This window comes from Buteo buteo, chromosome 10, assembly GCF_964188355.1.
Source record: "Buteo buteo chromosome 10, bButBut1.hap1.1, whole genome shotgun sequence".
NCBI classification, from domain to species: Eukaryota; Metazoa; Chordata; class Aves; order Accipitriformes; family Accipitridae; genus Buteo; species Buteo buteo.
In genome coordinates this window covers 5,906,753-6,012,156 of record NC_134180.1, presented here as the reverse complement: position 1 = coordinate 6,012,156, position 105,404 = coordinate 5,906,753, and the positions used below count along the sequence as shown (strand labels likewise).

Sequence of the window (105,404 nt, the reverse complement as noted above, 5' to 3'; positions counted from 1 at the left end):
GCCCGGGGACATACACCCAGGGCAGTGTCCCTGCTCACCATGGGTGATGGCAGCTCTGGCATCACCCTCCTCCCAAGAGTGGCAAAGGATGCTTAATTGGGATGGAGGGCTCCAGCGTGGAAATGATGGGGTTGCCTGTATGCCAACATCCTGCCTGTACCCCTGCCCCACCTTTTTGCGCAACCCGCCTAGAGCTGCGTCTCCTCTCCTGCACCCTTCGCAGCCGCTTGCCATCCCGGTCCTCAGCAAGGGCCTACGTGCCGTTGCTTCAGGGGTCACACTTGTATTACAATCCTGGCTGTAAGTGACTGGTCTGGCTCTTACTTGGTTCAGTGCTGTCCCTTGCACAGGCACAAGCAGGTCCCCAACCCTCTGAACCTCAGCCCAGCACCTAGCATCTCCTGGGCACGGACTTAGCGTCAGCTCACTCCAAATGAACTATTCTGGGTCATTTTCCGCACAGAAGACACTTGTGTTGCAGAAACTGAGGTTCTCACCCAGGGATGATTATGAAAAGAAGTTTTCATTCAAATTTACCCAAACCCCCAGCCAGCTATCATCCCTCTTCTCGTGCCTTCTGTCCCCAAACTGGGAAGTTTTATGGTACCACCACTAACCCATCACCACCCATCACCAACCACCACCATTCACCAGCCCACCACTAACCCATTGCCATCCAATGCCTCCCATACTCACTGGGGACCAGACCAAGCTCCCTGCAGTGATGGCAAACTGTGGCCGGATCCTGTGCAGTGCTGTGCGGGTGGCTATGGGGACACTGCCAGTCAGTATGGGTGAAGCGCTGGTGGCAGTGTGCTGTGGGGGAGCCCTGCCAGCCCCCGGGGCTTTTTGGGCTCCCAGATCACAGCTCATGTTATGAAAATCGTAAATTATTAATTGCAGCTGGGAAGTGAAAGGCTGCGTGCTGCTGCCTGCGCAGACCCACCATTCATCTCCAGGCTCTGCCCACTTAAAGCAGGTCTCACATTTATATTTCATGAACGTGTCCCTCAGCAGCACAGTTTTACAGCGAAAAGAAGAAATAATTCACGCTCGGCGCACAGAGCCCACACGGATGGCGCGTGGCCCCAAGCATCCTTCTCCATCCCAGCCAAACCCCCTGTGCTGCTGCACAAAGAAAACCCTGTCCAGCTGCTGGATCCTGCCTTCTCATAAAATTTAGGACAATCCTTCAGGGCTTGTCCTAAACTTTGGAGGCAGGTGTGCCAACAGGCAGGTTGGCACAAGCCAGCTCTGTCAAGGCAGATGCTGGGAGCCTGGCACACAGAAAGCCAACCTCCATGGAGGTTTTCTCATTCTGCAACTGAGCTCTGGTCTGGTCCTGAGCTCCAGCTGCTGGCCTGTCAGAGCAAATCCACATCATGCCTCGTTAAAAATGTGGGGCTCAGCCCAGGCACCCACCCCAGACATGATGCAGTGGAGGTGGGGGGCACCCACACAGTACCCAATGGTCAGGGGACACCCCGGGAAGACCTGTCCTAAAGAAACACCTCCCCGGCTCAGTGGTTTGGGCACCTGCAAGGTCCTGGGCTGATCTGGGACCTTTTCCTCCCTGTCATGAGGTGGTTTGTGGTCGTGGGGTGATGCTCTGGATACCCATGTAGGACAAGTTGGGTTTGTGCCCTGTGCAGCTGCAAGCAGAGCGTTCCCCCCTTCAGCACCCAGGGATCGGCTGTCTCCCGTGGGCGGTTGTCAGCTCAGGTTCAGATTTCATATCGCCTGCTTCAAGGAGACTGCTTGTTTGTTCTTGCCTGAACCCTTTAATTAACCTGAATTAAAACGTCATTCAAACTGACAGTGCCTGGCTCCCTCCACGCTCCCTTGCGGCGAGGATGTTCGTTACGATTACTGCCTTTGCAAGGAAATTACAGCAAAATTCCTGTGCTGCCAAAGTCTGGGGATGCTCTGACAGCAGGACCCGTGGCCCCTGGTTGGGGCTGGGATAAAGGTGAAGAGCCTGTTCCCATACAGCTCCCTGGAAACAGGGGCAGATGCAAAAGCCCCTTGAGCCTCTGTGAGCACAGGGCCGTGCTGGGGGGGTTTAGTCCCCATCCAGCCTAGTGATGATGGGGACTAACTCTTGTCCGTGATGCAGCACAGGGCAGTGGCTTCTGTTCATGGAATTTGGGTGGCACCCACCAAAAAACTCCTTCCCCAGAGAAGATGCAGCCCTGGGATGGGTTGCCAGAGCCGTGGGCTGTCTCTGTCCCTTCCTGAGGTTTCCAAACCTGGTTGCACAACGCTGTAGCCATCCTGACCTGGTGCTGGAGCTGGTCCTGCTCTGATGGGCAGGGATGTCCCGCGGCCATCGAGCTCATGGGGCTGTGACAAACCCTTTCTTCTCTCACCACTTGCTGTCTCCTGCACAAGATGCAGCTTTTCTTAGAGGTGAGTGAAAATGCACAGAAATCCTTACCATACAAAGGGAGACGATGACCATGGCAGGGTCAAGGACCATTGCTTTGAGCTTTTTGCCCCTATTCATGACCAAATGGTGGAGGGTCCTGCATCATGCAAAGGTCATGCAGTTCCATCCTCTTCCGAGCAAGAGCCCCTGCAACGCCCAGGAGCAGCGTTACGGGGGTGTTAATGTGAGTCCCCATGCCCCATGTCAGGGGTTTCCATTGGAGGCAAAAGGAGTGAAAGGCAAAGCGCAACCCGAATCTGGCCCCATCTGCCCAGGTTTTGTCCCAGCTCTGCTCAGCCTGCAGCCGGGTGCTCCTCATCCCAGTGTCCGTGCAGCACATCGTTGTGGCTGCAGACATGCAGATGGATGAAATGCTGCTGTTGAAGCTTTCAAGGGGCTGAAATGCCAGAGAAAGGCGAGCTAGAGCCAGCTTTTAAAACTAATTTATACCTTGACTTTTTTGCTGGCTTTAGCACAAGCTGTGATCCTTGTCAGCGAGCCTCAGTGTGTCTGGATATATTCAGTCATATTTGCATGGGGAGAAACCCCACTTTTCAATGTACTTCTGTAGCCCTTTTCCAATGCCTTGGGTATCCAATACAGTTTCTGTGCTGTGTGTTCTCACTCATTCAACAAATAATCAATTTAACTGCCATATGCACTGCTCATCGAGAAAGAAACTGCTTCTTGTTAAAGGTGTGAAAGTAAGTCATGTGTAAAATTAGCTTAGCCCTTTGCTGTGTCAGATGGGAATTGCTTTCAAAGCAATACAACCTGCCTGGATTCCCAAGAGTTCGGCCATTTTCCACACCAGCTACTTCTTTGCAGAAGAGGAAAATATTTTCCCCAAATATGGGAGGAGAGTGCTGGGGACTTGCTAACAGCTGGGTCGCAGAGGGGAGAGCGGTCAACGGGATGAGATCCGGAGCCATTTCCCTGAGCTTTGAAATACTCAGCCAGCTTGGGAGGAAACATCCCAATGTCCAGGGGAAATGAGGGCGGCTGTCCCCAAACGGTGCCCGCGGGTGCCACACGGCGGGTGGCCCGGGGCTGCGGGTCACCCTGGCCAGCCCCTCTCCTGGGCTGCCAGTCCTGCACACTGCAGCTTGTGTTTCTTTTGGCTTTGAAGAAAAATGAACTTCTGGGGTGGGATTTGCCACCACTCCAGGGATTTGGACATTAATTTCTAATGGGGATTAAGAATTCAAATCCCTTAAGCAGCTTTTGCAGCCCCATCCTTCGCTCCCCTTGCTGCAGAGACCCCCGGGCGGCCCCGCTCCAGTGCGGACAGTGTTTTCGAAATCCCCACGCTAGCAGGGCCCTGGGCATGGTGGCATCATCAGCACATTGTCCCGGGACCCGCTTGCCCTGAGGGTGATGGAGGCATGGCTCTGCCCACCCCCACGGGGAAAGGCCAAAAGCAGCCTGGCCAGAGACTCTCGCTGCCCGGCTCCATCCCCGCTGCAAGCACGAAGCATTTGCTGGGGCTGTGGCCAGAGCAGCTGGAAGGGCTTTTACCATCCAAGACCAACACGGGCTTTGGTAAAAGCCCTGATACCCTCTTAAACATCTTGGGTTCAGCTGTGCCCCTGGAGTCACCCTTCCCTAAACCACAGGGCTCGGCCTCTGCCCTGCTCCAGCGTAGGACGCCCTTCAGAAATGGGAGTTTAAGGCTGTTCCCCTCAGCATCAGGCACTCCCTCCAGGGCTGAGGAGCAAGTGCAATGCCTCCACTACAAGAAGCTCCTATAAATAGGCTGACACCATTTCCTTGCTTAATTACCAGGGACTTTTAGGCTATTTCCCACTATATTTTGGGTTCTGCATGTTGATTTCCTTCCAACTTCACCCTGAGTGCACATCTGTCATGGTTTAATATGAGCGGAGCTTGCTGCAAGGCAAGGGGCAGCTTCAAGAGCCCAACTTCAAGAGCAATAAACCCAAGAAGGAAGGTTGGCTTCCCGGTTTGAATGGAGGGAAAGACTTTGGGTGTGTTGTTTCCACCCAAAGCCTGCTGGCAGGATGCAGGATGCTTTGCAGCTACCTTGAAAGCCACGGCAGGTAGCAGAAATCTGGCAGGAGCTATCTGGCAAGGCTTCTTGGCTGGCAGGACCCTCAGCCCCAGGGCTTTGCCTCAGCAGGGGGCTAGGGGCGAGCGTGACCCCCAAGAAAGGGGAGATGGGACCCTGGGGCATCCCTCACCCCTTGCCCTGGGACAGGGCTCCGTACCATGGATGCATATGGACCTCCTCCAGGATCCTCCCCCCCAGGTCCTGTCCCCAGCCAGGAGATTTGGGGGAAAAAGGTGTGAATTTGGGAGGGGTCCATCTTGGCTGTACCCTGGTAACGTGGCAGGTCAAGCGCGGGGTGGGGGGTGCGGTGCCCGTCTGTCCCTTGGTGTGACAAATCTCCTTGTGCCATCGGCATCGCCCCATCAGCTCCCTCACTGAGGGCAGAGAGGAGGATGGCCCCAGCTTGTGCAAACCCAGCCTGCCCTCACCCTGCCAGGGTGTCCTGGGACACGGGGGGCTCCTGTCCCCAAGGGCTCTGGGACATGGGGAGAGGCAGGGGCAGCCCCGAGCCCGCTGCCGGCTGCACCGTGGCCTCTGCACCGAGTCACGGCTGGAGGGTGAGCAAGCGCCCAGAAACCTCGTTAGCAGCCCAACCCCATTAGTAACCATCTCCATGGTGATGGAGCTCAGAAAGCCATATTGCAGAGCAGCTCCTGAGCTGAGCAGCCCCCGCAGCCGGGCTCGAGCACGCTGGGGCCATGAGGCCAAAGGCTGCACTCCTTGGGACGCAGCATGTTTGCTCCTCCAGGCCTGGAAGAGCTCCCCATCATGCCGCGGGCAGCCACAGGGGTTGGGGAAAACCAGGGATGTCTTCAGACCACAGCTCTTCTGCCTCTCTGCCATCACTAATCCCGCTGCCCACTCCCAGGGTGGCGGCTGCTTTGCTGTCCTCTCTTCCTCCTCCCATTCTCAGTCTCAGCAGAGATCCCCCTTTAGCCCAGAGTTTGATGCTGGTCCCCGAAAAATCCTACAAGACCGCAGCAGCTTTGTCCTGCTCATGCATCCTTGCATCATCCCAGACCAGCAGCTCCTATTACTCCCGGTTGTCCCCACATCTCAGGGCATCTCATCGCTCCCCACACCATGAAGTAGATTCCCTTGAACCACCCACGGCCACCCATGAAGCAAAGCCTGGCTTGGGGAGAGAGAGGAAAATGGGCTGCACACCGCGCCATCGGGCTGCTTTTTGCTGTATCTGCATCCCCCATCACCGACAGCCCGTTTGCAAGCTCTGCCGTGCCTCTCCTGCAGAAACTCCATGGGATTTTGTAACCGTAGCAGCAACTAAATGATTTGACAGGTCTTTCGCATGATGTGGGGTGGCCAGTGACCGAGCAAGATGATGGTGGGCTGATGCGGAGCGGAGCCCAGCGAGCGGAGAGCGAGCGTGCACCCACCGGGGCAGGGGGATTTTCTGTGCCAGTGGCCACAGTGAAGCGTGCCAGACTTCACATTAACGCAGTGATAAATGTCTGCAGGCACCTCAAACCAGGCAAAACCCCTCCTCTGCTCACTGGGAAGAAAAGGCAGCAGCTTACTTGGATTTCCTCTGAAAAATGCCGCTCCAGACAAGCACCCATTTGAAAAGCACACATTTCCCAATGGCATTTATCAAGTGTTTAGGGCCCAAGACAGCACAGTTAAAGCCACGCATGGGCACCAGCACTTTGGAGAACAGCTCTTACTCACTTATTTCACATCAAGCACGTGTGTAAATGCACTGTGAGATTGGGACCAGCTGCGACACATTTGGAGCTGACCCAGAGCTGCGTGCCGGAGGAGATGATCAGCAGAGATAAGAGGCAACTGCACCAGCCGTTTGCTGGCACAACATCCCGTGGCAATGCTGGGAATGGAAATCCCTTGGGAGCCAAAGCCTGGGCTCACCAATGAGTTAGCAGCCAAAAAAGGCCAGTCACATTAGGTTCTTGTATCTAAAAAACGTTCCAGATGTTCGTGGCTCTGCTTTGTGCTGTGCTGTGCCAACCAAGCCCCTCCAAACACAGGGAATGCATGAAAAGAAGAAATGCAAGCAAGTTCAGCTCTTTGTGGTTTGCACAGACTCCTACCCCTGTTTCTGAGCAAGGAAAGCAGCAAATCTGGGCAGCTTTGTCAATGCTGCCCAGAGAAATTCTCAGCTTCGTTGGAGGCAGTGAAAATCTGCAGCAAAACTGTACACAGCTGGGGCGGTAGCAACGGGCTGTGCTCAGAGGCATCCCTGAGCTTCCCGATACCCTCCAGGGAGCATCCCCACCTCCCACCCCAGCTCCCAGGGCAGAGTCAGCATCATTTACCCTCCCTCCTGCTGCTATTTGCTGGTGAATTGCTCCTGGTTCGTTAGGTGACACTTCCGTGAGTCCTGGACCAAGGACTGGAGTTTCTGCAGCATTTCCCCACTGCTGTGGAGGATTCACATCAGAAAGCTCAGGTTGGGGCCAGTTCCTTTGGTCCTGAGAGAGAACCTTCCCTCGGGGGTGTCAGGAAGGGGGGTCACACTGGGGCAGGGCTGGGGACCCCTCTTCCCACCTACGATGGGACGAGCAGCTCAGACCAGGACAACAGGGATGCACTGGATGTGGAAAATGCACCCAGTTCTTGGCAATATGTTAATGGAAAGCCCAAGGTGGACGATGTTAAAATGAAGCGTGAGCTCCCAAGAAACAGCCCTGACTGCCCAGGAGCCACATCTGCCCGAGCAGGATCCCAGGGTTTGGGGACTGCATGGGGGTACAGTGCTCCCCACACAGTGCAGCCATGCCTGGCCCGGGGGAGAGTGGGACGTGGCTGAGGTTTTGCAAATGCAAGGCACCGGAGTAACGTTGGATGTACAGACCTGGCAAACCAAAAGCAAGTACCACTATCAACATCCAGTACCAGCACCCCATACCCGATACCAGGACCAACACCAAATGTTCATCCCCAGTACCAGGACCAAGACTTGGGATCAATACCCAGTACCATTCCCAATACCAATCCTCGGTACCAGTACCCTATGCTGACCCCCAGCATAGAAGCACTGATGCCGAACACCATCCCTAGCACAAACACCCCGTACCAGTATCAGTGCATGAGGCACCAGTGTCCCAGCTGTCGGTCCACCAAAAAAGTTTAGGATTTCACCCATTCCCAAACAGACTTTCCCAGCTCCTCATTCCTGGTGAAGGAAAAGGAATAACTAAAATCCATAATGAAGGGAAAGGGGCTGGGGGTGGGCAGAAGCCCCCTGATTGCCTGGGGCTGGGCTGGATTGAGGCATCCTCCCGCACGTGGCACTGTTAGCAAAGAACCACAAGAACCGCTACTCCCTGAACGTGCCGAGCATCTCGGGGCCGGCCACGTCCTCCCACGCCTGCACCAGCCGCCTGGCCAGGGTCTCCGGAGGAGACGAGCTCACGCAATAACCCTTCTTTCAGGCACTCGTGCCGTTGCCTTCAGAGCTTTATGAATATTGTAGCAAGGCCATTCCTTTCATCTCTGCTTCCTTCCAGGGAGCCCCAAACCTTCTGCACATTTGTTTCCACCTCACTATTCCTCTTAATTATTTAAACTCGCCTTCCCGAAAGCGGAGCCCTTCCATTATCACTCCTTCCTCTGTGGCACATGTGGAATTTGGGGACTTGCAAATCCACTTGATTTCTTTGCATTTGTGCAGAGTTGCAGTTTTCCGTGGGTTCCCCTCCCTGCTTCCTTCCAGCTTGACCCCCGGTGATGTTTGCAGAGGCCTTGGCCATGAAAACCTCAGAGCCAAAGTAGAGCATTGGTGCTTTTTACTGGGGTCCTGGATGCCATGGTCTTTCCCAACATGACTTTGATTATTGCCATCACTTTTCTTGCTGCCGGTCCTCCCCCAAAGCCGCATGCAGGGCCAGCTGTCCCTGCGCCGCAGTTGTACCGATGCGGTCCACAAGCGTCACGTAAGACACCAGAAAAATCCCTCGCTGCTCCGTTGCCAGCACTCATCAAAGCTAAAAATACCTGCAAGGGCTCCCTGAGGAGTAGATCCCATCCCTGCCCCTCAAATGAGACATCCCCAATTAATTGCCTTTTAACTAGAAGGTAGGAATGCTGAGGCCAGCTCCCCAAAATTTTGGAGTTAAAGCCTGGAGGGTCAAAATGCTATTGGAGAAACACAGTTTTCAATAACATAGATACAGAATAATACCTTCTCCGTCTACTTCTGAAAGGTGGAAGCTGTGTTTGAGCACAGCCATGCAAGTCCTTCCACCGGCACAGCTCCCTGGGGACACCCCTGTGCTGCCGGTATCCGGCCACAGCTGAAAAGGGAGGGTTCTGGGGGATGCTGGCGGGACATGGGAGCTGTGTGAGGGGTGACTCAGCCGGGTTTGACGCATTTCGACCTTCTCCCGTCATGCCTGAACCTGCCGGCTGCTTGACAGCCTGGGCTTTGCAGCCAGTTTCCGACGGCTGCATCAGCCCTGCCCTTGCGCTGTGCCGTGGCCAGACATGAGCAGTGTGGCCGGGCCATTTGCTAGAGCAAGACACCCTCACTCCCTGTTTTTTCTCCCCATCCTCCTGCTATTTATGGGTTATTCTCTGGTTATCTCGTAGCCCGCTAATGGTCTCTTGATTTGGCTTGTCCTCTCTGAGGCCACTGTGGGAGGGTTGGGATCTTCTCGCCCCACTGGGGAGGACAAGGGGGGTGAGAAGGTGCAGTGTGTGCCCCACGGACTAGCCACCTCCACCAGCAGCGTGTTATTCCCGATACTATTATTTGTTCGTGCATTTACTGGCACACAGCTGCAGGTTAGAAATGGGAAGGGGGCTCTGAGGGGACACCAGCGTGGAGGGGCTGCCAGAGCCCTCAGCCTCCAACACCAACAGTGGTGTCACCGGAGCAGGGAGACCCCGCTCTGAGCAGCTCCCAGCTTCATAACCCCCCAAAATACTCCAACAGGGGCACATGCGATGCTTCTGGGGCTGTGGCAGGAATATCCGCCAGTCCTGAGGTGGACACCAGTAAGTGCCACTGCAGCATCACTCATCTGCAACCCTGTGAGACCAGACCTGCAGGAGGTCTGTCCCTTCCCAGCCCCCCCCCCCCCCCAGCTTGTTTCATGGCTGGTCCCCAGCAGCAGGGACCCCCCCCCACGTTGCGGCTGGGCCCAATGCTCTCCTCTGTGAGTCACTCCCTGAATTAATCATCAGCCTCGCTCTGCGCCAGGCTCCCTACTTAAAGAGATTTTTACACATTAAAAATTAACAGCACTAAATGATTGATGGCCAGGCACCCCCGCACCCCACGCTCTGCGGCAGAACTCAGACCACTCCAGCTTTGCTTTCCCCAAAAGCAGCCACATGTCCTTGTCCCCGGCCATCTCCTCCACCGCTTTGGCCATCAGCTGGGGGGAGAAAACCAGCGTGGCAGTAACCCTGCCAAAAAGTGACCATTAACTTTATAGAGCTGCTGTTGCTCTGCTGGGGATGTTTTAGGTTGGTGGAGCATCCTCAGGGCCCTGGGATGAGCCCGTTGTGCCAGTCACCCGTGGGGAAGGGATGCTCTGGCCCTGCACAGGTATCGGGGGCCGTTTGCCGGCCCCACGCGTGCGCGGCAAAACGAGCGGTGCAGAACAGTGCTGCGGGCTCTGCAGTGGAAGATGCAATTTGGGGCCGTCTGCTTCCCTCTCCTCCCTGACTCCGTCTGTCCACGTCACCCCACGCTGCAGCATTCGGCAGCAGCCCCTGAGGGGGCTGCGTAGGTCAGGGGAGGGGGACAAAAAAGCTTCTTCCCACTGACCCAAACCCGTGCGCCCTCTTGTCACCTCCTGGCAGGGCCTGACCCCCTCCCGCCCCCACTCACCCACCCCCTGCGCCCACCCCACGCTCTCACTTCCAGCACCCACCGTCCACGCACCCCATTCACCCAGCGCCCCCCCTGGGCACCCCCCCAAAATCCCCCCCCCCAAGCCCCCCGCGGCGGAGCGGCCGTTCCCGGGCCGGCATCGCCCCCTCCCGGCCTCCCCGGGCCGGTGCCGCGGGCGACCGCAGCTCTGCGTGGGAGTCCGGAGCCCTGCGGGGGGTCCACCAGCAGCTGCCCCCCCCCGCCCGCCACCCACGGGGAGCGGGGAAGGGGAGAGGGGACACAGGGGTGGTGGGAGTGGGCGGCTGGGGACAGGGCTGGGGACGCGGCTTTGGGATGGCACCGCTGGAGCTGCGAGTGTGGGGTCACCGCCACTGTCACCCCGTCACCCTGTCACCCCGTCACCCTGTCACCCCATCACCCCATCATTGCTGCTCCAACCAGCTGCCGCAACCTTCCCCCCAACCCCCCCCCCCCCCCAAGCCCCAGCCCCAGGGGTTCACGCTGGGCAGGACCCCCGTGTGGTGCCCACCTCACCGGCAAACCCGACCCTTCTTCCCGTGACCCCCCCCAGCTCCGCTTTGGTGCCCTGCTCCCTACCGCAGCTACCCCCCCCCCCCCCCGCCGCCTCCGCTCCCCTCTGCCCTGGGCCCAGGTGCCGTAAAACGGGGCTCGGGGGCCCTTTGGCCGCCCCGTGGCGTTGCCATCCTGCTCAGAGCGGGGCCGGACGGTCTGAACCAGCCACCGCCCCGGTGCTCGGCAAGGCTTTTGCTCCCCATCTCCTGGAAGCCACATCAATTTGGGGGGGGGACACTTTCTCAGCTTCACACTCCCCCCACAACTTACTCGGTTTTGACGCCCAGAGCCTGTGTTGCATCACCCAAACACACATTAATCGTAAACAGATGTCCCTCGTTTCAGGTGTCTGCCCTTGCTGGGTGCCAGCGCTGCTGGCTGTCCCGTGCTCGGGGGGAGACACGTTTGGAGGGCACCCATGGGTGCTGATCCACCCTGGAGCAGCTCTGGGAGGGCTGGAGCAGCACCCCTGCCACCCACAGTGCTCAGCTCGGCTGGGTGCCAGTAGCGCTGCGGGTGCTCCCTTGCCCCATGTCCTGTGGCTGCGGGGCTGGGCCACACCGTTCCTCTTGTCCTGCTCCTCGAGGGAGGAGGGACACGGGTCCTGCATGAAACAGCTGCTCCCCGTGTCCCCGCAAGGCTGTCCCTGTCCCTCCGGTGCAGGTGGGCTCAGGCCAGCAAGTTAGGATGCCCTGACTTCACCGTGCATCATCTGCAGGGAAAACTCCCGTAGATTGGCCGCCTTCTAGCTCCTCTCCGCTTGCCGGCAAAGAAAAAACCAGCTGGGTGCCAGCACTGGGGCCGTTTCCCTCCCTGCCTCGGCAGCCAGGACATCAGGCTCCCTGGACCGAGGTTGGCCAGGAGGGAGCTCTCGGAGGTGGTGGTGGTGGTGCAATACTTGGGAAACCTGTTTCTGTCCAGCCGATGGAGTGGGAAGTTCCTGGCGGAGGTTCGAGAGCAGAAAGCAACAGCCGAGGTGCTGTTGGGAGCAGGAGTCAGGCCCCAAACCAGCCCACGGAGGGGAAGGAGCGGGAAAGCTCATCTCCTTGGCCCCGCTCCGCTGTCGCCGACTCAATGGCCCGATTGTATGCTGGGACCAGATGCGCCGCTTCAGACGGCGGCACAGAAAGGCTTTTCTGCTGCCTTTCAATGGCAGATCTATGCCATTCCCACTGGGAAGGTCCAGCTTCGCCGCCCCAGCCCTCGCCAGATCCCCGGCGGCCGGGAACCTGCCGGCTGCGGGGCGCCGGGTGGAGAAGGGAGCTCTGTGTGCCGAGACACATGCAGCCTTTCTCGGCTTCGCTGGAAATGTCAAAACGGAGTCAAGATGCCGTCAGCCCAAGGGCTCTGCGTCGGGAGGGGGGGAGCGGACGGAGCTTGGATGGGGGAAGCGGAGAGCTGGAAAAGGCTGGAAATAACTCCCCGTGGAGAGACTGAGAGTTTGGTTGGCTGGTGGCTGGGGGGGGGCAGAAGGGCATCCGCTGGGCAGGACATTCCCTCTTTGTCCTAAGGACTCGGCTGGCATCTTTGCTGGGTGCTAGAGGGCAGAGAGCCCAGAAGAAGGTATTTTGGGGCTGGTTTGTCCCCACCGACGCACACCCATCCCCATCCTGCTCTGCAGGGTGAAGGAATGAGCTGGAAATCAGTGGGTGAAGCTGAGCCCATGTCACCCACCAGGTGATAGGGACATGCATGTCCCCACACAGGCCAGTGTCCTTCCCTTTTGCTGAGAGCCAGGGATCTCGGAGTGTGCCAGGACTGCTGCTCCTGCACAAGAGCATTTCCCACAGGGATGAGGTGGCAACCTGGAGTCCATCCTGCTGCGGGACCGACCCCGAGGTCACATGAATTCACAGGAGCAGATGCCCTCCCTAACTGCTCCCTTCCAGGAGTGACTCCATTTGGGGAAAATCAGTGTGGGTGCTTAGTTTCAAAACACATTTTGCACCCTGACAGCTACAGATGGACACAGGGACACAGCCCAGAGGCCCCAAAAGAAAAATGTCCATTTTTAAGGAGTGCTGAGTTTAAGCCAAGGCCACAACTCTTCAAGGCATCCCAGGCTGCAAACCCTCCGTGCACAGCATGACCTGAGTACCTGGAAAATCCCAGACCCGGGAGGACCCCGCTGGCAGCTCCCACTGACCGTTGGGGAGTGTTTATGGCCATATAACAGCAGGAAGACGCTGGCTGGTGGGGCAGGTCCCCCCCTCCCGGTGCTGCTGGCAGGGTTGGCCTCTGGCCAAAGCAAATCCCAGCTGTGGAAAGCCCGCACGGCATTTTCCTCAGCCCTGATAAGGCTGAGCTGCAAATGCAGCCGCAAATAAAAGCCGTCCTGGCCTTCCTCAGGCTGCTTGGGTACCGTGCCAAGTGCACAAAACATTGCCCGAGATAAAAGCCTGTGCCCACTGTGCCACACAGGCACGAAATGGCACCTGCAGCCGGCTAGATCAGAGGGGACGGGGGAGAGGGGACGGGGGACAAGGGCACCCTGCACCTGGGTGAGGGCTGGTCTTGCAGGGCCATGCTGGGAACAGGAGGGTGCCCAGGGTCACACGCATCAGGGGGATATAGGAGGGGGTGGCATGGAGCAGGGGGTCCCCAGGGACTGGGTGACGTTGCAGGTGTTCTGTATTTGATGCAACTGCCGCAGCACGGTCCTAAATCAGGTTCAAGGGCATCGTCAGGAGGTGATAGGGTGGTGGGAGATGACAAGGGGAGAGGCTGTTGGCAAGGGGTCTGTAGGGTGGCTGTCCTGCTGTTGGGGTATGGCTTCCCCCAATGGCTTCAGCCTCCGCTCTCAGCCCATTCCTCACCAGCCCAGCCGGGTCTGAGCCCAGTGCGAGCGTCCGGCAGCCCCTTGAGAATCCTTCCCCAGGTCCTACTGGCCCGCTCATGGCTGGAGAGCTGGGGAAGCTGCTCCTGCTCCACTCTTGGGCCCTTTGTTTTGCTGCAGCATCCCGGGGAGGAAGGATCCGAGCAGAGAGGCAACGAGAGGAAACGAGCTTCCTGCCCGCTCCCAAACGCGCGGGCAGAAAACAAGGACATCCTGCTGCGGCCGGGCTGGGCAGGGACAGCCGAGCCTGCCGGGAGGGAAGCATGCTGGGCTGGTTTATTTATGTGATGCGGAGGCGTTCACGCCGCTTTCATACAGGGACCGTGCCAGGCAAAGTCCCGGCCAGCCTTGGCCCATGGGTCCCACGCCATGCCCAGCCTGGCCAGCCCACTCGCGGGGCTGTGGAAGGGTTGACGGAGCGGGAGCCGAGCTCAGACAGGCACGGTGGAGCTGGAGCAAGCGGAGATGAACTCAGGCAGCCAGGAAATGGCTGGAACACACCCCACCGGCTGCTTTTCCAGGTGCACCCTGAGCAGGCACAGCTTCTCCCAGCCATGGGCCACCACTAGCCAGCCCAGGACACCCAGGGCTTCAGGAGCCGCTGCCCTAGAGAGGACCGAGATGCTCACGGCTTCGGGAGCCTGCTGGCCATGAAGGGGACCAGTGTCCCCAGGGATTTGGGATCCCACTGCCCAGGGAGTAAACAGAGTTGTCCAGAGCTGCAGCGAGCAGGATGGCTCGTGCTGCAGCACACAGGGCTGCAGCCCTTCCCTACCGGCATCTCCAGCAGCGTTTCTCAGACTGTCTCCATCCAAGGGGCACCTGAATGAGGCAGGATGACAGCAAAGCTTGCTCGCAGCCAGCTGAAACCCTGGGCAAGCTTTGCGTGTTTTCTCGTGTGCTGACACCATTCAGTTTCTGTGCTGAGTGCGGAGCGACGTGGACGCAGCCTGCTCTGTCAGTCTGCAGCCACTTCCAGCTCCTGGGGCTGTGTTCCCCGGCACGCTGCAGAGAAGCACCCTGCCACGCTGGTGCACGTCACAACACATGCACACACACACACGTACTCCCTTTCCAGCTGCCCTGATGGGGAAACTGAGGTATGATCACATGCGCAGTCCCAGTCGGGGCTGGCAAAGGATTTGGATTCTCAGGGAAAGCCATTTTTTGGGACCCTCTTCTGGACCAAAAAAAAGCTTTTTAATGTTTCTGATTAATTGAAAACTCATCAGGTCCTGGAGCTTTTTGTTCAGATGGGTGGTCTTGGGAGGGTCAGGGCTGGTTTCCCCAGCCAGTGCGAGGCCCAGGGCCGGGGGCAGCGGTGCTGGGCCCTGCCCCGATGCCATGAAAGTCTGCAGAGCCCCAGACAGCTGAACTAGAACATTCCAGCACCAGAAAATCATCGGGTTTTGGCAAAACTGCCCCCACAACAGCAACAAAAGCCTGGCTAGCCCTCCTCCCTGCTCCATGCAGGGCGATGAGAGAGATGCTGAATACAAGAGCTCGGTCCCAGGCTGTGGCAATCCCAGATCCTAACCTGTATCCGTAAGCGAACTGAGCATCCAGACGTCTTCCACCCACGCAGGCACCCACCTGAATATCCACAACCTTGCGGTTGCTCCTTTACTAACTCAAAGCTCGGCACACGCGCGAGCGCAGCAGGAAAGCCGGCAGGCACTGCCATTTGCCTCCAAGCCTGGGTTCGGCCGTGGCTGCCGGCCCTGGCAGGCGGGTGCCACAGCTCCGACCGGTCCTGGGTCGGCGTCCCTGGCCCGGGGTGAAGCCACTGCGCCGGCCGACAGCCGAAACTTGGGAAGCGCTTTTGTCCATGCTGCCTCCCAGATACAGTTGTGATTTACATGGGTTTAAAACACCGCCCGGCCCTTGTGACTTCTTTGGCCATGTCTTCGTATTTGAACTTTGCAGGGTTTCCACAGAAAACCATGAATGTTAGAAATAAGGGCTCTCACTTGGGTTTAATTCTTCCCGGCCACCAGAGCTTAAAGCCAGAGGAGTCTGATCAGTACAGGGAACAACTCAACACCTCTTGTTCAAAGGCTGCTGTTGAATTTTAGCCTGGAAATATCTCTGAGCTGCCACAGTTCTGTGCTCCAGCACCAAATTTAGGCAGCCCCAGGTCTGTATTTCCTCGGGAGTGCTGGGTGGTTCAAGGGCCCCCGCTGTCCCACAGCTCTGCCCCGGTGCCAGGGTGGCAGCAGTCGCATGGGCAATGTCTGGCACCTGCAGAGCTGGGGTGACATCGCTTTCCCAAGCTCATTTTTCCTGAACTCCTCCTTCATAGGGTTTTTTTCCCCTACCTTCACAAGGAGGAAACAAGAATTGCTGTTTGGCAACGGGTGACATTTTTGTCAGCTGTCCAAGAGTGGGAGCGAGGAACCTGGACGTGGGCCCTTTGTGGAGCTCTGAGCCGGGACGTGGAGCATGAGCTCTGCAGCGCAGCCGGCAAGCGGACACGGGTGGGACTTCACACATAGCTCCGGACTTTACCTTTCTAGATCTGGATGGAGAAGGCAAGCCACCCAGCTACAGAGGATCCAACTGATTTCTTCGCCAAGCAGTCAGTGAACCGACAAGAGCGGTGCTATTCTAGACCTGCTTTGGAGACAGAAGAGGGCATGAAATCACTGAGTTCATTACCACAGGATGCCGGAGAGGCCAAGTATGTAAATGGGTTAGAGAGGGATGAGGGCTGTTGGTGGAGGTAGATCCATTAGGGCTATTAAGGTACTTCCGTCCGGATGCAAACCCTTTCTCAGGAAGTCCTGAAGCTGCCAGGCGGCAGCTGGGCGGGATGCTGGGAAGCACATCTTGTTTCTCCTGCTCTTCCCGTGAGTAGTGTTACAGAAGAGCTGGCTGTGGAAAAATACCCGCGGGGTTCAGCAGCTGAAAAGGAAAGAAAAAGAAGCAAAAATCTTTGCTGAGGGTTTCAGCGTTGAAAGGGGTTGGAGCAGTTAGTGCGGGCAAGTTTAAAGTGTGAAACTGCCAGGGGTCCCTGCAGGATGGAGGGTGGCCCAGACCTCAGCGGCTGAGCGACCGACACGCGAAGCAGGCGGGGAAGAAAGCTGGCAAGAAAAGGAAACAAACAGCCTGCTGCTGGGACGAGGGAGGGCTGCCAAAAACCCAGCGGGGCCAGGACCGGGGAGGCCAACCGGGGCGAGCGGCACAGGGCTCCCGGCCACGGGTGGGACGAGGGCAGGCGGCATGCAAAGCCACAGGGACAGGCAAGGCTGCGGGGGGGCTGTGCTGGGGGGAGGATGGCAGGGCAGGGAGCTGGACCCCGGCCACCCGCGGGCCCCTGGCCAGCAGCGGTGTTGAGCTTGGGGCAGGGGATCCCCCAGCGCCGGGGTGACATGGTCAGGGGATCCCCCCTTTCTCCAGGGTGACCGTTCCTGAGGTGAGCAGGGTGGGGACATCCCCACCCCCAGGGTGACTGGAGTAGGGACACCCCATCCCCAGGGGTACCCAGGACAGGGGACCCCCCATCTCCAGGGTGGTCAGGGCAGAGGACCCCCCCATCCCCAGGGGTAGTAACTAGGGCAGGAGATCCCCCATCCCTGGGCTGACTGGGGCAGACAGCTCCCTTCCTGGGCTCACAAGGGACACCCCATCCCCAGGGTAACCAGGACAGGGGACCCCCGGGGCGACCAGAGCAGGGGACACCCCCCCACACACTTCGTGGGCTCACTGGGACACCCCTTCCCCCCCCGCAGGGGACCGGGGATATCCCACCCCGGGGGGCCACGGGGACAGGGACCCCCCACCACCACCTCGGCGGGACCCTCCGTGCCAGCGATGAGCGGGGATCCCGCCGCGGGTGAACACCGTCCCGGGGGCGGTGCCCGTCCCGGCCGGGGCCCGGGGGCGATCGTCACCCGCCCCCGCCCCGCCCCGGCCCCTTCCCGCCCGGCCCCGCTGCCGACCCGCCCTCGGCCCGGGGCTGCGGCGGGCAGCGCTGCCCGGCGCCGCGGTGCAGCCCAGAGCCGCCGGGCCCGGGACGGCGGCTCCGAGCTGGGGCCCGGCTGCAGCCCAGACGCCCGGCCGGTAAGGTGAGGGGCGGCGGGGACGGGGACGGGATGGCGGGGTCCGGCCGACAACGGCGGTTCCGGCTCCGGGAGCGGCTCCGGCTCCGGGAGCGGCTCCGGCGGCGGCGGGGCGGAGGCTCGTCCCGGTGGCGGCGCCTCGCAGGGCCCCCGCAGCCGCCGCCGCCGCCCGGGGCCCGCCGAGGGGTCGCTCCGGAGCCCGCCGGGACCGCCGAGGGGGCTCCGCCCGGGCGGCACCGGCACCGGGAGCGGGACTTGTGCCCGCAGCCAGGAGCTGCCGGTACCGGCGCCGGGCGGGGCCGCCCACCCCCGGCCGGCGGAGGCGGAGAGTCCCCGGGGGGGTCTCCTGGGCCGACGGCGGCCGCCCCGACGTGCAGGGGCGTGCAGGGTGCTGGGGGTGCTATGGGGCTCCCGGGGGCGCTGGGGAGCCATGAGGTTGCGGGGGTGCTGGTGGGCTCCCCGGGGTGCTGGGGACCTGTTACGGTTGGGGGTGCTGTGGAGCACCCAAGGGTACAGGGGACCCACAGGGCTGGGGGTGCTGCAGGCACCGCAGGGCACTGGGGACCTGCAGGACTGGAGATGCTGGGGGGCACCCCGGGGTGCTGGGGCTCCTCAGGGCTTGAGGTGCTGCAGGACCCCCAGGGTGCTGGGGACCCACAGGGCTGGGGGTGCTGCAGGCACCGCAGGGCACTGGGGACCTGCAGGACTGGAGATGCTGGGGGGCACCCCGGGGTGCTGGGGCTCCTCAGGGGTCAAGGTGCTGCAGGACCCCCAGGGTGCTGGGGACCCACAAGGTTGGAAGTGTGGCAGGGCACCCTAGGCTGCCGCAAGCCCCTCTGGGGTGCTGGAGTGCACGTGGGGTGCTGCGGGGTTCAGGGTGCTCCCTGCGTGCACATGGGGAACCCGCCGTGGGGCTGTGCCCGGCGCTGTGCATGTACCCCAATGGTGCCTGTGCACCCTGGGTGCGAATTTAATAATTTCATCCCCAAGCACCTCCTTGCAGCAGGGTGATCCCAGGCCTTTGGGGCTCGTTGCTGACTCTGTGTGTTGTCACCAGCCCTGAGGGAATCAGGGAGGTGTTTGTTGGTGGAAAGTGCTGGTGGGCAGCTGCAGTGAGGGTGCGGGACAAGTGGTAATGTTTTCTAGTGGAGATACAGGAGCCCTATACAGCTGTAGGTGTGACAGGACACGTAGAGCGGATCCCCATGTGAGTACGGACTGTGCGCCTGTTGTCCAGGTGTTGTGCGAGCTCGGGGAGGTCCCCAAGGTGCTGGAGTGGGTTGCAGAGCCCGAGCAGCCCCTGCGGCCTCCCGACCGACCGGGCCGACAATGACGACAGCTCCAGAAATAACAGCCCAACCCCGAAGTTAGGCTGCTGAGAAGATTGAAGCGTTTCCCCTTCCCTCTCTGGGTCAGCGCCGGCGCACCCACCCGCACAGGATCCAGCTTCTCCAGGAGCAGCCCCAGCCTGGATGGCATGGCCGAGGTGGCCTGGGCGAGCGGGTGCAGGGACAGCAGGTGGCACGGAGCATGGGCCATCCCGTACTGGCAGGGGATGGGGACAGGATGGGTGGCTGGGAAGGTGCGATGAGCCTTGGATACCTCCCATCTGCGCCCATCCTGCAGCGCTGGCGGGTGACACTGCAGGTGACGGGTACCCATGACCTGGACCGTGTGAGAAACCCGAATCCTGGCAGGTCACTAGCAGCGGAGGAAGCCGTGTGCTTGCTCAGTGGTTTCCCTTTAACTTTGGAACAGCCTCGGCCCCGAGCTTCGGGGCTTATCGCCTGCACGCAGCTTCGGGGAAGCGTGCCTCGCTGAGATAAATCAAGTTGCACTGGCCAGGGCTGCTCTGGACTCTGTTCTTCTCACATTCCTCATGACCTCAGTATTTTGGCTCGGGAGGAGAGCAGGGGAGAGCCTTCCCCGTGTCCAGCCCCGGCCACGCCAGTGGAGTGGCTTGGGCTGCGCAGCGGCGCGTGGCCGAGCCGGGGTGGGGGCTGCCCCGCTTGTGCCTCTGGCAAGGGAAAGGCCCAAAGGAGTCCAGAGCTTTAAAAATAGCTCCCCCAGGCTTGTCCCCTGCCAGACAGGGGGCTTGGGGTCCCAGAGGGAGGATCGCCCCGGGGACCATGAGGCCAGGGGTCCCAGAGGGTTGGCTGGGGCTGGGGCACGGATACTGGATGGTACCCAAGCTGTGCCCAGGCTGCCCTGTCCCTGACATGGCTTTTTATTGTAATTGAGTGGAGCGGCTCCGGTTTTGGCCCAAAGTTTCCTGTGTTGGCATCGGTACGACAGCAAGAGGGGGAAATAGAAGTGCGAGACTAGGGCGAAGTGTAGTCCTGCTTCCACAGGGACAACTGGGTCCCCGCGCATCCTCCTCCTCCTCCTCTTGCTACCAAGCCTCCCCAGCAGCGCTTCGCTTTGTACCATCCTGCTTTTCTGCAGAAACACCGGGGCTAGAAACAATGCTTCCATTTCTTCTGAAGGAAGCTGGGATCATGCAGGGTGCCCTGCCTGCGGCACCCAGGGGTCCCTGTGCCCAGCTCTGGCAGCACCAAACCCCGGTGCCCAGGGAAGCGACCGGCACTGCCAAAAATCAGCCTTTGGCACCAAAGTGGCCGGCACGGTCCTCCCCGTCGGGACTTCAGCCCAGGTGGAGAGCGGCTTCTCTTTGAACCAGTGCCGTGGTGATGCCGGCCGGCCGGGGACAAGGCTGGCTTTGTGTGGCCAAGCCCCGGCAGGTGCCAGCGGTGGCTGGGCCGAGGGCGCGGGGACTTAACCCTCTCGCCGCTGCTGCGTGCCGGGGCCGTCTGCCTCCATTGCTAATCCTTGCCGGCTCAAATCCAGCCTGCCGCTCACCTCGCCTCGACGCTCAGCCCAGCCCGCCGGCAGCCCAGGGGCAGTTTGCACATTGCGAGCCCCCCAGAGGGGTTTGCACGTCACGGGGATCCTGCGAGGTTTTGCACATCGCGGGGATCCCGGGGCAATTTGCACGTGGTTGGGAGCCTGCAGGTCCCATCGCCTGGCCCGGGCCTTTGTTTCAGAGCTGGGTGAAGGCACAAGCTCCTGCCCTGGGTCCAACCCATCCCATCAGACCAAAAGTAATGGGGGCCAAGAGCCACAGGGGAGCTGCGGGAGGATCTCCCCCCGGCTTTGGGGACGGCAGCACAGCTGCCCAGTTGACAGCGGCTGCTGGTGTCAGCTTGAAGGGTCAGCACGAGGTGGCAGGGGGGACAAGCAGGGTTAGCGGAGGGGACAGCGGGGCAGTACTGGCAGAAAGGGCACCTTTGCCACAAGCGGGAGGAGCGGTGCGGGAGACCTCCTGGCAGGGTCCCGGCGGAGGCGGCTTTTTCTGGCTCAGCCCCAGGCAGGACAATACCCAGCCGGGCAGCGGAAAGGAGCTGACGGCTGCTTCCCCCAAGGAAACACACCCGCTGGCTCTGGCTCCTGTTGCTCTCCCTCTTCCTCCCGTTTGATTTACGGCGTGCGCGGAGCCCGGTGGGAAGTTTGCCCTGGCCCCGGCGCTGTTTAATTACCTGCAGCGAGGGCTGTGCGGAGGAGGAAGCCGGCTGCTTCCTGGGGCAGGAGGGATTAGGCGAGGCGAGGGATGCGCGGACCCTTTTAGGTATGAAGCCAGTGGCATGGGAATGGTGGGGTGCCAGCATGGAGCCGGGATGTTCCCAAGGGATGTGGAAGGGGTGCTGTCATGGAGCTGCCACGTCGCCTGGGTGCCCAGCCTGAGCCTGGCCCGGGTCTGCCCGCAGCACAGCTGCTGCCCCGGCTTCTGGCACTTGTGTGGTCAGGGCGAGCCACGGGCTGGTGGCCACGGTGGCCCAGCCAGGGCTGGGGAGCAGCAGGTGGCATCGTCGTGGGCAGCGGGTGCAAGCCGGGGGCTGTCACATCTTCCCCAAGCTGGGCCGGGTGACAGGGGCAGCCGCAGCATCTCCGCTAGAAAAGTCTGGATCCTCTGGTTCTCACAGGCAGAGGATTTGGGGATGGATGCGGGTGTTTCTCTCTGCAGCCGAGGCCAGATCTTGCGCTGTTCTCTGCGCAGCGCTGAGCCTCAGCTTCCCTCAGGGCTGTGCCTGAGCTTCCTTTTCTCTGCGGTATGCCTCCTCCCCTGCTTTCTTCTGAAAATAGCCTGGTGCCAAATGCTGTGCCCGCCGACAGCTGCGCAGCCCCGTGGCCACCTGCAGCCCGTGGGCAGGGACCAGGCGGGTCCCTGGAGGGTGACACCATGTGCAGCAGCAGTGGGGCCTCGGGGGGGTCTGTTTGCCCCATCCCAATCCCACCAGGAGCATTTCCCACCTGGACCCCGGCACCCAGATGCAGCCAGATGTTGTGGCAGGTCCCAGCTGAACTCTCACAGCTGGCAGCACCCCCAGCCGTGAGCTCACCCCTGGACCGCAGCCGCATCCCTCTGGCTCTCCTCCAGCGTGCCCGTGCCCGGCTCCTGGGAAAACCAGGCTCCCATTTCATTCCCCCTCGCCTCCCACCATGCCTTATCCTGCATTATCAACAGGGAAAACCAGCCAGGTCCCTCCTAGGGGTCACCGGCCCTCGAGACACCCCCGAGGCAGGGATGGGCAGCGCAGGACACCGCGAGGCCAGACATCACACCCAGCGACTGATGGGTGCTGGCAGCTGCCTGCGGTCACGTGGCTTTGCAAAAGCATCGATTCCCTTTATCCAAAGCAAACTTCTCCGCTGAGAATCGCACCCGTAAAGGCTGCAGCCTCTTTTTTTTTTTTTTTTTTTTTTTTTTCCAGCCCGCTCCCCAACGCAGCTGAGCTCTGACTCATGACTCTGCACCCTCGGAGCTGGCAGCGTGACCACCGCGGCCATCCCAGCCCGGGCTGCGAAGCATTCCTTAAATGTACAAACAATCTCCAGCCCCGCAGGCAGTGCCACACTTGCCTGCCCGGCCGCCGGCTTGAGCTTCAGCCCCGCGGCACCAGGGCTGGAGGGAGGCGAGGGGGGCCTGGCGGATGGTGGGGGGGTGGCCGTGGGGTGCTCCTCGGGTGGGGGGCAGTGGTTTGCGGCCATGTGGGGCTCACCGGCCCCCCCATTTACAGGGTTTCACCAGATGTGGCCCCATTGTTGTTGCAGGTTGATGGTTCCCTGGTCAGCAGCATCCCGGGGAGAAGATGGCTCAGCCTGCACCCCTGAACCAGAACCTCCCAGGTAAAGGGACCGGGGTTGTCACCAGGCAGGAGCGGTGGAAGGAGCGTGAGGGGAATGGCTGAGCTTTCCTGTCCTGTCCCAGTGGGTTTCCTCACCCCCAGCACTGACCCTGGCAGAGAGTGGGTGCCCTGTGATGCTCAACGGCACCGAGGGTGCCAGGGACGGGCCATCCGCTGGGCTCACTGCCAGCAGCATCACAGCAGGGAGCGGGGCTGCAGGCTGCAAATCCCAGTGTAATGAAGTTGGGAAAGCCTTCCTGTCTCCATGGGGTCCCTGCCTAACCATCCCTGCTTCTCTTGCAGATCTTGGGGGCCCATTCTTGTACCGGGACCAGGACGATGGGGAGAAGAGCTCGTATTCAGTGGAAACCCCCTACGGCTTCCTCCTGGACCTGGATTTCCTGAAATACGTCAATGACATCGAAAGCGGCCAAACACTCAAGAAAGTGCCGCTGCCTCGCAGGGCGAAAGGGGCCCGGCAGCCACCCAGTGCCCTGCGCAGCCCCAGCAGCCACGCCAGCGCCTGGACCTCCACCGAGTCCCTCGCCTCCACGGCCAGCGAGGAGGGCAGGACCGCGCTGCTGCTGTCCCCGCGCGGCCGGGCACCCCTGGAGCCCCTGAGCAAGCCAACCTCCCACCCCGTCTCGCCGCCGCCGCCGGTGCGGCTGCTCCCACCTCCCACCCGCAAGTGCCTCATGAGAAACCCACGGGTGGAGAAGACCTTGCTGGAGACGAGCAGGAGGCTGGAGCAGGAGCAGGGCCATTTGCAGGATATCGGTGGTCTCTCCCGCGGTGGCCCGCCGGGTGCCCCGAGTCAGTCGTCCCCCTGGGTGCCGGCGGGCACCGAGGGCCAGGCAGGCTGGGGACGGGCAAGCCCCGGCAGCTCAGGGCGCAGCACGCCGGCGGCGGGGCTCGGCGCTGCGCCGTTGCAGCACGTGCGGGAGCAGATGGCCACAGCCCTGCGGCAGCTCCGGGACCTGGAGGAGCAGGTGAAAACCATCCCCCTCCTGGAGATGCAGATCTGCGAGCTGAAGAGGGAGAAGGCGAAGCTGATGGAGAAGCTGTCGGCAGAGCCCGGCGAGGCTTTTGGCCACCCCCCTGGCTCCGAGGTGGTGACGGGGGGTGAGGAGCCACCCCGAGCGGGGCCGGAGAGCGAAACGGAGCCGGCAAAGGGGCGAGCGAGCAAGGTCGCGGAGCTGAGGAAGCTGACGGAGAAGCTGGCCGTGCCGGAGCGGGGCGGCAGGGCTTGGTCGGGCAGGAGCCCCAGGGCCCCCGAGAGGCTGTGCCGCTCCGTGGCGGTGGGCGAGGATCGGGCCATGACCGACGCGGTCTTCTACTACCGGTCGCAGCGGGACGGCGGCGACGTGCCGGACAGCGGGGTGAGGGAGCGCAGGGACGCGGCCGTCTGGGTGCTGGAGTCCTCGCTGGGGCTGAGCAGCGAGGCAGAGCGGGAGCTGGAGCTGCTGCAGCAGACAGTGGGACACCAGAAGGAGGTGATCGCCCTGATGGAGGGTCACCTGCGGGAGGCCACTCGGGAGCTGGAGGAGCTGCGGCTGGAGGTGTGCGCCCGCCGGCCCCGCGGGCGGGCGGACAAGGAGGTGACGGCCAAGCCGCAGGTGGCCGAGGCGCTGGTGGAGGCGGCGGTGGTGACGCAGAACCGGGCGGCCGGCGACCCCCTGGAGACGGCGGAGGCGAGCGTGGAGTGCTGCCCGCCAACCACCTGCGTCGGGGTGGGCTGCCGCCCCGACGGGCGAGACGTGGCGGTCGGACCCGATTCGGCCGGCAGGTGCAAAGACAAGGGCAGCCAGACTGACGTGGGCGACACCGTCCCAGCGGGCGAGATGGAACCCGGTGCGGGCCGTGCCCCGAGCGGCCCCTCAGCACAGGGCACGGGAGCAATGGGGGGGACGTGCCAGGGCAACCCGGTCCCCAAGGCAGCCACGCCAGAGACAACGCACAGCGGCCGGGACCCGTCCATGGCGCAGGATGCTGGAGCTGCCCCGAGCCCTACGTCCGGTGAGTTGTCCCTGGGGATGACACCAGGGTCTGGGCTGGGACGTTCCTGTGGGAAGGGATGCCCGCCCGGGAGTCTGGTGGGTTTGGGGTGCCTGGGCAGCCCCAGGGGGGAGGTTCCTGCTCGCTGGCCCCTGACACCCATCTCTCTACCCCCAGGAGCCCTGAAGTCCATCATGAAGAAGCGGGACGGTCCCCCCCGGAGTGACACCGACGGGAGCAAGAAGAGCCTGCAGTTTGTGGGCGTGCTGAACGGGGAGTACGTGCCAAGGGGCTCCTGCCACACGCCTGGGCCAGCCCCGGCCCCCAGCATCTCCCTCCTGGACTGGGGGCAGTGGCAATGAGGGGGGGCCTGGAGGGCACCAGCTGGGTGCCACGTTGCCACTGAGCATCCTCCCTCTGTGCAGGTATGAGAGCACATCCAGCGAGGAGGAGGAGGAGGAGGAGGAGGAAGAAGGAGACAGCTCCTCTGAGAAGGTTTCAGCCGACAGCTCCAACAGCGAGGAGCTGGGAGACACTGAAACCTCGGATGAGGAGGCTGAGGAAGGCGAGCGTGAGCCAGGACGGGAGCGTGAGGGGGCCGGCGTGACCCTGCCGGAGCCCCCCGAGGTAAAGGAGAAGTAAGTGCCGATGGGGAAGGCTCCCTCACCCCGTGCAGCTGGGAGCCACGGGCCGGCACCAGCCCTGCCGACTCAGGGCATCTACCCCGGTTTGGGTGCAGCCGATGAGAAAAACACATTCAGCTCCTGCAGAAACCATTTGGCAGGAAAAAATGCTTCCAGCTTCTTGGGTCTGCTAAGGAAAGGATGAGACCGAGGCCCCAGATGCCTCTTTCCAGAAGAAAGTTTGGAGACGGACAAAAAAAAAACCCAACCCAACACCCCTTAATAGCATTTTTCAACAGAAGGAAAAAATTTGGCCTAAAAGTGGGTAAATCATGCCTGAGCGTGTCCATGTAAGGCTCAGTTCAGTGGGGGTTTGCAGAGGCTGAAGCTGCCAGGGTGCAGCCACCGGGCTGGACATTACACCATGGGGAGCTCGTGGAGGCTCACAGGCATCGGGGAGAGGAGCAAAGGCTCTGTGGGGGGGACTCCGGGTGCCCCTTGCCAGTGTGGCTTTGGTGGGGCAATGCAGCCCCACCGCAGACGCCCTCATGCTCTCCCCAGGTTCGAGCTGAGCCCCAGGATGCGGGAGGCCTGCCTCATCGTCAAGACCCACCTGGGCCACCCCAGTGCCACCAAGAGCAAAGAGGTGGTGAGTGGGGTGCTGCGGGTGGGATGGCTCACCTAGCCCCTGCCGGGGTCCCCCCTGAGGCTGGCCCTCCCCAAAGATGGGCCAGCAAAGCCCAGCTCAGCACCTTGCCCCAAAACACAGCCCTTTGCTTCAGGCTTTATCTCAGATACCCCAAAACCCGTGTGAACTCAGTTTGGGCCATCCCAGCATGATTTTGGGGTTTCAGGGTCCTGCCTTCCCCCAGTTCCCTCTGGAGCAGCATTTCTGCTCCCCACTGGGGCCGGCAGCAGCAGGGTGGATGCTGGGGTTGGGGGAAGGGGCCGTGCAGAGGCTTGGGGGGGTGTGTGGAGCCATGGTCCCCAGCTCAGCCCCATCCACTGCCCGCAGCTTGCCAGCAGCAGCCTGGTCCTGCAGGAGTGGTTCCGTCTGTCCAGCCAGAAGTCATCCATCCCCGACACGGTCGCCAACCACCTCCTGGCCTTTGCCGAGGTCTCGCCAGCTCTCCTGGCCCACGTGGTGAACCTGGCAGACGGGAACGGCAACACGGCCCTGCACTACAGCGTCTCCCACTCCAACTTCCACATCGTGCGGCTGCTGCTGGACACGGGTCAGTGCCCCCCACCCCCAGAAACGTCCCCCTGCCACCATCCCACTCTGTACCCCACGTCACATCCTGGCCCTGGAAGGCATGGGGCAAGGTGCCGACAGCAGAGGGGCAGGGAGAACTGCCCTGGGCTGTGTCTGTGCATAGGTGGGGGGGGTTGAGCAGCCACCCCAGCCCTTTGGGAGCCCAGATTTGATGTGGGGGGACCCATCAGCAGGTCTGTGCCCACGGGGCTGTGGGACAGCCTGCAGCACCCTGCGCAGGGCAGGAGCCAGGCACACGGCTTGGTCTGTGCCTCCCACCAGCCCCGCAGCACCCTGAGCCCCCCTGACTCTGCCCATCCTCGCAGGGGTCTGTAACGTGGACCACCAGAACAAAGCCGGCTATACAGCTCTCATGCTGGCAGCACTGGCGGCCGTTGAGCAGGAGGATGACATGAACGTGGTCAGGAGGCTCTTCAGCATGGGCAATGTCAACGCCAAGGCCAGCCAGGTTGGTGTGGGTTGGGGGGCCACCATGGCCTGTCCCTCTCCCCCCATCCCCAAGCAGCAGCCAGGGCCACACTTGGCTCTTCCAAGGGAGAACTGTGGCTCCAAAACCTGGAGGGGCTGGTACATGAGGAGGGCATCACATTAGGAGCTCCTGCTGCCTGGCATCAGGGCTCTCAGGTCTCACCCACACGTAAGCTCCAGTCAGGGAGGTGCTCAGAGACCATGTGGGCACTGGGGACAGCAGCGGTCCCTCCCTGGGGCACTGGGAAGAGTGGGTGGCACAGCCGGGGCGGGAGCAGCCTGGCAGCATCCCTTGTGTCACAGGCTGGCCAGACAGCGCTGATGCTGGCCGTCAGCCACGGCCGGCAGGAGATGGTGGAAGCCCTGCTCGCCTGCGGAGCCGATGTGAACCTGCAGGATGAGGAGGGCTCGACCGCGCTGATGTGCGCCTGCGAGCACGGCCGCGTGGAGACCGTGAAGCTGCTGCTGGCTCAGCCCACCTGCAACATCTCCATCGTGGACAGTGTAAGCCTCTGCTGCTGGGACCTGGGGATGCTCGCCCACCCCACATCCTGTCCCCAAACCTCTTCCCAAGCGCTCTCCCTTCCTTTTTAGGATGGGAACAATGCTGTTGCCATCGCGCTGGAGGCTGGCCACAGCAACATCGCCGTGCTCCTCTATGCCCACCTCAATGGCACAAAGGCACAGCTGCCCGTGAGTACTGCAGCCCCCCCCTCCTGCCACCTGCCCCACACAAGGGCCATGGAGGTGGCCCCATGGTGGGGGGGGACAGGGCTGTGACACAGATAATGCTCCCCAGGAAGGGACTGCAGGGGCAAGAGCAGAGCATCCCAGGCACCACATGTTTGGTGCATCCTCAGTAGCAGGGAATCAGCCTGGCTGACCCTGGCCAGGAGTTGCCAGAGGGGTCTCTGGTGACATTTCATGACTCTGCTCTCTCTGCAGCAGGGGACATCACTGACAGCCATGAAGAGCCCTGGGAGCCCCAAGAAACCAAATTAGAGTGATCTTCAGATCCAGCCAGGGGTCAACTGTGTGCCAGCCAGCCACCATCAGCACTGGGCTGTAATTTATGTCCCCTTGCCTGCCACTCCTTTGCGTGCGGAATCGCTCTCTGTGGCTGCAGATGCTTTAATTCTCCTGTCAATAGAGCAGGCACCATCCCTGGGCCTCGCTCACCCGTCTCTACTGCTGGAAGCGGCCCATGCACGGCCACCTCACTCCACCAAGTGACAGAGGAGCCAAGCATCCAGTGACCTCAGGGTGGGAAATGCAGCGAGCAGAAGGCAGCCCCATCCCCTTTGCTCCCCATCAGCCCTGCTCTCTGCCATGACCGCTGGAGCTGCACCACCTTGGAGCCCTCTGCAAGTCGTTAACTCACTGGAACAGCACAAAACAAACCAGAAATAGCACCTGGTTTCTGCTCTCTTAGCCAGCTCCTGGCAGCTCCAGGAAGGCAGCAGAGCTGGCGACAGGGAGCAGGGCTGCAGGAGGGCGAGCATCAGCTTCTGGACCCCACTGTACTGCATGGTACCGGCAGGGAAGAGGTGCTCAGCAGGAGAGTCCTGTGCAGTGATGGGAGAGGGGACACAAATGAGCTGGTTAACACTGCCTCAGACGCAGGCTGGGAGCACTTCCAGACTGAAATACTTGCCCTTCTTTTCTGGCATTTCCTTTCCTGGCTGAAATCTGAATTTTTTCTAGCACAAGCACACAAAGCAAAAAAATTATATTGCTCAGTCAAAGGATGGAGTTCAACATGAAATCACTTGGTGGTTTGATTTGCTCAATGGGAGCAAAACTTCTGGGCACTCGGGGCTGCAGCCAAGCTGACAGAAGGGGGCCAAGAGCCATGAATGGCTTTAGGGACTGAGACTGCACCCCAATACCCCACACAGGGAGCAGGGACCTTCTTCCAAGAGAAAAATAGCAATTACCTCCTAAACATTTCCCATTTTAAACAGTCTTATAGCCACTGACTGTGAAGGCAACCAGAGCCCACAAGCAAGTCGCTCTCTGCCCACTTTCCTTCCCAAAGGGGAGGAGAGCAGCTCAGGATAGCTCCAGAAAAAAAAGAGATCGGCAAGAAGAGCTCAGAGAGAGCCTAGGGCCCGTGGAGATGGATGCGTATGTCGGAAGACGTGTGTATGTCTGTGCGAGTGTGTGTGCACCAGGCAGGGTGGGAACAGACAAGGTAAGGACTAAGTATCAGGAGGAAAAAGGCTTTTGCATGTGAAGCCAGCTCTGCTCTGAATCCTTCACAAAGGTAACGCGTATCACAGCCCCATTTCTGCTCCTTGGCCCAGCCTTTCTCACCATCACTCTTGCCCCACTGAGGCCTGGTCTGAGCCATACTGCAAGCTGGGAAATGCTCTCCAAGAAACTTGTTCTAGGCGACACGCTGCTGTCCTCGCAGTGGGCCTGTTTCAGCTTTGCACTGAAGTTAATATACAATGCTCACAGCCACTCTCTAGTACACTATCCTCTATGTATTCCATACTCACTGCTTTGGTCTCACAGGTTTGTTTACTGATATTTTAATACTGATGTTTATTTTTAAGATATAAATAAATTTTAAAGTAAAATTATTTTGAAATATTACAGTGACCATCCATCAGCAGCCTCCTGCCTGGCTCAAGATAAAACCCCCAGAACAGCTTCAGCAGAGGGACAGCCTGGCACAGCCCTCACCCTGAGCAGGTGCCCGCATGTTTCAATTAATTCCCTGCAAGTTTATGAACTGACTACATCCATCAGTCTGGTTTTCTTCCAGCTCAACTGTTCCAGTTGGGTACTGTGGTGTCTTCTGGCCTGTTTCACTTCACAGGACCAAGCAGGACGCTGGGACCAGACATAGCCCTTCACTACCCTTGGTTCACCCTGGTACTCTGATACTAAGCTGCATTATTAAAGGGCAATCATCAGATTGTATCCCCACTCTCAAAATCACCTTCCTCACATGGCCAAGGGGCACGCTGACCCCACGGGAATATTCGGGAAGGGCTACAGCTGCTCTGAGCCACCCCTGCTACAACTTTATCTCTGTCTGGCCACTGACCCACAGCTGATGCCTCCTGTCTCAGTCACTCAGCACAGTCAGGGCTGGCAGCCACCACAGCAAATGCTCTTTGGTCATTGCTAAAGCTGTACAGGGAACAAACAGCAGCCAAAGAAGTAAACTCTGAGGTGGACTTCTTGCACTCATAGCTAGTAATTCCCAAGAGCTCTGCTGTGTCACACGAATCAGGGGAGCACAGACTCACCCAATGCTCTGAAAACTGAAACACCACCAAAGAAGAATCAAGAACTATATAAAGCAACAGCACAACCATATTTTGACAAGGTCTTTCTCCAGAGCACAAAATCCACCTCAGACCGCCCATGAGCTGACCAGGGCACAACACCCACGGGAGGGAAAAAAAAACCCCCACAAACACTCTTTCAACACGAACCCTGGCAGCAATTCTCACTGTCTGCCTAAGTTCAGTGATTTGAACATCTATTCCAGAAGTGCTCTCCTCAGCTTTAGGATACTCAAATCCTTTATCCTATCTGCCACTAAAGTGCCTTAAGCAAGTTCAGACATGGAAGGATGAAGAACACTCCCATCAGAGACCACAGGATCAGGAGCTGCAGACCTGACTTGGTTCAAACACAGCACAAAGCAGTATCACTCTATTACCAGATGGAAAATACCAGTACTTAAAAACCAGCCCTTGAACTGTGACAGTATTCAGGCTCATTCCTAATCCTTTCACCCTTAGTTTTACTTTATGTAACTGCCTAAAACAGTAAATCTTTCTAGCTGATTGTGTGGTGGCAGGGAAAGCCAAGGAAGAAAATAAGTGAGACTGATTTACTAACTCCTTTCAGGGGAGAGAGACATGAGCACTTGCTCTCTGTGGGCGACTGCCAGGAAAGACAGCAGCATTTATAGAATAGCTTACTGAAGAGAGAAAGACAGAAGCAGCATGCTGTTGCTTTGCAACCTAGTACAACGCTTGACTTTCAACTTGTCATTAAATTCCACAGAAGTCCAGTAAGTTTAGCAGTGCCACTTCACTGGTTACCTACAGAAAAACACTTACCAGAAAGGTCAGGATTAAGCCTACCGTAATCAAAACAGGGAGTTATTTTTGTTGTGACAGGTTAATAAAAATGCGGGAACACAGTAGTAGTATGACGAAGGCATTATGTGTAACCCCAGCAAGAAGCAGCGTGTGCTTCTGTCCCTCAGCTGAGCCCAACGACAAAGGGCAGGGGCATAAGCACTGCGACAAACCGCGGCACTCACGCGTTCAAGAAGCGAGACCCGGGCAAGGGACCACTGGACAAACCCTTTATTGCAGTAACGCCACCGCCATGCTCCTCTCCAGCCACGGCCGGCGCCTGGCCCAGCAGATACCGACCAACCGCTCCGAGGAAAGGCCGGCAGGCTTCATCGTCTGCAAGAGAACAGCGCAGGCCACGCCGGTTTAGAGGCGGCCGAGGCTCCGCTCCCCGCCCCCCGGACGTCCCCCGAGGCCTCACCATCTCAGCGCAGCCGCCGGGCCTCACGCTCCGACTCCAGCAGGGTGAGGACGTCGCCTTCGCGCACCGGTCCCTTCACGTTGCGGATGATGGAGCGGCTCGTGTCGTCCATGAACTCCACACGCACCTGCGGGACGCGACGGGGTCAGCCCGGCCCAGCGGCACCGCTCCCCCCGCTCAGGCCCGGCCTAGTCCGGCCCACCCACCTGCGTGCACTGTCCCTGGGAGCCGGTCCGGCCCAGCACCTTGGTTACCTGCGGGGACAGAGCAGAAGGTGAGCGTACGGTCCCCGGTCCCGGTCCCCGGTCCCCCCCTCAGCCCCGCGCCCCCACCCTGGCCAGCTTGATGGGCTGCACGCGGCTCGTGTCCATGACGGCTCCGCGACACGCAGGAAGGGGGGGAGGCCCCGCCCCGCGGCCTTTTATCGAGCGCCAAGTCTCGCGAGACTCCCCCGCGCGCTCCCGCCACCCACCCCCGCCCCTCCCTGTCCTTCACAGCGGCCAAGATGGCGACGGCCACTCGCCTCATCCAGCGCTTCCGTAATTTCTTAGCGGGGGTAAGGGCGGTCACGGCTCCCAGCGCCGCCGGGAGTACCGGGTGCTGCGCACCCCGCGGGCCGCTGCCCTGCGCCGGCGGCTCGGCCGAGCCGCCGGCGCAGGGCAGCGGCCCGCGGGGGTGCGCAGCGCCCGGCTCCGTGTGAGACGCTGTCGCCTCGTCTTGCAGCGGGACCTCCAGGCCAAGCTGTCGCTGCGCTACACGGAGATCTCCAAGAGGTGCCGGCGGGGCTGGGCTGCGGGCTTCGGCTGAGGCTCGCCGGCCGCTCCTGACCTTCGGGAACCGTTCGTTCTCTGTGTAGAAGCCAGCCGCCGCCTCGGCTCCCGGTGGGTCCCAGTCACAGGTTCGCCAATAACTATTACTGCACCCGGGACGGGCGCCGAGAGTCTCTCCCGCCCATCGTGGTCGTGGCAGCGCAGAAAACCCTCGCTGCGGGCGCTCAAGCTGGCAGGTAGGTCTGACCTGGTCAGCGCTGCGGCTGCTGTGGGAGCTGAGCGGGTTTAAGCCTTGTTTGATTTACACCAGAAACGCAGAACTCTTCCAGTAAGCGGTGTGGGATTTCCCAGGTTGGTAGAAGAATGCTGAACTAATTCTTTGTGTCTGTGTCTTCTCTTGAGTAAGTGAGGTGGCTGGAAGTTGACTCAACAGACCCCTCTAGCGCTAATACAACCTGTACTCCTGATTAAATCTGAGTCTGATTTTCACAGCGTTACTAAAGCCTCTTCTCTCTCTTCCTTCCTCAACCCCAGTTCAGGCTCTGCAGTGACAACAGCTGAGAAAAAGCCGGTGACACCAGGACCAGCACTTAAGAAGTGGGAAATTTCAAAAGACCAGCCCTATTTGTGAGAAATAAGTATGACAAGGGGCTGGATGTGCAGGTCACAGTGCGTTACAAAGCAGCATTCTAGTGCCTGTGGTGGATTTTGCTACGGTGATGCTGTGAGGAACTTGTCCTAGTGCTGCTGATGCATGACTAATAAATGTATTTAAAGCTTTGATTATCCCTCCCATCTTGCCTGTTCTATTTGAGTTATCCAAATTACTACTCTTGAATATTGTTTTGGGTGTAAGGTTTTCTTGAGGGAATAGCAGCTTAGTATGTGCCTTCGAGCTCAGGCTGAGCAGATTTGTAAGCTCCAGCTGAGATACCACCACTTAAGGACACACCCTAGCCAAAAAGGACCCGATGCTCTGACTCTGTGGTGAGAGAGATGAGTTAAGTGGCCTCACCACTCTTGCCACAAGTGCCCTATGCCCTGGTCAGGCTGCCCTGCTGCAGCTACAACCTTTCTGGATGCCGAGCGCTGTAGTTCGGTCCTTCCCCAGTGACAGCGGGTCACCTGGGCTCAGGCCGTGCTTGCAGCGAGCTACGCTCCTTATTTCTCAGCGGCCGGCGGGAGGGTACGCCTGTTTCCAGAGGACGCCGGGGCAGCGCCGAGCCTTTCCGCAGCCGGCGGCCTGCCAGCAGCCGTTCTACCCCCGCTGCCTCAAGGGGAAAGCGTAAAACTCACGGAGAGGAAGCAGGGGCGGTGGGAGGCGCAGCACGGCTCTGCGGCGGCCGAGGCCGAAGCGAGCTGGCGGGGAACGGGACGGGCCCGGCCGCGGCCCTTGCCCCGCCCCCAGCCGGGGGAGGGTCCCGGGGGAAGGGCGGGGCCTCCTCAAGGGCACGCGCCTGCGCTCCGCCCTCCCGGGCTACCCCCATTGGTGGCGGGCATGCCCGGGCGCGTGCGCTCTACCAGCGCGCGGCCGGCTTTATAGGAGCGCGGCAGCGGCGGCGGCGCCCGGTCCTACCGGTGGGGGCCCGCGGTATGGCGGTGCTGCCGGTACTGCCGGTGTTGTTGCTGGTACTGCTGGTACTGCCGGTACTGCCGGTGCTGCCGCTGCCGCTCCCGTCAGAGAACGGTGAGTGAGGGGGGGGCGGGGCCGGGCGCGCGCGCGCCCTCGGCTACACCGTAACTCGATTGTGCCTATTGGCTCCCCGCGCACGCCCTTCGCTCTCATTGGCTGCTGCGCTCGTACGCCCTGCGCGCGGGCTCACCTCAGCGAGGGGCTTGGGGGGTGGGGGGGTGGGGTAGGGGGGAGTCGGGGATCCCGGTGGGCAGCGGCGGGGCCGGGCCGGGCGGGCGGAGATGCCCCGGCTCCCCCACGGCTCCTCACCCGCTGCCCGCTGCCCGCAGCATCCCTGTCCGGCTGCCCCCCGGGCCTGTTCCAATGCAAGCCCGGCGACGCCTGTTTCCGCCTGGAGTGGATCTGCGATGGGCACCCCGACTGCGAGGACGAGAGGGACGAGCAGGACTGCGGGACGGACACCCCGGAGGAGCCGAGCCTTGACGGCTTTTGGGTGACCCCGCCGCGGAGCTCGGCGGTGCTGCCCACCGGCAGCGCAGGTAGGGGGCCGCGGCCCCTTCGGTCGGCCCCGGCTGGCGGCGGCCGTGCTCGGGGGTGATAACCCCGGCTGAAGCCTTTCTTTCACCTCTGTCGTGCCTAGCCTCTCCGAGACAGTTGCGTTCGTCGCAACTTGCTTCGGGCAGAGGAAGCACTGCAGGGTTAGCCCCACCTTAAGCTTCCTCCTGTGGAGACAGTTTTTAAACACCTCGGGGCTCCCTCGGGAAGTGCCTTTGAAGTACCTTCTTCCATAACATGCAATTCTGGCCGCTTCCTTCCAAGAAGCCAGTGACACTGGAGTATCTGTCCACCCTTCTGAGCTCCTTTGGTCTCTGGGGAATGGGCAGGTTGAAGGGAAAAGGATGGGGGAAGCACTTCAGGGCTGTGCGGGCAGGATCGGAGCAGCAGACACTGATATCTGTCAAGCTGAAGGGTGTGTCTGCATCCCCGGGACTGTTTGTGTCTGCTGCTCTGCTCCGAGATGCTCTGGAGCTTCCTTTGTCACAGACCTGTTGGCTGAGGTGCTTGAAAGTGCTGTTCCACCTTCCCTTACCCCAGGTGTCTCTGTGGTGTCTGGGAGCTGAAGCACTGTGGACGTGGAGGGGAGGTAGACTACTGCAGACGTGAGAGACTGTATTTGGATTTGATGCCTGCAACAACTCAGTTGGCAGGTGGCGAGTTGAGCTGTCTTTTGGTTGTACCTGGGGCTCCCCAGTGCCACGAGGAGAGGTTAGAATGCTGCAGCTGCAGCTGGGAGACTTCCCAACTTTTCCTGTTACACATTTCCAGTAGGACTTTTTTTCCTCTGATGTGGGCTAATCACAGTAATGGCAGATAAGGCTTTGCTTAAATTGAAAAAGGCCTGTTGGCATGCTTGAGGTGAACTGGGAACCCAGCCAGGTTTGGATCGGAGACTGCTTTGAATGCTGACCATAAGGTGAGTTGGAAGCCTGATGGACTTCCTGCTCTTTCCTTGCAGAGGCTTCAGCTACACCTGTGCCTGGGGGCTCTGTGCCGTCGAGGAGTCAAGGCCGCAGGTGGATCTTGATTATTGCAGGTATGTGAGATTCAGAGTGCTGCACATGGTCTTGGTCCTGGCTTGGGCTATAAATTGAGTTTCCACATGGAGTTAATTACAGACCTGTATCAGCAACTGCTTTCATTGGGCTGGGAGGGCTAGGGGAGGCCTTACACCACAGCTTAATCATTCCTCTGACTTGGACACACTATGTCCTTGGAAAGGCCATTCCATGCAATCTGGCACTAACTCACTTCCTCTCTGTCCTTTATCCTTGAGGGAAGCTGCTGGTCTCTAGCTGTTGGCTAATGCTGTTGAGCAGCACAGCCCAGTACTGATGTCCAGACCAAGTGCTGTGAGCGGTCCTCTGCTTGTGCACTCTCCTCTCTAGTGCTCCTGAGCATCTTGGTAGCTGTGGGTTCTATTCCTGTGTGGAGCCTGTCCAAAGCAAAAAGCAGATCTGACATCTTCAGTCTTGAAAAAGCATCCAGGGAACAGCTGATGCCTGACAAGAGCCAGACAGGTTCATTTCCCTGAATGGTAAGTTTCTTGCACCCTGTGCACCCTGTATGCATGAGGGAGAAATGCCTTCTTGCCCGGTGTTTCTAGCCTCTAAAGCTTTTGCCTCTGGGAGCAGCTTTTCCCAGCTGTTCCTGCTGCTGGTCAGCCACATGCTTGGGGCTTCAGTCTGCTCTGAAGCAACAGAACTCTCCCCTTACCTTCCTTCCTTGCAATCAGGCATGAAGGCTCTTACTTGACTGCAGGGACAGCTTCACAGCCTAATCTGAGAAGATGCTGGCTTCTTTTGATAGTGATGTGCTGGCCACTGTCCTTCCTGTGCTGCCAAGGACACTGAGCACTCATGCTAAGATACTAATCTGGTGTGGGTTGTTTTCCTCCACTTTGCACAAACTGAAGTCAGACTAGGTTTTTGCTCAAAGGACTGTCAATAACCAGGTGTTTTTCTGTTCTTGTAACAGAGGTCTTTACCATGAGGTGAGAAGATGGGACTAGCCTGGTCTCCCTACTGCTCACCACAGAGGCTGACTGAATTGGACATAAGCTCTCAAATCTGGGTTATTACACTGGAATAACAAGAGGATGCTCCCCTTGGAAATGGGTCTTAGATTGTGGGACTACTTTGGCTCTGGAAATAGCACAGGACCTACCCTGGTGCTGTGAAATCACCTGTCACAAAGGTGGTAGAAATTTCTTCATTGTTCTTGCCTCCAGGCATTGTTAATGCTAATTCTCACCAGTGTGGCCTTGGGCCCAAAGATTTTATTCTCCATGAAATGACAGATGCTAGGTGCTATTCAACTGTTTCCTTCCACTTCCAGCCAAGAGACTTTTTTCACTTGCCCCATTCTTCCCCCTGGATTTTGTCAGGGAACAGGGGCTTTCTCATCTGTTTCAGTAGGAGCTCACTGACTCCGCACAGATCAGATGTATACTCCGTGTTTGCGCTAGTGTTTTGATGCTGCTCAGTCTGAGGTACAGGAAGCTTTTACTGACAGGTCAGCCACAGGGCTGAAAGTTACAAAGCTTCCTGTCTGCTCTGGCTTTGCTGCACTGATACCTGGAGTCAGTGTGGGGCAAGCAGCTCCTCAGCACACTCCCTTCCAGCAAGGATCTCTGCCCTTTGCAGAACTGCACTTTCCACCCCAGTGCTGAACCCTGGATGTTGCTTCTCTTAAAACTGTTAATGGTGTCTTCCTTAAAACTGTTTTGACATGAGTGGTGTCCCTCAGGGGTCTGTACTGGGACCAATGCTATTTAATATCTTCATCAGTGGCATGTATAGTGGGATTGAGTGGACCCTCAGCAAGTCTGCAGATGAGACCAACCTGAGTGGTGCAGTTGATTCATTTGGGGGAGGGCATGCCATCCAGAGGGACCTTCAGGCTGGAGGAGTGGGCCCGTGTGACCCCCATGAAGTTCAACAAGGCCAAGTGCAAGGTCCTGCACCTGGGTCAGGGCAATCCCTGGAGAAGAGAAGGCTCTAGTGAGACCTTATTGTGTCTTTTCAATATACAAAGGAAGCTTGTAAGAAAGATGGAGAGAGGCTTTCTACCAAGGCCTGTAGTGACAGGACAAGGGGTGACAGTTATAAACTGAAAGAGGGTAGATTTAGATTGGACATAGGGAAGAAATGTTTTACGATGAGAGTGGTGAAACGCTGGAACAGGTTGCCCAGAGAAGTTTTGGGTGCTCCATCATTGGAAGTGTTCAAGGTCAGGTTGGACGGGGCTGTGAGCAACCTGATCTAGCAAAAGATGTCTCTGCCCGTGGCAAGGGGGTTGGAAATAGATGATCTTTAAAGGTCCCTTCCAACCCAAACAATTCTGTGTTTCTACTGAGGTTTTGAGTGTTTGGCTTTTTTTTTTTTTCTTTCTCCCAGCTTGAAATAACTCATGTCTTGGATCAAACACCGTCTGTGCATTGTGATGTGTCTAGCTTTTTCCAAACGGCTGAGTGCTGTACACTTTTCAGAAGAACTGACAGCCCAGGGAGGAAATCACTGACCAGTGCCTCTAGTTCAGTGTTGACCACATACTCCTTGCACAAGTGTTCCCTAAATGCAAAGAAGGTAGAAAGCTGCTGCCTACGCTACTGATCTCTGTGCCTTAAAGGTGAGAACTTGGCTTGCCAAGCAGACGCTGGTCATCAGCCTTAGAGCAGGAGTCTTCCACTCCTGGACAGCGTGTGTGTGCTGCTATACCCCACAGGAGAAACTTCTATATGTGGTATGGAGTACTGAGTTATTCCAAGAAGTTATTTGCAAGGGTGCACACAATGTTGCTTCTGTTTCCATAGGGACAAGTGGAAATAGCTGTTGGCAAATGACACAGGGGAATAAAGAACTTGAAACTAATGAGTTCTGGTTTTTTAATTTTTCTTGGATTTGTGCATTTGCTTGAAAGCTGTAGTCAGGAGGCCAGGAGCTGCATCGCCTTTGGATTGTCACATCCTGGGAAAGAGGACTTGTGGTGGGTGGGCTGGCACGGGCAGATAGGGAAAGCAAGTGCTGCTGTGTCTGCCCAGGACTGAAATGACTCTAGCACGCATCAGCTGTAATAGAAAAAATGAAATACGGGGAGCAGAGTGTGTGAAAACAAGAGAAACAGCTGGCATTGGCACCAGAGGTGCTACTGCAGAATAGATGACAAGTGGAAAGCTTAGCCAAGAGCAAGGTGAAAAACTTAAGACTTCCTGAACTTGTTCCTTCTTCATTAGAGCAAGTGAAAGGAGTGGGGTGCCCAGCAGAGTGGGAAGGTGCTTCAGAAATCCCAGCAGGGCAGGGCTGAGCTAGAGCTGATAGAAGTGCTTGTGCTGTCAGGGCCATGTGGCAGAGGTCAGGTGTCACCAGCCTGTCCCAGATCATCCTCTTAGCTCGAGCTGCTGAGCTGAGACATGCTGTTCCTATCACATGGGGCCAAGTCCCTTGCTCTGTGTGATGGGGAGCAAGGCCAGTGGCTAAACTCAGCAGCTGCAGCCTCTTCCCCCCTGCAAGATCATGCAGGTTTTGCTTACTGATGCCTGGGCTGAGTGTTTCAGGGCTGAAAGAAACACATTTTTCTGGGTCTTGTGCCAAAACTTGGGGCCATGTTTGTGACAGCAATTTCCCTCCCTCTGTCTGGTGCCAGAAGCATTTTTGTTGTCCTAATCCCCAGGCTCAGACACTTCAATTGTAGTGAAGCTTGAGCTGCTTTTCAGCCTAGGAGCAGCTTTGTGTTCCAGGTCTCTATATTTAATTAGATCAGTTCATGGAAATCAATGTGATATTTTACATGGTGAGGTAGGGTTGTGTTCCAGCGTAAGACATCAAAGGTCGGCCCGTTTAATTTTGGTTCCCCTTTTACTTGCCAATCCAAAGGATTATTTCCTCCTCTTCAGCTCCTATAGTTCAGGGGAACTTTTACTGCATACTTGCATTTCCAGTGTCCCGTTCCATGTTCCTGCCCCTGCTTGCTTGAGTAATGGGGCTGAAGGCTGATGTGATGAGCAGGTGGCACAGTGCAGCAGTGCAGGAGCAATCTGTCATGTTGGGGATCCGCTTGGGCACTGCATGGAAGGTCAGATGGTTCCTTCACCTATTCCCTTGTAAATCTGTGCTGTGGGGTTTCGAGGCATGAGCTGGGAGGTAACAACCGTTTCCCTTTGGGCTATGAGAGCTGATGGAGCAGGGGCAGCTGCATTAGCACTCATGTGCTTAATGAACGACTGGTGCCAAGAGCAGCATCTGTTGTGGGGGTACAAAGCTGATACAAATCCTGTATATCTGCACTTTTCTGTGCCTGGCAAGGGAGGTCTTTCAGGGTTAAATCAAGGCAAGTTCATGCTCTCTTTTCAACTTGCTACCGTGGGTGCCCTCCTTGGAAACAGGGTAGCGTGTGACAAATGCAAACAGCTAATAAGAACAGAGTAAGGAAAAAGAGGAGTGCAGAGCTGGAAATAGTTCCTTACATAAAGGGCTAGTGCTTCAATCTCATTATTGTCTTAAGGAGCAGACACTTAGCTGCCTCCGACTCCTGCCATGCAAACTGCAATCTGATAAGCAATCAGCTTCGGGAACCTGGCAGGTGCCACATGGCACCATGACATGGCCAGTGCCCCTCAGGCAGCAGCTCACCACTGCTCCTTTGAGCTTGCAGCACTTGTCCCAGTCAGCGTATGCCTGGCGGGAGCACTCCCATGAAGGCAGAGCTGCTGTCCCGCAGCCCATAACGGGAGTCACTGCTTTGGAGGGTCAGGCACGATGAGGCAGCTGGGGATGAGACGTGCGAGTCTCTCTGCCAGCCTCAAGATAGGGGATCGCCGGGGCTGCTGCCGGACACCGGAGGAAGAGGAAGTCCATATCCCGTTTGCGCAGGACAGCCTGGTAAAGCAATGGAGCTCCATGCAGAATGTGACGGACAGAAATCAGGAGAAAAGCAAGACTCCCATCCAAAGGAACAAGTACTTGCTCAACATTAACGTGGGTGGCAAATTGTTCCAGATATCTTACAAGGTAGCAGCTCGGTATCCCGTCACCAGGCTTGGGAAGCTGGCCATTTATACAGACCCTATGAAGAAGCTGCAGCTCTGTGATGACTACTCAGTGCAGAAGAATGAGTACTTCTTTGACAGAGATCCTTCAATTTTCCACTACATCTTCCACTTCTATTGCAGCGGGGTCCTGTGGGTAATGGATGAGATGTGCCCCAGTAACTTTGTGGAGGAAATCGAGTACTGGGGAATCCATCTGAAATACTCCCAACGCTGCTGCCGGATCCTGCTGGAGGAAAAGCAAGATGAACTCAGTGAGTACCTGAAAATACAGAAGGAGCTGGAAGCAGAACTGGAGCCCCTGGACTCCGCAGAGCAGTTTGAGGGCAAATTTCTGGGACGGTTTCGGAAGATGATCTGGAACCTTATTGAGAACCCATACTCTTCTGTCGCAGCCAAGATCATTGCTGTCTTGTCGAGCTTCTTTGTGCTTATCTCCATCGTGGGCATGACACTGAGCACAGTGGAAGAGATGAAACACAAGACAGGGAAGATATGGATGGAGCAGCTGGAGATGATCTGTGCCATCTTCTTCACCTCTGAATACCTCATGCGGCTCATATCCTCCTCCAGCTTCAAGAACTTTTTGCGGGCAGCGTTTAATGCTGTAGACCTGGTGGCCATCCTGCCCTTCTACATCCAGATCCTATTTGAAAATCTGGACGAAGGAGACACGCTTTACCATGAGGAACTGCACAAGGTGGAGAATGTGAGCAAGCTGGGCAAAGTCCTCAAACTCATCAAGCTCATGAGGATCTTCCGCATCCTCAAGCTGGCACGCCACTCCACTGGTCTCCGGGCCTTCGGCTTCACCATGCGCCAGTGCTACCAGCAGGTTTGCTGCCTCTTCCTCTTCATCGCCATGGGGGTCTTCACCTTCTCCGCTCTCATGCACTCAGTGGAACATGATGTCCCAGGCACCAACTTCACCAGTATCCCCGACGCATGGTGGTGGGCAGCGGTAAGGTGTGAGCACCTTCTTCCAGAGAGGGGTGCAGTGGGGCTCTGTGGGTAGGGGCTGCCCTGGTGCTTAAGGGATTCACCACTGCTGCTAGCCAGGAGGCAGAAAAGGGCCCAGTCTTCCCACCAGCTCAGAGAAAAGAAATCAGGGATTTGGGTTAAGCTCAGAGGCTCAAAAGCTGGTGCTAGGGGGGGATGGTAGGGACAGAGGTGGTGGCCTGGGAACCCCCAGGCCTGGGTTAGTGACAAGGGGGATGTAACTCAGCCCGGACTTTATCTGTCATGGGACCCAAGTGTTGGGTGGATGTGATTCAGACCCTGTGGGCATGGGGACCGCCACCTGGGACAGTCTGAGGCTTGTACAGCATTGCAGCCTGGCTGGGCTCGGGAGACGTGAGGGGGTCAGAGTTTGTGGGGCTGAGCCGGGGGACCCAGGGCTCCACACAGGAGCCAAGGAATTGTGGTCACACCATGCCTCAGCCTGTGTCCTGAGAGAGGACACAGACTGGGGTGTGCTGCACCCAGGGACAGAAGCCCTTGTTTGCTGCCCTGCTTATGCCAGGAGCCGGCAGCTCTGCTGAGCCGAGCACTATAATAAACCCGGGATTACCTCTGAGGAGCAACTAAAGCACTTGAGAGCCAGGGGTTATGAGGGCATTTTGATTTACGGATTAAATGATCCCACAGGTTGCTTCTGCTCTTATAATCCCCCTTGGCCACCATAGGCTGCCTGGTTCAAATTCATCCCGCCCCAAGGAAGTGCAAAATCACTCAGCAAAATCACCAGATTTTAGTTAAACACCACAGGCTGATCCTATCCCTCGTCAGCATGACTCCATGCAAAGCCCAAATCTCTGCCTCAGCTCTAACCCTGTCCCCACAGTCCTGCTCCCTTGTTATCCAAGCTCGGTTCCTCCAGGTGCACTCCTGGGCAGTGGCTCTGTTTCCCTTCGAGGGAGGGTGCGGGAAGCGTCGTTCCCGTGGGACCAGGCAGTTTACAGCCAGGAAGCACCGGAGCCACCACTCTGTGGGGGCAGGAAGCTCCAGCAGACAGTCTGGCTGCTGGGGAACGTTCAGCTCGGTGATGTCCAGCTGCTTTTTTTGAAGAGACGCACGCAAAGGGGAGGAGGGGTCAGGGAGGGCTGCCTCTGGTCTCTGCTGTTGGGGCCTCATCCAGCCCTTTCCTTGGGCTTTCCAAGCCTGCCGGGTACAGCCCAGGGAGCTGAGCCCTGGCCGTGCAGGCTGCTGGAGCAGGGACAGCTGAGCTGGCTGCAGCCACGGTGCAGTGTCATTCGCAGCTGATACCCAGCTCCCACCCAGGGGCAGAGGGAGGTGGGTCTCAGTACCGGCAGGCAGGATCTGCTGGGCTTGTTCACGTAGGATTTTATCCTTTCCCTTCGTCGCCCAGGTCAGTCTCTCCACTGTGGGCTACGGAGACACTGTACCCGACACGGTGCTCGGCAGGATGGTGGCGTTTGCCTGCATCTCTTTTGGCATCATCCTCAACGGCATGCCCATCTCCATCCTCTACAACAAGTTTTCTGACTACTATGCCAAGCTGAAGGCCCATGAGAACGAGACCTGCCACTCGCTCAAGCTCTCCAGGAGGATCCGCTTGAAGGAGCGAGTCCTGCACAAGCTGTCGGAGTGCTGCAGAGCTGACCCCCGCTATCACCACTGACCACCAGCCCTTCACCCTCTGGACACCCTCTCCACCGTGATGCATCCTGCCCTCCAGCCTGGCCGTCCCTCCAGCAGGTCCTGTCCCCTAGGGAAGCTCCACAACTCGGGCAGCGAGCAGCAAGTCACAGCAGCATCTGGGGGGGACTGCTGTTGTACAAGTGCCGCTGCCAGCTCAGGCTGTTTGGAGGGATGAAATGTGCCCGTGACTGTGTTGTGACCTTCCTCAATATTGCATGCTGGACGCTGCTGTCTCGCAGAGCTGTCAGTAAGGGACCAGCTAAAGAGCATGCTATACAGACAAGGCAGGACGTCTGTCTGTCATGGTCTGGGGCATGGGGCACCCTGAGGACACAGGGAGTGAGCGGTGGGATGCATGGGGCTGAGCTCTGTCACCTTCTGAGGATGGGCACCCATGATGAAGTGAAGCCCAGGGTGACACCTGTGGAGGCACCTGCTCTGGGTTGAGTGGGGGACACACAGAAGCTCCCCCCACCAGGCAGTGGCTCCGGACCCCATGACTCCTTCCCAGCCGAGCAGACGTTCAGCCCAGGCTGAGTCCAGCATGGGGATTTGCGTGAAAGTCCACAGAAAAAACTGCAGCCATGTATCCTGCCAACCCACTTTCCTTCCCACTGCCCTGGGGGCACAGTCCTGGCTCGGGATGCTGCTGCAGCGGGAACCACAGGCAGCCTGGCGGTGCAGAGCTGGCAGCTAGAGCATCCCCAGGAACAGGCATTTAATAAACCAGGCCAAAACCATTCATTGTCTTGGATTATTGGCCAGCCACTTTGTGTAATTAATTCAGTAAACTGCTTGTAATTTGGGCCTGAGGAGGGAATGTCTCCCCAGGGCTCACAACCACCTTTCCTGCCCATCGGTGGGAGGTCAGGGCTCTCATGGAATGCAGGTGAGCCTATCGGCATGGCAGTTTTGGGATGAGGTGCCTGGCTCTGGGTGCATTGGAAGAGGAGCTGGGACATCTGCATGTGCTCAGGACGCACAGTTTGGCTCTGCCCTGTGTTCACATCCCCGGGGCAGTGGGGGATGCGCTTGTGGGGCACAGGGGAAGGATTTGCCCTTTGGCATGAGACCGTATCTAGTCAATGGGCTCCTGGGGAGGGGGGGGGGCTCACCCTTCAGCTGGGTGGGATGGGGAGAGGGACCCCAGGCTGCAGGGCAGGCAGTGGTGGGGAAGGGCCAATAGCTGCTGGTGCTGCTTTCTGGTGAGTGGTGGGAGGAAACTGGTGCCTGTTGGCCCAGGGTGGGATTTGGTCACTTGCAAGCTGGGCTTGGAGATGAAGAGCTGCTGGAGGGGTCCTGGTGTCAGCCTGGGACCACAGTTAAGCTGCTGCTATTGGAAACTCTTGGAAAGAGGCTTAGAGGCACTGAGCCCTCTGGCAGGGACAGCCACACTCCCACTGAGTCCTGGATCGCAGGGGACAAAGGGGCTGTGCCAGCACGTGCGAGATAGAGACCCCTGCCCTGACCCCCCAGGACCCCTGACCCCCAACACCTACACCCAGACCCCGGTACCCACATTGACACCCACCCCCTGTACACCTCCCCAGCACCGACCCAACGCCACAATGCTGGTCAGCTCTGTTTTCCACCCCATTTCTCTTCCACAAGGAACCTTCTCTCTGGGCACGGTGCAGCCTCCTCCGGCCATCTTCACCCAGAGCCATCCTTCCCCACCACCCACCTGCCCTGGCAGCATTACCTCTGGGCACCTCTACATCTCCCCTCAACCCCAAACCCTGTCACCGCATTCCCCCCCTCCACACGCCCCCCCCATTGCAGGCTGGCTGATGGATCCTGAGATCATTCAGCTTCCAAGGAACAGGGCTCACCAACCAAACCTCCCCCCGACCCTGGAGACTGCGCTGCAGCTGAATCTTCATCTCTCTGCTTGCACCAGCCCTCCCTATGCCTGCAGGGTGTTTGCTCACCCTCGGCCAGCTCTGTCCCAGGCAGCGGTCCCACAAGCAGCCCCTTGGCAAACGGCACTTTTAATAGTTCCTCTGAATTCATTTTACAAGTCACAATGCAGAAATGTACAGACATTTACAGGACATTGTACAGGCAGTTTCTGTCATATATTAGTGCTCTTGCTATATACATATAGTACAGCCTGCGGGAAGCCTCCGCACGGGCAAGGAAACCTGCACCCCTGCACAGGGCACCCCAAAATGGAGCTGTTGCCCCGGGGCTGCCGAGTTGCACGGGCTCATTCAGGTCGCTCTAATCAGAGCTCAGCCCTGAGCCTTCCCGGGCACTACCAGGGGTGACACCATCTGGGTCAGAGCCGGGCACCCCCTTGCTTTGCTCGCCCTGGTCTCTTTTGGAGGGCTTTGTGGGACAGAGACCCCCCCCCAGAGGTGCTCTGGAGGCAGTAGGAGCAGCCTACGCTGGGGCGGCATTTCCACCTTCCTTCTCCTCCTGCCTCAGTGGCAGCCGCAGCTCCCAGCCACCATGTCGTCGTATTGCTTGAGGACCACGTTCTCATCGTCGTCGAAGTAGAGGAGGTTGATGGAGTAGAGCTTGTCGGGCACGCAGCAGGGGCTGCTGACGCCCTCGCTCAGCTTGAGGGCGTTGATGATGGACTGCACGGTGGCGTGGTTCGTCGGCCGCATGTTCTCGCCCAGCGGGAAGGGGCAGGAGCCCTTGCAGTGGTAGGCGTTGTACCCCCGCGGCGAGATGATCCAGCCGGACCAGCCAATCTCCTCAAAGTCCACGGACAAGGGATGCTTCTGGCAGGGCTGGAGCCGGTCCAGCGAGCGCGTGCTGCGAGGCCCGGTCAGCCTGGGCACCGACATCTTGGCGGGGACAATGGGAGCCTGAGGCTGTATATCTGCCAGAAAGAAGCACCTGATGCCATTAGCCATCGCACAAGCCTGGGAGGAGGGAGAACATGCTGCAGCCCCCTCCCCCCCCAGCCACCCATCCCCACAGGTACAGCCTGTCACCAGCCCAGGCAGAGCCACCAGGAGGTGACAACTCACAGCCCCATGGCCGCACTCATCAGGGCAAGCAAAATCCAGATTTACATGTGCAAGCCTGCACAGACTAAACCAGAAAGGCGACAGCCTCTCCCTCTGGCCAGAGAAGGAGCTTTGGATTTGAAGGAGCCCACGTGCAGGGAGCACCCCAGAGCCCCATGGGCGAGGGGACGGTGGCACCAAGGGAGCCGTGCCAGGGCGTGTGGGACCCACCTGGGAAGCCGGCCATGGGCAGGGAAGCTCCCCGGCGCCCGTCGTCCGTGAACAGGACCAGCATGGGCTTCTTGCTCTCGTGGTGGTCCCTGCTGGATGCGAACTGCAGCGGTGGGGGCTCGAGCGGGCTCCCGCCCAGGCCCTGGACCGTCACCAGCAAACCCTGATTGCTGCTTTCGTCTTCCATCCAGTCACGAACCTGGGGAACCAAACCGGTGTCACCATGGCACCGCGGGCCAGGACAAGCACTATGCTGGTGTCCCTATGGCAGGTGCCAGGCCAGCGGACCCAGCGCTCTGCCAGCAGCAGGGTGGTGTGAACCCGGACCCCCACCCCCGGGGCCACACTCCATCTCCCAGCCATGGGAAGGGGCTGTGCTGCTCCAGGGCTACAGCACAGGGGACATCACGGCAGGAGCCAGCACCAGCCTTACCTGCAGAGCAGTGGGACCAGTCTGGGGCAGGATGGAGCAGCCCCCTGGGGCTCTTGGCAGGGCTCTCACCCCCCCTCCCAGAGGCTCTATCCCCCCCCCACTGCTGCAAAGACTACAGATAGGAAATCGCATTGGAGCCCGAAAGGCTGCTGGGGGTGAAACGGGTTAAAAAAACCTCCCGCATGCAAATCCCCAGGGTTCCCTCTGTGCCACCCGAACCAAGGGAAAAGCAACTCACAGCCTGTGTGATGGCAAAGACCTCCCAGCCCGAGCCCTGGAGCGAGACGAGCCTGGCTGCCAGCAGCTTCTTCCCTCCGGGGGCGTCCGGCTCGTTCTTTGCCAGCACTTGGTAGACGCTGACCTGGGGAAAGGCAGCAAAGGGCAGTTACTACCAGCACATCCCCTTTTCCTGAGGGGAAAGACACTGGACATAGGTATTGGGGAAAAAAAAAGGTGGGAGATGGGGGAGTTGTCAGCTTGGATTTGTCACAACCCACGGGTGCCTTGGCTGGTGCGTGCACAAACCAGCATGATATTTAAGAATCCCCCATGGTTAAATCATCGTGATTCTCTGTGCAACGCAGCGACATTCAGTCGTATGAATTTCACAGCCCCAGGCTGTGCTCCTGCTGCAGGCGAGTGACCGCAGTGTGCCAGTGGCATCCCCGGGCACAGGTTGGGGCACATCCCCATTCCTATACCCGTCCCCAGCCCCATCCCATCCCCGTCCCCTCCTCACCTGGCAGAAGTGGTGCTTTTTGGGCCCGTCGGTGGCCCTTGGCCAGAGGCGGAAGAGATGCAGCTCTGCCATCAGGATCTTCTCGTACTTGGCCACGCTGGAGAGGACGAAGAGGAACCGCATCTTCTCACTGTGAGCTGGAGGGAAGGACGGGTTGAGAAGCGGAGCCAAACCAGGGGCAGCGCCTCTGCCAGCTGCGCTGGGCCCCTTCCCACCGCCCTGTCCCCCCACCCTTACTTTTTTCCAAGAAGCTGCGGACCGTGTTGCCCTCCAGGATGTCGGGGTTCTTGGTGACACCGTCCGCGTTGGCGACGGTGTTGAATAGATCCACCATGTATTGGGGCGGCTGCTTGAAGTGGGCCGGGGGGGGCGGAGGGTCTTCCATGCCAAAAACTTCCAGGAGCCTCTTCAGCGCCTCAGCCCGCCGGCTTGCTGCGCCGGCCGGACTCTGGCACGCCGGCTTGGCCAGGGCCAGCAGCAGCAGGATGGTCCCCAGCATGGTTCTGGTGTCCCTGCCCCAGCCAGACTCCCCCCTGCCTCCCCAGCGCTGCATTTATAACTCGCTGGAAAGATGGAGTGGAGTCAAGTATGCACAAGAGCAATCAGGAGGGTAAAGAGAGCTAATTGCCATGCTAACAAGGTGTGAAGCTGGGCTCCTGGGTGCCCAGCACCAATTAGCCCCAGTACACAAGCGGGGAGGGGGGAGGACGGCTCGCCCCAGCGCTCCCCGGGGCTGGCAGGGGACACGGGGGTCTGGGGCTGCGCAGCCCCTCCGCAAGGCCCTGGCTGGGCTGCGTTTGCTCTCCGTAGGAGACTAACTGGTTTTTAATGATGGCACTAATGGGACAAACAGGAGAACCTCTGTGTGGAGGAATGCAGCCCCCCCGCCCCAAGAGCCAAACGGGCTGGAGGAGCAGCCCCTTCCCATCCCTGTCCTGCTGCAGCAGCTCCCGCTGCCCCGCGCCACGGCCGCTGCCGGGTGGGCTCGGTGTCACACCGATGTCCCCGTCCCACAGCCCTACCAAGGTGCCCGGGGACCCTTCACACAGCAGGGGCAGCCCAGGCCACACGTCCCCTGATGCTGCAACACCCACGCAAAGGAGCCCAGTCAGCCAAGAGCACGGAGCAAAGAGGGCTTCCAGTGGAGAACTGGCGGCCCTGGGGTCTGCGGCTTCCATCTGCAGCGCTGTCGGACCCTGGGCTGTGGCAGTAACTCAGCAGCGGGAAGAATCAAACCAAAATTAAGCTGCTTTTTTTTTTTAAAAAAAAGTAGCCAATTGACTTTCTGGGGATTAAAAGGCATTTGCTGCCAATTCCTGAAAGCTCAATATTAACGAAATATCATGAGAACCCTACAGACTCCAGATGATGGGATAAAAGCCAGTTCTTCTGTTCTTAGTCCCCAGTCACAGAGAAACTGGGTTGGTGAAGGTGGATGTGTTGACACAGTACGTTTGGACTCTTTACATTTGCCATTTGTTTTAATGCCACGTGACTGAACAGAAAAAATTAGCATTATACAATACCTGCCAGTGCATCAGATAAAAAAAGCAGGATTAGAAAAGCCTGCTGGATCTTATAGGGAACAGGGAAATTCCCTGTGAATGAGGCCCACAGGTACGGGCTCTACGAGAGGCTTGACATGGAGAAGGGAAGGTGCAGGAGCGGAGCTAGGACCATCCATCTGTCCATCTGCCAGCAGGGACCAAGCGGGCAGGGATCAGCCCCACAGGCACCCAGCCGAAGCACTTCCAGGCCATGGCGATAGGAGACAAGCCGAAGGCTACTTGCCCAGTCGGTGTCTATAATTTATTCTAACCCAATGCTTGGTGGGTGAAAGGGCTGTTAATTATCCAGAATAGGCAGGGAGGCAATGACAGCCTTGAGTTAATTGATAGAGGAAACTACTCATATCCTCTGGATCCTTGCCTTCCTCTTCTTGGCTCACCAACTGCAGCGGCATGTCCTGCAGGATAACTGGGGCTGCCTGCAGAGGGGACATCTCTGCCCCAACATGCCTACCTACCTGTTTCCCTCTCCTCTCTGACTCCCGCTCCACATTTTGTAAACAGGAGCAGCCAGGGCCGTGCAACCCCCAGCCAATGCCAGACAGCCACATCCCTCCGTACACGCTGCATCCCCCGGGATGCTGGGGCAGACAGATGGGCCATGGAGCTGCACAGCAGAGCCCCAAGGAGCTGTGAATTGCCCATGTTTATTGTACAAGCTGCAAAACATTTTGTAGAGGGTTCATTTATACAAGCGCTGTTTAAAATAGCTTTTATTCAAAAAATAGCCTTCTCTCATTTACATATACTACAGACAGTCTGGCAGGGGTCTTGCAGGAGCCCCACCTGCAGCTCCCCAGCCCCACTACCCCCTGCACTTGCACTGCTGGATGGCAATGACGGTGCGAACGCGGTCTCGGCGGCTCCTGAACGTGTGTACGTCATAGCGGTGAGGGGCACAGTGGCTGGGGGCAGCTTCTGCCCAAACCAGACATTTCTCTTCACCTTGTGACTCCCTGCAGTTAGAGACAAACCCAGTACAGCCCCTGGCCCCCCACACCCCAGGGCCCTGCATTTCAACACCTGGAAAAAAGGGCAGATGCCCTGGACCAGGGTGGGGGAGAAGGGAGGCAGCTTTCTTCCTGCAGCATCTATTCCTTACTCCTGGTGTAATTCGGGGAACTGTCTCCTCCCTCTCTGCCTGTGCAAAGCAGGAGTTATTTTTTTCTTTGTGGTTTGACTTGCTTCCCTTTGCATTCACCACATTTTTGTGTCTGTAAAGAACACAAAGTGCTACCCCCCCTGGCCTGGAAGAGCTGTCTGCACCCACCCTGTCCCAGAGCATCCCCCTCCTCCTGCCCCATGGCATTACCAGCAGGTGGGCAGCAGGAATAGCACATCCCAGGTTGGAGAAAGCCACTGTCAGGACCCATCTACATCTGCTATCACAGGGGGACCACAAGCTCTATAACCAGCTGCCCAACGGGCTGCCCTCAGCAGGTTATTCTTTACTCCTTGAAGCAATGGAGCAGTGCGCTGCTGTAGCACCGCTGCAAACACTGCTCTGCTTTGTCCCTACATGGTTAGACACAGGCCAGAGCATGAGCTGTGGGTGCACTACCCAAAATCCGCTCTTGTGTTACCCTCCCAGGTCCTGCTCCAGGAACAGCAGATGCATTACTTGAGAGGAATGGGAACAGTTCAGACCTGCCTCTGAATGTCTGTGGATGTGCCCAGGAACAAGAACCGCCGGATCCTTGCAGCTGTGCTTACCTAAGCAAGCAGGGATCCCCCGAGGAGCAGCTGCCCAAGCACCTTCCCACATCAATTTCCTGCAAAGATTTGCAAAACAAAGGCATGAAAATCCCCTGCAGCACCTCACTGGGAACATCCCAGGGGACCAGCCGTGGTCACTGTGCCCTCTGTCCGCCCTCCATCCTCTGGCTGAATGTACACCCCTGAGAAAGGGCAGCAGCAAGGCAAAGCTTGTAAGGACAAGTATTTTGGGGCACATCAGTGTTTTTTGAGTCAGAGGGCCCTGTGCACAAAGGTGTGTTGAAGTAGAGAGTAGAGTCTCCGTTGAACTGAGCTTAAGACATACTTAATGATTAAACAATTTTTTAAATAAATATCTCACTGCTCCCTTAATTATTTTTTTAAGAAATCCTCACTCCAAAGAAAAGGCCATTTGTTACTTTATGATACTGATGTATACACAAATTAGTGGCAGTACATACATTTTATAGCATAAGATAAAATAAATGTGAGATTTTTACCGCTATAGTTTGTTGCCAGGGTGTGCTTAGCTCTACCAGGGTGAAGCTGCCCACGTCAGAGCATCCACCCTGCTGTTCAAACCCCATGTGTGGGCTCAGCTGTGCTGCTGAGCCCCCCAGAGAGGAGGCCAAGCCGCGGGAAACCAACCTTGAGCCGCTCTTCCCTGTGTCCTGCAGAGCTGTGCACAATTTCATAATAATATTCCACCTGGGAAACGCGATAGCATTTTTCTTTCATTTCACAGTTCTCCAGCGTCTGAACTACCTCCCCACCTTGTGGGTTTTTGACTAGAGCAGTGTTGAACCTTGTGGGCATGCAGAAAAGTCCACCTGCAAGGAAACAAGAAGGAAGTTTAATCTGGGGCTGCATCTGAGGCCACTATGGCTGCAGCATCTTCACCAGGGTCTGCCATGTGGCACAGATGGAGCGTCAGGCTCTGGCGTCCAGCACCCGGTGTGGAAAGTGCCATTTTTCTGTGTGATGGTCCCCAGCTGAGAGTTTGGGACTCATTCCTTCACCAACTCAGGGCCTCAGCGGTAGATTTTGTTCGTCCATTTCAGTTTGAGACCACAGGGCAAAGAGAGGTTATTCTGTGTGCAAATTGTGAATCCTGCACCTGACTGTGAAAGCCTCATCTCTGGGGAGACAGCCTGAGCTATTACACATTATCTTTGAGAAAAAAGGTCTTTGAACATAAAATATTCATGGCAGTGCTTTTTCCAGAGACATGCTCTCACACCAGGGAGGAGCTGGGGAACATTATTTAACATTAACTTATTCAGCATTTCTCTCTGAATTTGCCAGGGGGCTGTGCCCTGCATGGGCTTCTCAGGTGCTGGAGCCAGTGTCCCTGGCTCTCCTGGAGATATCCTGCAGCACCTCTGCATTGTGGGACACAGGAAGGCTGATACAAGAGGGGAGGAAAGAGAATGGCCCCAGTTCTGGGAGCACAGGACCAAGTCCTGCTTTGCCTTTTCTTTCCCTATTCAAGCTTTAACTCAATGAAAAATTTTGAGGGCAAAAAAAAAGAGTTATGTTCAGCTTTGACATACCTACTCTGACTGTTAAGGAAGCCATGCAGAGAGCAGGGAGAAGGCGGGGGGGCTTTGGGTGGACATGCCGAAAGGCCGCATCTTTGCTGCCATGCCACCTCCAGGCCAGGACACACAGCCTCTGTGGCAGGTCCCAGCTGGAGAGAAGAGACAGAGGTTCCTCCAGCAATAATGCGTGTCCATTTGGAAGTCAACAGGCACACACTGTCCTGCCTGGCTCAGTTTGAATGCATGTTCTGCATAGAAAGACATGCTTTATCTGCTAAATCTCTCAGTTTTTCTCTCCCTCACCAAGTAAATTAGGATTAAAATCTCCATTGCACAAGCTAGAGGAGGGGAAGAAGGATGGCTAAATTGATGGCTAAGTCAGTCTTGGGTTTTGGCTCTAAAAAGGACCTAGTCATGCCCTGTTCCAGCTCTTGGGTGCAGGTCCTTCAGGGTTTGTGTTTGATTCCTGGCTTTAAAATGGTTGTGAGTTTCCTGCCCCCTCCCAGCTATTTCATCAGCTGCTGGAAGATATTTCTTTGTTCCAGGATGCGGCTGTGTTTTCAGGCAAGTGAAAAGTGTTTTCCGAAAGCAAATCTCTCTGGGATGCCTTAAGAGGGGTACACAAAATGACAACTGATTTCTGGAAGCCAGTATTTCTGTGTGAGATTTTAACATCCTTCTCCAGGCCCTCTACTCCTCTGACGTTGCCTGTCTTTAACATGGCACTGAAAGTGTCAGCCTGACTTTACAGGGGAAAATCCAGAAGGAAAGTGCGGAGACCTGCCCTAAGGCAGAGGCAAAGCTGGGGGCGAATCCACATTTCCCAGCCCTAGGCCATTATCACTGAATAAGCCACCGTCCATTAGCCACCCCCGGGGACAACAGCATCGTCCAGCACCTTCCAGTCACACGTCTGGGAAGTAAATGCTGATTCTCCCACATCTGGAAAAAAGCACTTCACACTGCCTAAACTTCTGTTCCACTTGCTGTGTCTTGCAGCCGGATTACACAAGCCACAGGGCTGCAGGAGCACCGATGCCTGTGTGCAGACCTTACTCCAGCTCTCGGAGGATGGGATGCACATCTGCAAGCAGAGCCCCTTGGGGTTTTGTTTTCTCCGCCACCCATGTGGCTCCCCCAGCCCTCTGGCTCAGGCATCGTGGCTGCTTTTCAAGCTCACATTAGGACTCGCACTGGTCTCTGTCCCTCTCTAGTGGCTGTTGTACAGCCATGTCACAGAAGCTGCCGGGAAGGTTTTAACGGGATGGTTTTAGACGCAGAAATGCCAACATAAACAAACTCCAGGAGAATTGATTTTATCAAGCAGTTGTGGAAAATCATTTCAACACGACTTTCCATTCTGATAAAAAAGATCAGTTCATCTTCACTGACGTGACTCTAGGGTTATTTTATGTATGAATTCACAAGACAGCACACCCGAACCAGTTCCACTTTATCCCAGTGGAGGGTTTTGACCTGTCTGGAACAATTTAGTTTGGAGTTTCCATTTCTGAGTGATTTTTTAAACAGCACTGGTGCTGAGATGAAAGGGCATTTCAGACCATCAGAAAGGAAACTCCATTTTTTAGTGGTTGCTAAGTGGTCTATTTTCAGCAGAGCTTTTATCATCAGGTTGTTTTTCTTGCTTTGAGGAGGGGGTTGCAGTGGACACCCCCAAAGTCCCTCCAGCCTGGGCTACTCTGATTCTATGACCTCTGGTTAGAGGACACTTCCCCATAATAGAAGGTGGTTGTATTTCTATCCTCACACCATGCACAGGGCAGAGAATTACCGTTTCACCTGCAGACCTGTGCTGTAAGGGCGCAGCCACAGAAGGGAAAAGAAAACCCAAACCCTGACAGTATAAAATACAATCCCTTTCCCACCTAAGGCAAAGAGGGTTTGCGTAGCAGACCAGAGCGTTGTCAGATCACACTCTGAGCTCTGATGTTGGTGCTGGTCACACAAAAGGGCTTGTCCCCATATTCCTGGAGTGAAGGGAGCTCTCCATCATCCATACCTGCACTGTAGGTTGGGTCAGAACATTTCCCCACATCAACTGTGACCTCCCAGGGAGAGTCTGGAAAGAAGGTTTTCAGAGCTGGGAGACGGAGGCATTCCTCAGGGCATGTGCTGCAGTGACAGCCGTCGACCACCTCCACCTCCCGAACGCCTTCGAAGAGCAGGAGCCGCTCCACGTGCACACGGGCAGGCTCGCAGCAGGAACCCGCAGGACAGGAGCGTGGGGCTCCCGGCCGCAGCGGTGAGTCAGGGTGCCTGACCTGCAGCTGCACAGAACAGCACAAGGGGCATATACACTGGTAAAAACATGTCATGGAGAACAACTTCCAGCATCAGCTCCCTGATAAAAACCTCTTCTGAACTAGAGCTGACTCAGCTTTTACTTCCTTATCCATGCATGTCAGCACTGCACTGCTGTGGTGCTACCCTTCGCAGTGACACATTGATATCAGAACTGTTTATTCCCCAAACTCCTGCTACAATCAGCTGAACTGTACTGGCTAAAGCAGTCCTCCTTCCACCTCAGGCTCCTCAACTGGAGGGTCAGCACGATGACAGCTCTGGGGAACAAATGTAGACCTGCCTGCCTGGAAGATGTTGCACCAGCAGTGCCACAGTGATGACAACAGTGGGACAAGTGGCAACAAGATTTTTCACAGTTACAGCCCCCCTGGTGAACACTCACAGGACACACACATGCAGCACCCTGCAGAGCTTGTTTCCATTACCTCTCCAGGGTTAGTTACCCTGGTGGAGAAGGGACTTTAGGCAATGGCAGGTCTCCCAGGATAAGGAGAGCATCGCAGCCTGTGCATAGTTGTGTCCCCAAATGCACAGGCTCCTTCTAGTTTCTCCTAGGAGTTACACATGTCATGTAATAAGGGAATGACATCAGCACCTCAAAGGCCAGATACTCATCATGAAATCATGGGTCCTGCCAGTTTTGCTCAACCAGGCAGAAAAAGGCCTCCAACCCCTCTACATACAGGGCACCAGCTCTCACGTACAGCAAATGTTGCTGCTGGGCTGGGGGAGGACAGAAATATGTTTGGATGCTGCATGGAGCAGTTGGGTAGGTGCTGTGATAGGCCTTCAGCTGAACTCTGGCCCTCTGCCACAAGATATCCAGTACTGCTGAATAGTTTCCATTTCTCTAGCCTGCATAATCTACTGCTTGCTGGCTAAGGGAGGACAAGAGTCTCAGTGACAGATTTTTGGCAATGCAGAAGCCAAACCTAGGTATTTTAAAACATGTATAAATGCTCCTGCCACAGGGATAACACAAACACACTTTTCTCACCTTCTTGCTTCTAAGGAAATCGAGCATGGAGGAGTGTCTGGAGAGCCCCAGGAGGCCTGGGTCAGGGGAGTTGATCCGCTGGGACAGGCAGCTGGACCGGCACTTTCCAACATCCACGCTGACAGGACTGCCAGAGACATCTGTGAAACACACAATTGACAAAAGGATTACTCCTCACTATTTGCATGAGGCTGGGGAGGCCCAAGCTCAAACCTGGGCCGAGTACAACACAAACACTGAACAAAAATACATGGTCCACCCCTGGAAAGTGTGACTGGGAGAGAGATTCCTTCACCCTGAGCACCTGCAGAAATCCCAGAAAGCCCTTCACTAGTGCTACAGACACGTCTATTGGGTTTGCAGACCAGAAGTATAATGTTTCATAATAGACTGGTAATAAAAAGAATGCAATTAAAAATTCACTAGGAAACAGTAGGTTTTATTTTCTTTAGTGAGCTCATGAAGGATGGGGAGAGAATAGATTGATACATTGATTAGCAAAGGGAAAATGTGAATGCTCAGCTGTTGCTGAACTGCAGACCTCGAACGTACTGAACAAGCCTGAGCACCCAACAGATTCAAGGCAGAAAGAGAAACCCTGCTCTCCTTGCCTAGAGCCCGATGAACATGTTCACGGAGCTGCTTGAGCTGAAAACAAATCTGGCCTGCCACCCCACCAACCGCTCCCCTGCCCCCTGCCAAATCCCATTTTCACAGCTCCCCAAACCTGTTGCATTGCCATATTAGCACTACAAGCAGAGGATGGGAAGGTGGGAACGGGTGTGGGAACAGGGGAGACATGGGACCACAACATTCAGGTTTAGATCCATGCTGTATTTTGAGTTTGCAAAATATCAGTGGTTATTGGCTAATGGCTGTTTCTTCTGGTAATCCTTCTAAAATGAGCTATTTCTCCCCAGTAGTGCAGTCCATACTCAGAAGGTTGATTGATGTGAATCCTCATTTCATTATATAATAGGGAAGAAAACTGGCCTTAAAAGTGCCCACTGAGTAATTCTACACCACTGTAATTCATTTGCTTTAACCTGCTGGAGTTGCAGACCCAGTGCGTGCCACAAAACTTTAATTTTGCATTGATTTAAAAACTGCTTTTCAGTGTCAATGTGAGAGAGAGCCACCATGAGCATGCTGCACAACACCAGTAAACATGTAGGGACATTTTAAACTCACATTTGGCTTATAGCTGCTGCTAGCTGCCTGAGGATTTCTTTGCCCAGGGAAGCCAGGGAGCAGTGAGCCAGGTAGCAATTTGCAGTGTATTAGCCATTCCGCAGTGGTGATCCCTGTGGATGCTCCTCACCCACAGCAAGGGCGCAGACAGCCGGTCATTTTGCAAAGGACACTTTGCCAGCTGAAGACACCGTTAACCCCTACTCTCCCATCCCTGCAGCGATACAGGCCGTGTTTACTATTTTTATCACTATCTATTACTGGTTTTACTATTTTCATCATTATTTACTCTTCTAAAGTTGTTTGCTCTGGAGATGACAAGCTTGTGACAGTTCTTAATTTGGATATGATCCTTTTATAATTCCTACTGTTCACATAAGAACCTAATATTTTGCAAACACTGAAGGCTATATTTGTACAAGTACTACTCTCATGCACTGAAAAAAACCTGAGAAACCTCAGATTTTTGGTTATACAGTTTAAAGCCATTTTCACATATCTGTGCTAAAATCAGCTGAAGCTCATTTTATGTAGCCTTACTGCCACTGCAAGGGGAACTGAGACCAAAGGCTACTCCTGAAGGCCACAGACTTCTTTCTGGTGAACAAATGGAGCTATTTCCTACTTTTTCTGCGCAGTAAAGTCAGGAGGCCCTGTTGTCTTGCTGACAGCCCTGCCAACGTTAATCCTGGGAAGCAAAAGTCTCCTGCAATCCTGAATTAATGCAGTACCAAACAGAGGTAAACATAGAATTCAACCACATTGCAGCACCCTGGTACCGAAAATGAAGCCTCCTTCATGCAGATGAACAGACCTAGGGGCCAGGCTACTCATCAGCTTCTATTCTACAAAACATGCTTTAAGCGTTGGATTATCTGGGTGATGAGTCCCCAGCGTATTTCTGTCCTTAATTGCCTGAAGGAAAAGTCACTAGGATAATTTCAACATAAAGCAACACCAGAGGGATGACAGGTGGGACACGAGTTGGGAAGCTTAAAGTATCCGGGTTTCTTGCGGGCAAAGGGGGAACTCACCATGCCCGATGTGCAGGAAATGGCTCTGTCTCCTGCAGCAGCCCCTCTCTGCAAACAGGTTCCTTTGCTCGTCCTCTCTGCCGATGGCTCCGGCACCTGCAGTCGCAAACCACCAAGCCCAGCATTACCCCAGTTACGATTCACCACCTTTCCTGCTTGAGCTGGGAGGAGGCACTGAGCCCCAAGCACAAGTGTCCAGCCACCTGCTGTCTTGAACCAAATGGCTTCAGCATAAGGAAGAGATTTAGAGTAGTTATAAATGGACATGACCCATCTGACCTCTCAGGCCTGGCTAGTTGGGCTAAACACCCTATCTGTTTAACTACTCCAAGAAAATGCTGTGTTTAGCAGTGTTTTATCTTAAGACATCAGTCCCCTGCTCTCTTCTACTTCCACGTTACTGCAATGTGAGCTCAGGTAAGAGGAGTAATCTCACACAGCACAAAGCAGCTCACAGGCACTAAACTCCCCAAAGATTTCTGCACAGCAGCTTCCTCCGAGACAAACCCCTCATTATTTGCTGAGTGCAGACAATCCTCCATGGTGCTGACAGTGAAGCACCATAGAAAACATACACCATGCCCATACAGAAGCATCAGATATGAACAAAGCCTGTGCACAGCTTCGCACCACACACCTACACAAGCCCTCTTCTCTCCTGTGCAAGAGGCCAAAGCAGCGAGAAGGAAAAAAAAAGAACTTACTGGCAAAGATGGGAGCATGCAAGAGCCCTGCAAAGACGACTACCGCTAGTGGGTCCTGCATACTGCTCCCTGGGAAACACAAAAATGTCTCCAGTATCTCTGATACTTATACTGGGCCCTCCCTCAGCAGGCGAGAAGGTGAACAGCTCAGAGACAAATGGGTCCGCATATCACTGGCAAATGTCTCCAGATTGTGATCTGAACAAACACTTCAGCAGCCAGGTCAGTGATGGCATCTCTCCCACATCTACACGGATTAGGCTTTGAGCAAACTTCAAAGTGTTTCTGGAGAGCAACTGGTTTTGCTCCCAGCCTGGGGAAGCTCCCTTGGGGGTCTTTGTTCTTACCACCACTTTCAAACTAATTAAGTTTGAGGGGACTCGGAGTCACTTTCAAGTCCCCTCATTTGAAAGAACATGCACCCTTCATGCTCACGCATTGCATTCAATGGCCTTTTTATCTAGGGACAACCCTCTTTTGTTCCTCCACAACACCAAAACTGAGACAAAGCTGGCTCTTTGATGGCAACACTGGTAGGACTTAGCCACATCAGCAACAACAGCTTGTTCCCCACCACCACACGGAGAGGCCTGCAGCTCTGCTTTCTCTTTTCAGTGTGACTGAGCCCTGGAGACAAGAGGAGGCATCTTTCTTCCCAGCTTGTTAAATACATGTCGGAAAGTACTGGCCTCCCAAGTCCTGGAAACAGTAAAGGCACAGATGGTGCTTGTGTGATATAAGGGAGTCTCACAGACACGCTGGTCGAGGGCACCAGTATGTCCTGAACGCTCGCTGCATGCAGCTCTTGACTACAGAAGTTAGGATCTCTGCACCGACTTGGCCAAATGCACGTGGCAGGGAACAGATCCAGTTCCTAGGGAAATTTTTTTTGCTAGTTTCAGGAACAAGAGCACACAAGAGAACAGTGATGGCAGCAAAATGCATCTGACACCACTCTGGCATTCAAAATAGGGTTTTTGCCTTTTTTTTTGGCTACAATTACTTACAGGTGCAGCAATCACAGAAATTTATGGAAGCTGTACACCACTAGGAACAAGCCAAGTCTCCCTGGAGCTCATACATAGTTCCTGGAGGACAGCTGGGCTTCACTGGGATACATGCCTTGAGGAAACAATTGGCAAAAGCAAAATGCTATTAGAAAGCATCCTTTCGAAAACTACGCCATTTACCACGGTGCTACAGGAACACCATCCCCTTCATCCCAGCAGCACAGAGGAGAAATCAGGACAGCTGTTCAACGACAACAAAAAAATTTAATTGTGTTCAGCCAAGAAACAAACATATACAAAGAAAAACACATTTCCATAAAAATAATTCACCATGCCTGGGCATCTGAGCCGAGCCACTCTCCATTCACAGCTCTGTGGTGCTGCAGAGTACCTGGAGAGGCAGGGACCGTGACTCTGAGCAACTGCTGTGTGACCTGGCCAAAGCTGGCGAGCAGTCTGCACCATGGCAGCAGGGCACAGTTAAGTGACATAGAAAATATTTATGAAAAAATATGCATTTTAAATAAAGAACTTACAACAACTTAAACTTTATACAAAACATTATGGTTGCCATTTCAGTGTCTCAATTTTAGGAACTGTATTCAAACTCTCAAGGTCCTGTTTTCCACCCCACGTCCATCTCTGCAGTCTCTTTCTCCAGAGAGCTCTATCTCTGTCCAGGTCAGTCCAAAGTACCTAAATATGAAAGAAAAAAAATATTATAGTCTCAGGAATCAGAAATGCAATTACATGAACAAATGAAACTTGTTTACAAGCTGCCAGAGGAATATGCAGTAACTTTGTAAAGTTTAAGCAAATCACACGTGAGTAAAACCAAATCTAGCTAAAAGTACTGTATGTGTCTCAGGGTCCACTTGATTTGTGTTTCACCTCTCAGAGAGGGGCATAACAAGTTATACTATTAGTTATTAAAGATGTGGAAACAGATGGCTCTGCAAATGATTAAATTCTTTCCCTCCCAAGAAGATTACACAAAATATTGAAGCCAAGTGAAACCAAGTAGAAACTCACCTTCCAAAAACGCAAATTCATCGATAGCTTCAATGGCATTATCTGCAAAGCAAATTGAAAACAATTAACATAGATAAACTGACTCCATATTTGCATCTGCTTCAAACAGCAGCATTTGAAATTACATGACAGCAGAGTGACCAATTTCAAAGAGGTTTACTTGTTTTGGAGCTGGTGTGTGAAATTATTAGCATAGTATTTGGAAGAAGAGATGTTTTTCTCTCCCATCTTCAGAGAAAGAAAGAGAAGCACCTACGATTGCTTCATCACACTGGGACAAGTAGAAAAATCCTCTATTCTAGCAACCACTTTCTAAGGATAGTACAAAATAGGCTCTCATACCCAGGTCTTTTCTCTGCAGAGTTTTCCTTTTGCCTTGCTGAGCGTACACGTAAGCATCTTTGGCTATGGTTTCAACAAACAACTCCTGCAACACAAAACCAAGACAATTTCAAACAGGGGATGAGAGAGGGAAGAGAGAATATCCTCAGGAAAGGAAAGGTCCTACAAGATTGCAGGAAGAAACCAGAATCTCTGTCTTAAAATTTCCCCTTTCCGATAAATAGCTCTGAAAATAACAAATGAAATTGTTGGACAGTGACGCACAAGGGAGGAGAGAAGGCTGAGAGTATATCGGACGGAGATAGTTCCTGTGAACATGTCTGGGAGACCATCTACACACAAGCTGTTCCCAGGGCACCTTCCAAAGGAGGAAAGGCATCCTGCACTGGGTGGATGAAGTGGACTGAGCACAACTCTCCTTGTGAGCCACCCAGCAGGTACCTCAGCTGTGGGAAGCAGATGCCCAGCAGCCGGCCTAGGAGTTACCGCAGGGAGATGCTGGAAGGGAGAGCCCAGACCCTACGCACAGATGCTTTCACAAGATGCCAAAGCCAAACACGCCTCACGTGTGCAACGGGAGACACTTTCCAAAGGAAGAAAAAACCCCGTTACACGTCGCTCCGATTCGCACATCGCGAACCCCAAAACGCGCAATCCCGGTGAGCCGCAAACCCACCCGAGCGGGCACGGAGCCGTCTGACAGTGGCAGAGCCCCGGCATTTCCCTCGCCTGCGGGAGGGAGCCCCGCCGAGAGCAGGTTTCCACAGCCACGACGGCATCGTGGAGAGAGCGGCGACCTCGGGGCGTTACCTCCCGCCACCGGGCGGGTTCTGCTGACCGGGCAAGGCGTCGGTTGGGTGAGGAAAGCCCTCACACCCGCCAAAACAAAAGGGGAAAAAAAAGCCAAGCGAGCGGCTCCACATCCCACAGAAGCCGAGCGCAGCGGCTCCCCGGGCCTCCATCGCCGGCCCCTGGCGCGGCCCAGCCGCCTCCCTCAGCCCGGGGGCCCGGTCCCCGGCCCGGCAACAGCGCGGGGTGGGGGGGGGGGGCGGCCTCCCAAGCCGCCTCAGGGCCGCCTCACAGGCCGCCGGGCCTCCCGCGCCGCCGCCCCTCACCGTGGCCCGCGCCAGGACGAAGACGGCCTCCTGGCTGGCCAGGCTGACGTCCGGGTCCGCCTTCACCAGCGCCTTCACCCGCGCCAGCGGTAGCCGGGCCAGGCGGGCCGGTCCCGCACCCGCCGCCGCCGCCTCCTCCCCCGGCCCCGCCGCCTCCGCCCCCGGCACCGACACCGGCCCCGGTACCGGCACGGCCCCCGCCACCGCCGCCGCCATCCCGCGCCCAGGGCCGCGCCTGCGCGGGGCCGCCACGGAGGAGGAGGGGGACGGGCGGGGGAGGGCCCGGGCCCGCGGATCGGGAGGCGGCTGCGGAGCCTCCGCCCGGCGGGGCACGGGGACCGCGGAGCGGCTGGGCCGGCAGCGGGGCTGCCCGCAGAGCCCGGGGGGCTCAGCTGCCCTCCCCGTCCCCCCAACACGGCCCTTGAGGTCCCCATCACCCCCCAACACGGGCCTCGAACCTCCCCGCCACCCCGGGATAGGGCTCTTCGTCCCCCCAAACGTGGCCCTTGAGCTTCCCGCCACCCTCATTCCCCCCCTAAACACGGCCCTTCTGCCTCCCCAACCCCCCCAGCACGGGCCTTGAGCTCCCCATCATCCCTGTCCTCCTGAAAGGTGGCCTTTGGGGCCTCCCCGTCACCCTGTGTCCCCCAAACACGGCACTTTGGCTTCCGTCTCCCCCCAAACAGGGCTCTGCCCTCCCCACGGCAGCAGCACTGGAGCAGTGGAGCAGGTGGTAATGGGGACCCACCTCTCCAAGGGGGTGGCTGTCACCGCCGCCTGCCCGCCCTGTGCCCCCACATCACCTCCCCGTGGGTCTGGTGTGGGACCTCCAGACACCCTCTCTCCATCCCGCCTCCGGCTGGTGGGATCAAACCCTCCAGTTCCCCCCCTTGGGCACCCACCACCCACCGCAGGACCCCCAGGGCCACCACCTTTGGCCAACACGTGCCTGTCCCAGCCTTCCCCACATCTTTGACACACCGTCTTATCCTTCACGGCATCCGCGGATACTGCTGGTGGGACATCTTCCGAAAGGGCTGGAGGGACACGCCACCCTGGGGCAGGGACATCAGCGCCTGCCCGCAGTCAGCCCTGGGGGCTTGACTCAACCTGTCAGACCTTTCCTGCCTCTGAGGCAATAAACAGTGAAACCAGGACATTTCAACACAGAGATGGCCCAACACAGCGCCACGCCATGCAAAGCGCTTCCTCTGCTTCCCGGCGGAGGTCGGCTCTTCAACGGAGCAAATGGTTTTGGATATGCTGGAAAGCTGTAGCCCTCTCCCCAGCCCTCACGTGCTCCTGCAGAGCTCGGCTGCATGAAGCCATGCTGGTTTTGCCATGCGACCCCCACGAATCACCTCCACCCTCTTCAGGTCCCGTGGGGCTCTGAAGACCTGACCTGTAGCCGGTTCACGTTGGCCACCGTCAGATGAGAACGTAACGCGCCCTCCCAGTCCTCACAGCAGCCCATCCCTCACATCCCGGGGTCACCCCCCAAACGCCAGGCTCTTTGCTGGATGAGACTGTCTTAATGGGCAGCAGGGCTTGGTGGGCTTCAAGCTTCCCAATAGCAGCAGAGTCCAAGTTAATGGTGCATCAAGAGCTGCTCCTCCTCTTCTTCCTCCTCCTCCTCCTCGTGCTGTTTCACAGTCAAGCTACTGTGACTTCCTGGTGTTGCACACAGCTTCTTGCCAACTGTTAGGAAAGAGCTTCTGGTTTCAGGGGAGAGGGACTTCAGAGAGGCTCGCCTTGTACAAGTCCCTCTGCTTGGATGCCTCCGGTGGTCTTTAGAAAGGAGGTGAGCACGCAGGAAAGCATCCGCTGATGGAAAATGGTGAGTAAGAACAAGACCTGGGAGGTACTGGATCTGGGGACGGGGTGCAGGGAGTGGAGCCATGTCTCCTGCTTGGAAAGGCTTTGGTGGTGTCCTTGAGAGGGGGCTGGATGCTGCCGAGACCCTCGCTCCTTCTGGAAGACAAAGTTCTCCTGTACGTCTGAGCTGGTCGGAGCTTCAAAGGTCTCTGACCAGTTCCTGGGCTTAGTGTGAGGTTTGCTGGGTGACCTTGGGCTGGATATAAACATCTATGAAAGAGGAGCCCACTGAGTCCAGGAGAGCACCCACCAGTGCAAAATGTATGACAAACCTGGAGCTGGTCACAGTGACCGTGGTGCTGTATCCCACAGTTGCATCTGAGGGCTCTGTGCAAGTCCCCGCTCATGGAATGGCTCCAAAATTGATTGTTACAAACCTCTGAATCATTCAGGTGCCAAAAATCCCAGCAGCATGTTTGGGAATCTGGAAGAAGTTGCTTTTTTTCGCTAGTTTGGGTGAAAGCCCCACTGCCTGGTGTGCAGGAAACAGCAAATTTGTGCTGCTTTACCACAGGCTATGCTCAAAGTGCTGCATTTGCAGTGTTTACGAGAGAAATTGGGGTGACTACCTGGGGATGCAAGGGGCACTTGCACTTATTTAGGTATATATACATTTGAGCACTTATGTCTAAAAATATTGTGCTAGCTTCTTTGCATACTAGGCCTTCTGTTGTGAAAGAAAGAAATTACGCAAGCACAAACACAAACTGAAATCCCAGAGGCGGGAGAACTTCAAAATCAAAGCCTACAGCTTGATGAGGGCAAGCGGAGCAGTCAGCTCCAGTGCAAAGGGACACTATGGTCCAGTGACAAGGGGGTGGGAGAAAGATGGGGGAAGGTAAGATGATCTGTCTCCTCCCATAAGGTCCATCTGAGAAGCTTAGGAAAAATGTAACCCCATCCCACCTGAGCTTTGTGCCATACCTCGAACCTGGCACTCTTCTTCCAAAAGTCATTCAGCCTCCTCCTGGCAGCCTTTCTCTGGAGACTTCAGAAAAAGGTGCTTTTTGGTCATTTAGGAAGCTGGCAGCAGCTCTCCGCTGGGGCCGGCGTGTCCCAGTTCACGTGTGCGTGGTGTGAGCAGCACAGGAAACACACTGGTCAGAAAAGTAGGGCAGTTCTGCTGCTTCTTGGCCTTTTTTTTTGCACGCAGGCTTTGGCAGGATGAGTTTCAGCAGTGCTGTCCCAGGTCTTCCTCCAGGGAGGGATGCTGACGGCTCTGTGTGGTCTCCCCAACAACTCCTGCCCAACTGCCCCGAGTTCACCATGGACTTCATGGGAACCAGGACCAGGGCAAGGCAGGTTGCTCCCATCTGAACCCTGGGCAATTTCTAGATCTCAAATTCTGCCCTCAGGAGCTTTGTTACTAGTAGGGTATAATCCCCTACCCAATCCCTCTGTTTTGATGGTCCTTGGTAGTGGATGAAGGGTGGATCAGACCAAAAGGCTCCATGAAACACCTCCTGTATGCCCTCATGGTGGTGGGACCTGTTCCCGATCTGGTGCAGCCCAATGTTGTTTTCTCAGACACGTTTCGGGACCGCTTTGAGCAAAGACCATGTTTCACAGAGGAGGCTTAGTGTCAGGCCATGTTGAAGAAATACTGCATTCCCCAGCAGGGGCTTTGACTCATTTTCCCTCATGGTGTTTTAACTGGAACTTTTCTTAATGGTCGCAGACACATCTGGAGGGGAAAGAGGCTGTGGTGAGGCACCTACGGGCAAAGCTCCAAGGGAACAGGAAAGACCCTTCCGAAGCGGGCGGCTGGGCGGAGAGTCGCTCTGCAGCATCTCCTGCAACAGAGCCAGGACAGACCCCTGTGCCAGGCTCCAAGGGCGAGCCGCCTCCAGAGACCCCCCGGACCAGGAGGGTGGATTTCAGCAGGGCTCCTCCATCTCACAGTAAAGGTCAGAGTGTGGAACAGCATTTGCCTCCTCATCCCGTCTGTGAGACCCCGGGATGGATGGTGCGACTGAAGAAGGGGATTGCGCAAGATGCCAGCTTCCACCCAGCCCCTGCAAAGCCAGGAGGAGGAGACACATTGAACAAGGAGGTGGGAGCCACCTTCAATCCTCCCCAGAGGAATCCATCCCAGCAGACGCGGCCACTCGCCAAAGACAAGGGTGCTTCAGCAGTTCCTGCCAAAGGCACAGCTGTTGCGGCTTCCCTGGGTGCTGTGGGAAGACCCCATGGGAGAGGGCACTCAGCTCTGCCTCTGAGGAAGCCTTTGCCACACATCAAGGCACTGGGAGCGAGGCCGGCCAAGCCCAGGCGCCCTCCTGTTGTGGATCTGGAGAAGTTCGTTGTGGCTCCATGTCCTGGGACGCCCAGCCGTCCTGCCACGGAGCCACCAAGGAGTGCTCAGCTGGGTACGGCCAGGCACCTGCAAGACCCCAAGAGAAGGATGCCACTCATTCAGGAAGGAAAATATCCCTAGTTAGAGTCTGGAGCTCCTGGGAGCTGGAAATATTGGGGGGGCTGATGGAGAGGTGGGGGCTGGTGATGCCAAAAGGGCTTTTATAGGCATAGCATGTGGAAAAGAATGAGAGAGAAGCAGGTGAAGAAAAAAAGGGGACTAAAAGTGCTCAGTCCCTGGCTAGAGATAGATATCAGGCTCTGGGGTACTTGTAGCGAGTAGGGTTGGAGCAAGTAACATGATGGATGCTGACAAACTGGAGTGAGCCCAGGGCAGGGCACTAAGATGGTTGGGGGCTGGAGCACGTGGGGATAGAGAGGCTGAGACCCAGGCTTGTTTAGCTGGGAGGAGAGAGAGCAAAGGGGAGATCCTCTCACTGCCCACAGCTACCTAACGGGAGAAGATGGAGCCAGACTCTTCCCAGAGGTGACCGGGAGCAGGACCAGAGACAACAGGCATGAGCTGCAGTAGGGGAAATTCCAGTTAGATATTAGAGAAGTCTCTTTCCTGTGAAAGCGGTGCAATCCTGCAGCAGGCACCAGGGAGATGGGTATCTCTATCCTTGGAGATATTCACTTGTCACCTGGATGAGGCCCTAAACAACCTGCTCTAGCTCTCAAGCCAGCCCTGCTTTGAGCAGGAGGTTGGATGAGAGACTCCAGAGGTCCTTTCCAACCAGTCCACTGTTGTGTGGCTGTAAAAGCAGACAGACAAGCCTGACTGGTGGGAAGCAAAGCTGGTCTTCATCCCATGGGCATGAAGCACTTACACACCCTTTGGCCAAGGGGCAGAGAGTCTCTGAAGCTGGCAGCACATTGCCTGCAACACCGTCCGCCTCCAAGCCTGAGGGAGCCGCTGAGACTCCTGAGGCACAGCTGGAGCTATGGCCACCAGGGCCATGGAGCTGGTTTGGTGTGCCCTCCTTACCGCTGTCTGTGGGATGCAGGGCTTGGTGCCTCTTGGACGTGGTGGTTCTCCATTCGGCATGAGCCCTGCCACGCTCCACAGTGGCCTTCCAGATCTAGGCAGATCTGTTGGTTTCTAACAGCTGCCACTCTGCTAATCCACACTCTGAGTGATGAAACCTGTTTCAAATCCTATTTCTTGCTCAGCTTCTCTAAGTTCTTGTTCACCATCCTGTTTAAAGGATGGCTCATGCTGTAGCCACAGGGTAGAGGGCAACTGTGAGAGTCAGGCCTCTCTTCCTTTCCTTATGAGAACTGCAAAACCTAGCTGGTTTATGTTATTATTATAAGTTGGCCTGGTTGACCAGGCTGGTGGCAGCTACGAGGCTGGTGATAAAAGTAACGGGATCTTAGCAGGAATGTAGGCATGCCAGCAATCATAGAGGGTGCAGCAGCACGTTCTGGCTGATGATGCTCCTGAGCACATGGAGACATCCAGGACTTGCCCTGCCTGTGGTACAGATATGGAGTTTAGAGTTTTCACCACATTCAAAATACTCATTATGGCCTCTTCCCCTCCCCTTTTGTCACTGGTCCAGGGAGTAAGTAACATTAGGGACATAAGAATGGGAAAATACATATTAAAGCTCCTCAGTGAGTTCCCTGATGAGCCATTCCCCAGCCTGCTGGGAGGAAATAAAAGTCCCCAGGTGAGCCATGGAGTAAAAACTCCTCATTGGATCCAGATGTGCAGTCAGTTTTATCTTCCCGTATCCCTCTGCACTAAATTTAGGCCAGGGTGGCTCTGACCTCAGGGTGGGCGATAGAGTCGACGAGAAAATGTGAAATAATCCCTCGCTGCTCCCTCCCATTCCTCTTTTTACCATAGGTTACTTGAAATCAGGCTACGTTGCATCAGCCCCAGCTCGGTTCCCACCGCAGGATGCTCCGAGTGTAACAGGGTAAGGACCGAGGCAGCTCTTTTATTTTAGGTGGCTTCCAGGCTGTCCTGATCCAGTGGGAAGGGCCCAAGAGGGAACAGCAAGAGGGTCCTTGGGTTTTCCTGCCTGCTTCTGGAGCCCGGTGTGGAACAGCACCTTGTGCAGGCAGCTCCCGCAGTGCAAAGCACCATCCTTCATGGGCTGCATTACCACACAAGTCTGGCTGCCTCCATCGCATCCCACTGCCCATCTCCTGCACACCAGGCTGCTCTGCTGTGTTGCCAAGCCCTGTGAGGAGCTGCTGGCACGTGGCACAGAGCTGCCATCCCACTCTGTCCCAGAGCAGGGGCCAACCCACAGGCAGCCCAACCGCCTGTTGCCCACCCTCCTCCTGGCAGCCTCGATCCTGCCTTTGGTGCCCAGTGCCATCACTGCAACAGGGCTTCCTAATCGCCATCTGCCTTGTTGCAGGGGTGAAGATGAGATATACGATGACGTAGAGCCCGTTAGGCTGCTCAGGAGAGGCCAAGGCTTTCTGCTGCCTTCCGTGTCCCGGCCGCCAGCATATCCCCGCTCCGGAGGAGGTGGGTACAGGAAGGGCTGGGATGCTGGTTGGGGTGAGTGCTGCAGCTCAGAGAGCCTCGAGGCCCTGATGAGCCACGGGCAGCAGCGGAGCCCACTGCTCCCATGCACGGGAGGGCAATGGGTTTCTCTGCTGCCTTGTAAATGGCCATGGGAAACCCTGATCCTCCCCTTGCTTAGGGGGCAAACTGAGGGTTTGGTCCCAGGAGGAGAAAGCTCTTGCTGTGTTTTAGTCTTGCGTCCTGTCTCAGCGGGTGTCTACACCTTATAGCAGCCTCATGGCAGCACCTTTCCTGGGGTTTGGTTTTACAGGTGGAGATGCTGGTCAAGCCTCTAACAGGGTTGCTTTGCTGGCAGCTGCACAGAGGTAACGGGTTTTTACTCTTTCTAAGGGTCCCAAAATGGCCAGGGCTCCTTGCTGCTTTGACAAAGCTGGTGGTCTCTGCTGGGCTTGTGATAGAAATGTCCATGGTGAAGACCACAAGGGGCAGGTTTGAACCTGGTCCGAGAGCCCCAGCAGCCCCAGAGGTGGTGCAGGGAAATGCAACGGGGCAGTAGCCGAGGGAAGGAAGGGGAAGGGAGGGAGCAGAGCATGGGGACAACGGAGCTTTCCCGTGATTCACAATGACTGCAGAGAAGCCCAGGTCTCCCGGAAGATGAAGCTAATGACACTCAAGGAATGCAAGAAGGAAGAGAAGGCAGACAGGGAGTTTCAGAAGAAATTCAAGGTGAGCAGCAACGAGTGATTGCTTATTCCTCTAAGCTCCCCCTCACCTCCTGGGAAGGGGACAACGCAATGGCAGAGAGGAGCTGTGCTCCACAGAGACCAGCCGATACCCAGGTCACACCTGCCCTGTTCCCCACTGAAATATCCCCAGATCAGACCAGTCCCACAGACCATTTGGGTAGAGAGGGATCCGCTTTTTCCAAGAAAGGAGAGTGGTTGGGCCTGCCCGGCTCACACTCCCGTGGGGTGGCTGCTGAGCTGCAGCATTTCTGTTTGTGTTTCAGTTCGAAGGAAGCATCAAGGTCCTGACTCAGATGATGGTCGACCCTGCAGCAATGGAGAAGAGGGGTGGAGGGAAGAACCTGCCACTGAGACGAGGAGAAATTCTTGATGTCATTCAGTTTACAAATCAGGAGCAAATCCTCTGCCGAAACAGCCAGAGGAGATGTAAGTCTGTGGGGGCTGAGGCTTTGCCCACAGTGGGGATCACAGCACACAAAGTTTTGGGAACAAGATTCTTCATGCGCACACACCCCAGTAGACAGCAGGAGACATCCCCTTGCCGTTAGACAGACCTGACATGTACCCTGGGTCTCGGCTGTTCCCACTTCTCTTTGCACAGATGTCCTGCTCTTCCTCCCACTTGGCACCAGCATTTCTGCTGTTCGCTGGGTTTGTTGTCTCCCTCTGCTAAAAGCCTTTGAAGTTCCTGGAGCCTCTCAGCCACCAGCCCAGCACATTAGACTTTGCCATAGGCACGGGCTCCACAAGCCATGTTTGCACCGAAGGATGCTCAGGTGAAATGGGCTGCAGATCCCCCAGGCAGAGAGACAGGGATCAGGCTTTTCCCAGCCAGCTGCCACCCAGCCTGGCAGGATCATTCCCTGCATTGTCCTGAGCAGGTTCTTCCCAAGGATCCAGCTTGGCTTCCCTGAACTGGGCTGCTTCTTGCCCCAGCTCTCCCTGGGGATGTGAGATTGTTGCTAAACCCTGCCTGTCTTGGGCAGGGGCAGGTGTTGGGGTGAGACCCCCACTCATGCCCCGGCTCCCGGCACAACCTGACATGCTTTTCCTTGCTCTGTTGCAGACGGCTACGTACCCCGGGCTGTGATGCTACACCTGTGAGTACCCCTTCCCTGGACCCTTCCTCCCCACTCCACAAGCTGTAGCAATTGCTCAGCAAGTGCCCGGCACCGAACCAGCCCTGGCCATTGAGTGCCAGTTCAAAACCATCCAACCCAGGCAGTGACCATAAGCATAACACTGGCTAATTACCCTAGGGGTTGAATCTGCCATTTCTGGTGTCAGGAGAGGTTCTGGCATTGGGAGCAAATTCCTGGGGCACTGTGAGCATTCCCTAATCTGTGGTCCCTCATGTGGGACCTGCCCATGCACTGCTCAGATGCTGCTGGTGGCACGGTGTGATGGGCTGACGCTGCCCCTCCATGTGGCTGGGTCTGTGGCTCCTGGCAGCCTGGGACAGGGCCACCATCTGTGCACAACACAACAGGGGCCAGAGCCATGCTCACCCCATGCTGGACGATCCCATCTCTGCAGGGAGAGCACAAGGCTGGGAGGAGGCGAACGGGTCTGCGTGGTGGTCACCAGAGTCCGCAGACATGTTAGGAGAGACGGGACAGACATGGCAGCAAGATCTGGCCCTTATCTTGGTGTTGGGAGGGGGTGGGGACATGGGAGACCAGACTGCTCACAACACCCCGTCTTTTTCCTCGCAGGGACACTGACATCTATGATGACGTTGAGATTTACGGTAGGTGTAGAGGGAACCGTTGCCATAGGCCCTTCACCAAGTGCTGGGCACTGCTCCCTGGCATGGGCAGGCAGCAGCAGTCCTCACGCCGGCACTGGTGCCTCCCCTGCTGCCTCCTTGCCATTTCCCCACCTTCCCTCTCTCCCCTCCCTCTCTGTGATTCCTCTTCCTCTCCCTGGGACATCCCTTCCTTTGCTTCAGTTCCCCACAGGTCCTCATGTTCCTCCGTTCTCAATTATTTGGACTTCCCCACCCCCTCTCCCTTCTCAGCTTGCTCCCTCCACTTGCTGCCAGCCCCAGGGGCCCTTCAATGTCCTTGATCCCCCAAACAACTCGGGATGCCCTTTCCTGAGCAGTTGTTCACTCCCGGCATGCAAACTCCATCCCCTGGCTCGCAGATGGCTCTGAAGATGGAGCTGAACAGAGACAACTGTATTTTAGCTGTGCCAATAAGCAAACATTATCCAATTCTGCCTGGCAGGTTGAGCGATCCGTGCTAAAGCCAAAGGCACAAGACAGCACCAACAGAGACCTCCCCAAGGACCAAAACATGAAAAGCACTATATGCCATGCTCCTGCTTTGGAAGGAGCTCTGCTTCCTCTGAGATAGCCCGCAAAAGCCACTGTGTCCCTGCTGAAACAGCAGCGAGGCTGCTGCGGAACTGCAAGGATCCTGCCTCACAGGGGTAGGGTGTTCAAAGAGATCCTCAAGTCAAGACTTCTCTGTGGCTTTGTTTTGTCTGTGTAAAGTATGGCAATGGTTTGAGAGGGTTTTGTGGTCTTATTTGTGGGCGGAGGGCTTAAAACCTGGGCCAGGGAGGTTTTAATTCAGAGAGGGTTTAGTATTTCCCCATTCCCAGAGCATCCTAAGGCTGGGAACAGCGCTGTATCCCTAAACCCAGTCACCCCTTTCTTTGGCTGCCTTCTGCACTGCTCTCCTGCCCCAGTGAGACTCCTGGCCTAAGCCAGAGTCAAACTGGACATAGGAATACTCTAAAACATTGTGGGCAGCAATGATTATCGACCAGGCATCCCAGCAGCATCCCATGGCCTTGGGGCAGCTTGCCTGCAGAGCTAGCAGAGGGGTCGGATCTGTTGGGGTAGATATTCCTGTGGGCACTTTCAGCATCATCTGTCGGTGCCTTCAGCTGACAGTCTGTGCAGATCGCCACAGGAAATTCTTTGATTAACTGGGAAACAGTCTTCCTTTGCAAGCTTTGCGCTTGCGAAGCCCTTACAGATGTGGGGTAGGAAGGGGGTGCACTCGCAGCCAGTGGGAGCACAAATCCTGTGGCTGCCTCCAGTGGCAGGACCTATATCCTTTTGGATCAGGAACCGTGACGGGAAGGGAGCTCTGGGGCTGAATCCCTGCTCTCAGCCTGCAACACGCGGCCCCAATCCCAGGGGTGGAGGGTTAACGTGGGAGGGTTCGGCAGGAGCACCGGCAGGATGCCAAGCCCAGATTAATCAGTTGAAGACGTCACTTTCCATTATGGGAAAGGCTCCCAAATAGCCCTGAAGCTTTTGGTCCTGGAGATTAGCCGCTGGCGTGCTCGGCTCCCGGCAAAGGGCAGGGATCCGTCGGCACAGTGGTGCCCAGGGCGATGAACGGGGCTGGGAGCTGCTCTGAGGGGCATCGCCTGGGTGGCTGAGGATGACCATGTGGGAGCGGTTCAGGAGAGCTTTGCTGAACTCACTGTCCACGACCCTCCTGCACATCTGGAAGTGGGTAGCAGCTTTCTGGCGTAAAAATGGCCTCTTGACCCTATCGATGCTGTCGGTTGCCACCGGGTGCCTCCTGGGGTTCCTGCTGCGGGCGCTGGAGCTGACGGAGCTGGTAAGCCTGGCTGGGTTTGGGACGGGAGCAAGGGGGATGGAGCAGGGCAGCTGGGGCAACCAGCCCTGGTGCCAGCAAGACATCACCATCCAGGGACCCAGATGGGCACAGCCTCAAAAGCAAAGGCTCCTGCCCAAGGAAACCACCCCTCAAGGCAGGTTTCTCCCCATGGCTTTCTTTTTTTCTTTTTTGACCAAAAAGCTGCCAACAAATGCCAAAGCTGCAGGACAAATCCTGCCTCCCTCCACTGGGAGTGGGGGGCTCCGGGACAGACCCTGTGGGGCTGCAGGAGACTCCAGGTCGATGAGGGTGGGAAAGAGGGTAATGGATGCTCGTCTCCTGGGTGAGCGGTAACAGGTTCCCCCCAACACAAACAGCAGCACTGGGGTCCGAGGGATGAGCTCCTCCTGTTACTCTACCCAGAGGCTGCACAGATGCTCAACCAAAGCACGTTTCCACTCTCTGGAGAAGGCCCAGCAAATAAATATGGGGCTGGTGGTGAGCCTGGGGGGCTTCCAGGGGTCACCTTCCTCTGAGCACCCTTGGAGACAAAAGCATGGAGGAAAATGCACCTAAAAGATGCGTTTGCGCAGCGCTTTCTAGGAGCATTGTGCTGTTAAATGTCACCGTGCTGAAATCCCCGCGGCTTTAATGACGTTGGGCATCTTGGCTATGGCTCAGCCCTGATCTTTGGCCGGGCTGGCTGAGGCTGGGACGGGGGATGCTGCTTCGGGGAGAGCTTGGCTGATGCTGGAACATCCCCGTGTCACCCACAAGGATTTAGCAAAGTCTTGTCACTTCAATTACGCCCTTCAGCATCACTACCCGCAGCGGGGATGATCTTGTTACTTAATTGAAGCTGTGTGTAATCTCCCTGCATCCTGGCGCATGTGCCTGTGAGAGCTCGGCAGCCGCCCACACCGGGCTTGGGGCTGGTAGAGCCCCCAGACTCCTGCCCCTCGTCCAGCCATGCACCGAGTTCGTCCACCCTCAGCCACAGTCCTGTCCTGCCCTGTTGCTGCAGCCCTGCATGTGGTCCCTGGCAGCCACTTCTCCCCATTAGAGACTTTCGTCCCAAAATCCGTGCCACAGATGAGGGGCTGGGGAAGTACCCGATCCCTGCTTTCCTCCCTGTGATGGGAAAGTGTCACAAAGCTGAGAAACCCGCTGACAAATAAGATGCTGTTCAAATCTGCTATTACTCCTTGCACCCAGGTGGACCCATTGTAGCTTCACTCTACAGGAGCTCCCTGGGGAAATCAGCCACGTTTAGGCCACACGGATGGGTTAGTGCAGGGACAGCAGTGTAGAGCATTTATTTTAATAGTTTGCCTTGGGATCCCTCAAAGCCCAGTGGTGTTAATTACTTTGGAGTAATGAAAAGCACCTGCTTGGCTTGGGGCCAACTCAGATCCATCCCTGACACCTCTACAGCAGCACAGGGAAAGACTGGGGGCCGGGAGGGAGGGGAGGTGGACGGATGGAGTGATGGAGGGATGGATGGAGGTGTGGAAGGAACTCAGCAGCTGGAAGGATGGTGGATGGAAAGACGGACGAGTGACGGTGGAGGGAGGGAGGGATGCTGGCTGCTGGTCTCACAGACTCCTCACCCTTCCCTTGGCCATGGCTGTGGGATCCAGGCTTTGGGGGTCCCTCTCCAGGCAGCCCTTCCCCATGCCCATGTGAGGAGTGCGAGGGTGGACGGATGCCGCGGGGTGGAAACCTCCCTCGGTGCACCGTGAGGCTGCACCACAGATGGGCCACACACCCGGGCTCTCCCCGAGCTCGCCTTTGCCATTTGCAGCCACAAGGTATTGCCACCTTTTGGCACCAGGCTGCACCCGACAGCTTCAGGGCCCTTTTGCACATGCAGTCGAGCTTCTGCTCCCCAATTACAAGTGCAATGACATTCAGGAGGAGCCAGTGGTGGAGCCGTGGGGACTGTTCCCTAGGTGATGGATCCAAGGGTGTTTTTAGGAGAGGACCAGCCCCACATGCCCCTCACAGCCAGGTTTCCCACATGGCCAATATTTCCCATTCCTGACCCAGCTCCCAGTGTCTCTGAGTGCCGCAAGGAATGGCTGCCAGCTTGGAACCAAACTCAGAGCTGGGTCCGGTTGGGAAAAAGGCAAATGTATCAGGTTTGAGCCCTCAGCCCATGATCAGTGTCCATTTCTCAGCTCCCACCTGACACAATGGCTCTGCTCTATGTGCAGGAGAAGCAGTACTTTTCCTTTCCTGGAGAGCTCCTCATGAGGATGTTGAAGATGCTGATCCTGCCCTTGATCACCTCTAGGTAAGACAGCACCTTCTGCTTCTAAAGTACCATCTCTCCATCACATTGAGGAGATCTCCCCATGATCTCCCATTCAGGAGATCACCCCAAAACTGCCTGGGGTGAGAATAACCCCAGTCCCAAGCAGCCAGCAACCAAGCAGCAACCCCTAGCTTGGTATCCATCAAACCCCATGATTTCCCAGCAATGGGCTGGGGCAAATACTCACCTGGATTTGGTAGACACCTGCACCCTGGTCAGACACCTGCACTGGCTGGGGTGTTTCCTTTCTTTTTGGGCCCCACCAGCTGGCAATGCTGGGACAATCCATGGGCGGTTGATGATGGGCAGCTCTTTAAACTCAAAGCAGATTTCCTTATTTAGAGGGTTTTGAGAAAGTTCAGGTAGAAACCACAAGTATCCCTCAATGTTGCATCTGTTTACCAATCCCACTTTTATCAGCCCGTCCAGATCTAGAAATAAGAAACAGAGTTGATTGATAGAGTCACACTCAAGTCTAAGCAAGGTCTTGAAAAGCTTACATGGATTTACATATTTTAGACAATTGCCAGCACATGCTCATTAGAAATACCCAAACAACAATTAGGTCTTCATTCCTTTGAGGATGTGTCACTTGTCTATTGTTTGTCAGAGTTTGCTTGCTGTGCCATTTGCCTTTGGTTTATTTTGGGGAGCAGTGTGGTCTCTATCCTGGCCACACTTGGCATTTTCAGTATCAGCCCTTGCAGAGCTGCTTTCTTTTCCCCTCTGGTATTTCACACTCCCTTCCCAGATGCGCTGCCTGGGTTTTCCTTCACTCTTGGGGTGCTCTCAGCCCTCCTTGCAGCTCAGTGATGCTGGTTTGTCCCCGTCGACTGCTCTGCCTGCAGGCGCAGGATCTGTGCAGGGCTCCCAGGATTTTTCTTGCATGTTGAGTTGAACCAGGCTTTTTTCTTATTTAATTACTGAATTATGCTAAAGTGGCATCTTCCCTCTATGCATCGTCCCAGAGGGGACCAGGCATGCTCTGGGAATGGATTTGTCGAGGTTGAGCCTCAGCTCTGGAGATCCCCAAGCCTCACGCTGGAAAGCGTCACCCATCTCCGTGTTGCTTTTGTGGCCCCTCTTGAGCTTCCCAGGATCTCTCTCCTCCCGGACACGTGGCTGCTGGAGGGGATCTGTGGGCTGGCCACCACCTCAACCACCCATCCCTTGTGTGTCCCCAAGCATGGCATTAACCCTTGCAGCCTCTGTCTCCATCACGTTCCACCTGGGGGTCATCGGGCAACTGTCAAACACTGCCGGCAGGCTTAGCCAGGGCTCTGCAGGGCTGGAGCAGTGAAAAACAGTGGCCAGGAGCTTGGTGTAGGTCTGCATGTACATGCGGCACGCTGCAGCCCCCAAACACTCCCATTTGTCCCCAGTGCCGGCACTGCCACCGGCCAGCTCTCCCTGCTGGTGCAGCCTGTAATACCCTCTCTATTTTTAGTCCAGTTTTGTTTAAAAGTAGCTTATGGGCTACTTCTTAGGAAAGCTTACACATACTCTCTCCTTGGGGGAGTGGGGTCCGTCCCCACCAGGATTTTATAAACCTTGCTAATACCTTTCTTTGCTGTTCATAGTGACATGCAGCAGCAGCACAGGATGTCAGAGATTTAAGAGAACAGCATCACAAAAAAAAAAGAGCAGTGTTAGTTATTCACCATCAAAATACACTACGAATATTTACTTCTTATCCCCTGGAGAAAACAGAAAACACGGCCAGACCTTGAAAAGGTACTCAGAAAGGTGTCTCCTGCCCTTTGCAGCTCAGCCTGGGTTGCCAGAAGCCCGTCCTGGGCATGAGATCCTGTGGGCACAGGCAAACCAATATGCAAGTGCTTGGTGATGCCCTCAAGCATTGGTTAAAAAAAAAATAATCTATGGAAGCTTCTCTCACCTTGGAGATTTTGCCCATCAGATGCATCTTGTGCAGTTTTGGGAGCAGACACTGACCACAATCTTTTCTTCTGTAGCCTCATGTCCGGGCTGGCCACGATGGAGTCCAAGGCCTGCGGGAAGATGGGGATGATCACCATCACCTACTACCTTTGGACAACCTTCATGGCAGTGACTGTTGGGATCATCCTCGTGGTCAGCATCCACCCTGGCGCAGCTGCCCAGAAGGATGACTACTCTGTGGGGAAAGTGGTGCTCAGCTCCGCTGATGCGTTACTGGATTTAATCAGGTACGTCACAGGATTTCAGGAGGAGCCAAGTTTATGATGGCGTTTCACAGACAAGGTCTTCCCACAGGGCACTGAGTTCCCGGGAGGTATTGAGACCTCAAGAGGAACAGGAGTACCGTTGGCCACGCTGACCAGGCACTGGTACCTCCCAGCCCGGCGACATGGAGTTCATTTCTCCCCACACACATCCCTCTGGCCACTCTGTCACTCCCATTGCTCTCCTCCCAGAGCCACCAGCAAAGAGGGCTGCGGCAGCAGAGAACAGGCAGAATTAAATTCCCTGCAAAGCTCAGCGGTTCTCCCTTTGCAGCCTCAGCCATAACATGCCAAACCCTGCAGCTCCTTGGGCTTTGCAAGGTAAAAATGAGGAGGAATTGGCCCAAGGCTGGATTAAAACAGTGGATGAGGGTTAACTGTGGAGGGGGGGTGCAGGACAGACCCAGGGAGAATCTCCATGTCCAGAGGTGTTCAATTGACTGGACAAGGCTCTGAGCATCCTGCTCCAGCTTTGCAGGTGGTCCTGCTCTGAGCAGGGGGTTGGAGACGGCAGATGTCCATCCCAACCTCCGCCTTTCTGTGAGTCCAGTTTACACGTGATTCAGAGTCCTGCTCCTCGTTCACCTTCCAGCCTGTCTTTGCCCTCAGCTTGCAAAGAGGACATCAAGCTGCTGTTGGCTGTAATGGTCCCCTTGGCCTCGCGCCCACCAGAGGCGCTTCCCAGGTTGTTCCCTGCATCCTCGCAACGCACTTTAACCCCTGCGCAATTGCTCTCTTACAGAAACATGTTTCCTTCTAACCTGATCGAAGCTTCATTCCAGCAGGTGAGTTCACCAAGCTCCACCACCACAGGTGGCTGGGATGGTGCTGGGCTCCAGAGGAGGCTGCTGTCCCTGTCTGGGGGCTCTTCCCCACCCACAGGCTGGACACAAGCCCCTTCCCTTCCCTCTGCCTCCATCCCCACCCTGCCCGCTCCCCGGCTGCTTTCTGCTCACCCCAGGGCAGGCACCCAAAGCGGGGAGGGTGCTGGTGTGGGCACGGACTCTCAGGGACACCCCTGCCTGCCCTCTGCCTGGGAGGGCTCCTGTACAACAGCAGCACAACGTCTCTTCCCTCGGACCCCGCTCTTGTGCAGGGGCTTCCCAGTCCCTGGGGATCGGGGAGCAGAGGCGGAGGGGCGGGCAGGCAGCAGGCACGGGGAAGGAAAGCTTGAAGGAAAGGTTGGGGTGGACAAAGGGGAGAGACTGAAAAGGGGCCATGTGGGGTGGAGAGGAGAAGGGAAAATGAGCAAATTCACGGCCTTGGGAAAGCGTCTGTAAAGCCCCCAGAAGGAGAGGGATGGGGGGTGAAGGGGCCTCTCCATGGGGACCACAACGCTACCGGGTGCTGCACCGGGATCCTGAAGGGACCTGACTCACAAATGCCATGTGTCTGTCCAGAGAAGTGCGGTCCTGCTCGAGGATGGCTGTGTTGAGGTCTGCAGGGAACAACCACAGTTGCCCTTGCCTGTTTCTTGCTTCTCTTCTTTTCACCAGCTTTGTACTGCCTGAAAAACAAACTTTAAACCTCCAGGACCACCTGGCCCAGTGCCAGCTTTCTGTGTTCAGAGCAGGATGGAGTCCATTGCCAACAGGACACTAACCTCACTGCTTTGCTTTTGTTCCAGTATCGAACTGTTCTTGTCCCAGTGGTGAAGTCTCCCGGCTTTCCAAAGATCCCAGGAAAATCTCTCAGTTTTATTTACTTTGCACCTGATGATGAAAACCCTGAAATTCATCGGCCTGTGTTCCTCGAGCTGACGCCGTCACCTGAGATGACCTACAGGACTCTGCCCGGGACTAGCAATGAGATGAACGTCTTGGGAATCGTCATCTTCTCAGCAACGATAGGTACCTGCTCAGTAGAGAACGGGGCACCGTGCTGCGCCCCAGCCCAGCTTGCAGGGCTGTTCAGAGGCGGTTGCAAGCCAGGGGGGTAACTGCTGTGGCCACTGGGCTGTAAACCGAGGTGGGGATGCTCAGAGGGATGAGGTTATTTTAGCTCTAACTGCTCAAGTCCCTGGGGAACCAGGCACAGCACGGAGCTTGTACCAACACCTTGGTCAGTACTATCTGTAACGGAGCTCGAAAAAGGCATTAGGCACCAAGAAGGCTGTTTTCTCCCCACATTTTCTGTATGAGCCTTCACAGCCCAAACACAGGTCCTGAGGGGTTTTCAAATTGTCACATAAGCTGGAGGGTCCTTTTTATGAAGTCTGCTGAAGTGAGTTGTAACTTTTGCAGAGGCTACCTGGGACACGGCTCGTTACAAACAGCCCAAACCCTTCATGCTGGCAGTGTTCAAACTCCCTGACCAGGCAGCAGGTGAAAGTTGGGTCAGACTTAGTGCCTGTCACAAATGTATGGAAATTTGTAACAGGACTTTCTGAAGAAGGTAAGAAAGCTTCCTGCGTTGAATAGTTTGCAATCCCGCACGGACAAGGTGCTTGGCAGCAATTTCAGGAAGGAAGAAGGAGCAGAGGTTGGATGGAGAGAACATGCAAGGGTTAGGGAATAATAAGGTTTAAAGGGGAGAAAGTCAAGGGAAGGAGCAACTTGGAGCTGACTCAAAGCATAAGGTAGAAAGACACGGGGTGCAAGGCCGAGTGAGAAAGGGAGGAATCGGGAGGGAAAAAGAGTAGGAGGCGATGAGATGAGCATGGGGGAGGATTACGTGTAGATTAAGAGGTGAGGGCAAGGAGCTTGACCTTAGTGTATAAGGAACCAAAAAGCCAATTAGAGGATTTGAGGAGTGGGAGCAGCGTAGCCAGCAATGCACTGGAGCACACCAGACTGCCGTCAGAGCCGGGGGGGAGCAGCCAGTTTTAAAGGCTACAATACAAGGAGTGCACGGAGGAGATGGCCGCGGTGAGACCAGGCAGAGACAGACCCACTTAGAGATCCTCACGGACAAAAGAGATGTCTATGGTCCTGTCTCAGTGACCAACACCATCTGCAGACCACGGGCGCTCAGGGACCTGCTTGCAGGACATATGCCCTCCTCCAGCCCAAACAAGTGAGGAGAAGCTGCTTTTCTCTTCTGAGATTACCACCTCCCCACACCCTGCCAGCGTGGGAGTGAGGATCAGCACCGAGTTAGGAGGCAGCGGGACATCACCGGAGCCAGCCCCAGCCACCCAGCTGCACTCCCTGGGTTTTGCACGGGATGGATTAGAGCTCCATGAAGCCGCAGACTGGCAGAGCATGACCTGCACCGGGGACAGGTAGCCTGGAAAAGGGCATTCTTACATCTGTGGGAAGCTTTACCTGCGAGGAGAGGTTGAATTAACGGGGTTTGCCTGGCAGAAAACAGGAGAGGGACAGGGAAGGCCAGGCAACACAGCTTTGCTGTGGATGGTAACCCCACACAGCTGCCACAGGTCCAGTGATCCCTTCACCGACACCAAGCATCTCCAGCCCTTTCTGTTGCCTCTGAAATCCGTAAAAGGGCAGAGATTTAAAGTTACTTGAAATCAGCTGTCCATTTGCTAGGGTGATCTTTTCCAAATCAGCTGTCCATAGGACCTGAAGAGGAATGGATTTCTTTCAAACCAGCTGTTATAGCCACCAAATACTGGATGAAAATATCAACAGAGCTGAGATTTAAGTACGCCAAGCTTTGTCTCATTTCTGAAAGTCCTGGCAAAGGTGACATGATCTCATGTCTCTTCTGAGCAAGCCAAGAGATCCAACTACGTGCCAAGGGTCTCTAGGAGTCCTCAGCCCTGAAGACTGAAGAGGGATGCGAGGGACAAGACAAGATCTGATTATATTCTTCTTTTCCAAGCTAAAGAAGACACTTGTACAGTGCTTCAGAAGTAATTTTTGCTAATGGGACCACACAGAAAGGACATGCACCGGGCTGTAAACTAGACGGGCAAATACTCAAAGACTCATTTTTCTTTTGCTCAATGGGTACCTGGGAAACCTCCTCGCCAGTGAAAGCAATGGGATTTAGCACTGGCCAATTTTGTGCTGGCAGACCAAAAAGCACCATAACCCCTCTAACCATTCATGTATTTCTGCTCTAGTATTCTTTCAACAGAAAATTAGACTGGAATTAGGTTAATACAACAACATCAAAAGAAAAAACAGAATTAATACTGGAGGCTTAATTCCTGTATCTAAGCAACTCAGTTGGATCCTTCCTGACATATTATTGTACAGCTGCATGTGTCTTCACCACCATGGTACAGCCTGTGAGCCACCGACAAAGCCACCTGCATGAAATAGCTGGTCAGCAGCCAGCACAGCCCGTCCCACAAGGGAACCGAGAACCACCAGCACCCGTGGGGAGCGGGAAAATCTGAGCACTTCCAAAGAAGCTCATTCGAGTGGCAGATGTGGCATGTGGCTTTTTTCACTCCAGAGCAAGAGCACGGATGCAACATGTCATCACATCCTCAGCTATATATAACCCCACTGAGCTTTGTCCTTTCAAAAAAATAAATTTTTGTTTCTGGAGCTACATTATTCTTGTATTACCAAATAGCAAAAAGACAGCTTATCCACCTTGAGAAGTGGCTCTTCCAGTATTGAGCAGCAGTAAAGAGTTTATCAGTTATCTGTGCAAGGAATAATCTGTATCCTGGATTTGTGTTTGGTGTGGTTTTTTTGAGAAAAGGCTAGATGCTTGTGTTTACTTGGAGCAGAGAATTACCATGACCCATAAGACATGAGGAAATCTGTATTAAGTCTGACTTGCTATGAGTTTTCCCAGTGAAACCCATTCTGTGACCACCAGAGCCTCAAGACTCTCAGCATGACACATGCTGCTCCCGTGGTACTATTAATATAAACCAATGTGCTTGGTTGCAGGACTTCTCCTGGGGAAAATGGGCGAGCGAGGAACACCACTGGTTAATGTGTGCCAATGTCTGAATGAAGCAGTTATGAAAATTGTCTCGATGGCAGTTTGGTAAATCTGTTTTTGATTGAATCAGTTATTTTCTTACTTGCTATCTAATGATAATGCGTCTACAAATATCTATTGTGAGCATTGGATTTATTTTCATATGACTGTACCACATGGTACCAAATACTGTAATGACTGTCATGTAGTGCTTCAATGATTGCTGCGCCCTCATAAATAATTTTTTTATGCTTATTCTTTGCAGGTACTTCCCCTTTGGCATTGTATTTCTCATCGCTGGAAAGATCCTCGAGATGGGAGATCCATCAGTTATAGGACAGAAACTGGGACTATATGCCATTACAGTAGTGTCAGGGCTAGTCATCCATGGACTCATTCTCTTACCTCTGCTTTTTATGCTCATCACCAAGAAAAACCCCTTTGCTTTCATTCAGGGGATACTGCAAGCCTTGCTGATTGCCTTAGCTACATCATCCAGGTATGAAAACATGGCTGAAATATGCTGATACAGCTGAGAAGGTATCTGGTTTAGTCAAGGGAGTCGTGGCTGTGTGCATGGCCCAGCAAGGTGTGGGAGAACAGGTATAATTCAGACAAAGAAAAATTATGCTCCAGCACTATTTCAAATGAGATCGCTTCTCATTTTAGTAGTTAGTGGGATGGCTGGCACTGCCCTGGTCCGCAGTGGGAAAAGCCTCAATGCATCTTCAGACCCAGCCAGCTTGCATTTCTCTGCCGCTCTCCCTCTTCTGGGGTTTTCCCAGAGCAAAGCAGCAATGTTTGTGGGTGTGTGTGTGCGTGTGCTTTTAATTGCTGCAGTCAGTTTTCTTTCAAAGAATTCAAAATAGGACTGTTGTAGGTACTTTATAGAACAGGGTGAGATTATGATCCTGGGTTTTAACTGAAAACATCAAAAGCTCTTCTGAACGCTTTACTGAAAATCTTAAATCAATGCCTGTGTATCCCAAGCTCCTCCAAAGAAAAGTGTTGTCTACTTTGGTTAAGATTTTATAATTTTAGATTATTTTTATCTATTTTATTTTCATTGGAAAACATTCTTTATAACAATGAAGAAGCTTTACATCAGAAACCAGCATCCTTTCTGGAAGACATGCAAATGAAAATATTTTCTTAGAAAATATTTGACTAGGCAAAGGATTTTTCTGGCCTCCCTAATGTTGCTTCCTCACATAATCCCAATAAACCCAGCACCCACTGCTGCAGGTCTCTGTTGCTATTCTTAACTGCTTGATCTGCTCCTGAATTTGGGTCTCCATCAGGCTTTCTCCTTCCTCTCTGCTCGACAGCCAGCTGAGCAAGCTGGGAGAGCTGTTACGGAGAGGGCGGTGGGAGCACTCTGCTCCTTGTCCCAGCCACGCGGGACAAGCTACGTGCAGCAGCCAGCTCCTTTCAGAAAAGCAGTCCCTGCCTCCAAGAGCCCATCGCAATCCCATCGACTTCTTTTTTGTGTTCGTTTCCCTTCTTCCACTCCGTCTTCTTCCTCCACGTCCTTATCCCGACTCCTGCGTGACAGCTCACGTCTTCGTGCTAGACGGAAACAAGAGAAAAATGTCAGGGGGGTGCAAGAGCCGAGGCAGCGGCTCCTCGTGCGAGCAGCACATGGGAGATGAACGAGGAACAGCGGGGTCCGGCTGGACCCCGGCACGGCCGGTGCTGGCAGATGCTGCCCCATTACCAGTGTTCAAGGTGCTGCCGGATTAATGTGGGGATCAGGGATGTACTACAAAGCTGTAACCATCACACATAGCTGTTCACAGAGAGCAGTTTACCTTGCAGCCAGCGGCTGACTGACTACTTGGCTCATTACATATATTCCCCGGGTAATGCAAGCTGAAGAAACTTCCATTGCTATAGCAGTTTGTATGATATCGCTGCTGCATTTGCCCTCAGGAGGACTTGTATTTCTATACCATTATGTCGATTCCTATTTATAAAGCTCAATGCAGAGAATTACTGATGATTTCTTGTTCTGCAGCTCAGCAACCTTGCCCATCACCCTAAAGTGTCTCCTGGAAAACAACGGAATAGACAGACGTGTGGCACGATTCGTCCTCCCTGTCGGTGCCACCATCAACATGGATGGCACGGCACTGTACGAGGCAGTTGCTGCTATCTTTATTGCCCAGGTCAATGAATATGATTTGGATTTGGGACAAATTATAACGATAAGGTAAATGTTTCTTTGCAGCTGCTGAATTATTTCTCTCTATTCATATTTATAGACATTATAACAATCTCTCTCACTTTTCCTGTTTGGCAGAGATCTTGCTACTGCACAGAGTGAACTTTGCTGGAAAGCTGAGGAATAGGGAAAGGCGCAGCATGTACCAGCCCCCTGCGCTGTGCACCAGGGAAAGCTCAGGCTCTGCACCCACAGAATTTACTGCAAAATCAGAGACTTTGCCTGTAGGTAAAAGCCAGACTGTGAACTGACAGCACGGCTAGAGCAGGTCAATACCTGCAGCAATGAATTATCTTAGCATAGAAGGGTTTGTGCAGGTGTAATTTACTCCCCTTCAGGAATGGAATATCCTCATTTTATAAGCAGGGAAATAAAGCACCTATCTAGATAAAAATAAGTAAGTACAGCTGCAAATATTTAGCAATTTTATGCAGGGACTACCTACACTGGAACGCAGAGGAGTGTTGTGCGAGCACAAAGCCAAGAGTACCTGCTGCAAGCCCTCAGCCATGATGTGCACAGGCAGGGATTCAGGAGAGCATTAGGGAGCAGAAAGGTGGAAGAAGCCAGATCCGATCCAATCCTTCCACACAGGACTAACTTACTTTGCCATACGCTTGCTTTTTTTTAAAACAAACAAACAAAAACCCCACGTGCAATAATTGCACAGCCGCCTTCTCGTTGCAGCATAACAGCAACAGCAGCAAGCATAGGGGCGGCCGGGATCCCCCAGTCCGGACTCGTTACGATGGTCATCGTGTTAACTTCTGTTGGGCTGCCGACCGACGATATCACACTCATCATCGCAGTCGACTGGGCTCTGTAAGTATTTTCCAGATGCAATGTTATGGGTGGGTGCTACGTCCCAATTCGTGGTGACGGATTGAAGCAGCTCTCATGGAGGCAAATAGACATTAACAGATCACAGAACAAGGCCAGGAGCCAAGTGTGAGATTCTTCATTTTCCAATTATTTTCTTGAAATAGCCCATGATAACTATAGGCAAACGGTCTCCTAAAGGAGTGTTTGACTTGCAGTATTTCTGTTCTGAGGTGCCCATCACTGCCTGGTACCTCATTAAGGTAAGTGGAAGAAGTGGTGATGATATTCAGCCGCTCTCTCAAGTAGGGTTCCCAGTTTGAAATACCAGCTTGTCCCAATTTTTTATCTAAATTCCAACCTGATTGTACAACACATCTTTGTTGGCGGTCTCATATAAGTAACAAAATCCATCTTTCTGAAACATATGTACGTTTATACTTTTAAGAGATCAAAGGGATGCTACTTTCCGCCATACCAAGAGGTGGAAAAGGAGGAAAATGGGTGCATAGTCTTGTCTTCATGAAGCATTACTGTGTAAGGCTGCTAGTTAATGTATTCCCTAGAAATACCTCAAGTCCTAGTCTTCTGTGAACAAAGGAGGATGGGCAGCAGAAGAGTCAAAGCGAAGTGGTGGATGGTACGGTATTTGTTTTGGTGGAATATTCTCCCTGGAAGAGGAACAAGGTTGGTAAGGCAGGGTGAAAGGTATCTGGCTTCATACAAGGAGAAATTAAAATTAGCCAGAAAGACGCTAACAACAACAAGAGAGCAACAAAAGGGGTGGAAATGTGCAATTGTTTAGGAAAAAAGCATAATCTCCAGGAAAAAAAATAATCAGTCAGCAAAACCAATAATAAACCATAAGCCATGGGTAATAATTTACATATGTGCTCATCCAGTTTGCTGTTTCTATTTCTGAAACGTGCATTTTCACAAGTAGAAAAGAGAGAGAAATAGATGTCACGTCAAAACAGTAACAAGGTAAAGTACGAGTTGGTTGCACACCAAATTATAGCAGAAAATTAGATTGTCAGCTCTTGAACAGATGCAGCAAAAACCCCTCTCACATTTAATAAGCAACTTCTCTCAAACCCACGTGTTATCAGAACTGATGCTTGATTACGTTTGTCACAGACAAGCCGAAGTCAAACACACCCAGTTTGTGAAATGTGCCATTTTAAAGTACTAACATAAAAATGAAGCAAATTGGCTAGGTGAAAACACGTACAGAGAAGACGCTGACTTCTACATAATTGACACGTGGGTTGCCGATTTGTACTTCACAGCCACCCTGGACAGAGAGGAAACAGCATCAAGTATCTTGGCTGCTTCTCTCTTTCTTCCGCATAAAAGGAAATTTAACTTTTCAGGTGCAACTTGTAAAATCAGAAGCCAACACGAGTTTAATCTTTCAGCATTGCAGGGTACCCAGCACCACCATGTGCTGGCACTTCCTACTGATGTCAGAGGTGCTTGGATAAACAAGAGAGGTGCTGTGGCTGGAAAAACAAAATTTCTTCCCTGAGAGGCATCTCAAGGAGTTTTATGACACGCTGAGGCAGCTCAGCCCCACACTGAGCAAAAAACGCTGATGATGCCTGAGTTTGGGAAGGAGCACAGGCAGGTCTATGCATTAAAAAGAGAAGCACGACCAGACAAAAGAAGCCCCGTCACCTTCATGGTACCGGGCTCACACAGACATCTCATGGATCGTTTTCTCTCTGTATTTGCAAGAGCAATATTGCGCTTGTCTCAACTTGCCATTAGCAAAACCAGTGGTAGAGACATTAGGGATGGGGGGGTTGACACGTTTTAAAGCCATAGAAGACCCCAGGCACATTGGCTGTGGCCACCAACTGCATCCTCACAGCTCTCTCTCATCTAGGGATCGATTTCGAACTATGACCAACGTCCTTGGTGATGCTCTGGCTGCTGGCATCGTAGCACATGTTTGCGAGAAAGACTTTGCCCCAAAGCCCCCCAAGGTAAGTATAGCTCGTCTGGGAGAGCAGGGGAACGCAGGAATCGCAAGGACTATGCACAGACACAATATATGTGCTTGTTTAAGAAGTTAAAATTGTATTTTTTCTTTTTGCAGCAAGATCCAGTAAGCAACACGGACAAGTTTCCTTCTGTAGAGACCTCACATCTACATCCCAAAGATAATGTGATTGAAATGATTGAAGAAACTTTGCTCGATCAGACAGGAGTTCATTATAACATCTGTCAGGTGTAGATCACAGCATTCCCACTCCCAGGAAAGGGATCTTGGTGCTAAACACTAACATTGTGAATGTCGTACGTGGATGCTCCGCAAGAAAAAGGCCTTACTTGGCATGGAAAGTGGAAAAATCCTCTCTGTCCTTTGAAGACTGTGGGACTCGCCAGAAAGCACCCAAACAGCACGGCTCTGCAACTCCTCCTCGCAACTGAGGATGCAGCTCTGAGCCTGCTGCCCTGACTGTCTGAAGCAGCTGGGAAGTGAAGGTTTTATGCCTCACATCATTTCAAGCCCAGTTCTTTTCAAAGGTTAGGGAAGTGGTGAGCAGGTATTAAAAAACTGGAACTGGACTAGATGAGAAAGCAGTAGAGATGGGACAAAAATCTGACACCGTAGGTCAGCAGCCCTTATCTGCTGGCCAGGCTGCACTCTGTAAGGTTTCCTTTTCTTTATTATAGAGATTATTTTTTTTAAATCAGTGCTTTTTTTTATTACTACCTTCTCATCTAAAAACTAAGATTAAGTGAATTTTGTCTACAGCTCAAAATCCAAGTTTGACATAACTGGATTTTCCAGCCATTACACAAAGCTGGTTGAAGTGTTTCACTCCGCCTGGACAGCGAGATTCATTTTAGCTGCAGGGATGGAAGGACCAGCTGTACACGTTTTTACCAGCCGCTTTATTACAGGGAAACTAATTGACCAGGCCCAATTGCAACCACATTGATTTTCCCAGCTAAGGATCTGTCCCAAAGTTCAAATTCCAATTACAGCCTTAAAATCCAGGCTTCCCAGGGCAGCCTTCTCCACAAAAGCCTTTTATACCAATGATTCATGTTGCTGAATTAATTTCTCTCCCAAAATGCGACCTCATCCCCCTTCTCCTTCTTGCTTTGTCTTTACTGCCACAGCATTAAGTGCCTGAAGTGTCCATGTCCCTCGCTGGCTGCCCAAGGGGAGTCCAGCCAACCAGCACCAAAGGAATCCCGCTTTTCACATATATTCCCCTCTCATTAATGAGCTCTGGACATTACAACACAGAATCTTAATCCTGCAATAAAAGACAGGAGTCAATGTCCCCGACAGAGGTTTCTTAGGTCAGCGGTGGGGATACAGGACGAGTCTCCCAGCAATTACTCACACCACAGGGCTCTGCCTTCTGCAGAGCGGCCAGATATTCTCCCCTGCCTCCAAAGGCTGCAGTCCTACTAGTAACGACTTAAAAGAGTGCATCTTCAAGTTCACTGCAACTGGAAGAACAAACTATTACTGACAAAATTGAGTATTATATCTCAGGAATAAATCTAGAGCTGGCGAAGTAAACACAACTCCATGCAGCTCGTGTCAGGAGTTGCACGTACTGTGGTTTATCAAGTGTTGGTAACCTCTCCCAGTCTGGTGAGATCCATTTTAGCAGAGAAGGTTTGATTTGTGAAGTCAGCAGCAATGATGTTGTTCTATTAAGATTTTTTAAAAAAGGTGTCATGTCACAGACACGTACCTTATGACAAATACAGTAAGAGAGCTTTAACCACCCAGCACTCTCAAAACTGAGCTGTAATCACTTTGCCCCTCTAACAGGATAAAACAAGGAAAAAAAATTCAAACGCTTCTGAAAGTCTGTTTGAGGTCTGGTAAAAAGTGAAACCATCATTATTGATGTGAAAATGCCAAAGGCAGCAAGGACAATCCATCATCTTCAGTGCTGCAAACAGGCACAGAAGAGGCAGCTTAGTACCTTCTAACATGAAAAAGAAATTGTGGAAAAGTTAAAGCAGCAGATTTACTGAATGCCAGAGTTAAGTGGCTAGTAAGGCATCCACTGTCTCAGCTGATGTCCTCGGAATGGTACCATCCCAACCCCACTTGTATTTTCAATAACCTGCTGCCAGGGGGAACATTTACACCAGCTTGTATCTGCTGCTCAGCCTTGATTTGCCAAAACTGAAAGCAGGCAGACACCCATCTAACCCCAAAATGTCAGCACAAATTTATGTACACAGAGTAATGAAAACTTATCAGTGGTTGAGGGACAAGAGATTTCCAGAAGAGATTTCTAGAAGAGAAGAAAGTAGCACAGAGTCCAGACAAAGTCACTGGACATCGTCTGAAGGAGTTTTATTCCATCCTGGCTAGACTCAGGAGCACCAGGACTGGAGGGAGGCAAAGTAACATGTGCTCCACACCAGGCAAATCAAGGCATCTTGCTCAGCAAATTGAAAACTACCTATTCAACCTCAAAAAAGGTCAAATGTGATTAAATCCTACTGACTGATACACTTCATAGTATTTTAGACTATTTTCCCAGATACCTGTGAGAAAAAAAGGCACCTCTCTCCATTGTAGTGATGAAAACATAAATCCGTTTCTGTTGTATTTTCGTGCAATTGGAGACATACAGGCAGTTTAAGGTGCACATACTAAACAGACACTGAAACCTGGTGTACAGAAAGAACACAAGCTCCAAACCTAAACTTCTTCCTTGGAAATCCTCCTTTTCCTTACAAATATAAAAATCTCAGCTGACATTGTGATACAGATGTTCCCCAGAATATGGCTTGTGCGTGTAATATCATAATAAGGTTGGAGAGCAACTGGGGGAAGCAACTTGGTTGTTATACAAGTATTATTTCCACTGAGAGGAAGAAAAAAAAAAATCACAGAAAGCTACTTTGGGAAACTAAAATCCTTGTGAAAGACATTTACAAGTACTGTGGTTATTAAGCAAAAGGAAAAGTAGAAGCAGCCCCTGGCTTTATGGTACCTCCCAAATACTTGCAGAAAACCCACCTATTTAGCCATATGAGCTTTGATTAGGGAATAACATTCCCCCAATGGTTTTGGTGAATTTGAGGATATGATTCACCATAAACACTAAGCTTGAACGAATTTAAATCAAACTGACCCTTCAGCTCTAGTGTAAGCTTTACACAAGAGACACCAGCTTGTTTGTACAGTTCATGATTAAAGTTGCCTTGACAGTAAAGAACAGGTTCCTTTCTGTGCTATTAGATGTTTTCCAGAGCATGAATTATTTTTACCTATCAGAGTTTATAAAAGTGATGAGTTTTGACCAGGGACTTTCACTTTTATATTATTTTTACATCTTTTTAGGATTTATAAATAGAGGGACCATAGTAGCAGTGTAGCATGGTTAACATTTGAAATTATGGTCAGTAGAGAGCGCTGCTACCTTTCTTTCTTCTAGATCATATGTACCTTGTTTTCCTGAAACTGAAAAGAACAAAATAACTCAATGTTGTAGCATGTGGCAAAATAAAATCAAAACAATAGATGTGAAAAACAGCCCAAACCTCCCATTTTTTCATTTAAAATACTATCAGTTTCAAAATTACTCCGTGCAAATTTTCTAGAATAACTTTTCGAAAATTCCATTCCACAAGTTTTCAAAGTCTTTATTTAAATCTATTAAAACACCAGGTTTCTCTGTAAAATCAGATTTCCAAAGCAGCTCTAAGCGATACACAACTTGACTGCCTCATTTTTTTTCTTTTTTATTTAAATTAGCAGCACATAACCTATACTAAATGCTCCTTCAAGGAGTAAATGCCTCCCTAGTGAATGTGCTGGGAGTTGCCTGTCTTTGCCTCTTTCCTTCTGATTCACTGTACGTCTTTATTTCCTTAAGGAATTTCTCATTTTGTCTGATGTGATACTAAAACTTTCTAGAAAATCTGAATACATAATTTCAGTCGTTACTGCAGGCAGGTGCTCCTCACCCCATCAGTTGCCCACTCCCCCCATGTAATTCAGCAGATCCTACTGGAGATGTAGCTGTACAAGACCAAAGTAAAACATGGCACGGCAACGCCTGTGTTCATCGTTATCATTTGCAAACTGTTTCACAACAAAAGGTTGTATCTACTTTATTAATTCTTTATGTAGTGTTCCAATGCATCTGCAACTTTGTTGGGCACCCAGGATTTATGTTCAGATACACCAGGACCACCACGCAGAGCAAAGCAGCCGCCCAGCAGAGTGTCAGTCCTCTGCTAAGCACAGAACAGAGTGCAGAGATGCCTTAGGGACTTGTTAGCTTGGATCTCGACAAGCCTGGGCAATTCTGCACCGTGTTGCATCTCACTGTATTTGACATTCTCCATTTGCAAACTTCCTGGGTAAGATGCTCCAAAATCCATGGCAGGAGTCAGCTAGTCCTGTGCAAGTGCAGATGTCCTGGTGCCTAAGTGTGCAACGTACACTTACCTTTGTTTTTACACGTCTCATTTAAACCACACAAAAGAAGTCCCCTGTAGTCAACAGTGAGAGACAGGCACCTTTATGAGCAGTGAATCTCGTATATTTTAGGAGCAGATGAATCGTCTTCTGATGGGCTTGGACTGGGTGCTAAGATTTTTAATTGCTTGAGTCAGCAGGATGAATCCCACTCTAAATTACATGTCTGAGCAGAGATATTTATTTCCAGAATGCTGAGCCTTCAAATGCTGGAAGACCAGATTTTGGCTTTGATTTTGAGACACGGACTACTCAAACCATAGCTCGACACAGACAGGAAAGAACGACAGGGTTGAAACATTATACCCAACCCCAAACTTGCTGCTTCACTTACCTGGCCATCTCACCTCAAGAGATCTTCTACTCACTGTCCTTCCTTCAGCAGAACCACAACAAAATGGATATTTGGCCATTTTCCTCCTCCTTTGCCTTTCAATATTCCTGAAGTCTTCAATCATCTGCAAAGCATTACCTTAAACCACTGTCTGGTGCTAAGGTATTAATAACAGCAGCATCATGACCTTCAGAATACTGTCTTGTCTTTAGGCATCTTAACTCAATTTTGCTGTCTTTTTGTCTGCCCTCTGAATGTCAAATCCCAAATAGTTACTTGCTTTGACAGGCTGCAATTGTTGGGAGACAGAAAGAACAAATGGTCTTTGCACTTACAGCCTGGCAGACATCTGCTGCTAATTTCACAGCTCCAGCCAGGCTAAATTCCTCACCATACTCCTCCTAATGCCAACAAAACACCAATCCTGACCTTTAATTGTTAGTTTCTACTGCTCATATATTGGCGATTTTTCCTGAGAGGATACCTGCATCCAGTCATGTATTACTCAGAGTTATTAGCTGTTCTGCAAGATCATGCTTTCTTCCAACCTGAGCACCAATTTGCCTTTCCTATACATGAAGTCTTAAGTAGGAAATAAAACATTCATACATACCCTTGCAAGTAACAATTACTCACTTGCTCGTAACTAGTTACAAAAGCAGAAATCTCTCTTTGTACTCATTCACACCCTCACCTTTTCAACCAGGTACAAAAATACAGAGGGAACTGGTAAGAATGTTTGTCCACCTATGGACCTGAATAACTTCACCTTCTGAATCTGCAATCATAAAACCTCCCTTTCCCCTTTCACCTCATGATCTAGCAAAAGCAGCAGCTCAGTGAGCAGGAACCAAGTTAAGTCTCGTAGTTGTGACATGGCTGGGCATCAGGCAACAGAAATAACCGGCTGAGTCACGTTGTTCAGGGCTGAACTCCACAAACTCCTCAAGCAGCTGTACTGGGGCATTTTCAGTCTGCCAGTTCTTGCCTCAACAGCACCAGACCAGATGTACAGAGAAAGATGCAAAGCCCCCATAAATAGGCAGATACAAAATGACCAGAGAAAGACCAAGAACCCTGTAAATAGGCAGTTACAAAACAACCAGGTCCCCTCCTCCTTTCCCCATCCCTTCCTCGAAGCATCCAAACACACAGCTCTTCACCCAAGTCCCAAAAGAAGAGGCGCTCTCCCGAGATCTTCTCTTCTCTTACCTCCCAATACATAAGCTGAAGCTCTGGGCTGCTGCCTATTTCTCTTTAGCACATACCCACATGGAATATCAAGTGCACTACCAAGATCAACATGACTGAGCTGCAGTGCGCTGCTCTCCATCTCAGGAGACAGCTAGTAAAACCAGTATGTTATTGGAGAAACTGAAGATGCATTTGATCCCCTTGCCTACAGAAGACATAGGCTGGGAACGGAACGCACACAGGTTAGTGCGTAGTGTTGTACACACCACTTAGCCGTCTGGGGATAACCTGGAACAAGTTTCCCTTCTTCAACTGTTTGTTAATTCTAATTACCAACCATTATGTAAACTAAAACACTAAGTTCAAAGCACTAAAGAGACTGTAAAAGTTAACCCACATGCCAAATCAGAAAGATAGGAAAAAATCAGATGATAATATCTAATGGGTCAGAGAGGATAAAATCAGAAGAATCAAGTATCTTGTCCTATAGTACACAAGAAGACTCTGATGGAAAAAAATAAAACTAAGGTAAGAGCTTAGTGTCATTACTTTACTATTCAAACTCATTGGTGTAAAAAGAACACTACTCTCCTGTACTCTGAAGTCCAGAAGCAAAAACAAAGTATATGCTTTAGTTAACACCTTGCTTACAGATCTTAGATGTCACTGACTTAAGCATATAACCTCCCTATGGAACAAAAGTTTTTGAGAAGGGAATTAGTGATGCAAAGTAAAAAAAAAAAGTCTGTGAACATGGAGAATTACTCAAAATGTGTAACACAAGTGCTCACCATTTCAGTTATGCAAACTGGCAAATTCTACCTTTCTTATATTTCAAGCGATATCTTCCTAACTTAGATTATTTATTCATTTGCATGGGTTCTTGCTTTAATAAAAGTGTTAAACACCCACCCAACCCCTTAAATCTTATGCTCTACAGTCCTGGCTTTCAGAATTACAGCATCAACTTCTGGAAGCTCAGAAAGGGGCCTAATGAAAATGGAAGCAGAGGCAGCCTTATTTTACCAAAACATGTAAAAGTTTGACCTCTAAGAACTAGTGCAATCCAAAGAACAAACCTTGGCTCTGTTTGAAGTTCTGAATTTTCTGAGAGTTTCTATACACTCTTGCTAGTGTAACGAGGTGCAGCTCAATGAAGAATGTGAATGGCATAGCATTTATACTTCTGTAGAAAACATTTTTATTTTAAAAAGAGCACAGATACAAAGGCATCTGGAATGCCCTGACAGCTGGATTTACAACTACCACTCACCATCATTATACAAAGAGATTAACTGTGATAGCCATTGGGCTTAAAATAATCAAATAGCAATAATGTGCTTTAGCCAGGATCACAGTAAGAGGAGGGGGAAAAACACCACCGGCTACAAATCGGGAAGTCTTAAGACAGGCAGCAGTTGGAAAGCGGCTGCAGTTGTGCAAATGGCCATGCGATTCCAGCTACCCTGACCCAGGCTGGGGCTGGGGACAAGAAACACCAGCACCCTGGTGCCCAAAGAACCTGATCTCATAACAACACCCTGTTTTGTAATGAAGAATCCAGGCTTAGGTACCTTTACTGACACAGCTATGGCAATGAGTGACGGGCAGAGAAATAACCATCTTGGGTAAGCAGGTCTGAGGCTGTACAGGGCTGTATGAATGAATGCCCGATGCTCCCTGGTAGCCGCACACAGCAAGATGCTCCTCTAGCCAAGCAAGCCTCTGCATTCTTCACCAAATACAGTCTCCAGCTGGTTTTAATCTGCACCTCAATTAGGAACACATTGCTTGAACCCAGTATTACACAGATAATTCTGAGAAGGATATTAATTCAATGACGAGCACCACAACTCCTTGGCTGGCTCTGGACAGCAAACAACTGCGTCCATTATCACTGCAAAGCCATCACTAACTTTACTTGAGAGAGGTGTTAAGCTGTCTGAAGTTGAAAGTTTTAGCAATTCCAACAGGTTTCTGTATGCACACAATTCATTCATTTCACTGCATCCTCAAAATACAGGACACCCTCACACTCTTCCACTTGTGTCCCATCCCCAGCCAGAGAACCACCAAATTGCTCAACTGGTTCACTGTCAGAATAAGAAAAGCAGGATGGTTCAGTTCAAAAGTAACAGCACGTCAAAAGGCTCGGGCCTTTCTATCTACTCCCTCGTAAGTGAGAAGAGCTCAACGGCACCATCACGCACTGCACCTGGGAACAGGACATCCAAAAACCTTCTGTACAAGTGCTCACTCCAGCCTGTTTGGAAGAGAGAAATCACTAACTGACCATTCTGAGCCTTCCCCCTCCCATGCCACCCGTGCAACAAACCCCTGACCAAGATGCATCGAGATTTCCAAGTTCTCATCAACAGCCTTCCACTACATTTTCATAAAAGAACATGTGACAGCGTCGACAGTAGATTGCCAAATCCTGTCCTAGAATCATTTCCTTGTTCCCAGCCTTGTGCATCTCCCAGCCAAAGGACACAGACCAACAGCACATGTAGCAGGTGTAAATGGACCCCCTCATGTTCTCATCTTCTTGAGAGCTTCAGTCCTGTGTCACAAGATGCTATGAAGCACATGATTGAGCCCACTTGACTCATCACGTGGACTCTCCTGCTCCCACAGGGCCCCCGAAAAATTTATATCCAAAGCTTCCTCTTCACAGAAGTGTTCCACATCCACGTCATCACTAGTCATAGTTCTGCACAGCTGGTCCCTGAACGTGCGTGTCTGCACGCTCCTCTTCATCACGTCAGACCCACGCTCTGTGCAAGGACATTTATACTTCTCATGCCCCTCCGAAACCTCTCCTCATAAACACTAAAGACTGGGAGAAGGGTTAGGCAGGGGCAAGTTAAAGAAGAGTGACAGCATCTCACAGCAATTTCCAGCTGAGGACTTCATAGCACATAAATGATATTTCAATGTAAGTAAACGCCAAAAATGCATCCCAAAAAGCTGAGAAATTCATAGTGTCCCCCCAGCTGAAAAATCTCCTGCTTAACTTTCCCTGCCACTGTCTTTCTTTAAAGCAACTCCCACCTTAAATTTCCTGTATTTGTAACTACTCAAGTTTATTTAGTGTTATGCAATACCATATCAAATGCTTTGCAAAAGTCCAGGTAAATGGGAGTTAAGGCATTTTACCTATTTATAATATTTATTTATTTATAAAGAAGTTACCAAAGAAACCCATCAAATTAATGATTCTGTGACAAGATCTGTGACAAAACGTATTTGAACCATTTCATTTACCTCTGTATCTTTAAACCTGTTATCCAAAATTTGAAGTATATGGCTTTAGAGTAATTTTTTAGGCTATGCCTCGGTGGGATCAAGCCTCCTCAGTGCACAGCCCCTTGGAAGAAGCTGCCGCAGCCTTCATTTCCTAGGTTTAGCACTTTGCAGGGATGAGCATCCTGTCTACTGAAACACATTGCATAGTAAGAGATCAGATTAATGGGGTTGTACTGGCCCAAGCCACATTCCCCTAATACACATCTGCCTGTTATTTGCTGTTTTCCACTCATAAGATACCACCAGGACTGACAAGTTAATATATTTACTACCAAGATTCTAGGGCTAACAATGCACTTACACTTAAGAACACATCAGTCTCTTCTGTTTTGCATCCACTAGCATAGTCATTTCCTTGTAGGTATGCTTACTCTTATCATCCATCCTTCTTTTGCCACACATACCACATTCTCACTTCAGCTGAAAATGAAGTCTTTCTCTATCCCACCCTCACAGCATCAGGAAGAACTCCTTCACTTCCTGATCTTTCACATGTGTCTTTTGTTGCTAACCAATCTCTCCCACCTCCATTTACTCTTACTTGCCTTTAATATTTTGGGTTGGATTTTTTCTAGTGCAGTTTTTTTTAACTTTTGCCAGGAACATAGACAGATGATCATACCAGCAATTTTGACTAAGCAGCAACTCCAACTGTCCTTCACATCCATACAGTCCACCTTCTAGTCTAGCTGGTTTCCCTGAATAGTTCCTCCAGTTTCATCAAGCCATCCAGCTGACACCAAGCACTCAAAGCATGTTTGAGTGTATCTTTTGATGGCACAGTCACTTTAAGCAGCCCCAAGCTCAGCTGTTTGATCCCACTCTTTAACTGCCCCTTCAGCAGTGCTGGTATGCATATCGCTGTGGGACTACATGGAAAACAGATCCAAGAACTGATCCAGGTTTAAAGTAACCACTGGTGAGGCTTATCTTTCATTTAAATAAGTCCTACTGACAGTTTTATCAGCACAAATAAGATGATGGCAGAGGGTTGGTATAAGATGCTGCAGACTGGAGCAGTTATAGCAACACCATCACCTAAAACCATATCCAGATCTCACCTTTGGAGTCTTATTTATGTCTACAATGACATTCGATTATTAGTACTGTTTATTTTTTTAGGTCCTCAATATCTAAAATCCTCTCTTAATACAAAAAATATTTTTGAAGTCGTATTACATCACGTCATTTTAATAACCTATTAAGCTTTCACACAGATACAAGTGCTGACAGCATGAAAGTGCAGCCGTTGTAAGGAATTTCTCATTCAGCTAGCTCCAATAAGGAGCAGGAGATGGACAGGCCTCGGCCAACAACAGAGCTCCAGCAGCAGCAGCAGCACTACCCAGCAGGCAAGACAATCCCACTTGGCATGTATACTACAAAAGACTAAAAATATTTCTGAGAAAAACATTTCATCCTTGTTCATATTAGGGTGTCACACCTCCTTCCTCCTTCAGTCTGTGCAACAAAAAGTTTTCTTAGGATTAGATGATGGTCACTTCCTCACTGAGCAAAGGGGTGAAATGGCTCAGATCTCCCATTCAAACGACTCCGTACCCCACACTGACAGAGCACAGCCACTAATGCTCCTACACACAGACACCCTCCTTTTGCTGCGGTTAACACCCAGCAGCTACGAGACTGTCACTGAATTATTCTTTGCAGAAGGAGTGTTTCCCAAACTATGTCAAGCTGCCTTAATCTCACCAATTCAACAGAAAGTCTGTCCTTTTCCCTTTTTATTCTTTATTGGATATGACCAGCTTGCATTATTCCCTCACCCAAACCCAGAATGTATTCTGACAAAGGAACTGGGAAATCACATTCCACGCAGTGGATATTAGAGCTGTTCTTCTGCAAGGTCAGTATTTGTGATATGAACGTGGAGAGGCCAAATTCAGGGCAAACATTCCTTCACCAAGGCCACTGGTAGTCCAACAGCACGCGAGGCTCAAACCTGCCCAGCTGAGCGTGCTGTACACTGAGACTGGGAGGAAAGCACAAAGCTTCAATACAAGACTCCATCTTGCACTGCATCTCTTGTGCTGCCTTTGAGAATTACTGTGTTTAACTAACACAAGATGCCAATCAGGACAGCCAGAACACGCCTTAGGAACTACCACAGCGCTGGAGACACCATTTGCCCAGGAATAAAACAACTCGTGCAAGACCTTATAAGCTAGCTGAGTGATTGAACAAGGCAAAGACATCAAAGTGTGTTGTCAAACCTTAACTTTGCCTCATTCAGAAAAGAAGCACTTAAGACACTCGGGCAAGGCTTCAATATGTTTTATCTAAGCTAGCACAAGCAGCCAGGATGTCTATCCTGGAATCCAGTGATAGGGTGGGGGGAGTAGGGCCTGGCGGTGCACCCCGGGCAATCGTGCTGTGTGCCATGGCATACGCGGTCAGTCACTGCCATTTCACTAGAATCACAGTCCTTCTTGAAGCTGAAATGTCTTCCTTCCTCCATTCCTGTAGTAAGAGAGGATTAAAACATTAAGGCCCATGAAATATGGTAAAAACAGAAAGGGGGAAAAACGTAGTAAAGGTGGCTTAAAATAAAATGAGAATAACTTCAGAAGTCACTGACTCCCAAAGAAGTGACATCATTTCACCTCACAGGGAGAAGTGAATGGGAGGTGCTCCCTGAAAAGCAGTGATACTGTACGTTACAGGACTACTGTTGAGAAACATTACAATACAATATATAGATGTGGCCATTTTCTAGAGTTATTTCAAGACAAACTTTAGAAAAATTTGGATGTTAAGTTTTTACCCAGCTGGAGATGAATTTTCTTAAACTTCCACAGCTTGTTCATCACATTACTGTACTATTGTTAACAATACCTTATAACTATAAAGTTTTATATAGAACTTGGATTTTTAAGGATATACATCTTTGTATGAATTACTTCTATACTGTGTAGACAAGTGGAATAGCATATATATGCAGATATACAATGCTAATACATACAATTAACAGGTACATATACGCATTCTAAACAAACTATCTATAAATACAGTCTACATACATTTTAATACACACACAGGTATTGTATGTGTGTGTAGACACACATACAAATTAATATGTATACTGTGTCTCCTGAAAGATGCAGAGCAGAATGAACAATCTGGGACAGAAAGGTGAAGTAGGATATATGGTCACAAAAATGTTTTATCCCAAATTTTGCAAGTCTGGTTAGACTGAGACCAAGACCAAAACCCTTTGTGCCACGACTCTAGAGAAGCACACAAGCTTACTTACCATAGCCATTTGTAGGCTGCAATACAGCCTTGAAATCCTGAAAGTGCGAGTGCACGCTCCTTCCATGATACCTGAGCTGGAGCCTACTGAAGTTTATGAGCAGGAAGCAGCTCAGCACTGTTTATACTGACTCAACACTGCTCCTAAGCCAAACAATTTCTGCTTTGCTCTCCTTTATGATCTTTCTTTGTAGCATGCACGGGCTGGACTTGGGGGCAGAATCTGTTCCAACACATTCAAACAGAATTTCGGTTAAAGTAAGTTTAACAGGTCCACTAATACCTACTCAAAGAATACAGGAAGCCCCAAACTCATTTTTATTAAACTCTGTGAAGTTCCTTGTAAGTTCTAGTTTAAGCTGAGAACATGGTCTTTAATAAGTGCTCCAGCAACAGCTCTGCAGAGAGAAATCAATCCATTTTGAAAAGTTCAACATTTAAATCATTATATACACTATACTTGCAATTCAAACAAATAAAATATGTATTTTAACTGTGACAAATATTGTTTAATTTTGTTGCAAAGCAAAAATATTTGCCAATGAGATGTTAGTAGAAGTTATGTCCTGACAAACTAGATTCAGATTCCCATTTTGGTAAATTCACTGCTTCTATACATAAATACTTTAAAAAAGGAGAGAAAAAAAAAAGTATGTCACACTGCAGAGTGAAACATCGCTATTTATTCACCTTCATTCAACTGCACAGGTAACACACACACACACACACGTAAAAAAGTTACCCCAAACATTCCACTTCTTCAGTCTCCTGCTGTCAGCAAGTGATGAAAGCAGAAGACAGTTTGAGGAAAAGAAAGGTAGCTTCAAAAATTAAGAAGCAAAAGGAGAAGAGATATTACAGGAATAGGCAGGACCCCTCTGACATCCAACTACTGTGCGTGCTGGGGAAGCATGAGAGGAATGAAGAAGGGATGGTGGGACGGTGGCCAGGCTTAATGTGCTTTCCTTAAATAGCTTCTCTTACTGCCACTGCTGGAGACAAAATCCTGAGCTAAACACACCATTAACATGACCCAGGAGGACATTCCTTACACTAATATTTTTCCATGCTTCTTTTTTTTTTTAAAGATAGGAGATACAGAGAAAAAATACAGACAGGATGAAATTTTTTCCACCTTGTTTCCTAACATACCAGCGAGATGGAAATCTGTGCTGTTTAACACCTTTTTTTAACACCGCCCCCCCAGCATTCTAGAAACAAGGGGGGGTGACATTTAACAGCAGTTTACCCCAACAGTCCCCACAGCAGAGCAAGTGGGGGAAGAGTCTAAAGCCAGGGAGTCTATCAGGAATTCTGCAAAAAACAGAATCTCCACCTGGAGGTTAATGGGTCTACACTGAAGTTTTTGTTTTGCTTTTGAAAAAACAGCCATTTCTGAGAAGGGCCCATACTTCACAGGTCCATGTTTTGTTATTAGAGCTTATTGGTGGTTAATACATGTCCTTCCTCATGATTTTTTCATAGGGGAAAAAACCTGGAAAATATAATGGTCGTCAGAATGAATCTGTGTGAAGTGAATCACAAGGGACTAACACCTGGTGGGAGTAAGAATGTAGGAGTTTCCACAGCTCCACTGAAAGGAAAACTCAGGAAAGGTCTAAAATTCTGCAATGGTGATTAAGCATTCCTGATTACAACAGATGCTGCACATTCAATAATCTGCTGTTATACTGCTAGTAACAGAGAATGCTCATTTCTGCTCTTTACCAATTTAGCACAAAGAATAATTCCAATTTGGTGATCACTGCTGGACTGAGCAATTCCCATAACAAGAAAAAATAACTGGAAATCTAGTTTTCCACTGCATTGAGATGCTTGAGCTGATGCAGCATCACTATCCATTCCATGTTATCACACATGAGACACTATTTTTTTCTTATTTTACATCCCTTTTCACAGTTAAGTCATTAAGAGAAAAATCGGAGCCAATGCCTCAAATGTATGATAATTAGCCCAGCTCTGAAAGAGACGGATAATTTCTGCAACTAAAGAATGCAGCAAGGCACCTGCTGAAACTCAGTAGAAGCCAACTTCAATTTGTCAAAACTTTAAAAATTTGTTTTGGTGAAAAAGGGACTAAGACTTGAACAGAGTCTGTTCAGAGCCAACAGTAGTAGTACATGGGTTCCTTCCAACTGAAAGAACATGGTTTCATGAGCATTTCTTAAAAAGGTCACTTACACAACCTCCCCTGTGGCTGTTACATCAGGGTGCCTATCCTGCCTCAGAGCTGCATCTGGGCAAGAGGAACCAGAGTACTCTGCCTGACCTGAAGGCTGATGGATTTATTGTTCTCAAGAGCTCTCTTCAAAAGTTTCAATACACATTTCTGAGTAATAGTGTAGCTGGGCTTTGTTTTTGTTTTAATCAGGAGGAACACCATAAGATGGAGAGAACAACTTTTTTCCCTGAAAAGTAAAAAGGAAACCATGCGTCGCCTTTTAATTCCACCTTTCTAATAAGGCTACAAGTAACAAAATCTTTAGTGGAGTAAGCTTGATTAGCCTATTCATGAACACAGTTCAGATTCTTCCAAAAAAATGTTAAAATCCAAATTGCACAATAACAATCCAATTCCTGCAGGAAAAAAAAGACAAAATATGAACAATTAAGTAAAAGCCTAATTCTATTTTGAAGTACATCACCTTTCATCATGGATCATTTAAAAACATCATGAGTATTTTCCAAACAAGTACTCAACAAAAACAGTAATGAACATGTGGCAAAAGTACAAAATTCCTTTGCGCTACTGACAGATAATTTCATTTAAGTATTAACACTAGCGTAAAATATCTAGGCGTTGTTTCATTTAATTTTGAAAATACCATATAGAAAACAATGCTCATAATTCCATCCACAGGATTCTACAAAGCTGCTGCTTCATTCAACATATCTTTGAACTGTTTCAATATGAAAATTCCAATTTTTCAAATTGCTCAAAAATCATTGCAGAAAATTTCCAAGCACTTGAATTGAAGCACAATCAAAGTATGAACTTGGTACATTTTTGCAGTTATTTCTAAAATAAGTTAATTTACATAAATAGTCTCAAAATAACACAATGGGATTCAACTTCATTTTAGACATTTGGAAAGCAGTGTCATACTTTATTTAAAATAAACCCATGTAAAAACAAAGTTTAAATGAAAATGGTACCTGAAAAATAAATTATTTGATATAAAACAAATCAATAACTTAAAAACACACTAAATATACAAAATGTTTAACCATATACTGTACAGTATGGAAAACAATTGATAAAACCTTCTGTCCCACAAACAGATTAATTTATAAACAAAAGATTACATAAGTTAAGGGAAATTAAATCAATAAAAAGACTAGAAGTACAGTATTATTCAAAATTACTGGTCAAATAAAGGTTTATCCCAACTTATGTTTCAAATGTCTCAAGTCATTTTCTTCTCAATGACCAAGTGAAAAAGTTCAGTCGTACCACTGAAAAGTTGCTCAAAAATGTTTAAAAATAAGAAACAATAGTATGAGAATAAAGATTCTAAAATGTGAACACAGTAGCAATTTTTCAAGGTTTCAGGTGGCAGTTCTATTATTACTGATTTTCCATCATTATCAACAAAAAAAATTTAAGTGCTGAAGATTCCACTCAACAGAAAAATATTTCTAGTTCAACCTTTGTAAATGTTTTACCAAGTGTGATATATAACAAATAACCACAGCAAGACTGAAGAAAACAATAACAGGATTTAAAGTCATATCCACTCACTGGGTGTTGTGTTTTGCTTTAGAGATCACAAAGGCTTCAACTGTTTTTTAAATCATGCAGAAGGAGAAAGCAACACTTAAAGTTTTGTTTAGTTTTACTACATAAGACTACTACAAAAAAGCAATCACAAAAATGATGCTGTACCTGATTAATGTAAGAGTGGACACTTTTGGAAATTAACTGCAGTTTTCAATTCTGCTGGCTGTGTCATGGAGAAGTCACACAATATGCAGGTACCACCTCTTACAAGCAAGAGGGAGGTAATTGCGATCCTTTTTATGAACTCTGCGTTGTTTAAATTAATAAGTAGAAAACCAATAAGGTATAATATACATAGAAAATAAACACTAGCCTTTTGACCTTCATATTTATTAGTTCTATTGTGCCGCATACCCAACACTGAGAAGTGCAGAGCTACATTAGAGGAACTTGCCTATGGCACAAAAAGACTCTTCTGCTTCCAAATATAGAGATAAAAGTACCTAGGGTGACAAATTCAGTTCTTGGAAAAAAACCAACCCCAAACAACAAACAAACAAGTACAGCTCCACTAAGGGAGCTCAAAGGAAGCTGTGTTTTCTTGTGCTAAATGTGAATTTGGTCCCTTCACTCTAAAGCTATTCTTAGGAGCCCAAAAGTAGAAATGTTACGATAAGGTGCTTCACTGACAGTGTTACAAAGGACAAATTTCCTCATTATGGAAGTCAAAAATATGGCAACCTTATGACAGAGGTAGCTTTAGGACAAATTGCTCTGTATTTGACTTTTGTGACTGAACCATGAGATCACCGTCAGTAGATCACAAAAAGCTGTATGTTAAAAAACCTCCCACAAACCCTAACATTTTGCAAGTAGATTATCAGAAGACCTACTTTCAATAAACAGTTTATTTTATTATAAGACCTGTTTATTTTGTTAAAAAAGTAAACGTGGGGACATTCTCCAAGTTTGTTTTTTTTTTAAAGCACATATGTAACTACAAACTATCCAAGAAGTAACTTTAGTTATTACAGTTTAGAATACACCAAAAAAAAAATCTCTCCTGAAATACTTTAAGAATCTCTACTTTATTGACCTCACCCAGAACACTAA

At 53.1% G+C, this 105,404-nt stretch overlaps 10 protein-coding genes across 21 annotated transcripts; 6 read left to right on the top strand and 4 right to left on the bottom strand.

Moving 5' to 3' along the window:
• The first annotated feature begins 17,643 nt into the window (after nucleotides 1-17,643).
• Nucleotides 17,644-29,949, top strand: KANK3 (KN motif and ankyrin repeat domains 3). Of its 3 annotated transcripts, none has more exons than XM_075038290.1 (11): nucleotides 17,644-17,791; nucleotides 22,900-22,974; nucleotides 23,277-24,989; nucleotides 25,146-25,245; nucleotides 25,394-25,606; nucleotides 26,153-26,240; nucleotides 26,607-26,826; nucleotides 27,173-27,315; nucleotides 27,639-27,839; nucleotides 27,930-28,028; nucleotides 28,284-29,949. In XM_075038290.1, exons 2-11 carry the CDS (start codon nucleotides 22,938-22,940, stop codon nucleotides 28,335-28,337), a joined length of 2,868 nt encoding a protein of 955 aa, XP_074894391.1. In that variant the 5' UTR covers nucleotides 17,644-17,791; nucleotides 22,900-22,937; the 3' UTR covers nucleotides 28,338-29,949. The 3 variants fall into 3 exon arrangements, with proteins under 3 accessions (XP_074894391.1, XP_074894389.1, XP_074894390.1); XM_075038288.1 differs by having other exon boundaries at nucleotides 28,281-29,949; XM_075038289.1 differs by having other exon boundaries at nucleotides 17,673-17,796; nucleotides 28,281-29,949.
• Nucleotides 29,950-31,660: 1,711 nt separating this feature from the next.
• Nucleotides 31,661-32,292, bottom strand: RPS28 (ribosomal protein S28). The gene is made up of 4 exons (XM_075038291.1): nucleotides 32,198-32,292; nucleotides 32,072-32,119; nucleotides 31,866-31,992; nucleotides 31,661-31,780 (listed from the first exon to the last, which is right to left on the bottom strand). Exons 1-3 carry the CDS (start codon nucleotides 32,234-32,236, stop codon nucleotides 31,870-31,872), a joined length of 210 nt encoding a protein of 69 aa, XP_074894392.1. The 5' UTR covers nucleotides 32,237-32,292; the 3' UTR covers nucleotides 31,661-31,780; nucleotides 31,866-31,869.
• Nucleotides 32,293-32,327: 35 nt separating this feature from the next.
• Nucleotides 32,328-33,416, top strand: NDUFA7 (NADH:ubiquinone oxidoreductase subunit A7). The gene is made up of 4 exons (XM_075038287.1): nucleotides 32,328-32,421; nucleotides 32,589-32,638; nucleotides 32,722-32,871; nucleotides 33,170-33,416. The coding sequence occupies exons 1-4, from the start codon at nucleotides 32,371-32,373 to the stop codon at nucleotides 33,264-33,266; spliced, it is 348 nt and encodes a 115-aa protein (XP_074894388.1). The 5' UTR covers nucleotides 32,328-32,370; the 3' UTR covers nucleotides 33,267-33,416.
• Nucleotides 33,417-33,810: 394 nt separating this feature from the next.
• CD320 (CD320 molecule) lies at nucleotides 33,811-38,692 on the top strand. 4 transcript variants are annotated; one of them, XR_012651956.1, is made up of 6 exons: nucleotides 34,014-34,322; nucleotides 34,598-34,807; nucleotides 35,785-35,862; nucleotides 36,215-36,363; nucleotides 36,804-37,022; nucleotides 38,225-38,692. XR_012651956.1 is itself a non-coding variant. In XM_075038285.1 (5 exons), the coding sequence occupies exons 1-4, from the start codon at nucleotides 34,229-34,231 to the stop codon at nucleotides 36,358-36,360; spliced, it is 528 nt and encodes a 175-aa protein (XP_074894386.1). In that variant the 5' UTR covers nucleotides 33,811-34,228; the 3' UTR covers nucleotides 36,361-36,363; nucleotides 38,225-38,692. The 4 variants fall into 4 exon arrangements, 3 of the variants coding, with proteins under 3 accessions (XP_074894386.1, XP_074894387.1, XP_074894385.1); XM_075038285.1 differs by lacking the exon at nucleotides 36,804-37,022 and having other exon boundaries at nucleotides 33,811-34,322; XM_075038284.1 differs by having other exon boundaries at nucleotides 36,804-38,692.
• A 1,890-nt stretch (nucleotides 38,693-40,582) lies between these two features.
• Nucleotides 40,583-44,260, top strand: LOC142035416 (potassium voltage-gated channel subfamily V member 2-like). The gene is made up of 2 exons (XM_075037506.1): nucleotides 40,583-41,833; nucleotides 43,241-44,260. Exons 1-2 carry the CDS (start codon nucleotides 40,583-40,585, stop codon nucleotides 43,511-43,513), a joined length of 1,524 nt encoding a protein of 507 aa, XP_074893607.1. The 3' UTR covers nucleotides 43,514-44,260.
• Nucleotides 44,261-45,852: 1,592 nt separating this feature from the next.
• LOC142035415 (bone morphogenetic protein 2-B-like) lies at nucleotides 45,853-48,709 on the bottom strand. The gene is made up of 5 exons (XM_075037504.1): nucleotides 48,137-48,709; nucleotides 47,900-48,036; nucleotides 47,399-47,521; nucleotides 46,728-46,926; nucleotides 45,853-46,366 (listed from the first exon to the last, which is right to left on the bottom strand). The coding sequence occupies exons 1-5, from the start codon at nucleotides 48,450-48,452 to the stop codon at nucleotides 45,960-45,962; spliced, it is 1,182 nt and encodes a 393-aa protein (XP_074893605.1). The 5' UTR covers nucleotides 48,453-48,709; the 3' UTR covers nucleotides 45,853-45,959.
• An 833-nt stretch (nucleotides 48,710-49,542) lies between these two features.
• On the bottom strand, nucleotides 49,543-60,117 carry LOC142035781 (uncharacterized). Of its 5 annotated transcripts, none has more exons than XM_075038277.1 (7): nucleotides 59,983-60,117; nucleotides 57,238-59,849; nucleotides 56,047-56,186; nucleotides 54,745-55,012; nucleotides 51,832-52,013; nucleotides 51,181-51,239; nucleotides 49,543-50,423 (listed from the first exon to the last, which is right to left on the bottom strand). In XM_075038277.1, the coding sequence occupies exons 3-7, from the start codon at nucleotides 56,071-56,073 to the stop codon at nucleotides 50,273-50,275; spliced, it is 687 nt and encodes a 228-aa protein (XP_074894378.1). In that variant the 5' UTR covers nucleotides 56,074-56,186; nucleotides 57,238-59,849; nucleotides 59,983-60,117; the 3' UTR covers nucleotides 49,543-50,272. The 5 variants fall into 5 exon arrangements, with proteins under 5 accessions (XP_074894378.1, XP_074894380.1, XP_074894383.1 ...); XM_075038279.1 differs by having other exon boundaries at nucleotides 57,238-58,367; nucleotides 59,983-60,084; XM_075038282.1 differs by lacking the exon at nucleotides 57,238-59,849 and having other exon boundaries at nucleotides 59,983-60,084.
• A 112-nt stretch (nucleotides 60,118-60,229) lies between these two features.
• On the bottom strand, nucleotides 60,230-62,718 carry POLE4 (DNA polymerase epsilon 4, accessory subunit). Its single transcript, XM_075038283.1, has 4 exons — nucleotides 62,475-62,718; nucleotides 61,360-61,444; nucleotides 61,018-61,059; nucleotides 60,230-60,681 (listed from the first exon to the last, which is right to left on the bottom strand). The coding sequence occupies exons 1-4, from the start codon at nucleotides 62,688-62,690 to the stop codon at nucleotides 60,668-60,670; spliced, it is 357 nt and encodes a 118-aa protein (XP_074894384.1). The 5' UTR covers nucleotides 62,691-62,718; the 3' UTR covers nucleotides 60,230-60,667.
• Nucleotides 62,719-64,161: 1,443 nt separating this feature from the next.
• On the top strand, nucleotides 64,162-72,475 carry PRAM1 (PML-RARA regulated adaptor molecule 1). 2 transcript variants are annotated; one of them, XM_075038276.1, is made up of 10 exons: nucleotides 64,162-64,311; nucleotides 66,028-66,718; nucleotides 68,560-68,632; nucleotides 69,083-69,195; nucleotides 69,506-69,560; nucleotides 69,828-69,921; nucleotides 70,205-70,367; nucleotides 71,008-71,041; nucleotides 71,657-71,691; nucleotides 72,173-72,475. In XM_075038276.1, exons 1-10 carry the CDS (start codon nucleotides 64,309-64,311, stop codon nucleotides 72,175-72,177), a joined length of 1,266 nt encoding a protein of 421 aa, XP_074894377.1. In that variant the 5' UTR covers nucleotides 64,162-64,308; the 3' UTR covers nucleotides 72,178-72,475. The 2 variants fall into 2 exon arrangements, with proteins under 2 accessions (XP_074894377.1, XP_074894376.1); XM_075038275.1 differs by lacking the exon at nucleotides 64,162-64,311 and adding an exon at nucleotides 65,619-65,651.
• Nucleotides 72,476-73,276: 801 nt separating this feature from the next.
• On the top strand, nucleotides 73,277-88,370 carry LOC142035778 (excitatory amino acid transporter 5-like). 2 transcript variants are annotated; one of them, XM_075038273.1, is made up of 11 exons: nucleotides 73,277-73,528; nucleotides 75,745-75,824; nucleotides 77,819-78,031; nucleotides 78,810-78,852; nucleotides 79,695-79,917; nucleotides 82,885-82,984; nucleotides 83,184-83,417; nucleotides 84,936-85,130; nucleotides 85,830-85,964; nucleotides 87,850-87,949; nucleotides 88,063-88,370. In XM_075038273.1, exons 1-11 carry the CDS (start codon nucleotides 73,346-73,348, stop codon nucleotides 88,198-88,200), a joined length of 1,644 nt encoding a protein of 547 aa, XP_074894374.1. In that variant the 5' UTR covers nucleotides 73,277-73,345; the 3' UTR covers nucleotides 88,201-88,370. The 2 variants fall into 2 exon arrangements, with proteins under 2 accessions (XP_074894374.1, XP_074894375.1); XM_075038274.1 differs by having other exon boundaries at nucleotides 87,850-87,962; nucleotides 88,067-88,370.
• Nucleotides 88,371-105,404: the final 17,034 nt, after the last annotated feature.

Coding starts and splice junctions, on each gene's coding strand:
- KANK3 (XM_075038288.1), top strand. CDS start 22,938: ATGGCTCAGCCTGCACCCCTGAACCAGAACCTCCCAG. Junction 25,607..26,152: donor CCCCCCGAGGTAAAGGAGAA/GTAAGTGCCGAT, acceptor TGCTCTCCCCAG/GTTCGAGCTGAGCCCCAGGA. Junction 27,316..27,638: donor TCAACGCCAAGGCCAGCCAG/GTTGGTGTGGGT, acceptor CTTGTGTCACAG/GCTGGCCAGACAGCGCTGAT.
- RPS28 (XM_075038291.1), bottom strand. CDS start 32,236: ATGGACACGAGCCGCGTGCAGCCCATCAAGCTGGCCAGG. Junction 32,120..32,197: donor AGCCCATCAAGCTGGCCAGG/GTGGGGGCGCGG, acceptor CTGTCCCCGCAG/GTAACCAAGGTGCTGGGCCG. Junction 31,993..32,071: donor CCCAGGGACAGTGCACGCAG/GTGGGTGGGCCG, acceptor CGCGTCCCGCAG/GTGCGTGTGGAGTTCATGGA.
- NDUFA7 (XM_075038287.1), top strand. CDS start 32,371: ATGGCGACGGCCACTCGCCTCATCCAGCGCTTCCGTAATTTCTTAGCG. Junction 32,639..32,721: donor TACACGGAGATCTCCAAGAG/GTGCCGGCGGGG, acceptor TTCTCTGTGTAG/AAGCCAGCCGCCGCCTCGGC. Junction 32,872..33,169: donor GCGGGCGCTCAAGCTGGCAG/GTAGGTCTGACC, acceptor CCTCAACCCCAG/TTCAGGCTCTGCAGTGACAA.
- CD320 (XM_075038285.1), top strand. CDS start 34,229: ATGGCGGTGCTGCCGGTACTGCCGGTGTTGTTGCTGGTACTGCTGGTA. Junction 34,808..35,784: donor GCTGCCCACCGGCAGCGCAG/GTAGGGGGCCGC, acceptor CTTTCCTTGCAG/AGGCTTCAGCTACACCTGTG. Junction 35,863..36,214: donor GTGGATCTTGATTATTGCAG/GTATGTGAGATT, acceptor TCTCCTCTCTAG/TGCTCCTGAGCATCTTGGTA.
- LOC142035416 (XM_075037506.1), top strand. CDS start 40,583: ATGAGGCAGCTGGGGATGAGACGTGCGAGTCTCTCTGCCAGCCTCAAG. Junction 41,834..43,240: donor ACGCATGGTGGTGGGCAGCG/GTAAGGTGTGAG, acceptor TTCGTCGCCCAG/GTCAGTCTCTCCACTGTGGG.
- LOC142035415 (XM_075037504.1), bottom strand. CDS start 48,452: ATGCAGCGCTGGGGAGGCAGGGGGGAGTCTGGCTGGGGCAGGGACACC. Junction 47,522..47,899: donor AAAAGCACCACTTCTGCCAG/GTGAGGAGGGGA, acceptor GCCTTTCCCCAG/GTCAGCGTCTACCAAGTGCT. Junction 46,927..47,398: donor TCTTTGCCATCACACAGGCT/GTGAGTTGCTTT, acceptor TTGGTTCCCCAG/GTTCGTGACTGGATGGAAGA.
- LOC142035781 (XM_075038277.1), bottom strand. CDS start 56,073: ATGCTCGATTTCCTTAGAAGCAAGAAG. Junction 52,014..54,744: donor TGACCCAACCTACAGTGCAG/GTATGGATGATG, acceptor GTTTCCTTGCAG/GTGGACTTTTCTGCATGCCC. Junction 51,240..51,831: donor ACAGGGAAGAGCGGCTCAAG/GTTGGTTTCCCG, acceptor AAATCTTTGCAG/GAAATTGATGTGGGAAGGTG.
- POLE4 (XM_075038283.1), bottom strand. CDS start 62,690: ATGGCGGCGGCGGTGGCGGGGGCCGTGCCGGTACCGGGGCCGGTGTCG. Junction 61,445..62,474: donor TCGTCCTGGCGCGGGCCACG/GTGAGGGGCGGC, acceptor TTTGTGTTGCAG/GAGTTGTTTGTTGAAACCAT. Junction 61,060..61,359: donor TCTGCAGAGAAAAGACCTGG/GTATGAGAGCCT, acceptor TTTGCTTTGCAG/ATAATGCCATTGAAGCTATC.
- PRAM1 (XM_075038275.1), top strand. CDS start 65,625: ATGGGAACCAGGACCAGGGCAAGGCAG. Junction 69,561..69,827: donor TTGCTGGCAGCTGCACAGAG/GTAACGGGTTTT, acceptor CAATGACTGCAG/AGAAGCCCAGGTCTCCCGGA. Junction 70,368..71,007: donor CCGAAACAGCCAGAGGAGAT/GTAAGTCTGTGG, acceptor GCTCTGTTGCAG/ACGGCTACGTACCCCGGGCT.
- LOC142035778 (XM_075038274.1), top strand. CDS start 73,346: ATGACCATGTGGGAGCGGTTCAGGAGAGCTTTGCTGAACTCACTGTCC. Junction 73,529..75,744: donor CGCTGGAGCTGACGGAGCTG/GTAAGCCTGGCT, acceptor CTCTATGTGCAG/GAGAAGCAGTACTTTTCCTT. Junction 75,825..77,818: donor CTGCCCTTGATCACCTCTAG/GTAAGACAGCAC, acceptor TTTCTTCTGTAG/CCTCATGTCCGGGCTGGCCA.